Here is a 144,179-nt window from a genome sequence, read left to right as displayed (position 1 = left end):
AGGTTGTCACCAGGAAATAGGCCAATAAAGTTTTTCAATTAAAAATCTTTTAAAAATATTTAATTTACAAATATTTTTATTAGGTTGAAAAACTTAGTCTTTTATTTAGCAGATGCCGCTAGGCACCTACTACCATCTCGTCAGTTGCGGTGGGAGATGGATATGTCGAAGATTTTTACCTGGGCCAGAGAAAAGCAGCCTATGCAGTCTCTGATGAACCTCTAACAAGAGGTGAAATCGTCGATAAGAGTGCTGGCTGCACTCTCTGATCTGAGTAAAGATTAAGACAGTTTTGGTTTCGCACCGCAACTGAATGAATAAAAATGGTATACAATTTTATTTCATTTTAGTGTACTAAATATTGTATGCCAGGAAAATACCATACTATTTATTATTAAGGGCTTTTCACTGGAGCATGCGCTTGGTAGCTTGCAGAATCATGAAAATTTAGTAGCAATTGTAGACAGTATTGCTTTGGTGTCTCCAGTAAATGCATTTGATGTCCTAACAGACGAATACTGATAATAGAGATATATTGGCAAATTTTTTATTTAAACAATTTTTTTTTATAAAACTAGCTCTGATTTTTATTAAATTAGACAAATCAATTCATTGGGTGTTAGCAGTGTAGGTAACGTTGTACCAAAGTATGAGACAAATCGAAATTACTGTTCAGAAGTTGTCACCACCCCAGAAGAAATAGCAGTCAAATTTGTCAACTCGCCTTTTAGTCCAGAGAAATAAGGATTTTCTCAAGACACTCAAAGATCCAGGTAGCGGACTACTTTTTTAGTCATTGTAGACCTATAGGAAGAAAACCTACCTGTTTCCTGCCTAGAGTTCGCGTCCGTGTTTTAATTATTAACATTTTAGTGCAAAAATCGCGGTTTTTTCGATTTTTTGCACCTCATTCAAAAGATAAACAGTTGACATAAAACTACAAAATTAAATTTTTTATAGCATTGAAAACCATTCAAAATAGAGATTTTTGAAAGTTAAAAAGTTAACTTGTTGCTTCACAAATTGCAAAATAAGTGAAAATCAATATTTGTTAATAAATTTTACTAAATTTAACTTAGGATTTTAGGGTTCTACCCAAAGTTGGGTATTTTGGAACTTAACAAACCCTCAAAATTTGAGATCGGTCCATTAATTAGTTTAAAAGTTATTCTATTTATTTATCCCAGAGGCAGAGGCCTTCATTTTGCAATAACATAAAACAGAAAATAATGAACATTGGACAATTCTGAGTATGCCAAATTAACATAGAAGACTGGTAGTATTAAAATGTATTAAAAATTAATAAAAAATTAATTAATAAAATCAAAAATCCTAATGCCAATTTTTTTAAATTTTGTAGTTTATAAACATTTAGAATAACTTTAAAAATATTGTCCGCGGGAACAATCTTTTTATATATTCGAAAAGCTTGTATATCAACACGAGTTTTCAAAAAAAAAATTAGCCTGGGTTCATTTGGGACAAAGTTAGCCATATGTTTTTTTAATTCACAGCTAATTTCTTTATAATAATTAAGGAATTTCATTGAGGCCATTTTAAAGAAAGGGATTTGTACTTTTTGTCAAAAAATTTTGACAAACATTGTATCTTCACAGCACCCTCTATGATTTTTCAAAAATGTAGTTGAAACGGTTACTAGGGGGAACCTACGAATCCAACGAGTTAAAATACCGAAAAACAATTTCAAACTAATAAAATTTTCTGTATCTCCGGATCAACTCAGTGGATTTTGATCTTTTTTTTTATTTTGATCTTAATATTTTTATAGAAAAATCTATTTTTTAATCATAGTACCATTAATGATCATAGAAAAAGTTAAAGTACACTTTAATAAATAAATTATTTTTATTAGATAATTATTTATCGAAGATAATTTACAGTATACCTTAACTTTTTCGATGATTAATAATAATAGTATGATTAAAAACATGGATTTTTGTGAAAAAATTATTTTTTCAGAAATTGTTCAAACAAATTAGACTGTTTAGTAATTAATAAATGTCAAATTGCAAATAGACAAATTGCATATTTATAATGTACCCACAGCAAAATTACATACAAATTAAAAAAAGAAAGATCAAAGTAATATATATTCAGTAGATCCCGAGATATAGAAAATGATAGTAGTTTTAAGTTGCCTTTTTTAGTTTTTGAACTCATGCATTTCTCGGCTCCCAGCTCCCCCTTCACTTACCACGACTAGTCACCAATTATTGAACTACAGTTTAAAAAATTCGTGTAAAATACCAGCTTTTCGAATATATAAAATGATTTTTTCTACGGACAATATTTTTAAAGTTATTCTAAATGTTTATAAACTAGAAAATTTCAAAAATTGGGCATCATGATTTTTGACTAAATTAGATAACTTTTTTATCTTTCTTTAAGAGTACATTTTGATAGTATCACTTTTCTACTTTCATTTGACGTACGCAGGATTGCACTATCTTCATTATTTTCTGTCTTATGTTATTACAAAATAGGGGTCTCTGGGATAAACGAATAGAATAACTTTTAAACTAATTAATGGATCGGTCTCAAATTTTGAGAGTTTGTTAAATACTCCAATACCCAACTTTGGATGAAACACTAAAGTTCTAAAGTAGTTTAATCCGGGAGTAGTCGCGCTCACATCTTACAATACTAATTTAAATACGAATTTACAACAATTTTTTATTTTATAGTATTTTTTCTACAACCGTGTTAAAAATGCAATTTTTAGCACTCCATATGTGCGTTAAAAATGCTACTTTAAGGCACTGCATTTCGTATTGACCGTATAGAGAATTTTGATGTAATGTCAATAAAATATAAAAATGGGATGTCAGTCACGTTCAAGTAAAAGTTTTTGTAGATATTGTTCTGTAATTACGTTTGTAGAAAACATATTGTATGATATGCGTGTTAAAAAGTACATTTTTAAGGCACTCATGTGCATGTGAATTGCAGAATTCGCTATCGCTCATTCTGCAAACTTTCACGAGCGTGCCTAAAACGTGTACTTTTAACACTTATATCATAAATAACTATTTATTTACTTGCTATGTTAGAAATATTATTTCAAACAATTATTAAAGCTAATTGGCTCTCCCCAAAGCCATAAATTCCACAAAATGAAGAATAAGAAAAAAAATACCTACGCATTACTACACCCTTCCTCGAGGCACTTAAGAAATTTTTTCAAAATTGTAAAATTTTTCATCAAGTTATCACGAAAAAGGATAAAATGTGAGATTCTATCTAACGGCGCGACTACTCGCGGGTTAAGTAAAAGTTATTAAAACAAATAACGGTTTTCACTTATCTTGCAATTTGCGAAGCAACAAATTAACTTTTTAACTTTCAAAAATCGGTATTTTGTAGAGCTTCACGATACTCGATAAAAATATCGATATTGTATTGGTATCGTATCGAAAATCAATACGATACCGATACAATACACACCTTAGCAATATTAATGTCGATACGATACTCATTATCTGAAATCAATGCAATACTCTTGTATTGGCGATACGCTTGCCTCGATATTATTGAAAATATCGATATCGAGAATAAAAATACGATTCTGCAACCCAAGCATCAGCTGTTATAATATTTTAGACTTAAGTGTCTGAAATTGAAACTCTTGAGAGAGAGTAAATGGACTGTTATGATTACACTGTTTATATAATATGACATTCTTGGCAATATTATGGAAGTGAGTGATGAGTGATGATGACACCAAAATAATTTTCAACAAACTGAATTGCGATTTATTCCGAATCTCATGGGATTTTGCTATCTTTTCAAAAGTAGTTTTTACAACACAGAATTAGTAAGTATTAGTCGACTTTCACAGAAGCACTCAGCCATATCCAATTTTTATAAGAATCTATTAATTAGGTAGGTATATGAAATATTCGTAATATTTTTAGAATAATGTCCATAATGTAAGATAGCCTGGGTTATAATTCTACAGGAAATATTATTATAATAATTCGAAAATTGCACAACAAAATTAGAAATTCCGAACAAATGACAAATAAATTGATGAACTGTTGCAGCATTTTTTATATCAAACATAAAAAACCGATTTCTGACTGTAAGACTAGATGGAACAGCACATAAGAAATGTTAGCTGTACGAATAAAAGCTCACGGATTAGACCTGACTCAATGGGGAAAGGAAATGAAAGAGAACGCACTAAAAAAATTGAATAGTTTGTATAAAACTTATTATGAAAAATTTAGCTATCAAAATGGCGATGGAGGGCCTGCTCAGAAGAGACGTAAAAAGGACGATGAACCCAATTTACCCAATAAGTCAATCAATTTCAATGTTTCATTTTTAAAAACACCGAATAATATCGATGTTTTTGAAAAAGAAATCGAAAATTATCTGCAACCTCCAAGACCTGGACCAGACACTGATATTTTAGTATGGTGGAAATCATACAGCAATGTTTTCCCCATTTTATCTTGTTTGGCCAGGGATATTTTGTGTGTACAAGCGACCTCTGTACCAGTCGAGCGGCTTTTCTCTGAAGCAGCACTAGTACCTACTTTCAAAGAAAAGATGCCCTTTAAAGGATAAACGCATCAAAGAACTCATCTGTGTAAACAGATGGATGAAAAGTTCTTTAAAGGGAAGTATTTGTGAGGTTGCTAATGGACTAATAATTAAACATCTAAGATCTAACAACATCACGAGAAAAACCAAATGCAAAATATACAAAACCCTGATAAAACCGGTCCTTATATATAGATCATAGACATGGACACTGTCGAAAATGACGTATGGCGCAGAAGATATAATTTTGAACTATACGCAGCATACAACGAACCCGACGTCACAACATCCATAAAGATCGGACGTCTGCGCTGGATGGGCCATGTTGAACGGATGTTATAGACCGAAACACCAAAACATATAATGAGGCAAACACCCGTAGGGAGAAGGTCAAAGGGAAGACCCAAACTTAGATACATGGAACAAGTGGAAAAAGATCTGAAAACACTTGAGATTTCCTACTGGAAGAACAAAGCAAGGAACAGAACAGAATGGCGGAAAATCCTAGAGCAAGCCAGAACCCAAAAAGGGTTATCGAGCTACTGATGATGATGATTTGTGAGGTTGCAATGTAATTAATCATATCTTGTATATTTTAAGAGCTTTGTTTAACTCATTAACCGCCAAGCACAGAAATACTGCAATAATATGTAATATATTTAATTAACTAGAGTAAAATAAATTTAAACAATCGTAAAAAAATTGTTTTACACTTTGATAATGGCAGGTGTCACAACAACAAAATGGTTCGTTTTCGAACCTTTGGCGGAATTGAGCTATAAAAATTGAAATACACAATTTTATTTTTTGTGAAAAGTCTCAAAACATTTAGAGTGTAAATGGGCCTGGACTACCAAAGCGGAGCGCGCATTGTTGCACGATCCGGGAGCGCCACTATTTTCACAAAAACCTTGCGCTCCGCGCTCCCTGCAGCTGCTCCAATCGATACGGTATGCGCTCCTCTACATATAAACCAACACCAATTGGAACGCCGAGGCAGAGCGCGCACTGTTGCACGGTCCAGGAGCGCCAACCATTCACTATGTTTACAAACATAGTGAAAGGCTGCGCTCCGCGCTCCCTGCAACTGGTCCCATGGATACGGCATGCGATCCTCTACATATAAACCGCCACCTATTGGACCGCCGGGGCGGAGCGGGCACTGTTGTACGGTCCGGGAGCGCCAACCATCCACTATGTTCACAAACCTCTTGCGTTCCGCGCTCCCTACAACTGCTCCCATCGAGACGGCATCCGCTCCTCTACATATAAACAGCCACCTATTGGACCGTTGAGGCGGAGCGCACACTGTTGCACGGTCCGAGAGCGCCAACCATCGACTATTTTTACGAACCTCTTGCGCTCCGCGCTCCCTGCAACTGCTCCAATCGATAGGGTATGCACCCCCTTACATATAAACCGCCACAGATTGGAACGCCGAGGCAGAGTGCGCACAATTGCACAGTCCGGGAGCGGCAAACGTATCCACTATGTGGAGCAGTTGCAGGAGCTCAAAGCGCAAACATACACATTTTTTATACACACAATTTTACACATTTTACACATAAAAATATCCCAACAAATTACTACCTGTACGTCACCTTGAAATTCCTGATCAGACAGGATTATAAGTCGACTTCCGGCAACGGTTCGTTATCGAACCATTATTTTCAAACGCGAGATTTGATGACTCAGAGAATTTTTTTTTATTATTTTTATAACAATTGATGTACAAACAGGTTAAAAAAATAATGTTTTAATTTATTTGACCACAAAAGTATCATACCAATAAAATTACTACGGAAAAAATAAAGTTGTGTCGAAGGATTGAAAATGTCCGACATTTAGAAAATATTTTTGTGATGAAAACATGAGTTTGGAAATTAAACAAAATTAAATTTAGTTACACTTATATCTTCTGGTTGCTTAAAAAATACAAAGATTTAAAAAAAATTAACGAATTGTCAAAAAAAAATTCTACAAAAAATGGTGCGTTTTCGAACCGTTGGCGCTAAATGGGTTAATAAAGATAGTGATATAGTTGATAGTTGAATAAAGAATAGTTTTTTTATTAATTTAATGTATTTTTAATTACCTATGTCAAGGATTATTATATTTAATAATTCTTTTTATGTCGATATTTTATCGAGTATTGTATCGATATCGTATCGAAATCAATATCAATACGATATTTTTATAAGAAAGTATTGTCGATATCGATACTCGATACGATACTCCATTGGCATAACCAATACAATACTCAATACTTAAAAAGTATCGATATTGTATCGTATCGTGAAGTTCTAGTATTTTGAAGGTTTTGAAGGTTTTTAATGTTACAAAAAATTAAATTTTGTAGTTTTATGTCAACTGTTTAGCTTTTGAATGGGGTGCAAAAAATCGAATAAAACCGCGATGTTTGCACTAAATTGTTAATACTTAAAATCGGACGCGAATTCTGGGCAGGAAACAGGTAGGTTTTCTTCCTATACGTCTACAATAACTAAAAAAGTAGTCAGCTACCTGGATCTTTGAGTGTCCCGAACATGGTCTATGTCTAGCTTATTTCCCTGGAGTATTTATGTTTTAGTAAACTATGGTGGCAGACAATAATTGTTAACGATAATTTAACGTTCCCCATTCGAGATAGGAGTTTGTACATGACTTTTTTATCTCATAACACTGTATAAAAGTCAAATACCGTATCTCGTACTTGAGTAGGAAATAAAGTAACCGAGAAAAACATATGAAAAAGGTAAAAGTGGATTGATCGACAATAAAAGATTGGCACCCGCCCACAAATATACACCATGTTCTCTAATGTTCCTTTGTCACAAATGCCGTGTAGTCGTTTTCGCAGAATGACGAATGATTTTCTTTGGCAAGATTTACATTTTTCGAAAAACAATTTGTTTCAGTTTTCGAACTCCAAACAAACATCGAGCGACTCATCCTGAAAACATCAATTTTGTTTAAGGCCCCTTTTCCGTCTCTAAACCACTTCAATTCCCTCAGGCGGTGAGCAATTCATTTCTGACTTCCGAATTTACATTTCTCACGAACTGGAATTCCTATCTATTCCTATTTCTACCCAATGTGATTAAAACCAGAAGTGTATGTGTATGTGCGTGCGGCAGAGATGAAAATGTTTGTGTGCCATCTACGCCATCTACATTTTAATCGATTTTGACTCAAGGGTTATTCAATCAACGCCGTGGTTAACTGATATCTGGTAGTTAATCGTACTGACAAATTAACTAGATACTGCTTAAGGCAATGAAATGGGTCTGTAAAGAAACGCGCGATTCACTATCTTGCCGCCGCATGGCTTTGAAATATAGTGCACTTTAAATTGTAGTGGTTTTTCCTTGACAGAGAGTTTCAACTTTATTGTTTTAAAGCAGAACTTCTTACACGAATCAGAAACGAGGACGTGTTTAATACTGGCTATTGTTACGCTATTTATTTCATTTATTATTTTTACTAACTTATATTTAAATAAAAACACTTAATTTATATTCATTTATTACACAATACACACCGAGAGAACAATTTCTTTTCTCCTAAAACACCGATTTCTTTGAGCAATATTTCTTAAAAGTTAATATATCCTATTAACTTAAACATACCGGTTCACATATAAAGAAACGAGTTTTTTAAACACAACTCAATAATTTCTTGCAGATAATTTCTTCAATACTAAGAAATGCATTAATGGTTACATTTAATTTTCTTATCCTAAAGTTTTTATTTCTTAAATTGAAAACTACAAATATTTGGCAGTATAAGAAATATAATGTTAAGTTAATGCATATTTATATTTGTGAACAAGAAATTTTCTTCCAATTAAATAAATATTTTAAATCACAAGAAATAATTCTTCAGAAATACCCTCTGTAGTAACTGTGGTTATAAAATAAAAACTTTGTCATTAATGCCGAAATGTTACTTGCAAAGAGATTTTCTTCCACAAAAGAATTGCGCAGATTAACTATTTATGATTTAGTCGTCAGTGTTTGTCAAGATGGCGTGATATGTTCATGTTCATATAGATGGATGTTGGATTTATTGGTGTACTTTAAAAATTAACGGATAGTTTGAAGGTACGTACATATATAGGTATTAAATATAAGTAAATTGAGTAATTTAAGATGTAATAATAATATTGTTGCGTATCTGAATGGTTAAAAAAGAAATATAATAGTATATTTATATGCTTTTTAGGTATAATGATGGACGACTCTGAAATAAAGGAGCTTATTATTCTAACTGGGAAATATGCCACAATTTAAAGCTGGGACAAAATGATATAATATATAGCTTCAGAACAATATTAAGAAAGGAGTTAATAACCAACGGCGGGACCTTCCAGAACTTCATACATGTAAGTACCTTTTTAAAAATGTGTATACTTATGTATCAACTATAATAGGTTTCTTGAATGTATCGTCTTCTATAAAAATTTACAATATAACGCTATATCAAACATGGCGGGTGCAACGCTGAGGATTTTTTCTGTTAATTTATTTGAGATAAAGAAATCAGTTAGTCTAAAAGAAATATATGTTTATGGTTAAGAAATGTTATTGCCGAAAACCGTGAATTAGTTAATATGTATTAAATGACTTAGATGTAAACTAATAATACTTTCCCGTAATAAAATTTCTTAATGATTAGGTATGCTGTCTCTTTTAGATTAGAAAAATTAAGAAAATTACATAATATTATGTCTGCTTCAATGTTTTACATTGGTTGTATTTTTCCTCTTGTTTTAGCTAAACAATGTTTATTGTGTGATTTAATATTATACAGATAAATAATTAATATTTCATTAACAAAAAGAAAAAAATAAACAACGATGTATATAGGTTAAATAATGCCATGTTTGAACTAAATATGATTGATTATTATTAGTATTAATAGTTCTCACGTGGGGCCGTGTATTTGTTTTTTTTTTGTATTTCCTAAATTTGTCAAAATAAATATCTATATCTTTATAAAAAAAAAAATTATTAAAGTAAGTTTACTCTTTTTACATAACGATTTTGTTTTAGTGAATTGCTGATATACAAAGTGCTATTAACAAAAGAAGGAAAATTTGAGGAAGTTGGATTTGCCTCTCCATCCTTTTATTGTTGTGTAGAAGCCAGTGGTTTAAGAGTGGAGAAAATATTTGTATGTAATAATAACGTTTTATATCTTGTTTTATTAATAAATAATGATTTTACCTTAACACAATGATTTATTTCGCGGTATGTAATATCACTTTATTTTAAAGAAATATTAACTTAACTCTAAATATACGTTTATCTCTGCGAAATATATTTCTTAACATTAAATAAATAAATTATTAATAGTAAAATAATAATATTCCTTACTAAGAAATATTATTGCTCAGAAAGAATAGTTTTCTAATGTGTAGAAAATATATTTTTATGACTAATAAAATTAATTAACATCAAGTGTAATTTCTTTCTGATAAATGGGTTTAAAGTTTGCCAGAAAGTGATAGTTCAATCATGTTTAAGGTATATTTCTTTGGCTATAGTAGAATTTCTTTGAAATATTTTATAAAATTATATCTTACATACAAAGATATATTTCTTAGGCAATATGCCAAGTCGATCTTTCTTAAATATTAATAAAGTTTCTTTATGTCAAGAATTTTTTTCTCTCGGTGTACAAAACAACTGAATGTACAAAATAAAGTTACTTGTATTAATACATTATTTTTTGCCGTTGCAAGTTTATTCATGAACCTTTTGGAAGAAACAAGAAGGTCAGACAGTAGGTAGACGAGATTAAAATAGAACTTTCTCGTATTTTTAAGCAAGGGTCAACCGCAGGTAAGAAACTACTAGCCCTGAAGCCGGGCCATCCGACCAGTAACAACTGGTGTAACATTACCTGCCCCCTTCTTAAGAGATGGTTTCTCCTGGAACCTTATCGGGACGGACTGAAACTGGATGTTGGTATAGGGAACTAGACCTTCTCGTCCTGTTGTATAGAAAAGACAAGGGACCGTTTTTTGTCCGCACCAGTAACCATGAGGATTGCAGCAGGCTAAAACCTGGACACCGGAGACTTTAAAAATTTGTTACACCATATTTCGGACAACCCTCCAGTTTTCGGAGAACCCTCCAGTCTAATTGATGGCACTCTAGCTTTGGCATGGCTAACTTTTGCACGTTGGACCCCAACACAGGCCTCTGAATTGAATTAATGTCGGATAACAACTCATAAAACTTTGACTAATAGACATTAAATGTTATGTACAGTGAAGAATCCCTTATTTAACGGAAGCGCTCAAGTGACAACTTACGGATGACAACTGATAAGATTTTGACTAATAGTCATTATAGGTTATTTACAGTCACTACATCGTGAACTGCATATCCAAAAATCTATGTCTAACTGAAACAAAGACCTTAAGCACAGCATAACAGTAGTATAAGGTAGAGCAATGAGTGAAATTAGAGTGGATTGAAGAAATATACGATAAAATAGGAGAAAGTAAAGAAATGAGTGCAGTAAACTGTAAGGGTAAATTTATTGTAGCCCCCGTCGCGTAGCGATGGATAAAATCATGAGTCTCGTATAAGGAAAATATGGGGAGCGTCAAGTGTCCATGCTGTGGTTTTAGTTTTTTTCATTAATTCCTTAGGTTACTAATATACTGACAGATTGTCCATTTTGACTGACGATTCTTTTCGGTTTATCTGACGATATCTCGTTTAAAAGGTATTGAAAATCTGGGAATCGAAATATGTAGTTATGGAGATGCTAAAGAGAGCGTCCTAAAGCAAGCAAATTAAGCCAATTACGTGTCAGGATGTCTAAGGGATGTCATCTGGAGAAACAAAGATATGAGGCTGCAAGGGAAAGTACGCATATACAAATCATATGTAAGACCGATCATGACGTACGCGATAGAAACAAGATGTGACACAGTAGAAACCAAGAGGATACTGAGAACATCAGAAATGAGAACGCTGAGATCAATAACTGGGAAAACACTGAGAGACAGAATACCGAACGACAGAATAAGAGATCTATGTAACATACAAGATATAGTACGGTGGGAAAGACAGAGACGAAGAGAGTGGAATCAGCATGTGACGAGAATGGACAGCAAGAGAATAGCCCGTATAGCCAGGGATTCGAAGCCAACAGGCAAGAGACCAATAGGAAGGCCCTTTAAAAGGTGGCGAGATAGCTGGCAGTCAACATCACAGCTACGAATACAAGCTCAAAATCGGTAAGAACAGGCCAAGAAGCCTATTGTAAGAAGAAGAAGAAGAAGAAAATAGCTACTCAATCACACCAATTTTGTTTGGACTTTTGCAAGTTGATTTTAATAAATAAATTAAATAAATACTAGAATAGTAGTTTTGCATGTAATTAATAAAAATCTGCCTATAGTTATTTCTCAAAAAAGCTGAAATTTACGTAAAAACAAATAATAGAGAATTGAAAATTTCAACCTTTTTTGACAAATAATAACCGTAGGCGGACGTTTGAATATTTGTTATTTTAATGCGGAACTTCAATTTTATATTTAATTAATTTATTCATCAAAATCAACTTTAACCCAAATAAAATTAGTATGATTGAATACAGTGTTTTTTTACGATAAGAATGAAATAATGTCATTCCAGTAACTTTTAAATGTCCAACCATAAACACAGCAAACTCCCTATGCATAGATTCTGATATCTTCTAGTGATTTTTAGTGAATTATCAGTTGGCAAAATATTGCAGTATTGCCAGTGCAATTCTCGCGACATTTTGTTATTGTGTTTGTGTGAATTGGAGGTTAGGTCGTGTTGCTTATTTACTTCGTCGTTTCAATTTTTGCTGCATATTAACCCATTAACCGCCAAGCAAAGAAATACTGCAATAATATATAATATACTTGATTAACTAGAGCAAAGTAAACTTAAAACTTCGTAAAAAAATTGCTTTAGACTTTGATTATGGCAGATGTCACAACAACAAAATGGTTCGTTTTCGAACCTTTGGCGGAAATGAGATATAACAATTGAAATACACAATTTTATTTTTTGTGAAAAGTCTCAAAGCATTTAGAGTGTAAATGGACCTGGAAGTTTCGATAAACAAAAATAGTATGGTTAGAACATTGCCTAACCTTCTTTTTCAAAAACGAAGTCACTTTTGTAGAAATTATTTTAGATATTTCCAGTTTACACTTTCCAATCCTGTATCTTGCACTGTGCCAGTTGCATAAATTCGACAAACCGACATATTGTCTCCAACACTACACAGCCTCCCTTATGTAGCCCCCTCCCCCTCCTCCCCTAACCTAGATTATAACAAAACTGAATACCAGAATACCCGTCTTTCTAAAGGTACGTATCCACTACGTTCGCAATATTGGACCACAGAGGCACTGCCGCACGGTCGTTTGCGCACTGTTGCACGGTCAGGGAGCGCCAACCATCCACTATGTTCACGAACCTCTTGCCCTTCGCGCTTCCTGCAACTGCTCCAATCGATACGGTATGCGCTCCTCTACATATAAACCGACACCAATTGGAACGCCGAAGTGGAGCCTGCACTGTTGCACGGTCCGGGAGTGCCAACCATTCACTATGTTTACAAACCTCTTGCGCTCTGCGCTCCCTCTAGCTGCTCCCATCGATACGGCATGCGCTCCTCTATATATAAACCGCCACCTATTGGACCGCCGAGGCGAAGCGCGCACTTTTGCACGGTCCGGGAGCGCCAACCATCCACTATGTTCACAAACCTCTTGCGCTCCGCGCTCTTTGCAACTGCTCCCATCTACATGCATGCGCTCCTCTACATATAAACCGAGACCTATTGGACCGTTGAGGCGGAGCGCACACTATTGCATGGTCCGAGAGCGCCAACCATTAACTATATTCATGAACTTCTTGCGCTCCGCGCTCCCTGCAACTGCTCCAATCGATACGGTATTCGCTCCCTTCGTGCGCACAATTGCACAGTCCGGGAGCGCCAAACGTGTCCACTATGTGAAGCAGTTGCAGGAGCTCGGAGCGCAAGCATAGTGGATACGTGTTTTTACACGTAATAAAGAAATATCCCAACAAATTACTGCCTGTGCATCACCTTGAACTTATTCCTGATCAGACAGGATTATTATGTCGACTTCCGCCAATGGTTCGTTATCGAACCATTATTTTCAAACACAAGATTTGATGACTCAGAAATTTTTTTTGTATTTTTATAACAATTGGTGTACAAATAGGTTAAAAAAATAATGTCTTAATTTATTTGACCACAAAAGTATTATACCAATAAAATTACCACAGTAAAAATACAGTTGTGTCGAAGGATTGAAAATGTCGGACTTTTAGAGAATATTTTTGTGATGAAAGCATGAGTTTGTAAATTAAACGAAATTAAATTTAGTTACAGTTATATCTTCTGGTTGCTTAAAAAATACAAAGATTTAAAAAAAATTAACGAATTGTCAAAAAAATTCTACAAAAAAATGGTGCGATTTCGCACCTTTGGCGCTAAATGGGTTAAACTAAAAAAGTGCTTTTTACAACCAATAATCCTTTATAAATTTTCAAAAATGCCTACAGCTTTAGGAAGTTGTGCCCAGAAAATTTGTTTTTTGAAGAAGAAAACGAAAAGTTAGGTTATGTCTGTTTAAGGAGAATATCGGAAATGAAAAGATAGTTTGACAACGACGCACCTGACCACTGTGTCACTGTGTAACGTCATTTGATTCTTATCGTAAAATAAGTGTAGGTACTTATATATTTTCAATACCTTTCAAACGAGATATGACTTAAAATTATCGGTAAAAGTGGCTCTGTAACGTCACATGTCACTATTACGTCACCGGTTATGATTATTTGATATGACTATGTTCAAGAGATACGAGATGGGAAGGGATATTTGACTAGCACTGTATAGAAAACATATACAGAGCTAGTCAAAAGTCCTCCCCCTCGTATCTTTTGAACGGTTATACAGTTATACTTGTAATAGTGAAAGTAGGCTTCTCATCTAGTTTGTAACAAGTGACGTAATAGTGACAGATGACGTTACAGGGTCACTGTGACCGATTATTTTAAATGGGACTATATGGCAAGTATTACATCGTTTAAAAGGTATTGAAAATACCTATTCATTCATACAAATTTTGTTTGAGTTTAAGATCGTTTTGATGAATAAATTAAATAATAAAATCGTAATTTCGCACTTAATTAGAATTTTTAAACGTCCACCTATGGCTACTTTTTAAAAAAGTTGACGTTGTCGTAAAAACAACTAGAGAGTTGAAAAACGTCAACTTTTTTGATAAATAACCAGTGGCGGATGTTAGAATTTTTACTCATTAAATGCTAAATTAGAATTTTAGTATTTAATTAATTTATTCATCAAATTAACTATTTTGATTGGGAAATAAGCTGCAATTTAAATAAAAAAATAATTTTATTAACGTTTCGACGTCCAAATCGGATGTCGTTTTTATTCATCAAAATCAGCTTAATCCCAAACCCAAACCTAAACCCAAAAACAATTAATGAGTGAATAGGTATATTAAAATTGTAATTTCGCATTTAATTAATAAATACTCAAACGTCCGCCTCTGGTTATCTGTCAAAAAGGTAACGTTTACGTAAAAACTTGAAAAACGTTAACTTTTTGACAACTAATCATAGGCGGACTTCTAAATATTTATTAAATAATGCGAAACTACAATTTTTGGTGTTTTTTAATATTTTCATCAAGATGAGCTTTAATTCCAATAAAATTAGTATCTACGACCGAATAGGTATTTTCAATACCTTTCAAACGATGTATCACATGTCATAGTCCCATTTAAAATTATCGGTCACAGTGGCGCTGTAGCGTCATCTGTCACTATTAAGTTATTTGTTACGACTAAATGAGAAGCCTACTCCCGTTTATTTGCTCCCTCCAAATTTCACTATTATAAGTATAAGGGTTCAAAAGATATGAGGGGGTGAACGGACTTTTTTCTAGCACTGTATACATTTTGTATTGTTTTACGAGTAATTTACTAATAAATATGAAATTCGAAAATTATTTAATTAATAATAATTATTAGTAAACCTCTATTAGTGGAAGATTTTAAACAAATATACATTCAGTCCTTTTATATCTTTTTACCAATTTCGTTAATAAACTTAATAAACATTTTTTTTCAAAATCTGATCCCAAATAAAATTAGTACTTTATTAAACATCAGCGTAATAAAATATTTTCTTGAGATAAGACCAATGTTTTTTCTCCAATTTCTGATTTGTCGATAAATTCATTAAGAAACTGCCAAGAAACCTAATTAACAAAAGTCTGTGGCAGTTTTATCCTGAAATATAAAAGATAACCTACAAACTTGAAGGGCGTTGGATTTACCAGGAATGGAATTTAGTTTTCGTCCTTTTGACTTTGATATAATGTACCATATCTTTTTTATTGTATTACATTTTATTTTAGTAATAGTAAAGCAATATGACACATATTTATTCAGCAGTTTTTAGTTCGTTAATTTCGTTTCTATTTTCGTGCAAATCTGTATTTTCTTGCATTATAGGTTGTAAGTTTTGGATTGACAATTCGTTAAGGGTAAGAACAGAACTAGTGGGTCGCGGTGGAGGTGGAGGTCGCGGTCGATGTCGATATCCATGTAAAACAAACACATTGTAGTGAATGGAAGAGAACAGAGGAGGTAAGACGCGGTGAAGGTTAGCGCGATGCCATTCAGGAGGTTTACATCGATGCTTTTTAAAATAAAAATAGTTTGTTTTACATGGATGTCTACTGCGCGGTCTACAAGGATGCTTCCCTGTGATTCGTCCGTTCGAATCCAAGTTGTCATTACCTGCGCTATCTGAGTTGATACTTTTTATATAATCCTTTTTTTTGTGTTCAGACTATTTTTGAATTTCGAAAGTAATTCAATACAGTAAATTTTTGAAATATGAAGGAGTATCTGATTATTTGCAGCTGACATTTCATCATTATCATCACTTGACTGACACAACATCGCAAAAGCACAGTCTTTTTGTCATTCAAATTTCATTAAACTACTTCACTTGATAGTGATTCTAGCTCGACTGACAGCGCAGGTGACCTCCTTGCTATGTGCTATCGACATCGACCGCGACTTAATTAGTAGCATCCACCACGACCTACACCTCCACCTCGACCTACGTGTTCTGTTCTTTCCCTTAGAAGTTCTAGTCCTAGTCTATTATTTATTCTACATAATAATATTATTTGATGGAAATGCCGCTTAATCCAGCAACTGCCACGTGGCTTTGCAAGGCGCCAACTGCCACGTTGGGTGCTCACAGCACCCCTTAAAAATTTTCTACGATCTACTTGTTTAAAAAACAAAATAATGTGTTGAGTAACACAAGAATATAAAAAAAATATGTTTTATTAACTTATTAGCCACTAATATGTTATAAAATTTAAAAAATATAATGAAAAAGGTGTTATAAGCAAATTAGCAAGTACCAAGCCATAATAAATGTAGTCAAGTAAAATATCTAAAAAAAATTAAGACTTAGTGAGTATAGAGTCTATATTAATAATTTAAATAAGTTATTTCAATAAAAAATTTAAATTTGACCTGTTTATCAAAAATACAAAAAACATTTAAAACTTAAAGTGCCAGATGACGACAAACCAATTCGACTTTAGAATGATACTAAATAACGACTTCAAACACTAACACATCTATGTTATATAATATTATAGAAAGCTACTATGACGCACAGCTCGGTTACCAAACTTGAAATACCAAATATTTGATAAAAATGTGTTATGGGGTGCTGGTAGCACCCCACGTGGCAGGTGCTGGGTTAAAATTGATATATGAGCTGTGAATTTGAAGTTAATTTAACGTTAAGTAAGTCAATTACTACAGTCAGTGTAAAATTCGCTTATCGACAAATATTAAAATAATTATTGTCATTTTTTTTCAAAATTTAAGTGTTTATTGTCTGGTACATGTTTAAATCCTTCTTTTTTAAAAGTGTCACACTTCTACTCTATTTTGGGTCTAAACCAAAGACCAAAATAACTTTTTTTATTTGATATATATTTTAAATTATGTTCTGTTGTGATTCATAGCCTTTTTCTCGAATTTAAAATTTTGTGCAAGTTCCCTATAAGAGCCGGTTTTCATGACCGAGATTTACTTCGAAACTGATGCTGTTAACTACCATGAAAAATGATCTAATAAAAATATTAGACGTAAAACACAAGATTTACTCTGAAATTTCCCATAATAATTTTCAATATAAAAATTTAGAACCTGTTCTATATTCTAGAAAGTTTTCAGAGTAAACTGCGCGAGTTTCTGCGCAGAACGTTAAATAACGCGGCGGTGTTTACGATAACACCTTTATAGTTACAACAGGTGCTTATTTGTTTATTCAGTGAAGTATCTTTGTTCTTCTTCTTCTTCTTCCTCTTTATAAGCAATTCTGCTTGTTCATTGGCCGATTGATACCTCTATGGAAGGTTGTCACTCCATCTTTTGCGCGGTCGGCCGATACTTCTTCTGCCGATTGGTGATTTTTCTCGTGCTATTTTGACCACACGTGTCTCCCCCATTCTGGTTATGTGGTTGTTCCATTCTCTTTTTTTATTTAGTGTCCATTCGTTTATACACTGTACGTTATATTGTCTTCTAATATCTTCGCTCCTCTTTCGATCTCTCAGTGTATTTCCTGTAATTCTTCTCAGTACTTTCATCTCTGCCGTTTCCACTAGTCTTTGTGTTGTGGCTGTATCGTGTTTTGTTTCTGATGCATATGTCATTATTGGTCTTACACTGGCTTTATAAATTCTTGACTTCATCTCAGTGTTAATATGTCGGTTTCGCCATATAGTGTTATTAAGGCATCCTGCCAATCTATTTGCTTTTTGTACTTGATTTCTCACTTCTTTGTCTACGTCTCCGTAACTTGACAATGTAATTCCAAAGTATTTTACTTCCATTACTCGTTCAATACTGATACCATCAATTTCTATTTTGCATCTGATTGGTTCTTTACTGATAACTATTGTTTTGGTTTTCTGAGATGAAATTGTCATATTGAATTCTTTTGCTCTTATGTTAAATCTGTGGACTAATCTTTGCAGACTATCTTCATCTTGGGCTATCAATATTGCGTCGTCTGCGTAGCAGAGTATTTTTACTTCTTTGTTTCCCATTCTATAACCTCTTCCTTTGTTGACGTTTTTGATGATTTCATCCATGACTAAATTGAAAAGTATAGGACTCAATGAGTCTCCCTGTCTTATTCCGCTGCCTATATCTATAGGTTCTGTAATTTGTCCATCTATTCTGACTTCCATTTTGTTGTTTTGGTAGATGTTCTCAATAGTTTTTATGATATCTAGAGGAACTTCTCTATTATACAGAAGATGGATTACATCTTAGAGTCTTACTCTGTCAAATGCTTTCTTTAAGTCAATCAGACATAGAAATGCTGGTTTATTATACTCTGGTGATTTCTCAGTCATTTGCTTTATGACGAATATTGCATCTGTAGACGATCCTCCAGTACGAAAACCCTGTTGTTTATCTGCTAAACTTATCCTCTGATTCATTACGTCTTGTAAGATTTTAGTTGTAAGTTTTAGGGTAGTATTTAACAAGTTGATACCTCTGTAGTTTTCTGGCTGCTTTTTATCTCATTTTTTGAATAGTAGAATTAGTTCGCTCGTTCTCCACTCTTCCGGTATTTTATTGTGTTTTATGATTTTGTTAATTAATGTTGTTAATTGTTCTGTCATTGCTGCTCCAAAATATTTCAGTAATTCGTTTGGTATTCCATCCTTACCTGCAGCTTTTCTGTTCTTGAGCGTTTCGAGTATTTTTCTACTTCCTGTGCACTTATATTAACATCTTCATTTGTGGTAATTTCTGGTGTTTCCGGTTCTAGCATCATTTGTTCTTCCTCTGCATAGAGCGTTTTTAGGTAGTCAATCCATGTATCCTTTTCTATGTGTTTTGGTTCTATTAGTTCCTTTACCTCCGTTCTTTGACCTCTTATAAAGCACCATATTTCCTTTGGGAGACCATAAAAATCATGTTCCATTTCTTTCGAAAAACGTTCCCAGTGATCATTTTTTATTCTTCTTACTACTGAATGTGTTTTGTTTCTTATAGTCTTATTATTATCGTATGCCTCTTCTGTTTTAGTTGACATGTATTTTAGGTAAGCTTTTTTCTTCTCTTTAAATTTTTCCTTCACTTCTGTACAAAACCATGAAGTTTTCGTCTTGGAAGTGATTTATTTTTATTAATGTTTCTTTTACCAAGAACTTCCTTGGCTCAGGCGAAGATATTAGACTTAATTTTTGCCCAGCTTTCTTCGACTCCGTCACTTTCTGGGATATACATGTTGCTGATTTTTTCCGTTAGTCATTTTTGGAATAGGTATCTTGTGGAGTCGTCCTGTAGTCTTTCGACTTTAATCTTGGTGGTATATTCTGCTGTTTTGTTATCACATATATGTGTTTTCATTCTGATTTTGCACAATACCAATTTATGATCGCTTCCTATGTCTGCTGATGTTAGTGATCTTACATCCAAGATTAGAGACGGATGTAACTCTCTATTCGACAGAATATAGTCTATCATAGATCTTTTTCCTCTAGTGTTTTCAAAAGTGTATTTGTATTGTTCTTTGTGAGAGAAAAATGTATTGTTAATTCGTATTTCATTTATGCTGCAGAGGTCCGTCAGAAGGTCTCCGTTTTCATTCTTGATATTTTCATTATATCGCAGTTTTATTCCCGGAACTGTGTCATTGCCAACACGGGCATTAAAGTCACCCATAATGATTATATATTCATCATTTGGGATCTCGTTTATTACAGTCTGAAGGTGTTCATAGAAGTTTTCTCTTATGGTGGCATCCCTGTTGTTCTCAGGTGCATAGATCGCTATCACGTTCAGAGGTTTGACTTTCTTTGTTCAAGTTAATTATTTTCGCACAAGAATTTACTTGCCTGTCCAAATATATTACTAAAAAATATAAACAAATGAAAGTTGTAACTTATAACCTTACAATGTCATTTCACATTTCTTCTTTTCTTATGTTAGCTCTATCTTAGATTTCTTTCATCATTGGTCTTTTATTTATAACAAAATTATATTTAATGTCAGTCACATTACACACTACGCATTAGTTTCACAACAATTATGTTAAGAATTAACTGTAGGTGTCAAGCAAGGAACAATGGAAAAATTGTATAATTGTACTACCTACATAAATTTTCGTTATTATTCTTAAAATAATTTTAGAAGTAAATCTCGGTCATGTAAAACGGCTCTTACGGCACATTTAAATATATTTAAATTTTTTAACACGCTGATTTTATTTCATCGATATTGAACTTTTGTATAGAATACAATCTAAACTACAACATAGTAGGACTCGACAGCACAAATGACACGAGACAAGATTTTAATTAAAAAAAAAGATAGATTTCAAAATTATTGTGCAAAATCTATTAAATCGATTGTATTAAAATTTGGTGGACTATTTCACTATATTATTTTACATTTTAATTCGTTCAGAATAAAATAAGAAGACTCTTACTCTGAACTGAGAACAATTGGTGCTGGCGCACCCCAGGGTAGTGTTTTAGGTCCATTAATTTATCTGCTGTACACCTACGATATACCAGTATTAGATAAAACCACCACTGCTACGTTTGCTGTTCATACAAATATATTAGCAGTTGACGATGATGAAATTGAAGCAAAAGTAAAATTGCAAGAGACACTCAATGAGGTTAATGCATGGACCAAGAAATGGTATCAAACTCAATGAGACTAAATCAGTACATGAAGATTTCACCAACAAAAAAATAAATAAAACACCAATACTAATAAATAGCACTATTATACCATATGCCAATACAGCAAAATATTTGGGTATAAACCTATTATGTGAGAATGAGATGGAAAGAACACATCAAAAAGAAAAAAAATAGAATTGAATAAATATTGAAAATTGTACTGGCTCCTCGGAAGAAATTCAGAACTGTCAGTACATAATAAGCTCATGATATATAAACAAGTACTGAAGCCGGTATGGACATATGGCATACAGCTCTGTGGATGTGCCAGTGCGTGTAACATCAAAATGATCCAAAGTTTTCAGAATAAAGTACTAAGAGACATTATAAATGCTCCCCGGTACATAAGAACTAGCGACCTACACTGAGACCTAGGGGTGGAAATGGTGGCAGATGTAATTAAAAGATTCGCAAAGAAGCATGAAAACAAACTTTATAACCATGCAAACGTAAAAGCTATTAAAGGCCTAAAGCAGCATGGAATAGTGAAAAGGCTCAAGAGAATTAAACCTTTCGAGTTAGTGTAAATAGTAAATGTTAGTGTAGAGTCATGTGCATGTTCAGTGCTAGGTTTAAGCTGGTTAAAAAAATTGAGGAATACCATTGGGGAGAACTCAAAAAACACTAGTTTTTAGTTTTAAGATTGTCATTAAAAAAAGTTGCTCGTTTTTCCAATAAGTCTAATATTTTGTGACTAGTTGTAAATAACCATGGAACGGCCTCGGTGTTGTCTAAAATAAAAAATAAATTCGAACGGTCCTCAGTGCAATTAATCTCAGTGGTTAAAAAATATTGAATCAGAAAAGACTTGTCTTACCCACTTTTTTGTATGTGTTGCTATTTTGCAGCAATGGTAATAAATTAAAACATTCAATCACTCAATTTAATCAGTGTGTTATCTTACCAAAAATACAATAATTGTCGCTATTTTATTAATTTCAGTATGACTTTGTTCTATAATGAAATGTTTTAGAGATACAAGCAAGGATATAGTTAAGGTAAAAGTGATGTTTTTCGACATTTTTTTTATTTTTACCTCCCTTTTCCCTTTATTCCTTTTTTAAATATTCCTTTTTTTTCGTCTTTTGTAGTTATATTTCTTTAGGCGCGGTTGGGAGTACCTAAATGTAAATGTGCGCGAAATTATCAAAAATGTGTCATTGGACATTCCAATGACATTTCAAAAATTATTAAATATGGCGGCTTTGGTTAGAGAACGTGTTGTTGTGTTTTAAAAATTTTGAGAACAGAGACACAAGTGAGTTTATAGTTGAATTGCCTTTTTAAATAGTTTTTATAAATATTTTTGGACTTATTATTATAGAAAAAAAAAAAAGAATGTATGTGTACTTTGCACGCACGCAACAAATTTTATAAAAATTAAAATTAAACATTTGTGTATAAAATCTGAATTTTTAGATTCTCTATGATTCCTCAAGAGAAAAAGAGAAAAACAACTGCTCAAAAGTTTATAAAAATGAGGTATTAGCGTTATTTTTAATTTTTGGTGTTATTTTAAGTATTAAAATTAGTTTAATATTTAAATAAAAATACAATGAAGATGTTTATTAAAATATATTTGTTTCATTGAAATCATAATAATAGAAGTATAAGTTCTTACGTGTGTACAAAGTACACGCACCCTTTTTTATTTAATATGCCTACTTAATTAAATTTAATTTAATTTATTTTATTTTTTTTACCTAATTTTCTTAAAATTTTCAACGTAATATTACAATATTAAATTTTTATACTTTAAATTAATGTCTGTTTCGTTCATACACTCAATTTTCTAACCTTCCCATTGCAAACTAGGGATGGAGGTTTTTGACAAAACACCGGTTTTCGGTTAAACCGGTTTTTTGCTTACGGTTTAACCTGGTGGTTATAACCGGCCAAAAAACCGGTTTTTCCAAAAACCGGTTTTCGGTTTTTGTAATCAAATTTGTTACAATGTTACATTTACAATGCACTTTAGTTTGCGATACTCCACTCGACTCGATACTCGATATCAATATGATCAAAATTAGTACTATCGAAAGAACATCAATATCAATATAAATAAAATACATTTTTTAATAAAACCATTTTATTCTACTAATTATTATATATATTTATTATTTTATTATTATTATATATTTATTGATTAATATTAAATATAATATAGAGTAAGATTAATACATTTATACATAATGCAATAATATACAATTTAACCCAACCATTTCAACTTATAAAAAATTTCTCAGACTCTTTCAAATGGGATTTAAAAAAAATAATATCAACATAAATATTTTACTTAAAAATAAATTGGATAATGCAATTTATCTTTTATTTTTACTACCATCAGAAAAAATATATCATGTATTTCTTTTAACACATTTGTATGTTTGTATAATAGGTACATTTTAACTCGTTTAATACTTCCTGTATGGGTGTATCGTTTTGAAAACGTAGGGAAATCCTTGGAGATTCGTATTCGTAATCGGTAATTCGATATTCATAGTCAGAACATTATTTTTGGTAATCAGAAAAAGTCATTCACCCACTTTCAATGTCAAGAGTCAAGTGTGAAAAATAGATGATTTTTGCGTCTACTTCAACCAGATCATTTCTTATGTAAATATTATGATTACAAATACCTTTTCAATGAAATATTATAATAAAACTTAATTGTTTCTGGCTGATGTGAGTTTACACTTTCAGTTTGCTTCTGTATTTATAAAATAAAATTTGAATTATGGATTTGTTTGGAATAATTACTTGAGAATTATAATTATTATTGGGATCCAAAATAATACCTAACCTAATCCTAATCATCGTAAAAACCTAATAACCGGTTTTTAAGTTAAAAAGAAAAAACCGGTTATAACCGGGACAAAAAAACAACCGGTAAACCGGTGATTGCGAAGTAAAAAAACCGGTTTTAGGTTAAAACCGGAAGGTTTTCCATCCATATTGCAAACACTATTGATGATTATAATATAGAGTGGATTGAACAGTGACACACCATTTACGCAATGGTACCCTTTATAGTAACTTTCTTTTTTTAGACAAACAATATAGGCATCAACGGTTAAAGGCAAATAACATATAATGAAAGACAGTAGGAAATCTTATTCTTATTCACGTACCATAGTAGAATTATCCGACGTTGGCGATCACCATTGCGAAGTTTTCTCGATTTTTTGCAATGGGGAATAATATTTATTGTCCTATATTTAATATTTAAGTCCATTCATGAATGTTTTTTAACTGAGAATCTTGTTTTCTTCCAACACATCTACAGCCGTCTATTTTGCCTTTAAGGATCAATTGTAATATTTTATATCGATTTCCCCTCATCATAATATGTACCAGATAAAACATTTTCCGGGTCTTTCTCTCTAAACAGCCTTTCTCTAATTCTCTATCTTTTAGTTCTACTTAAGAGCAATCCTCTATCTTTGTTTACCCCCCCTTAGTACTTCTTCTTTAGTTTTTCTTGGTGTCTAAGGTATCTTCAGTATCCGCCTATGAATCCACATTTCTCAATGCTTCAATTCTGTTCTGTTCTGTATGAAATACAACAACTCATACCATTTTGTATGCGTACACACCTCTGTCTGTATGAAAAATGCAGTTTAAATTTTCCGTTTGGCATGTTTGAAAAATTCCCATCAAATCGATCTATGTATTTAATAATTGGCTTTCGACTACTTAAATTATTAGCTACTTGAATTTTTTTTTAAATGGCAAAATATAATAATGTCAGTCGTTAATGATAACAAAATTTGAGACGAAAATAAGTAAAACAGTTGAAGTTGAACAATTGGCCTGCAATAATTGAAATAATATTAGTAATGTACCTACAGTGCGGTGGAATAAGTGTTGCCCCCCCCCCCCCCGTTAACTTGTTTATATTAAGAATATACACTCAGAAAATGTATGCGTTTTAAAATGCACAACAAATCACGTTAAAATAATTAAGTTGATCTGCTTAATTTAATTAATTAAAAGTATTCATTTCATAAACGTTCGCTAATGATATGATATTGATTTGAATACATAAGAAAAATGTAATTATTTAAAATTAAGGGAATTTCCTTTTCTTTGATATCTAATATTACTTCTTTTTAAATTAAATATTATCACATATAATTTAAAAGAACCACATTTAAAATAAAGCAGCATTGTTAAATTGTTTTACTTGTCTACTAACATTAATAGGGCGGCGATACAATCAAATATACACATTTTTATTTTAATTTGCTTTTCTGAAATTTTTACTAGTATTTCCCTTTAAATCAATTATTAGCGGATATATGATTTAAAAGAACCACATTCGAATCAAACAGCAATGCATTATTATATGAAGATGTTTCCCCGTCTGCTTAAATCAATAAGACATCCGTTTAATTTTATGTGAACATTTTTATTTTAAGAGCGAGAAGATATTGTTTCTATAAGATTCTACTATATTTAGTAGAAATTCTACTGGGTTGGCAACACTGATCAGAAAGCCGTTGTTTTCTATGCGGTCTATGATGTGCATTGTGCGTGCATTTTGTTTCGTTCCGCAATTTCGGCAATGGTGTCCAGTGTCCGCGTGCTCGTGTTAATAGTGTGAATAAAAGTTGTGCATAATACAGTTTACAGTTGTTTCCAATCATATCCTTTTATATTCTTAAACCCGTGAGAATTGAGAAATTTGTAAGGCGGTTAGATCCCCTTATAATATATTAGCGATAATATGGCAGAGCCACTAAGCATCCTGGCAAATGGCGACAACACTGAACCCGGTGTTCTCGACGAAGCCGCCGGCGGCGGCGTTAACACCGAAGAAGACAGCGTTGTTATCTTAAATTTGACACTTGATGAACTAAATAATTCGACACGTCAAGATTTACTAGAGGCGGGTTCAGAAACAGACGTTGACCTTGATACAAATAAAATAAAATCATTTACTGGTAAAACAGTGATACCTATATTTTTATATTTTGACGATTATGGTATAAATAATCCATTAGGAAGCCATTCAACATCAATTTTGGCAGGATATTACAGTTTTCCAACTGTTCCTCAGTATTTACTATCCAGATTGCAATTTATATTCAATTGTGCTTTTTTAAAAACGAATGATTATAAGCAATTTGGAAATGACGTGTCTTTTCATCATATAATTGAAGAACTTACATTTTTAGAAAAAGAGGGTATCGTTATTAATACACCTGATCAAAGTATTAGAGTTTACTTCATTTTGGGAGCAGTTCTAGGTGACAATTTGGGCCTCAACACAATTATGGGGTTTACCAAGTCTTTTAATTCCAACAGCTTTTGTAGAGTATGTAAACGCACAAAATTAGAAACAAAAAGGGATTGCATACAATTTGATGATTCTCTAAGAAATGAAAACAACTATGCCATGGACTTAAAAAAACTAGAATTTGAAGTAACAGGGCTACGAGAAGACTGTGTATTCAACCGAATACCTTCTTTTCATGTTCTCGAAAATTTTATTTTTGATGCTATGCATGACCTTTTTGAAGGTGTGTGTCATTATGACATTTGCAATATTTTATTATCATTAATAAAGGAAAATATAATTACTCTAGAGGTTCTTAACAGCCGTAAAAATCTTTTTCAATATGGTGAAACTGAAGTCGGTTATATTTCTTCGTCCACTATAGATATTAGTCGTTTAAATTCAAATAAATTAAAAATGTCTGCGAGGGAATGTTGGACATTTATTCATTTTCTTCCTTTAATGTTAGGTGATTTGGTTCCCAAATGTAATAGATCCTGGAAACTATTGTGTTTACTTTTGGAAATGTTGGATAAGATTTTATTGCCTGAATTCAATGCGGAAGACATTAATGCACTCACAACACTTATTCGCCAACATAATTAATTATATATAAAATTATATGGAGACCTTAAACCAAAACACCATTTTCTAGTTCATTATCCAACACTCATCCGTAAATGTGGGCCACCGAAATATTTATGGAGTTTGAGATTTGAAGCAAAACATCAAAGCTCAAAAATGTATTCAACAAATACTTCTTCAAGAATTAATATCCCCTACACACTTTCTATCAAGGCTGGTCTTAAATATGCCAAATTTCTTATTGATTTTAAGCACGGATGTGGTCCAGAATTTGATTTGGAAAAAATTTATTCCCTAAGCTTAGAGCATATACAGTCTTTACACACTTTAACTGACGCTCAAAAATTGCAATTGCAGCGCGCTAGTGTTTCAGAGTCAGGAACATACCATGGCAAAAAATACAAAGTTAACTTGTATTTGACAGCCGCTGAAACTCATCACCAAGTAAAACTTTTTAAAATAATAAATCTTGTTGAGCTATGTAAAAACTCACTATATATTTTGGCAAGTGAAATTGAGCTAAAACGTTTAGACTATCATTTTCAATCATTCGAAATTGGACAGTATTTAAATACGTTTGAATTAAAACCTGTAGAGTATTTTACTTCACCACCATTGCACCTATACACATCAAATAACGGCAAAGTGTACTTAAGGAATAAGTTTTTGTAAATATTTTTATGATGTTATAATAGGTTTAAGTTATTTTTGTACATGCAAAATTATTGAAATAAATATTTTTGTTATAAATTTAATGCTGATTTTATTTAAAATGTTAGTACTAATGCGCTTGAATTAAAGTCGCCTCAAACTTTAAATAAAGTAAAATACTAACATATTAATAAACATTTCATTTTAATTCATAAAGAAAACAATTTGATTTAAATTGACAAACAACTTATAATATTGCTGTAAGTTTTGAAATAAAAGGAACGTATTTTAAAACAAAAAGAACGTAATTTAAAAACAAAAGGAAAGCCAAGGAAGTAAAATCATTTTCTCTTTAAATCAAAGGGATAGCATTTTTATTTCAAATCAAATTTACTTTTAAAATGTTACTATCGACATTTAAGTCTAAACAGAACTATTATAAAAATAACAGTGTTTCATGTTCATTGAAATAGATAGGTCATTTCAATTCCTTAATGGTATTTATTTACTTCAAATACCACAGTGCGACGTTTTAATAGGATTAACTAATTAAAATGACTATGAGCATGCTTATTTTAAAAATGTGTTTAAAATGATAAGATCTGTTATTAATTTAAATAAAAACACTAATGAAGCCAAAACATATTGGATTTTTATTGAATCATTATTATTTTTTTTGATTTTACAATGATTTTTCTCTGAGTGTAAGCAAAACGCTCGGACAGGTCGATTTTTAAACTTACCGTAGTATATTATAGCATCAACATTTCGAACTTTACGCGATCACTCTTCAGGTGAGAGCCACAACTTTGATTTTTTTAAATGGGAAAGTACATCATGTGACACCTCGTTTAGAAGCCCTTAAAATACTGATTTCAAAAATGTATAATACTTTAATCCTGTTTGAGAGCGTAGGGGCAAAATTTCGGTCGAATTCTTTCTAAACGCAATCATTTTTTTCGAATCCTTAAAAAAATAATGATATTCTTGAAAAATTTAAACGCAGAATGAAATATTACAGTATTCTCGATGGTCCAAAGTTCCTTGAAAACTCCTGTAATGTTTATTTTAATAAGTCACAGTGGTGAAAAAAAGAGAAAATTTAGTGTGATTTTTAATTTCAAATATATCATTCAAAAGAAAATTTTTGTTTATTCTAAGGGACTGTCAGACCTCGATAATAATGTAATCTTCCATTCTGCGTTTAAATTTTTCAAAAATAATTATTAGTTTCCTCGGAATTCGAAAAAAAAAATAAATGCGTTTAAAAAGAGTTCGACCGAAATTTTGCGCGTACGATCTCAAAAAGGATTAAAGTGTTATACATTTTTGAAATCAGTATTTCAAAAGCTGTTAAATGAGGTGTCACATTATGTACCTTACCATTTTAAAAAATCAAAGTTATACCTGTCACCTGAAGAGGGATCGCGTAAAGTTCGAAACGTTGATGCTATAATATACTATGGTTAGTTTAAAAATCGGCCTGTCCGGGCGTTCTGCTAATATTCTTAAAATAAATAAGTTAACAGGGTTGGTAACACTTATTCCACCGCACTGTGTATAATGTATATGTGTATTAAATTAAATTTCTTGAATCTCAATTAGATACCTAAACATAAGTAGCTATATAACTTCCTATAATACCTGCTTTACTTTTATTTTTGTGTCCTTTACTTTTTTGTCATCTGATTATATCACTCAATTAGGCCAGTCCTATCCTGCCCCTGAAGTTTAAAAGAGAAACGCGTTGTCGATCGATTTCCTATGGCTTCTCAAGATAGTGGCGTCATCAACGAGCTTGAATGACATTTTGAGAAAAGAGCAATCACAATAATGTATCTTCGAACTCCAAGAGATACATTACCTTATATCACTTCCAGATTGAAAGGTCTTAAGCCTGAATAACATCTTCCCTTCTTTGGAATAAGAAAATACCAATATCCCTGCGAAGTGTTCCTTTGAAATATTTTTTCAATATCCTCTATAGATACCTGAGTGTTAACATTGCGAAGGGGAAACCTGAAGCCCCCATTTTTTTAAATTCGCCTTTTTTTATTTATTACACACTCATAACGTCCCGTCGTAAACTTATCGAATGCTAAATTAGGCGTTAAATTACATTATTTATTGGAGCAAATTTTTTCGTTAAGAGCTACTGAATTTGACATTTTTTATTATTATTTATAGATACTTATACGAACGTTGTTTCCACAAAATAGTCCTTTTACTCTCGGTAAAATATTGCAAACCTCCGAATTTTAAAGAACCGCTTGGATTGACATGAAATTTGGAATTGGCATAGAGACACTATTACAATATTACAATATTAGCAATACTACACATAGCTAACATGTGGGTATGAAAGGGCTTGGAAGAGTCACTAATCATAAGTGTATGCAAATTTTGAACAATATTAACCAATTTGTGTCTTACAGAAAAACAAAAATCCAAAATCTTCAGAAAAGCAAAGCCTACATTTTTATCTTTGAGATTTTTGTTCTTTTGAAAAAAGGCATTTTTTTAGATAAAGAAAAATTACTTTAAAAATAATTTTTTTCAAAAATAAGCACTTCGAAGAGATGAAACTTACATATTATCATATTAACAATACATAAGTAAAGTAACTTGTGAAGCACTTACGATTAATTTCAATTGAATGTTAATTAGGGGGTGATTTTTCCTATTTTTTTACCATAAAAATGAACAAACTTTATTTTTAGCATAACTTGCTTACTTTTAATAGTAGAAACTTAAAAAATCAAAAATAAATCTTTCTTTATACACATTAAAAAAAGTTTTTTAATGTTTATAAAGTAATAGTTTTCCCCGAAAAGTGTTTTAGTCCAGGAACCAAAGCTTTTCACCTCGCAACTTTAACAGAATGGATCAATTTGCTTGAAAATTTGAGAATAAGTAGTGGATAGTCCATGGATCAAAATCTATATTATGATATCGACAGGCGCTTTTACCATGGGGGTGGTTGCCACCCCATCTCGGGAGTGGACATTTTTTATTATATTTTGACCGCAAAAGTTAATAAAAACATTCATTCTTAGCAAAAAATGTTCTATACATTTTTTTAATAAAATTAATTGTTTTTGATTTATTCGCTATCGAAAGTGTTAGTTTTACAGTAAAACCTGTGTTACCGGCCACCTGTCAAAATCGGCCACCTCTACTAACGGCCAATTTCAAAATTCACCAAACAAATTATATGTAAATTCCCTTATTTATTATCTGGTATTTATGGCCACCTTTATAATACGGCCGCGGCCAAATAATCACATTTTTAAAGCACATTTTATAGAAATTTACCTGTTAATGTCGGTCAAATATTTTTGTCAACTTGTTGATAGAAATTCCCAGTACTATATTTAATACCTATTGTACCTACCTAAAAAGGGATTAAATAATTAGGTTCGGTGTGGTGGTCATAAAATGTCATAAAAGAGGAAATGTTTGTCACTATTTATAAGTACGGTTTAAGATTACAAAAGTTGACCGAAAAATATGGTGTTGTAAAAACTCAAATTATCAAAGGACATTATAAAAAAATAAAAGTAAATTGAAAAATTCTTCAACAAAGCTTAACATCCCATTTTTTTCGTAGTATTAGTAGAGTCCGTTCATATTTTAAAAGCGCTTGCTTTTAATAATAAAATAAACAAAGTTACAATTATCTTTTATGTATTTGTGGACTACACAAACTGGCAATACCGGCCACCTTTCTATATCGGCCAATAGTTCGTTCATTTTTAGTGACCGTTACTGACAGGTTTTACTGTATATCTAAAAAATCAATGTTTTTCGATGGTATACTCATTTACGATTCGCTCAATTTTTGCCGTAGAACAAATTTTATCAAACCAAGTTCTTGGGAATTAAATCACTTACAATTTCATGGTAAAATATTTTTTCGTATCTCTGATACTAATCTTTATATTTTGAAGAAAATGGCATTTTTTACCAAATTGCAAACATTCGTTATTCGCTTTAAACTTCAGTTTTTTAAAAACTAATCATTCTAAGCTGGTCAAACTTCTAGAATCCATTACTAATAAATAAATAAAGAATAATTAATAAGGCCAATGACTAAAAACACCGCTAACTTACATTATGCTTCAAATTGAATTTCTCCTTTTTTTTTTTCAAAAAAATATATTGATTTTTTAACCGTAACTTTTTAATTTTTTATCTTAGAAAGTTCGTTAAAAAAGAATGTTGTAGGTTTTTACAAGATCTATAAGGTTATTAATATCAAAGCTTCTTACAACTCTCGGCCACAAAAAGAAGTGGCATTGAAAGGGTTGGTAAACGTGGTTTTTGCACGATAATACAAGTTTTAGTTGTCAATAGCTCACTCAATTTTTGCCATACAAAATTTTTTTGCAAACTAATTTCGTGAGATGTAAATAAGCTACAATTTCATATTTAAATATTTTTTCGTATCTCTGATTCTACTCTTTCTATTCTGAAGAGATGGGCATTATTTACCAAACTACAAAAACTCGTTATTCGCTTTTAACTCAATTTTTTTAAAGACTAATTATTCTAAGCCGATTAAACTTCTAGAACCTATTAACAATACATAAATCAAGAAAACCAAATTAGGTCAATGAAAAATTTTAATTAGGGTGGTGATTAGGGGGTTGTTTACGATCACTTTTTTGCTGAAAAAAATAGGGACTGACATTCTTTTCATTATAAGTCACTTAATGTTTATAGCTAGAGATTCTTTTTATTTCTGGAGGTACTTATTTTTAAATACCTTAAATTAGTTTCAAAAAGTTATCCTCGAAAAATGCATAGTTTTCCCGTCCTTTGACTTTGAAACTACGATATTTAGCACTTGACGAAGAAGAGCCAACATATAATAAAGTATAGCTCGATTATTATTGGTCTTAAAGAAAACAAAAAAAAAATGGTTTTGTTTACTTTTTTAAAAGGTACCTACATTTTTGTTAAAAAAAGTTGTTTTGATAAAACGAAAGCTTTTTGAGTTATTAGCAGAAAACTGATTAAAAACATTGATTTTTAAACGCTTTTATTTACACTCAACGAAAAAGGTACGTAATATCAATAAAAATGTTAATTCAGACAACAAACGCAATTCTTAAAATTTGTCCAATTCTTGGTTTTATTGGAACAACAAAGCGATGTTCATCAATTCATTATTTTCGTTAGTTGAGCCAATGTATTACGTTTATTGAATGGACGAACATTCATTATGTATACCATAATATCACTTTATTGATATTACGAACTCAGTTCATTGAGTCAACGAACACTATTTATTGAAACAATGAACTTTCATTATGTATACCATAATCTCACTTTATTGATATTACGAACTCTGTTCATTGAGTCAACGAACACTATTTATTGAAACAACAACGTCGTTAATTGACCGACGAAGACCATTCGTTGTGCCAATAACAGTGGTATTTCTCCTAACGTATTTCGTTTATTTCTACAATTATTTCCGTTTATTGTTACAATTAATTCCGTTCATTGGCACAATAAATACGGTTATTCTTACAAGCAATTCTATTCATTCTTAAAATCAGTTTCGTTCATTCCTACTATGAACGTATTTTATATTAATAATTACTGAATGCATTAGCCCAATGTATCATATTAATTGATTAATAATAATTTTTTAAATCCCCTTTTTTGTCCTTAACCTTTAGGACTTTACACTGTGTGATTTCTCATAATTATTATATCGCTTATACAGTGCACTGGAATAAGTGTTACACTCCCCCCCCCCCTTATTAACTTATTTATTTTTAGCACATAAGCAAAACGCTCAGACAGGTCGATTTTTAAAATTATCAAAGTATATTATAACATCAATGTTTCGAACTTTACACGATCCCTCTTCAGGTGACAGGCGTAACTTTGATTTTTTTAATGGGAAAGTACATCATGTGACGCTCATTTAAAAGTGTTTGAAATGGTGATTTCAAAAATGTATAACACTTTAATTATTTTTGAGAGCGCAGGGGCAAAATTTCGATCGAATTATTTTTAAACGCATTAATTTTTTTTGAATCCTGAGAAAACTAATAAGTATTTTTGAAAAATTTAACCGCAGTATAAAAGACTACATTATTACTGAGGGCTGAAAGTCCCTTAAAATAAACAAAAAGTTTCTTTTGAATAGTATATTTGAAATAAAAAAATAATACTAAATTTTCTCTTTTTCACCCCTGAGACTTATTAAAATAATCATTATAGAAGATCTCAGGGACGTCAGACCCTCGATAATACTGTAATTCAGGATTCGAAAATTCATTTTCAGTTCATCTTATAAATAACATCACAAGACAATATTTAAAGTAAACACTTACAAACATATGACACTGACAAGTTTATTTTTAATTAGAATGTTCTCCCGTATTTACCTTATTAGAAAAAACTTACTTTTATTCAAATATAAAAAATAAGTAATATCTTATCCTTATCTTCCTTCTACTACGGACTACACTTGGAAACAAAATGCAATTATTATTCGGTACTTTCAAGGAAAAGCCGTTACATTTCAAATGGTCAAGCAAAACATTTATTGTCTCAACAACCACGATTATTGTCACAATTAACGCATTGATTGTGGGAATTAAAGGCAGTAGTAGATTAATTAATGCATTCGTTGGCACAACAATCAGTGTACATCTATTCAATAATCATATATTACTCTATATTAACAACATTTGTACATTGTTTTAATGAAATCTGTACGTTGTCACGATAAACCAAGGTAATTGCTTGTCATCTACGAAATCAAGAACGTGAGTTGCTGCCACAATTAACAGTATTTATTAAATATACGAAACTAAGTTATTGGCTGAATAAATTTAGTGTTATTGATTAATGTACTCTAGTTATTCTCACAATTATTATTCAATCATTGTGACAATAACCAAGTACATTCGTCAATGTCTAAAAGTTCGTTGAAACAACAAATTAAATTGTTGTGAGAACGAAATACTATTCAATAATCACTGTTAATCAATATTACGAACTAAATTTTTTTGAGTGTAGTTCAATAGTTTGCGTCAAATCTTTAGACGTTAATTTGAGTGCCTTTTCTCCAATGCAAATGAATGAAAATTTGCAGACATATGCATTCGCGGGAACAATACACGAATAATCAATAAAAAAATTTTTTATGTTTATTAATTGTTTAAATAAAAAAAAAACGGTTTTAATGGAAAATGCTTAAATTCTCTTGTTTTTTTACAATGTAAAAACTTGAAATTTTACGTGTTGTAGCTAATGTTATGAACTATACATAATTTCACTTTTTATGTTAATTGTTTACGTTATGCTTCATAAATAAATAATAAAGTTTTAAATTTTTTGCCGATTCCGACTACTTCTCATGTTAGTACATAATATGTTTTATACATATTTTAAGAATCATGGCGATATATTTTAATGTTTGAAAAGTGTAAGACTAAAAAATAAAAAATAAAAAAATATGAAAAAAAAAATTAATAAACGCTTTTCTTTAGTTACGAGTGACTAAAATTAAAAATATAAAAAAAATCAACTAAAAAGCAAAAAATAAAAAAATTGAAAAAATCTAACACATTCGTCAAAGAAAAGCGTGGCGCGTCTTCATCGAATAGACGGTTTTCGCCCCACGCTTTTCTTTAATGAATGTGTTAGATTTTTTCAATTTTTTTTATTTTTTGCTTTTTAGTTGATTTTTTTTTATATTTTCAATTTTAGTCACTCGTAACTAAAGAAAAGCGTTTCTTAAAAATTTTTTTTTTCATATTTTTTTATTTCGATATAAAACTAACACTTTCGATAGCGAATAAATCGAAAACTATTAATTTTGTCAAAAAAATGTATATAACGTATTTTGCTTAGACTAAAGGTTTTTACCAACTTTTGCAGTAAAAATATAATAAAAATTTTCACCCCCGAGATGGGGTGGCAACCACCCCCATGGTAAAAGCGCCTGTCGGCATCCTATATATTTTGATCCATGCACTATCCACTACTCACTCCCAAATTTTCAAGCAAATCGATCCATTCTGTAAAAATTGCGAGGTTTTGTCTTATTTTAAGACTTTATTACTTGGACTATTTATTTTTTTGTAATTTCATGTTATAATAATATTTGATTTGGAATTTGACGAAAGGGAACCAACTTTTCATTAGCTACATATGCTTCTACTGGGACTACAGACTCCATATATACACAATTTTTTCACCTTTTAAATAGCTCTATTTGACGGTATGAGATGCAAAGTGGCCTAAGCCCAAAATGCAAGAAATGAGAAAAACTATTTTCAACCTCTAATTAGAGGTTATATTGTAAATTTTTTCAGAACAATATAGAATTGTGAGATATGTTTTCAGGAACTTATTATAATATGGAAATTCTTACAATTTTTTATAAAAAGGGATAACTTTAATTTAATAAACGCGATTTGGTAAATTTGTGAATTAGGCCACTTTGCATCTCATAGTGTCATTTTTAATAACAATATTTTTTCGATAATATAGTTACTTTTTGAGTTAGCTACTTTTTAGTTACTAGCTACTAGTTACTACCATCACGTTAGTTGCAATGCATGAACTAGCTGACTGAAAATTTTCACTTGGGTCAGAGATAGCAAACTTTTGCCTCTCGGATGATGCCTCTATAAGAGGCGAAATTGTCGACTAGAGTGCTGGTTTGAGCTCTCTGAACTAAGTAAAAATTAAAACAGTTTCGGCTTCGAATTGCAACTGAATAAAAATGGTATACATTTTCATTTTAAATTTTTTAATACGAACCCCGCGATATTTCGCGAAATGAACATCAGACCGAAAAACTGCAAAATTCACTTATTCAATATTTTTAAAAAATATATCAAATGACACCAAACACGACCCCCCATGGAGGTGTGGTGGGGAGATTCTTTAAAATCGTAAATAGGAGCCCCATTTTTTAATTCAGATTTGGATTTCTTACCTAAAAATAAGTAACTTTGATACGAGGCGTTTTTTTCAGTTATGGTTAGATGGCGAAAATCCCCACTTTATGGACATACACTAACTTAACTGTTTTTCGTCTACTTTTCACAACCCAATAGGTCCCCATAACGCTTGAGTAACTGCAAATTTAGCATACTTTCCTCCCCTACTATAATTCTTTATAATTTGTTTAAAAATTGTAAGTAAATAGGTTACCATGGAAAATGTTCCGTAAACTTTTAAAAATGACATATTGGCATTATAAGCTATCGATTAAAATAAGTTTCAGCTTGGGTGTGAAATAGATCTTTTTCGACAATGGTCACCCACCTATAATGTACACATATGCTCCAACCTAGGTTTTGATTTCTGAAATTGTAATGCGTTTCATTGGTAGTGAAATTTTGTTTTGTTGTCACGAGAACACGATGTTCCCCACTGTACAAAAACGAATTTATCTCTATATGTTTTTCCAAATTTTAAATAGTATTTAAGACTACTCGTGATACAATAAATTGAGGCCATCCCCGGACAAAGGGCCCATATGCCAAATGGCGCTTTTGAGAAAAACGCAATTGAAAATTTAACAAGTATTTTGAAAACAAAGATTAAAACATTGAACTTTATTGAAAGCTAAAATAAAAGTATTGTATTTAAACTAAAGTTACACCAAAGACCAAAGATGTTTCAAAGATATAGACACATTTTTATGTAAATATAATTTTTTTACATTAGCTTGTCATGGGCCCTTTTTCCACAGATCATTTGCGAAAATATGAAATAAGTTTAAGAAAATCTTTATTTGGCAAATGACGTAAAAAATAAATATTAAAACAAGTTATTATTATACAAAAAAGTTATACAGGAAACTTCTTCTAGTATCCAGCATATGCATTGTTCATCTTCTTGGGACAAAAACGAAAATAGTTCCCTCACGTCTTTTTCCTTCGCCGGCTTTATTCCTACTACTGGGACAGTTTGAAGAGCAATGTTTGTGTTTATGTTCCTTCCTTTCCAAATTGTGAGTGGTATGTAATTTTCCATGTATGTTTTAGAACAAGCCAATGTTCCGTCTTTTTTGTATTTCATTTGTACATATCAGAGTGTACATATCAGAGTGTTTCATTTGTACATATCAGGGGGACAGAGTTGCTCGCGTCCGTGGTCTATCGTAAGGTACGATCATACGTGTCCCCTGGGTAACGCTAAATGAGCAGCAGCGATTCGTCGTTACGCGCGCTGATCCATGAGTGTACGAATCCCTACTCGAAACGGCCCTTCTCAGGGCAGCGACGCAGACCTCAAAGTCATCTTCTGGAACGCTGGAGGTCTAAGCAACAGCAAGTTTTTAGAACTCAAACGAAGCGTTCTCGAAAAGAACGTTGATATATATGTCATTGTAGAGGCAGGAGCCGCTACAGACACACCTCACCTCTACCCTACAGTTGGCTATTCAACCCATGTGCTGAAGAGGAGTCGACAAGTAGCGTCAGGAATTATCATCGGAATCAAAACCCCTCTAGTATGCAAGACTAACATAATTCACGAAATGCAGGATAGAGATAAACTGGAAATGTTCCAGGTCGAAGTCTGGAAAAACTCGAAACATGTCACCCTTTTCTTACTATACAATCCGCCAGATAATATACCTGCATTGGAATTGGTAGAGCAACAAATCCAGCCAAGTACCATCATAATTGGAGATTTCAATAGTCCATCCACGAGATGGGGCTACTCTAGAACCACCAACGTTGGGAAACACCTCAAGGACTTTTTGGATAACAACTATCTTGATGTAGTGAACACCCCACCTACGTTCTTATCGTTTAGAGGAAGTCAATCAAGGCCCGATCTTGTCGTAACACACCCACACATTACAGGGAAGACCAGTGTAACCCTCCTGGACGACGCAGCAGGCTGTGGTCACCGCGCTCTGCTAGTGACATGCAAACTGGCAAAGGACAAAAAAGCCCAAAATCGCGCCCCGCGCTGGAATTTTAAAAAGGCGAATTGGAAAAAGTACAGGGAATGCACAGATTGAGTCCTTACTCAACTAACACTACAAGAACCAGAAGAAGCAGCAAAGAAAGTAACCGAGGCCATACTTAGATGTGCAAAAGAGTGCATACCGCGAGGTCAAATTAAGGGGTATAAGACTTTCTGGTCCCCAACGCTATCCAAATTGAAAGCTGCCAGAAATAAAGCCAGGGGCAAAGCTGAAAAATCCAGGCAAATGAACGATTGTGTAGAGCTTCGAAAGAGACAAGCGATCCTAACTCAAGCCATTAAGTCAGGGAAAAGAGAAGCTTTCAAATCCTTCCTTGCTAAGCTCGACTTCCGAAAAGACGGCGTCAAAGCGCACAGGTTCGTTACTACGCTAAACAATGATGGAAACAAGCAACAGCAAATGCCAATGAGAGGCATGGCTAGAGAACTCACCACACATGCCGATATAGCAAACGAACTCTGTAAACACTACACAAAAGTGAGTAATATTAAGATAAATAAGAGGAAGAGAGCAAGACTGTTGCGCTATCCCCCTCCCCGGCGGATGAGCAAAAGTATAAAGGACATCTGTACAGAAGATTTCTCGATATCGGAGCTGGAAGCGGCTCTCTCTGACACAAAAACGAAAAAGGCAGCAGGGATTGACCAGTTGTATCCGGAAATGCTTAAATATCTGGGAGCCGCAGCCAAAAACACCATTCTGAGCTTGATTAACCTAACATGGAATTCAAGAGTCCCAAGTCAATGGAGGAAGAGCGAGGTCACACCCACCCTAAAGAAACAAAAAGACCCGAGCCTGACTGATAGCTACCGGCCAATATCCCTCACAAGCTCCTTATGCAAAGTAGCCGAAAAAATGGTTCTGGACAGACTGAACCGAGCCATAACCCATCTTGAACTGATTGACGACGCACAAGCTGGCTTCAGGAAACACAGGAACACCATGGACCATGTAGTCGAGTTTGCTCAAAAAGTCAAGGATGCTTTCCACCGTAAGATGTCAACAGTTGCAGTGCTAGTAGACCTCAAAGCTGCATACGACACAGTATGGAGAGGTTTGCTGTTACACAAGATAGCGAAGTCTGGAATTGACGGTAAACTGTTCAATTGGATAAAATCTTTTCTCGGTGAAAGGTATCAGAGAGTCAAATTTCACAACCATTGTTCCAAATTCAGACTACAAAGACAAGGGCTGCCACAAGGAGCTGTCATCAGCTGTCAATTGTTCAACCTAATGATAAACGATGTGCTCGCAATGATTAGAAAGACACCTGGTGTTGATGCCCTCCTGTATGCCGATGACCTCCTAATATGGGCATCAACTAGCAGTCTGAAAGCGCTCGAGGGAGTAATGAACGAGGCTCTCAAAAATCTAGAAAAATGGGCGGATAAAAACTGCCTAACTGTCAGTACAACCAAAACCGTATATCAAGTACTTACCCTTTCAACAAAGCAGACTGCTGTCAAGCTGACATACAAAGGAGTCGACCTGGAAAGAGAGGATGTAACAAAATACCTGGGGGTGTACATAGATAAGAAAATGACGTGGAAACCTCAAATCGACGACATTACAGAGAAAGCCACAAAGAGATGTCGACTGCTCAAACGTCTCACAGCAACAAAATGGGGCGCCACACAAGATGTCTTGGTAGCAACATACAAAACCTATGTCCGGCCGATACTAGAATATGGGAGTGAAGCTACAATAACTGCGAGTACAAACACCACCTCCAAGCTTGAAGTCGCCCAGAACACTGCCCTTCGCGTCATCACCGGTGCTCCAAAATCAACACCGATTACATCAATGGAAGCCCAGACCGGTATTGAACCAATACAATGCCGCAGAGAGCAACACGCGTTAACCTTCTGGGAAAGGCAAAGACGAATACTTCCACAAAAATGGGACGAATATAGACAAGCAGCCTCACGTCTTAAAACACAAACCACTCCGCTTACAGTAGCAAATCAAATCATGGAAAAATACCACATTGACCTGTCGAAAGCCGCCCCCTTCCCAGCGCAAACTACACTCGCCCGCTGTCTACCAAACACAGAATTGCGTCTTGAAAACCATAATGACCCGAAGCACTTATCGTCAGACATTGTCCTAAGGAAAGCCGCCCTAGAGACGATACACACCAATTACCCAGCGCATGAGTGGCTCCACATCTACTGCGATGGCTCCTCGATGCCGGACTCGGGAAGAACAGGAGCAGGATATGTCTCAACGTTCTCCAAAGGCTCCATAGCTGTGGGTGCCCCTCTCACCAACTATGATGGCGAAATTGCTGCTATACACGAAGCCGCTAAAAGTCTCGAGAATCTCCAACACCCCCAAAAAGTTGCCTTCTTCATCGACTGCCAAGCCGCAATCCTCGCCCTGTCGACAAATCGATATACCGACTGTGCCCAAACAATATCTTGCCGCGTCCAACTATCGAACTTGCTGGAAAAAGGGTGGCTGATTACTTTACAATGGATCCCTAGTCATGTCGGTGTTGAAGGGAATGAAGCGGCGGATGAACTTGCAAAAGAAGGCACTACTCTTCCACAGCCCCCTAGCTTCCAATCGTACACATCAGCAAAGTCCACCATTAAAAGAGGAATCAAAGCGAAGATAAAAGACCAGCAAATACAAGCCGGTGCTGGAAAATCTTGGGCCCACCTAATAGAGTCACCAATCCCTCACAACTTGCCGAGACCCATCAGTGTAGCCGCGTTCAGAACAACTACGGGGCATGACTACCTGGCCTCCCATCTACATCGCATCGGCGTCCGTGAAAATGACAACTGTCCACTATGTAATCAGCCCCAGATGGATGCTGCTCACCTCCCAGAGTGCCCAGCCCTGATAACATACCCACCCGAGGAGGATGAAGATCGCCTACGAGAAACGGCTCGTCTATACTGGTCAGCGCGCCGCCAAATGGCTAACATGCCAAGGGTGGGCGTTGGCTAGTAAGTAAGTAAGTAAGTAAGTGTTTTTGGCTTATTTAGAAAGAGTCCTATCAAAATTTCAGTCCAATTTTTGATTAGTGTTCTGTCCATGACAACATTAAAAGGAGATGGATTTGCACTATTGCTTCCAAATATGACTTTGCCGTCCCTATGTATTCCTTCTTTTTTAAAGATGATTTTACCAGCCCAAAATTGCGATCGCACTAGTTAAAGGAATAGCCAGGAGCCAGAAATATATGTCGAATATTGACATTACACTTGTGTGCCAGCCACATTCCAAATTTTACCATTGAAATGTTCTTATTTTGTACTCCGCACGCATCCGACAAAAATAAAATTTCAGTGACATCGCCATTAATTTTTTTGCACAAGCAGCCATAGACGAATAGAATGACGGAATCGGCGCCTTTTTTTCCTTGTCCCTCCATAAATGTATACATAAAAGACGACCCATCATTATGAATATGTATATTAAAGAGATAACACCAAAGTAGACTTTTATAAAACTGCACTGTTACATTGAGTTTCGGAACTGGTAGATTTTGTCCATAGTCAAATTCAATAACACGGCAACTACATTCAGTTTTACTTCTTTCTATCAGATTCCTTCTCATTGCTATATGTCGCTTTACTTTCACATTGTGAAGGCGATAGGAAATTGCACAGGCATCGTTACGATTAATAGATAGTTTTTGTTTACATTCTGTGCAGAAATCACATACGTCTGTTTTGGGATTGTTGAAACTGTATGAACGCAGTGACTTAAAATACTGAAAGTATGTCTTCTATTTCATCTTTAGATTTGTGCAAGTCTTTTCTTTATAGTATTGTTCAAAAAGCTCATACAGCCTTTTAATATTTCATTCGGGATTCTCAAAATATTTTAGTTCGGATTTGTGTTGGGAATAATGACTTTTCTTAAACGGAATAGTTTCCAAATGCTCTTTAAGCAAGTCATGAATGTTGGGAGCCAATTTGTGGGGTCTGTTAACATGTGTTTCTCGCTTTTCTGTAAATGAATCCCCCTAAATTACCTTCTTTTGTACTACACGAATGCGCTTCACAGATACTTGAAAAGGTTTTTGGATCATGGTCCGACATGTTTTTATTCTGTCACCCTTTTGCTTTTGAGACACGAAATATTCCCATGTACAGGCTCGTAAAACTTTTGGATTATTCTTGAGTCGTTTACGGTCCACATTAAGTTTTTTCATACACTGAGCCAACAAAGAGTCCTGTTGAGTCTTTGCTTGTAAATGTGCTTGCCGAGGTGACGTATATTTTATCTGATTGCCTTTTAACTTTTCTTTTTGCTCGCGTCACATTAATCTTCTTACATCTTGTCAGTTTTGGTCTATCTACCTCTTCGTCAGAATCCATTTTTACAGCTCAATAAACACACTTACGTTAACGACAAGCAAACGAACAACGGACGCGAACACAACTTTTTTAAAATGGTAGTTAAATGTTTTGTTTATTGAATGACACAGGTTTGAGACATTGTTGCCCAACTTGGCCGAAATGAACTTTTTACATCATGGCGGATCGATTTAAACGATCTGCGGAAAAACGGCCCATAGGATTATGGGCCCTTTTTCCGGGGATGGTCTCAATTTATCTAAAAATAAAGAACTGCAATTTATTCACCCCATAAAAACATTATGGGGGTTCTGTTGACTTAAACCCACCCCCCAAATATTTGCGTACGTTCTTTAAATCATTATTTTGGTGCCACTAGTTAAACAAACAAAATGCCCCAAATGTGCCCAAATATTTGCGTACGTTCTTTAAATCATTATTTTGGTGCCACTAGTTAAACAAACAAAATGTTCTTTTTAGAGTTTAAGTTTTTTGCTTCTTAGTACTTTTTCGATAAGCCAGTTTTAATTCAGATATTTTGAACATTTGTAAAATGCACCACATATTTTTTAAATGGTTAAGAAAGATGATAGGGACTATTATAGACTTATAGAGAGATTATGAAAATAATATTCTTACTATTTTACCATCTAAAAATATTTGTTGGATGTTAAAAATGTTCAAAATATCTCGATAAAAACTGGCTTAGCGAAAAATTACTAAAACGCAAAAATGTTTTAAAATATTGTGTTTAACTAATGGTACCACAATAATAATTTAATTAGAACGTACAAAAATATTTGGGGAGGGGGGGGTTAAACGGAACAAAACCCCCATAAAATTTCTATGGGGTGTACAAATTTCACTTTTTTTGAGATGTTCCTTCATCAGAATGCCACATGTCCATTCTCAATCAAAAATCTTAAACAGTTTTCGATAATTGGAAAAAATCAAATTTCATTTTGTAACTTCAAAGGGCTGTAACTTTTTTTATGACCACATTTGTACCAAGGTAAGTCAGGATCAAAGTACTTTTGGTCCCAGAATATGTGATTTAATTTATGACCTATCTTTTTGTTACATTATATTATACATATATTATTTATATTTAATATAACATAGTATTTAATAATTTAGTTATGGGTGTCCCGAAAAGATTGGTCATAAATTATACCACACATTCTGGGGTCAAACATAGTTCTATTGAACCTAACTTACCTTAGTACAAATGTGCTTATAAAAAAAGTTACAGCCCTTTGAAGTTACAAAATGAAAATCGATTTTTTTCAATATATCGAAAACTATTAGAGATTTTTTATTGAAAATGGACATGGGGCATTCTTATGGCATGAACATCTTAAAACAAAACTCATACTGAAATTTGTCCACCCCATAAAAATTTTATGGGAGTTTTGTTCCCTTAAACACCCCCCCCCCAAACTTTTGTGTACGTTCCAATTAATTCATTATTGTGGTGCCATTAGTTAAACACAACGTTTCTAAAATTTTTTGCTTCCTAGTATTTTTTAGATAAGCCAGTATTTATCGGGATTCGGCTTCTTTTTTAATATATTTACATAAAAATTTTATGGGGATTTTGTTCTTTTAAACCCCCCAAATGTTTGTGAACGTTCCAATTAAACTATTATTTTGGCACGATTAGGTAAACACAGTGTTTTTAAAACTTTTTTGCCTCTTAGTCTTTTTTTGATAAGTCACCTTTTATCGAGATATGGCTTCTTTTTCAAAATATACCTAATAATGTAAATTATAAATAAATTTTCAGATTATTAACAGCTCTCTGTAATCGTACTTAACCACATACAAATATGTGGTGGATTCGACAAATATTCAAAGTATCTCGATAAACACTGGCTTATCGAAAAAGTACTAAGATGCAGAAAAGTTTTAAAAATAATGTGTTTATCTAATAGTGCAACAATAATAATTTAATTGGAACGTACACAAAAGTTTGGGGGGGTTTAAAGAACAAAACCTCCATAAAATTTTTATGGGGTGCACAAATTTCACTTTATTTTTTTTTAAGATGTTGCTACTATAAGGGTCCATTTTCAATAAAAAAGCTCTAGGAGTTTTCGATATATGAAAAAAAATCGATTTTCAGTTTGTAACTTCAAAGTGCTGTAACTTTTTTTGTGTGCTATATTGTATATAGGTAAGTGAAGTTCAATCAACTTATTTTTGACCCCAAAATCTGTGGTATAATTTATGACCAATCTTTTCGGGACACCCTCTATAATACTAATTATAATTTAGTTATAATATAATACTATTGACGTGCATCAACCTTTTATTTTATTTCAACATTTGGCTTTTTTACACCATGTATTGCGTTAATCTCGCAGTAGCAGAAGCACTTCATTTACATAGAGATATGGATTAAAAGCATAATACTGTTAATGCAAAATAAATACAGTAACTATAAAATATTTGAAAACATTGTGTATCGGATTACAAAATATGCAAATCTTCCTTTTTTGACCTTCCTAATTTATACTCGCTCTCTATCCTCCCCATTTTTATCGTCCTCATAAATTTTTAAAAATAAAGTCCGTCCGACATCATAATGCAGCTAAGTAAGCCTCTCAATTGCCTCTCTTATACCTTACATTATATCCGGCCAAAATTAAATTTCTCTCGAATTAAGTACAAGAGTAATGTCCTTAAGGAATCCCTTGAATCTTCTTGTCCTTTTTTGCGATGAATATGTTCCCTTCTAACAGCTTTTTTAAGGTAGATTGGAGCGCCTACTTCGTGAGAGTATTAGACAGAAGCATAATCCAGTCCAAAATCCGGAACTGCTAATAATGCTAATATATAAATTTTTTGTTCGTTCTGTTATTTTTTTTTTATTCTCATACTATATATCAATAATTATGATTTCACTACCTGTATCATAATGATGAGATTTTCATTACGATACATATTTTTAACCAATAGAATCGCGATATGTTGCCCTCAATTGTTGTCAAATAGTCAATGGGCAACATTATGAGCATTTGCTTAATTGAAACAATTAAATTCAATTATTGTTCGATTACTTGTTTTTCATAAATTTGTTATTTTTTATTATCTTGTAGATGGTATGAAATAAAAGTATGAAATTTTGCAGTTATGTATATCTTTAGACACTCTATCAAAATAACTATCAAAATGACAGTGTTGCCATTTAAGAAAATCAACGATGACGTCATATATCTAAATTGGGACACCCTGTATACATTATTATTGTATGTTAAAAAAGACAATTTGAAATACTAATCGACGGGTCTGAGCTGAGCATTTTTCAAAAAAACAATAATTAGTATTTGAGTTATTGAACTCACCACCACCGGGCAGGCAGCGACCTCAAAAACCCCAAGTATGAAAACTGAACGTATTTCCATGATTATTTTCCGAGTTATGAATATTTATATTTTTGAACACTTTAATATTGGGAAATGCATTTTTCGCCTACAACAACGCAATTTTCTTTTGTTCCTAATATCAAGTGATCAAGAATTTTTTTGAAGCTCTCGCAAATCGAATGCAAAAGGTTTCATAGCGATCCGTCTTACTTAAAAAACGTTAGAGGTGTTTATTTCCTCGCCTATATGTCCAAGTCACAATCTGGATATGATTACTTGGTCTTCTCTCAGTCGAAAGTTTCAACGTTAACACACTTTGTTTGACAGTTCTTAATGTACAGTTTTAATTTCTTTATTTTATTACTTCTTTATTTTATTATGTCTATTATTGAATTATGCAAAACACTTTAACGACCAGGCTAATATATGAAACCTTTACTGCTGGACCAGATACCCTTAATTTCAAAAACTGTTTTATTGATAGATGTACGCCAAATTAAATAATTTTTAGGAAAATCAAACTTTATTTTACTTAAATTTATTGCGTGTCCATTTTTAATACAAGCGGTCTGGTATAAAACTCAGAGACGTTTGGCTTCATATATGACCATCTTCATCAAATTTGGACACGTTACTTTTTTATAGAAACAACATGAGTAGGTTCTCCTTGTACTGTAGTTATTAATAAACACATATTCTTAAGTAACTCGTAGTAATCTTGTTAATGTTGATGTGCAGTAGTGGCATAACTCAAAATAAAGGTTGCATTTAAGAGGTCTGTGTAACAGTTAAGTAAATGCTATCTAACGCTCTCCCAATATACAAAAATTTATTTTTTTCAAAAACTACTATCAAAGATGTCCTGAATTTATATTTATTTTCTAACATTTAATACAAAATCCAATCAATAGATTTACAAAACTGTTTATTACTTGTTTTTCAATAAAAGGACGTTTTTGGTATATATTGGTTCACGCGTTTGTTCTAGCACAGATAAAGACAAAACTGGGATTAAATCATAGTAGAATGCCAAAAAAAAGCGAAACAAAACAAATGCACGACTTAATGGAGATTTCGCAGTATTTTTCGTTGAGCCTGTTGTTTATTTTTCGTTTAATTAATGTTTTTAGTATAACTCGATACTACCTAAAAATAGTAATCTGGTGGTTATTTATGGTGCATAAGCCCTTGCGGAAAAAGGGCAAAAAGGTTTGTTTGAAGCTTTTAATCGAGGGAAAATTGTACGTGTTCAAAAAAAGTTTTTATTGAATTGCTGAAAACTGCGGAAATAGTTACCACATATTTTCCGAGGGGGTGATTCTGTTTTTAGCATAGACAGTCGATTTATGTGTTTACATCGAAGGCAGTCATTAATTTTTCGGCATAAATTATATTGAAATTTTCGCTCTATCCCTAATTAATTCCGAGATGGTCCTAGCCAAGTGTCAGAATAGAGAGAAACGGTAGATATTCCTCTAAATACACTGTATATCTTATGATTATATTTAATTAAGAATAATCCACGAAAATAATATACCGTATGATGCAAAAAATTAAATAAATTCACTATTTTGAAAGCCAGTGACTTCAGGGAAAAATCTTCTCCCATCGAGACATATTTTTAAATAGATATTAATTCAGATTACGCTTTTCCTTTTGACATTATCTATGTGGGCGTCATAGTTTCGTCATCATTAATTTGCCGTTTATCCCTATTAGTCGAGGAAATGAAACTGGAAAAATGGCAAAACCTCGCAATTTTTTCGTCCAGCATCGATTTGTACAAAAATTTGGGATTAGGCTCATTACACCCTCTAGTTCATTTTCTATATTGAGCCGTTTTACGCTTTTGGTTTTGTAAGGGTGAAAACTACCCCTAGTTTTAAAAAATTATAAAATAAAATTTTAAACTTTAATATTGTCAACATTTGGTTCTTATTAGTTACATAATTAATGTTTTGTGCTTTAATATATACTATCATAATATTTAAACTCCTAAAACCACCCTTGTTGGAGCTATATATAAAAAATTTACTTATCCTAAAAGAATAATCTGGGCTTGCATCGATTTAAATAAAAATTTGGGATTAGTATCATCTCACCCTGAACTTCATATTCTATATCATGCTTAAGGGCGTTGATTATTTTTAGGGGTGTAAACAACCCCTTATTTTCAAAAATTACATAACAACATTGTATACTTTAATATGGGTAAAATTTGGTTTTGATTGGTTAAATAATGATTGTTTTATACTTTAGAATATAATATGATAATATTTCAACCCTTAAAAACCACCCTTAATAACATTACAGTTTTTATAAGTCGATATTTTAATAGGTCTATACAGAAAAAAAGTAGAATTAAAGAATTACAAAAACATTTATTTACACAAAAATACGAATTTACAAATATGTACAAATACAAATACAAATAGTTTCTTAGTCATCTTCCGGTATATGAACCGGTTCTGTGGTATTATACATACATTGAAAATTATCCATAAGCGGACTATCCGAATTTTTCGAAGAAAAAAATTCGTTTTATAAACATAGCTTTTTCATTTTTGGCGGTGAAAAGATTTTTCAAAAATGAGTTTGTAGGATTTTTGAAGAGTTATAAGAATGTGTAAACTAAATTTCGTAAGATCCCTCAGTTTTTAACTAGGGTGGGTTTAAATGGCTCGAATAAGGAAGAGTTTTCTCGTAAATAGAGGTTTTAAACAGCTATATCTCGCTAACTGTTCACTGTAATGAAAATATGTGCACAAATAAATTTTAGTTATTAAAGAAGCTACAATTTGGTAATCTATCATTTTTTTCCTATCTCCAGTATTTTTGGAGATATTTTGAAGTAAATGGTGAAAAATGGGAAATTCCAAAAAATTAATTTTCCTTTAAATTCCAATTTTTCTAAAATTAGTCCTTTTAAATAGGTCAAACTTCTTGGGTGTATTGATAATACAAATATAAAAGGAATTACAGAAAGGTAAAGACCAATTTTTAATCAGGAGGGTAGTTAGGGGGATGTTTTCACTGATTTTTTCATTGAGAAAAGCAGGTACCGATATTTGTTTGATCATAAGTCGCTTACTTTTTAGACTAGAATCTTTTTATTATTTTTTTTTTGAAATCCCTAACTGTATACTTGAAAAAAGATTATTTAAGTTTTCCTCCAAAAATGCAACGTTTTTCCGTTGTTCTACTTTTAGACCAGGGCGCATCTGTAAAAATATTAGTACATTTGGACGTTGAGAGGTGACTCAAATTTTTTTGCAGAAATTGCTTTCAAATAACTCAAATAATAATATTTTAGTTATCCTCCCTCTCAAAAAGGTACGGAACATTGTTTAAATAATCAAAATGTCAAAAAATTAAGGAAAAATTCGATTTTTTTCTTCGTTTTTTGATTATAACTTTAATAGTATTCATTTCCGAGAAAAGTTGTATTGACATAAAAGTTGTGTAATTAAATTTCCTACAATATAGACAATATAGAGTTGGTTAAAAATTTAAAAAATAGTCACCATTGTTGCAAAAAGCAATAATTGGGAAAAAACTATACAAAAACAAGTATTCGCATTTTACGTTTTTCAACCATTTGTGCTAAACTTAGGACCTTCAAATTTCACCCAGAAAAACTATATGATGCAGTTAAATAACACTGTAAATTTCATTAAGATCGGTTCAAGAGATTTTGCAAAATAAATTTTGCAATCCAGCTTTCGCAAAAAAAATTCATTTTTTCAAACTATTACACGACTGAAAATAAAGCAGATAGCAAGTTGAAATTTTTTTTGCTTATAGAAGTGTACTGTACCTTTCATTTAAAATTTGCAAAGCTAAAATAGATTAACCACCACGGCGTCAGGAAGTTTTTTAAATAAACATTAATTATTGGTGTTGCGCGCAGGACACCGGATAGTTTGCTCTGATTGGGCATTCCAATGACCTTTGATAATTATTGATACATTTTAACTTTTATTACATTTCGATATAAATAAATAAATTTGTTTATTGCAAAATAAAAACACATACTCTATCCTTTGAAATAAGACTTTTTTAGCAAAAATTTTCTTTGTTCATATATTTTAACTTGAGAATAAAAGTTTATTATTTTTAAACATATACAATTGTTTAAACAATATTTCACAAACAATAATAAAATTAGTTTGATTTTTGTGGAATTAAAATATTAAAATACAACAAAATATAGGGTAAGAAAATAATATATTAGACGAAGATTGGAAGAAATTTTGGTGGAAATCAACTTCATGTGAATCGAACACCGCTGTCCTGCGCGCAGCACCAATAATTAATGTTTATTTAAAAAAATTTTTGACGCCGTGGTAGTTAATCGATTTGAATTTTGCAAATTGAAAATGAAAGGTACAGTACACTTCTATACGTAAAAAAAATTTCAACTTGCTATCTGCTTTATTTTCAGTCCTGTAACGTTTTGAAAAAATGAATTGTTTTTGCGAAAGCTGGATTGCAAAATTTATTTTGCAAAATCAATTGAACCGATCTTAATGAAATTTACATCATTGTTTTACTGTATCGTAAAGTTTTTCTATGTGAAATACGAAGGTCATAAGTGTAGCATAAATGGTTGAAAAACGTAAAATGCAAATACTTGTTTTTGTATGGTTTTTTTCGCAATTATTGCTATTTTGCAACAAGGGTGACTATTTATTCAACTTTTATCTAATTCTATATTGTAGGAAATTTAATTATGCAACTTTTACGTCAGTACATCTTTTCCGGGAAATGAATACTTTTAAAGTTATAATCAAAAAAACGAAGAAAAAAATCGAATTTACTTCATTTTTTGACATTTAAATTATTTAAACAATGTTCCGGACCTTTTTGAGAGGGACGATAACTCAAATATTATTATTTGAGTTATTTTCAAGCAATTTCTGCAAAAAAATTTGAGTCACCTCTCAACGTCCTCTCAACTGCAATTTCACATTGAAATGTGATTAACTCAATTTGGATCCCACGTGTTGGGAAACCTGTATACTTTACCTTACGGCATTATCCTGTTTGCCATGTGACCATCACAGGCCTTTTTATTGAAGTATGCACTTTTAAGGCATCTATATTTTATGTAAAGGGTTTTTACCCAGATATTTTTCTTTTGTGGCTCAGCTAGCATCCAGTTTATCGAACACTGATGATGATTTTTTATAAAAATCGAAAACGTTTTGTTGTGATGTAGCCATTTTAAGGGATTTTTAATAAAAAAAATTTATACCTTTTACAAAGGATTTCTTTCCAATTTTATTTTAGTTTGTTTAGAGATAGCTATCTAAAAATGCAATTTAACATCAAATATAGAAAATTGTACTGACTCCTCGGAAGAAATTCAGAACTGTCAGTACATAATAAGCTCATGATATATCAACAAGTACTGAAGCCGGTATAGACATATGGCATACAGCTCTGGGGATGTGTCAGTGCGAGTAACATCAAAATGATTCAAATTTTTCAGAATAAAGTACTAAGGGACATTGTAAATGCTCCCTGGAACATAAGAAGTAGCGACCTACACAGAGACCTAGGTGTGGAAATGGTGGCAGATGTAATAAAAGTATTCGCAAAGAAGTATGAAAACAGACTTCATAATCATGCTATGCCGTAGACACTATTCAACTCCTCGATCAGCATGGAATAGTGAGAAGACCAAAGAGAACTAAACCTTTCTAGTTAGTGTAAAACCTTTTGAGTTAGGGTAAATAGTAAATTTCTAAAAATAGAGTTACGTGCGTGATAAGTGCTAGGTTTAATCTGGCTAAAAAAATTGAGGAATACCATTGGGGAGAACTCAACAAACATTAGTTTTAAGAATTTCATTGACGAAAATTTGCTCATTAGTTTAATATTTTCTGACTAGTTTTAAATAACGAAGGCACCGCCTCGGTGTTGTTTAATAAAAAGATAGCTATATGTTATCTGATGATAAACTAACAAGTTTTGAAACCGGTCAGGATACTTATAGCACTCTCTAAGCGAACTGAAATATAAGACGGCTTTGGTTTCGTTTTGTAACGAAATGAAGATGTTTATTCATTTTTATCTCGATTAGTTTACTCATATCTGATTATATGGGGGACCATTCTTCATTGGAATTTTTCCGCGCCGGACAGGTGAGATGTGATTTGAAAATTTTAGAATTCCCTCATCTTCTTTTGCTCCAGCATCCGTTTGGCTTGCATTTTTAGAAGCCACGGAAGTGTAACCAAATGATGCCAATAAGGTTTTTAATTTAGTATTATATTATATTTTACTAGATTGAAAACTTGACCTATTTTCTTTTCAGTTTGATTGAAATATTTTTATTATATAACACACCACTCCCTCTCTTTCACTACTCATTTCTCTCTAAACCTGCCAGATTACTTCTTTAGGAACTCAATATGTTTTCTCAAGATCAATGAATATCTTTAGCTACCTTATAATGAAAGTTGTAGCTTCTGTTGATCTGCCTTGCATAATTCCAAACTGATTTTCGAATATTTCCGCTTCATCAAGAATTCGTCGATCAATATATCTCTCTCATATTTTGATAGTGACTAAGCAGTTGTATGGTCCTGTCGTTTGGGTACTACTGTTGTACGGAAAATCAGTATCATTTTCGCTCCACCCTATATGCTAAATCGAGGAATTACATCCCTATATGTTAAAATGGAATTTCTTCTCTAATATAATTAATAGCTGTACTTTATCTGTCAAAATGAGTGTCGTTATGTGCCGCGACAACAAATGTGTCGTAACATCAGGACAATGTTTAACACCTTAACTGCCGCATGGATGGACTATAGATCACCCACGGATAAGGAACACAACAAGGTACTTGCGCTATTTTTAATTATTGAACTCTTACGTTTTCTCGCCAATTGGTAAAATTATTAAAGACTTTTTTTGATAACAACTTTACTAAATTTTTATTTTTTTTTCAATAAAGTAATAATTATGTTTAATTATTAGATTTTCTTTAAAAATCTATCTTTCTTATAAAGTAATCATGCATGAAAGTATGTAGCTACAGTAAGTACAGATATTTCAAGTAACCGACATTCTTAGTTTTATATATATTTTTTAAGTAAGCATGTATTATATTTTGTTTTTTTAATTATGGCGCCCCTCGAGCATTTGAGTTTCAATTTTATTTAACATCTATTAAGAATCCACACCCCAAGGTCTCTGAAGCCTTAGAGCTATCGAGGTACATCAAAAAGTTACGTAGCACCAAGCATATTTTTATAATTTGTTAAATTTGTCATGTTACATATTTTTTTGCCTTTGTTTTTCATAGGCGTGCTACAATTAAATGGCTTCCATTTATGGGGCTGTTATACAAAATGTCGCCCTGGTGCCCATTCGCTAGTGCTACACTGTATCTCCTTTGTTTTCCTCCATTCGTCTGGCATTTGTCCTAAACTACTTCCATAATTATATTCAATAATGTTAGGCAATTTATTCCTGTCTCTCCTACTGAGCTGTAACAGCTCTCCACAAACAGTACCTTTTTTCCACTTTTTGAATTGCTAGAGTAATTTCTTCTTTTGTTATTTTACCATTTGCTATTACGGTCTTCGTAAGCTTAACTGGTTTTCTGTCAAATTATTTAGGCAACAAACTGTCAAAGTAGTTTTTCCATCGCTTTTTAATAACGTTTTCGAAAACTAGTATTATAAATATAGTTTCGTAAGTTATACATCACCTAAAATTATGCTCATTTTCATAGTTGATTTTTTTATGAACAGATGAACGCATTCTGCTAATTTTTTTGTTAATTTAGATTTTCCTTTCGTATTTACACACTTAAGCAAATGTTTACTCAACCTTCTGTTTTGTACTTATACCGATTGGAAGAAAAGAAATGTTTTTCTTATGTTAAGTTTGAGACACCATGTAGGGAGGACAAGGTACAAGTGTCAGTCTATATCGAAATCGTATTCTGCCGTCCTAAGAAAGAAGGCAGTATCTCCGCAAATGTAAGTTTCGAGATATTGCCGATTTTAATATACAAGGCTGAGCCACCATGAAAATATTTATGGACTCTGGGATTGTTTAACTGCTTTGTAGTTCTTTTTCATATCTTTCATATTATTGAATACAAGTCGGGGAATACAAGTACGAGTCCGGGAATCTTTACCCGTGCGTCATCATTTAAAGCATACGAAATAAGTCGATGATAAGTCGGATATTGAAATTTACTAAACGCAACAGCAAGTCACTTACTGTCACTTGCTGTTGCGTTTAGTAAATTTAAATTTCCGACTTATCATCGACTTATTTCGTATGCTTTAAATGATGACGCACGGGTAAAGATTCGCGGACTCAACTGTAAGTTTATTTTTAAACGCTTTTATTTAGTTCCATAGTTTGCGTCAAATCTTTAGACGTTAATTTGACTGCCTTTTCTTCAATGCAAATGAATGAAAATTTGCAGACATATGCATTCGCGGGAACAATACACGAACAGTCAAAAAAAATTTTTTTTCATGTTTATTAATTGTTTAAATAAAAAAAACGACTTTAATGGAAAACGCTTAAATTCTCTTGTTTTTTACAATGTAAAAACTTGAAAATTTTACGGATTTTATAGCTAATGATTTAAACAAAATATAATTTCACTTTTTACGTTAATTGTTTACGTTATGCTTCATTAATGAACAATAAAATTTCAAATTTTTTGCCGATTCCGACTACTTTTCATGATAGTACATCATATGTTTTATGCATATCTTAATAAACATGACGATATATTTTAATGTTTGAAAAGTGTAAGACTAAAAAGTAAAAAATAAAAGAATATGAAAAAAAGTTTTTAAGAACAGCTTTTCTTTAGTTACGAGTGACTAAAATTAAAAATATTATAAAAAAAATCAATTAAAAAGCTAAAAATAAAAAAAAAATGAAAAAATCTAACACATTCGTTAAAGAAAAGCGTGGGGGCGAAAACCGTTTATTCGATGAACACGCGCCACGTTTTTCTTTGACTGATGTGTTAGATTTTTTCAATTTTTTTTTTATTTTTTGCTTTTTAATTGATTTTTTATATTTTTAGTTTTAGTCACTTGTAACTAAAGAAAAGCTTTTCTTAAAATTTTTTTTCATTTTTTTTTATTTTATAAGATATTTTTATAAATTTTAATGAAAATGTCGGTTATTAATTTTACGCAACGTATGTTATTACAACCTTACTTAAAAGCAGTCAAGCAGTTGCTAGATTAAAAACCAGTATCTCCATTTTTTCTGTAGGAGATACTGCCTTTTAGGCCTGTATAAAATACTTACTGCCTTTTAACTAAGTAATGCATAACAGCAAGTTGAGTTACTACAATTTTAATAGTCTACCAGACCCAGGAATGAAGGCTTACTGCTTTCTAACTTTGTTAGGTATATTAATAATTGTATAAGAACCCATATAAAAGAGCAAACTCGAAAATTGTAAAAATTGGAGATACTGCCTTCTTGCTTAGGGCGGCAGTATTTTAGTCTTATGTTTTGCGAACATTTTAGTTTTTGAATGTCCTGATATCTTTAGAAACAAGAAAATATACGGTTTTATTCTTTAACATGTGTTTTAACTGAAAGAAAAGTTTGAGACACCCTGTAGCGAGGAAATGGTACAAAGGTGGGTATACATCGAAATAATATTGTAGTCTCTTAATTTGTGAAAGTTTTGTTTTTTTTTTTAGTGTTTCTGATATCTTTAATAAAAAACAAACTAAACGGTTTTACTCTATAGTATGTGTTTTAACTGACGGCATGCGATACGTGAGGAGGCCATGTCCTATTATCCACTAAGATGAAATCAATTCATATATTATAGTGAGAAAGGAACAAAGTGTTCAAAGAAAGAAAATTTGCGCAATGTACCTCTCGTTATTTAAAGAGCCTCCACGTAACCCCCAATTCGTACTTATTATTAAGGAAATTCGACCTCAAAACATAATAGAGCCTCCATTAAACAATATTTTCTCTATTATGTTGCGCTGTGCATACCGCTCACTTGGCCAACAATAACTATTAAGGTGTCGACCAGAATTGTTAACGTTATACGCCTTTCCGTTTTTAAAGAATTGTTAACTGTTTTTTTTTATTGATATTTAATTTTGTTTTGGTTAAAACACGTCATGTTACAGAATAAAAGTGTATATTTTCTTTGTTTCTAAAGATACCAGGGACATTCAAAAAGCAAAATGTTCACACAGCATAAGACTACAATACCATTTTGATGTATATGTTACCGGCCAAACCCGATATCAGGGCAAACTAGTTTGGCCTAGGCCAAACTAGTTTATCCTGATATAAATAAACACACTTCAGGCCAAACTAGTTTATCCTGATATAAAGACGCACACTTCAGGCAAAACTAGTTTGGCCTAGGCCAAACTATTTTATCCTGATATAATAAAGATTCACACTTCAGGATAAACTAGTACGGCCTTCTTCTTCTTCTTCTTGTAGTGCCTATCCGTTTAGGATATTGGCGACCATCATGGCAATCTCTACTTTTCACGCTGCTGCTCTGAAAAGATTTGAAGTGGTTGTGTTGAACCACGTACGTAGATTTTTCAGCCAGGAAATCCTTCGCCTAGTACGGCCTAGCCTACACTAATTTAGCCGAGTCGAAAATAATTTGACGAACATGTAAGGACTTTTACATGCGGGGAATTCCCAAATCACGTCCTTTATAATCCAAGGATGGTACTAAAAGTGAGAAATTTGACCTAGGCTTTCTGTCCGTCGCGTCGGTCCATCCGACCGCGAATATAACTGCTTCATTACTATACCAGCTAGAATGACAAATTAGGTGGTAAATGAAAGCCTATATTCCAAGGATGGTACTAAAAGTAAGAAATTTGACCTAGGCTGTCTGTCCGTCGGTCCGTCCGACCGCGAATATAACTGTTCCGTCACTATACTAGGTAGAATGACAAATAAGGTGTCAAATGAAAGGTTATAATCCAAGGATGGTAATAAAGGTGAGAAATTTGAGCTAGAATGTCTGTCCGTCGGTCCGTCCTACCGCGAAAGTAACTGCTTCGTCACTATACCAGGTAGAATGACAAATAAGGTGTCAACTGAAAGCTTATAATCCAAGGATGGTACTAAAAGTGAGGAATTTGAATTATGCTATCTGTCCGTCGGTCCGTTCGACCGCGAATATAACTGCTTCGTCACTATACCAGGTAGAATGACAAATGAGGTGTCAAATGAAAGCTTATAATCCAAGGATGGTACTAAAAGTGAGAAATTTGACTTAGACTGTCTGTCTGTCGCTCCGTCCGGCCGCGAATATAACTGCTCCGTCACTATACCAGGTAGAATGCCAAATGAGGTATTAAATGAAAGCTTATAATCCAAAGATGGTACTAAAAGTAAGGAATTTGACCTAGGCTGTCTGTCCGTCGGTCCGTTCTACTGCGAATATAACTGCTCCGTCACTATACCATGTAGTATGAAAAATGAGGTGTCAAATGAAAGGTTATAAACCAAGGATGGTACTAAAAGTGAGAAACTTGATCTAGGCTGTCTGTCTGTCGGTCCATCCGACCGCGAATATAACTGCTCCGTCACTATACCAGGTAGAATGAAAAATGAGGTGTCAAATAAAAGCTTATAATCCAAGGATATTACTAAAGGTGAGAAATCTTAGCGAGGCTGTGCGTCCGTCTGTCCGTCTGATCGCGAATGTAATTCTTCCGTCAATATATCAGATATAATGACAAATGAGGTGTCAAATGAAAGCTTATAATCCAAGCTGGTACTAAAGGTGAGAAAGGACACCGCAGAAACCTTATGGGAAATGGCTCTCTGTCAAATGCTCTGAAACTTTGGATTCTGGTAGTTTTTAATATGTAGAACAAAAGACTCCATGGGCACGTAGATCTAAAAAATCATAGTTCTAAGATATAAGCCTCTGAACTTATAGGTACTGTGAGGACGTTTGAGTTGGAATAAATTCATTTTCTCTAGAATGGGAAACTCTGGAGATAAATTACGAATCGGCTCGATATTTATTTTTAAATTATAATTTTTTGGCGTATATATCATACTAGTGACGTCATCCATCTAGGCGTGATGACGCAATCGATGATATTTTTAAATAGGAATAGGGGTCGTGTGATAGCTCATTTGAAAGATTATTTAATTCTCTATTTATTAATACATACATTAACAGAAGAATAAGAAGAAGGCCGTACTAGTTTATCCTGAAGTGTGAACCTCTATTATATCAGGATAAACTAGTTTGGCCTGAAGTGTGCGTCTTTATATCAGGATAAACTAGTTTGGCCTGAACTGTGTTTATTTATATCAGGATAAACTAGTTTGGCCTAGGATAAACTAGATTGGCCTACGCGTGATAGGATAAACTAGTTTGGCCTAGGCCATACTGGTTTATTCTAAGGCGGTTAGGACAAACTAGTTTGTCCTGAAATCGGGTTTGTCCGGTAACATATACACATACTTATACCTCGTCCTCCCTACAGGATCTCTCAAACTTAACATAAGTTTTTTTCTTTCACGCGGTGTTCAAAGAAGAAGTTTGAGTAAACATTTGCCCAACTGTGTAAATACCAAAGAAAACTCTAAAATAATAAAAAAAATGAGCAGAATGCGTTAATTTGTTTACGAAAAAATTATGAAAGTTACCATACTTTGTGATGCATAACTTTCAAAACTATGTGTATTATTTTTGTCTATAGTACACCCTAATCTAATTAAAATCGTGTGTTTTCTTCACTCTCCATTTGGATATTTTATATAGAGACTGTTTAGTTTTAACCATTTCCCACGTATTGCACCTGATTCTAACACTCCGTCTACCTCCGTTATTATCATCCTCACCCAAAGATAATGGAATAAACAATGTTGCCGATTTTAGCGCGTCCTTGAGTGGACTATAATATATAATCCAAATCCAAACGTATTGTATAATTGCTTCACTCCGTGGTAACAAGTTAATCGTGTAGATTTGTAAAGGCTTATCCTACAAAGATAATGGCTCGTATGAATAAAAATGAGAATGTAGTTTATACTCCACATGTTGTATTACATAATCAACATCATAAGAATAAACATCAGAAGTAGATACTCGGCTTAAGTAGGTACTCTTTTGTACAGTTTGTTGTGAGAATATACATTTTTGATATGAATAAAAATATATTTATATCTAATCTTTAGGGTAAAAATCTACTCCGTAACTTTGTACTCCAATAGTTAACAGACTTCAGTTTGATCGTGGCAAAGCTATGGCTAAGTTCATGTTTAATTTGCGTTCAAAAAATATTATAAACTAAGAAGAAGTACGTGTGATCGTGACTTTAAAGTATTACATCGATTTATTGAAGAAACAAGATATGAGGCTAAACGTACGTATGTAACTTTGATAAAATTAAATTTTTTTTAAGATATGTAAGTGATCCGGATTTCCAACAGGAGTGGGAAAATATATTGTTGTTCATCAAACTACTGTGTCTAATGTTGTGACGCAAGTTGCTGTCCAGATAATAGAAAAATGTGCACATTGGATAAAATTTTCTCATACTCCGGCAGATATAATAGAAGCTAAAGAAAGATTTCAAACAAAGTACACTCTTCCGTGTGCCATGGGTTTCATCGATAGCCCCCACATAAAAATAAAAAACCACCTCTTGATGGTGATGAATATATCAATCGCAAAGGATATATCACAGTATCAATGACCAACATTCAAGCCCCTTGTAATGCAGATGAGTGGTTTATAGGCGTGGACGCATCATGATTTCAAACAATATAGACGGAGAGCTAGAGCCGAAAAATCATCGTCATAAGTAATATGGAGTTTTTCCTGTCAAACGTGTCCATTGTATATTGACATTTATGACCTCTTTCAGGCTGACACCTCGGTGGGTACAGGAAGTAGTAATAAGGGATGAAAGAGGAAAGCTAGTGCAGTCATTAAAGGTTTTCACCTCCTATTTTGTTAAACCTACATCGATTTGCATGAAACTTGGTGACTAGTTAGAGCACACCTCAAGCAATAAAACTGATTTGGTGCAAACTTGCACTTTTACCCTGGTGGTGAATACCACCCCTTCCCGCGGGTGAAAACAATTTTATTGAAAATAACCACACAAATCGATAGAGGGACAAATTTTAAGTAAAATTTGTTATAACATGTTACTAAAATAAAACAATACTTTTTGAGATATTAAAGATCAAACATTTATCTATTTAAGAGCATATGCGTGAAGTTAGGGATGATAAAAAGAACATATTAATTAACTGTATGTTAGTAAAATATTATTTTTATATTATTTCGATGTTTAATTGAATTTTTTCTGAAGCAAGCTGAAATAGTTGCTATATGGAGATGGTAGTCCAACTCTGAATCGAATATAAACAAAACCTGCCTTGAACCCTTTTTAATCTTTTTCATTTTACTCAGTTTTTGAGTATTTAGAAACTGTCTTTCGGTCCTTTTCCTAGACGAAGAGAAGGTAAATGCGTGGCCTAAGTGTCCTCTATTTGCTTTCTCCTATTTTCGTCGTCTCTACGTGATTATATATTGCAAAATCCGGAGATATGGGATGCAGCCAGAAAGCAGTTTATTAACGAAAAGTCTTAGATTTAAAATATTGTTTATTATATTTTTATTTCAATTATCCTAATTGTTAAAAAGTAGTAAACTTTGTATCTGGGGCTTTTCGTTGTTTTCCTCGTAATACGAGAGATGTCGCTGGATTGCGTCTCAAAAGGTGGGTTCATTGCATCGCGATGTTTTGCCTTAAAAGAGGCAGAATGTTTGTATTCCCTTCAGAGTTGTGACTGCATAAACTTCACTGATGGTGCATAAGGATGCTGAAATATTTGCTATATGGAGATGGTAGTTCAACTCTGAATCGAATATAAACAAAACCTGCCTTGAACCCTTTTTAATCTGAATTTTTTCTATCAATATAAACTGAATAATATGTCCAGAAACTCTGGGTGTTCAATAATGGGTACATTTGACATATTCGAATACACTTTTGGTAAATTTATAATATCGAAATAATATAAAAATAATATTTTAGTAACCTACAATTAAATAATATATTATTTTTATCATCCGTAACTTGACGCATGTGCTTTTAAACAAACAAATCTTTGATCTTTAATAACTCAAAAAGTACCTATTGATTTATTTTAATAACATGATATAAAAAATTTTACTACTAATTTGCCCCTCTATCGATTTGTAGGGTCATTTTTAATAAAATAGTTTTCACCCACGAGAAGGGGTGGTATCCACCCCCAGGGTAAAAGTGCAAGTTGGCACCAAACCATTTTGATTCCTTGGCGTATTCTCTAACTAGTCAACAATTTTCATGCAAATCGAAGGAGGTTTACAAAAGAGGAGGTGAAAACCTTTAAAGACTACACTAACTTTCCCCTTTCATCCATTATTGCTACTTCCTGTATCCACTGAGGTGTCAGCCTGAAAGGGGTCATAATTATCAATATACAATAGACACAATTCTCATGCCAAACTCCATATTACTTATGACGACTATTTTTCGGCTCTAGCTCTTAGACTAATAGAGAGTATCTACTGTTACGTACTGTGAGTCAAAACTCGTCACATCAAAATAATTTTATTCATATGAAATGGAGTATAAACTTATACTTGTCTTTTATAAACCAAGAAGAATTACGTGTGATCGTGACTTTAAATATTATGTCGATTTAATAAAGAAAATGTTGAGTGGCTTTTAAATAACTGTGAAGACTCCGAAGAAACAAGATATGTGGATTACTCGTATGTTACTTTGATAAAATGAAAATAGTTTTAAATATTACGTTAAGGGATGCGGGATTTCGAACTGAAGTGTGAGAATATATCGGTGTTCATCAAACTACTGTGTCTAAGGTTGTGACGCAAGTGGCTGACCAGATAATAGAAAAATACACACGTTGGATAAAATTTACTCATAATCCGGCGGATATAAGCTAAAGAAAGATGGCAAACAAAGTACACTTTTCCGTGTGCCGTGGACGCCATCGATAGCACCCACTTAATAAAAACCACCTCTTCATGGTGATGAATATATCAATCGCAAAGGATATCACAGAATCATGGCTTAACGGATCAGGATCCGTCCACATCATGTTTAGAATACATCCATGACTCACAGATATGAAGCAACTCACAAATTTGTAACATTGCTAAAGGTCAAGTGTAATAATTTTAGGAGATAAGGGTTATGGCGTAGCACCGTGGTTAATGGTATGTATACACCGTTCTTAGGCGTCAACGCCCTTCGGTAGGGATCTATGGAGGAGTATCACCAAGCCGGAAGCCCTTATCCCTTCCCGTACCGCTCCTCCATAGGTCGATCAGACGCCAGTTTATTCCAGACCAAGCCGTAGACTCTATTGAGTTTTATACTACGGCGTTGGCCTTTTATAAATTTCATGACCTAGCTGAGGCTCGAACCAGCGACCGCAAATCGCAAATCCACTAAACTTGTCGATCGACTGAGCCCCAGCTAACTGGACCGTCAAGACCGACGGTTAATGGTGCTCTTTAGAAATCCAAATACTCCTGCAGAGCTTGCTTATAATAAATTATTTATAAAGGAGCGTGTATTAATTAAAAAAAGATGTTTTTTTGGACAATCAAAACAACGATTTCCAACAATATAAAATATAAATAGAGAGTATCTACTCTTATGTGCCGAGAGTAGGAACTCACCACATCAAAATATTATTATTCATATTGTACAGTAAGGGAAAAAACCCTTACTGTATAATATAATTGTATCGAAATAAATGTATATAATTTTAAGTAATTTAGGTTGTTACAAAAGATATTGTTTCTACACACACAAACAAAACGAAGGTTGATTAACGAAGTTTATTTGTGTAACCTCGCAGAGACTCGCGTATGGCTTATTTCCAAAGTCCGAGTTGGAAGAAGAGATTAAATTAAGCATTATAGTATTGTCATTATTCATAGTAAGATTAAAATCGTTACTATGCTAGTGAGCCGTCCTGCGAGAAGGGTGTCCTGAAGGACTACCCCGCGAAACAATATCTTAGTAACCTTATGTTGATGGATGTTGTAAATCATAAATAAAGTTATAAGTTAGAGTCAGTGTTTCAACTCGACATACCAACCCTGCAACGTATCATGGCAATCTACCAACTTAATAATATGAAATGGAGTATAAACGTATACTTTATGCTCACACTAATTTACAGCGATGCCTTACTACATTAAAAATATGGTGGTATTTGTGTATTACAGTTTCTTATTAATATTAATATTTTTATCTTTTATTATTTTTATTTAATTTTTAATTAACAATCGCTCTAAAGTTTTTGTTTTAAAATTCCATAAAAAGATTTGATGAGATGAAGCAAAGCCAATCCCGTCTATATTTCAGATCGCTTTATATGCAGATAAAGCTGTATAAATTATTTTTATTCAATTTTTCAGTATCAATCGCTCTAAAGTTTTATCAATCCCTCTAAAGATTTTGTTTTAAAATTCCTAAAAAAATATTTAATGAGATGAAGCAAAGCCAATCCTGTCTATATTTCAGATCACTTTATATACGGATAAAGCTGTATAAAGAAAAATAAAGTGAAAAGGAGTTGAAACAAATGCAGTTAGTGCCTAGGGCATTTCCTCTCTTGACCTGTTTTCCAGAAAATGCAGATAAATGAAAGTTTTATGGACCGTCAGAGATTCATAAACCACTTTATCGCCGGGAACACTACAAGATTTTACTGTTATAATGTTTTTTGGCTATTTAACTTAACCGAAATCACAGTAAATTCTCATTTTTGCAACTTTCCCGCAATATAAAATATTACACCGTTCTGTTCATTATACACACACATCTAATCTTATAAAATCCTAATGCGACCGGTCACGCAGTCTGTCCGGTACGGTTTCGATATGTAAGCATTGAATGACGTGTAATAAACGTCATTTTATTTTGTTATATATTTTTTAAAATACCTACAAAATGACTGAATTGAATAATTAGATAATTTCGATTTTAAAACATGTCGCTCTTCGACTTCGTTAGTGCCATAACCCTAAAAAAATGGAAAATTGTTTATTTTGGCTAATATGTTCATTTAGGTGTTGTCTTCATTGTGCAATAATTTCATATAATTTAGTTATCTTAAAATCAAGATATTGCGCCTGTGTCTTTATGACGTTTTCCGGTTTTGGCGCTCCAAGCGACAGCAAGACCGCCACAAGGCAGTTTGGGTCACGCTGTGGTCGAGAGTAGATGTGTGTTGTGTGGTAAGTACATTTCATTTTTCAATATTGCCCTAACATGTGATCATGCATTTGTTAACCAAGAAAAATTACTCAAGTTAAACTTCTCTAGTGCCCTAACCTGTGATATGCAGTAATAAAAATTGGAATTGTGGGTTTGTATGATACACTGAACGTTGCTGACTGCCATAACTTGTGTTATTAGCTGTAAAGCGAACTTGATTAGAAATAAATTTCCGGTGGTAGATCATTTGCAATACTGTTACATTATGTGCTAAGGCGTTATTGAAGAATAACTAATTGATCTATGCTGGTATAAGACGCTACTACTTATTATTATTAGTCGTTTAAAAGTCGTATTTAAGAGATTTAAAGCGAATTTGTAGCATCTTTTTTTAAATCTTTAAACTGAGTTTTTAATAACTGAATATAGCTTAATATGCAGTTAGCCCTTCATTGTTCGGAGTGAAAATTTCATTTTGGCTCATTGCATTATCTCATGCTACATGGGCTGCAATATCAGTATGTATAAATAAATTCAATAAAATATAATTAATATTTTCCGTCCTATTCCTTTAGCACAATGAATACCAATTCAAGAGCCGCCTTGATGCTGCGCCTAGTTCGCGAAAATTCCTTGCATCACGAAGTAGAAAAGGACGGTGATTATTGGTGCCACGGTGGTAAATGGGTGCCAACTTTGATGTTGATGAAGCTGGCCAGAAGCATAAGCTTACTGAAATCAATATTGCAAGGTAAGAAAGGCCGGACTACTACTTAATAGCTACTTCGTACGAAGACATAGATGAAATGAAAAAAGTTTTCTTCAAACAGCGACAAAGCAACAAAAAACCTGTCACATTATTACTGATGCACGCCTACAAGAAAAAAAAAATGATGTTGACGAAACGAAAAAGCATGATATTGAAGACTTGCTTAGTCAGCGACTCATTCTCGAAGCTTATGGTCCCATGTTAAGAACCATTTTAAAGTCATGAATGATCTTATCATTTTAAACAATTACAATGTTTAGTGTTTTTGAATAATATCGTCATTTGTATATATATATTATAAAATGACAAATTTAGTTTATTAAATAGAGTACAATATATTGACCAAGATTTTACAATTTTTGCAGTTTTATTTCGTTTAAAGTTCAAGAAAGCGATGTATAACTCAATCAATTAATACAGGTTCATGGGCCCTAAGCCTCGGATTTTAAATATGGGCGCCCCAGCAATAGCGCCTTATCATATTTTAAGGGTAAATTTCAGGGTAAAGCAATGTCAATAACTAAAAATAAATACTACCATTAGATAGCTACATATATAGTCAACATGAATGCAGAATTTGGTTAACTTAGATACTGTAGTTGCAGAGAAAAAAAAAATGAAAAGTTCATTTATAACCTTGTTTTTACTCTCCTGAAAAGTTTGCGATTTCGGGGTTATGGCACTAACAAAGTCGGGGAGCGATGTGTAGAAGTCCAAGCAAGGTTTAAAAGGTGAGAAAATTTGAAAATGAAACTGTAAAGAAAATACTAAAGACAACAATATTATTGTCATATATAGAGACAGTTATATTATACTCCATTAGATTTACGTCACTAAAACTTCGGCAAACTTCGGGTCTAATTAATTTTTTACGTTTCCCGTAAAACCCATGCTTTTGCCACTTTGTTTGATCTAAATATGGTATTTGGAATTGGTTCATTAAACTTATAATTATTAAAATGGATTGCATTAATGCACAAACTTGAATTTTCAACTTTATCGCAGAGAAAATATTGAAAAATAGTTTTTATTATTGCAAGTAAACAATAAAACAATGTCTTAAAATGATTTTTAGTTATAAACATATTTTCTGTATATTAATTTTCTATATTCTAATATTCTAATTTTCCGTCAAAAACAGAGATATTCTTGAGTAAGGAGCACGTTTTTTACGCAGTTTCTATACAACTAATAAAATTTGACATCTGATGGGATATTGTAAAGTTCTTCTTCCTTAGACTTCTACAAATATTTTAAGATCAAAAGTAGCCATATCAATCCAGTCCTTCTCGAGTTACAAAATAAAATTTAATAAAAAAAATAAGAGTCAGAAAAAAATGTAGGATATCATACGCCAGTCAATGAGAGCAAAAACAGGTCCGAATTCTATCTTAAATCATGGATTTTAATGAAATTTTGGGAATAGCCTCTATACTTATCTTCTTATTTAAAGTCTACCCTAGGTCGATGTCAGGTTTTTTCTTGGTGGTGGTTTCCACTTTTTCTCGGGTGTGGAAAATTTTTTGGTCAAAATAAGCACTGAAATAAATGGCTAGGGAACCTAATTATAAGCAGAAACTGTTCTATCATTCTTTTTTAAAAAACTTACTACTTTTTGAGTTATTCGTGGTTGAAAATTTGCCATTTTCATTGAAAAATGATAAATTTTCGGACGGTTTTCTGCGAATACCTTAAAAACTATGCATCTAGTCGAAAAGTCGATTTTAAGGGTGCTACAAATATTTTGTGTAGTGCTTGAAAAGACCTTCAAAACGAGCACGGTTAAATATCGATTACATTCAAACTAAGCGAGATATGGCGCAAAAAAATTATGGCTATTTTTATTTTAAGATAAAATTTGAAGTATATTTAACTCCTCATCCTTCAGATTTAAATGCATAATTTTACTTCTACATTACCTTTTATTAAAGTGTTATTTCTATGTTCAAAAAGTTGGACGGGTTTTAAATGCATGGTTTTTGAAAAAAAAATATAATCAAATTATAGGGCGCATTTTTTAATTTTCTTAAAAATCGTCCTTGTTCTCCATGTAACTCGAAAATGATAAAGAGATACAGTAATGAAAGATAAAACAAAATTGTTTTCTGAAAAAACCCTACAATTTTTGTACTGTACCTTTTTTTTTGTAACTCTTATCGTTTTCGAGTTACATGGAGAGAAACGAAGATTTTTAAGAAAATTTAAAAATGCGCTCTATAATTTTATCTTATTTTTTCAAAAACCATTCATTTTAAAACTGTTCAACTTTTTGAACATAGAAATAACACTAAAATAAAAGGTACTGTAGAAGGAAAACGGTGCATTTAAATTTAAGTGAATGAGGGGTTAAATATTCTTTTCATTTTTTTTATATACATTAGTCATCAGTTTTTTTGCACCATATCTCGCTTAGTTTGAGTGTAATCGAGATTTAACAGTACTTGTTTTAAAGGTCTTTTAAAGCATTACAAAAGGTATTCGTAGCATTATATACCTAAAATCCACCATTTTTCTGTTATTTTAAGTTGAATACACCCATTTAGCATTCACCAAAAAACATCTTTTCATCTACTATATCTCTTTTTGTGTTATAACTTATGAAGAAATGAATCTCTTTGATTTCTCATAAGCTACAAAAATGTTTTGTATCTTTTTTTTGTTAGATTCATAGTATTGATTTTTTATTAAAAAAAAATTATGCAACAGTTTTATGCAGAATTAGGTTCTCTAGCCACTTCCGTGATTATTTTGACCAAAAAATTTCATATGGGAATCACCGCTAAGATAAAAGTGCCATAGGATATAGGGTTTCTTATGCTTTGTTTCTTGTGCTATTCCCTACTTACAGTGAAAATATCAAGTCAATTGATGCAGTAGGACGTAATCCGGAGCCAAATACCCTCACTGACTGCACTATCAGATAAAACTGGAGGCCAGAAAAAATTGAGAGAATCAGAAAAAAATGGAGGGTGTCAAAAAAAATTGGAATGAGATAAGATAAAGTAGGAGGATGTCAGAAAAAATTGAGTGCAGTGACTAGAGAAGGCAATTAATGTATTCCCCGTCACATGGCGACGGGCCAAATCACTAGTATATACAGTATTGTGCGAATTAATGTAAACAGAGATCTAAATTCAGTTTTCATAAGTTGGCACACCTGCTGTGCGTATTCTGTCAACTGTTTTGTCCAAAAAACAACATAACCTCAAAACCTTATTAGTATATTGTTCAAAACACGTGCTTTGTGTTTTATATCATTATAATATTTTGTTGTATCTCAGGTTATGTGCAAGTTGGTGTTATTTTTATTGATTTTGTGAAAACTGTGCAATCAGGTTTAATTTTTAATATGAATATCACTCCTAGGAAAAGAGAAAGGATCATAACACTTAGTGAGCATACACCAATGACTCAGAGGGACATTGCAAAGGAGTGTTGTGTAAGTTTGGGTGCAGTAAACAAAAAAAGGAAACAGTGTCAGTTGAAGTGCAGCGGAAAGGAAAATGTGGAAGAAAACGGAAGACTACTCCTCGAGATGAAGCCTTTCTTTTGCGCGATAGCAAACTTCATCCCAGAAAAACAAGTTATGACCTCCAGCAAGATTAAGAAAAGGCTGGAATAAAAATTCACGACTCAACGGTACGCAGACGTCTCTTAGAAGGAGGGAGAAGAGCCGTGAGACCGCAGAAGAAACAACTTCTGACAGCGCCTATGATGAAAAAAAGACTAAATTGGGCAAAGAATACGCTCATTGGAGTGCAGAAGATTAGAGAAAAGTGTTATTTTCTGATGACACCCACTTCCTAGTGCAGGGCCAGCGATCAAAATTCGTACGAAAGGCAGCCAGTGAGTCACTTTCAGCTAGCCATATTAACCAAACAGTTAAAAATCCCACCAAAAAAATGTTCTGGGGCTGTTTTTCATACTCAGTAACTGGCACTCGTATTCCTATTGAAGGTATGATGAACAGTGAAAAGTACAAAGCCATGCTGGGGCAACGCTTAGCTATAGAGCTTGACAAAGTATAGGCCGAAGGAACTGCAATTTTTCAACAAGATTCAGCTCCGTGCCATATATCGAAGGTTCTGATGAAATACTTCAAGGATAATAATAGGTTTGTTCTAGCAAACAGTCAAACTAGTCAGAAACCGTCAGCAAACAATTGGTCAGTGAGAGAACATAATAGAGTCACCAGTGCTATCCCCACTCCTCTCGCTGGTCCGCTATTCGCTGATGGTTTCAAACCGTTTGAAACTGATGCTTGAACAAACCTATTATTACCCTTCTTGATTGGCCTGGGAATTCACCTGACCTTACTCCTATTGAAAATTTGTGGGCAGTATGTAAACTGCAAAAATTTGACTGTACAACAAAAACAAAAATGGTGGAAGCAGTGATTAAGGTGTGGTTTAGAGATGAAGCAATCACACACAATTGCAAGAAACTTGTGGATTCCATGCCTAGAAGACTGCAGTAAGTCATAAAAGTAAAATGGGGACATATTAAATACTAATTAATGAAATAATCTTATGTAAATGTACCTAAATTTACCTTTGGCCTAAATAAATCATATTTACAAATTAATTTTCTTTGCTCACATTAATTCGCACAGTACTGTAGATATATGTATAAGAAAGTAGATGATTGAGTTTATTTTCAAATTAAGTTCCAACATTGATCTGCACGTGTTTAGAATTATTCATCTCTCATCAGGAGCACAAAAAAAATATATGCTCTTATAATATCCGTAACATGCCTGAGTATACGCTCATAGCGACCTCTATATGAAGCAACGAGAAGTCAGCAGACTTATCTTCGATGGAGAATTAGGTGAACTCCAAATCCAAGGTTACTGGAATCTATTGGACGATGTTAGTAATAAACTTTTATTCGGCGAAAAAAAAAATAGACGAATGCATTTATTTTCAACTCAAGCTCCACCATTGCTCTACACGTGTTTCTAAGAAGTATTCACCTCTCATCAGGAGTACTTGTGGTAGCTTGAACTAATATGAAATACCCTCAACTATATGGCTGTATGCTCAGCATACATTGTATTAATTGTAAAAAGAAACTATGACATTGTCATTGTCCAATATACAAACTGAATTACCTAAATAGTTAAGCCATGTAATGCAGATAGAAGAATCAGTCGCAACAAGGGTGATCCTATTAAAATAGCCACTGGAAACAAGAAAATAAATAATATGAAAAAAACGAAATTACATCGACCATGTCTTTCGAAACATAAGCATTCCAACGTAGATACGCAGTGCTCTGAACAAAGAAAAACCGAAAAAAGTTGTTGAGCAGCCTGTACATTGGACTGTAGAGCCATATCAGACGAAGAAGTAGATATGTAGATCCCTATAATTATAAATATGCTAATATGGTTTGTTTACGTTTAACAATATTTTCACAAATATAAAAATAGGAAAAGAATATTTTCACTGTTATGTTATATTACTATATTATTACATACCCTCTAGTTTACCATGTCACCACAGTGTCACTTGTTGTAGTAGAGATAATATTCATTCTTACCTGAAACAATAAAATCATTATTTAATGTGGCTTACTAAAAAAGTGTCATACCAATAAAAAATTTTAATGAATTGCTACATATGTACGCTTTATACGTTTCTATTAACATTATTTTCTGGAGTTTTAGTTGACAACTTAACTTTATTTGGTTCATTCCCTAAATCATTGTTGGGGTTGAAATTAATTTAACTGTTGTCTTTAACATGAGTATCAGATGATTTATTTTCATGAAAAAAGAACTGTGTTTGGCTTTACATATCTTACAACCGAACGATTTACATTGTTTGTAGAAACGTTCGGTACATAAACAATTTCAACATAAATTTAATTGTTTTATTTTATCCCATCTTTGGGCTACTGAAAGTTTAAGAAATTCTTCACATATGTAAATCAAATGATTTTGTTTACAAAAATTACAAATTCTGCTTTTACTAGTTAGCAGAGATCTAGAGCATTTATCTTGGTATTTAGATTTATAATCCGGTTTTGTCACATTGCTTAACTCTACAGTTTCCAAAAAATCGACAGGTAACTGTATAGGAGGTAATTTGACACCTTCTAATGCACTATATTCATGGTTTATATCTAATATTTTCGACTGTAAACTGGATGAATCGGAACATTTTCTTTTTAAGATCGTTCTTGCTCTAGCCAAAGTTTTTGAAAATATAGTATCTAATCGTTTTCTTTTCGCATACTCTAGTTGAATATCTTAATCCTGACAATTTAATTCAATTGACATTTGGATTTCATCAAATTCAGTAAACACACTTTCAGTTCTTTCTGTATTCCATTTTATTTAGCACCACAATTGGTTAATTTGTTTCCTAACCCTGTACATGCTAATGTTCCAAATAGATACATCTGGTTTCAGCAAGATGATGCGCCTCCCTATTTCGCAAGACCGGTTCGTGAAAATCTCGATGCCGTATTTCCAGACAGATGGATAGATAGAAGGGGACCAATTTAATGGCCCCCAAGATCCCTAGATCTCAATCCGTTGGACTTTTTTTAATGGGCGTACTTTAAAAGCAAAGCTTTTAAGACCAAGCCAACAAATGTTGGGATCTTAAAGCGCGAATAAGAAATGAGTGCAGATTAATTTCACCCCAAATCATTAGAAATATTCAAAACGAATTTCGATCGCGTTTAGAATATTGTCAAATAGTCAATGGACAACATTATGAGCATTTGCTTACTTAAAATAATTAAATTCAATTATTTGATAACTTGTTTTTCATAACTTTGTTATTTTTTATTATCTTGTAAATGGTAAGGAATAAAAATGTAAAATTTTGCAGTTATGTATAGCTTTTCACACGCTATCAAAATAGCTATCAAAATGAGAGTGTTGCCATTTAAGAAAATCAACGATGACGTCATATCTCTAAATTGGGAAACCCTGTATACATTATTATTGTATGTCAAAAATTATAATTTGAAATACTAATCGAAGGGTCTGATATATTTTTGGTTATATTGTTAGAAGACCCTGTCATCTAAAGGCTACAACTATCACTGCCAAGAGGTAAGGCTGCCTAAGGAAATGGATCGCCATAATGTTATTAAATAAATGATGTTGAGTAAGCGAGTATAAATAAATATAAATAATATAGATAAGGAAAATTATTAGCAAAAAATCGGGAAATAAATGTGAATATATAAAAATATATATTATATAGAAATATATATTCCATTAAAGGAAATATATGGAATATTGGAGGGCAACTGTATATACCTATTTCGGACTTATTGGTCAAATCATCAGTACAGTGCAGCCAAGTTAGAAAATAAATATGTTAACTTGGGAAACGATCACTACAGGAGCAATGTTACAATTTTTGTTCATATTGTTAGAAGATCCTGTCATCTAAGGGTTATAGCTAAAACTACAAAGGAGGTAAGGCTGCCTAATGAAATGGATCGCCATAACGTTATTAAATACATAAATGATGTCCTTCAAACGGCCCCTTCAAACAACAGTTTAATTATATATTTTATGTTGATTACTTTTCAATTAATTGTTTAATAATCGAAAACTGCTAACAACTAAATAATATTGGAACGTTTTTTATTTTCCTCGCGGTTTAGCGTGCCTTGCGAAAAATGCTTAAAGTTTTATCGGCCTGGCGAAAAGAAGGCTTTGAAATCAAATATACGAGTAGCTAGTTTGTTGTTAACAATAGTTATAACGCGTCATTTGAGGATGAATAAATTAACAACCGTCAGTTTTATTATGAGTAAAATACAATAAGGGCACGTGGAAAACGTACTGATCCAAATGTGTAAGAAATTATTATTCATCGGTACCGAAAAGAGAAAACAATGCGTCTTTCCAGTGAATTTACTGTAGCAACAACTACTGTGTTTGACATAATAATTAAGAAGTATGGTGAAACTGCCCATATTGATGTTTGCTGTAACAGCTCAGACCGTTCAAAAGCTGGTACTCAAAGAAGTGTAATGCATTTAATAAGAATATTTATGTATGTCGGGAAGAAAAAATACTACGAGAAGTAACTGATAGATGGAGTAAAGAAACTGGGATGAATAGTTCCAGAGAATGCTGTCGCAAATATATCCAAAAATGCGATCAAGGTTTTTATAAGGTATATTTTATAGGTTTTTCTTTGCGATAAAAATTTTTATATTTTTCTATTTATTTGAATAGGCCAAAGAAAAACCATTGTTGACGGAAAATCAAAAAAGGAATTTATATATTTGGGCTAAATCAAAATTTTCGTGGACCAAACTTAACTGGGACAAAGTTATATATTATAGCGACGAAAGCAAATTTGATGTATGTGTTGAAGATTACCGAAAGCGTGTGATTCGGGAAAAAACAGAAGCATCCCATAAAGATTGTCTCAAAAGGACTGTAAAGTTTATACAGAGCATCATGGTGTGGAGTTGTATGTCGACCAAAAGTTTGGGATCTTTACATTTTATTGAAGACATAGTAAACGCAGCCAAATATCAAGATATCCTTGAACATTCGTTTTAACAAGTGCGGCAACTTTATATCCAATCTTTCAACATGACGGAGCCTCATGTCATACGGCTAAATCTACCAAAAAATGGATGAGAGAACATGACATTAAAGTTTTGTCACATCCTTCTAGCAACCCGGATCTTAATCCAATAGACACTTTAGTACAAAATGAAACAACGCCTAAGAAATAACCCTCAGCGTACTTTGCCACAACTTCGTGCTAAATTGCAAGAAATATGGGTTAGTTTCACTCTTGAATTCTGTGGAGGCCTAGTTGATCAATGCCTAATAGAGTTCAGGCTGTAAGCCCCGGCGCATATTGAACCTAAGCGAGTCACAACCTGCGCCGGTGGGACGGGTGACCTGTGCAGTTATTTTTCTAGCATGCCGCATACTGAACACAAGCTAACCCGACTGTCGGCTGTGGCCGTAACGAATAGAGACGGGCAAAATAAGTGCAAACGTGTAACGGTTACTACTGATACCGGTTCTCAGTGGTACTGAGTACAAATACTGATGTATATCTGATCCTTGTACTGAATTGAGTAGGCAACTAAAAAACGGTAGTTCCGTACATGTAACTAGTAACATTTTAAAAATATCTTACACGTCCCTAGTAGTCGTAGCGGTATGACTTTCGAAAACGTCGAATTTGATCATAAGCGGGTGCATAAAAAGATATCTTACACTGAGTATTCTATTTCTGCATACCTTTATAATAACAAGCATAAGTTAAACACTGCATTCATTGTGATTGCAAAAACGGTTCGCATGTTTTAAATAAAATTTTTGCTGATTATGTTTTTGCTAAAATATTAAATAACACAAAAAATACAATTCACAACCATCATTTAATTTTTAACGATAAACAAAAGTCTAATAAATATATGATGACAAGTTTAAAATTGATCGACTTTGTCGATAACAGTGTCATTAATAGATATTTTTTACCATGAATCATTTTCCAATGATTGTGTGGATTTAGAAATACATACTAAACAATTTTTTGATCTGTATAAAGGAGATTATAATTATGACACATTATGGTACTCCTTACTTTTCAAATAATATGCTCTTGTAAACGCATAACTTTGATTTATTGGCTCAAGCCACACTAACTAGATACTTCACAAGAAATTAAAAATAATTAACATGTAAAAAAGTCACTGTTTTAATCAGATATATTATATTCCCTACTATTGCAATACAATATTAAAACGAATAAACGAAAACTTGTAGAGTAGTGCTGATTGATACAACAGAGCAATAAAATGTTATTCATTCAAGATAGTGTAAAATATATAGCCGCTTATTCATTTTAGATATTTCCATCTCGAAAACAAAAACAATTAAAAATATAAATATGGCGGTGAGTCACCCGTCCCAAGGCCCAGAAAACTGTACGTTGACGACAGGCCTTCCCAAGCTCGACCTGCGAACGCATGAACTGATAGTAGGATGCGCAGAACGGTCTACGCAGTCTGCCGACGCAGGTTGTGTCTGGCTTAGGATCAATTTGCGCCGGGGCTTATTCAAGCTAAAGGCGACGTTACGCCTTATTAATTTTTATTTTTATCTGTTGAAAACCTCTTGTTCCAATAATGTGCCAGCATTTTTCGATTATCCAACAACAAATTAAGTAGTAATCAACACAAAATATATACTAAACCGTAAAAATAATTCTACTTACCAAAAAATATTATTAGTTTTATATCTACAATTTAAAAAAAAAATAAATAAAATTTCGGTAAATTTGGCTTTTATTTCGCAAAATAACTGCTTGGTCTAACATATAGTTGTTAGGGCTCAAATGTTTGTATGTATTGTATGTACTAATCTTTTAATTTATGTGTCTAAAAACCCTAAAAAACATTTATGTTAAAAAACAAAATATAAGCCACTACTGTTGACTTAACAAAAGCTTGCGGAAATGACATAAAAAAATGTTTCAAAAATTAATTCAATACGAGTATAAGCAGAGTTGGTTTTTGCGAGGGCGGTCCCTTAAACTTTTACATAAAGTAGAAAATTTATAGGGCATCCGAGAGTTTTATGAACTTACTGAATTGGTAATTTATTGAATACTGAAACGTTTAAAATGTGTTTAAAATCTTTTTATTAAAAAGTTTTATGCTGCTTAATATATTGTGAATATACCCTCTTCTGCTTTGAATAACAGGTAAATACTTTAATTTTTGATTAATTGACTTCACTTGAACCTCTTAACTCAACTTAGCATTAAAAAGGATTTGGTACATTTTATAAAAATAATTTATATACAGTGGAACCCCGATAAGTCGGCCCCCGATAACCCGAAAGTCCGGCAAACCCGGCCCGATTTTCATCAGACAAAGATTTCAACAATAAAAATGTATGTAATATATTATTTGAGAGATAATGTGTATTTGTGTAATTTGAACTATACGATAATAGAAATGACTCCTGTAGAATGAAAAGGCACCTGTAGTATTCCTTTATTTATTTCAAACTGTCTTAGCATTGTTTAAAAAAACTAAAAAACTATTTAAATAATTCTTTTTCAAACAATGGTCTTAGTCTCCACTGTTCTTAAATAACATAACATCGTTCCGATTGTGACTGTATTGTGTGTAGTACAGTCTTGTATTGTTAGCTTCCGTTTGCTAAGTTTTAAGTTTGCGTGTTTTTAGTAATTTAGATATGTACTGTGCATATATCGCTGGTACCTATGATTAATGTGTTTCCTAATACATTTCCAGTGAAAATAATAACTCTTTGATAAGTATTGGCGATTACAATTTTTTTTTATATGCTTGACCGCGAAGATTATAACTCCCAAAATATTTATAATGAAAAGATTTAGTTCATAATAGATGCCGACGAAAACAATTATTTCCCTTTCTGTTTCGGTTTCGGCCGACGAAAGCAATTATTTCTGAGAACTTTTTACTAATTATAATTTTCATGGACGCACAAACAGAAATAATGTTTTTTTGCCGATACTTCTCAAAATATAAATTTTTTCGCTAACCCTTTATTAGGGATTATAATTTTCACAATCATATAATCGAAAATATTATTTTTCGCGGCGTTCATTGAGAGTTCTACTCTTAACGGCATTTTTCAGAGTTATACTTTTCGTAGGCGGCGGCGATATATTTCATGTTATTTCAATTATAACGGAGTTTGTCTGTAAGTATACAGTATTTTATTAATTTTTACCATATTCTCCGGATAACCTGGATTTTCGATAACCCGGATCGGCCGCGGTCCCAATTAATCCGAGTTATCGAGGTTCCACTGTAATTTATAATGTATGTTGTTCCAAATACTTTTGATTTTACATATTAATTTTAAAAGCTTTTGCCTTGTTTTCCCATTTTTATTTTAAGTAAACTTTGTTGTCACATCTTCTTTTTTTCTGTAAATCTTATGAACTTTCTTATTTCTCATGAACTATCCTGTGTATTTTTTACGTTTTAAAGTCGTTAAGAAATACCCATTATTATATTATATTATATTATATGATTATTTTCTGAGTTACAGTTAAATTTCTTTAAACAATTATTTTTAAACAAATTATAAAAATCAGTTTTTTAGGCCCGGGTGGATATTATTTTAGATTTTTTGGATTATTCAGAATAAAAAACGTTAGAAGAAATGTTTCTCTGAAATTGATCGTTTTCGAGTTACTAGCTAATTAAAACTGGAAAAAAAACAAAAAATAACGATTTTCAAGGTTCAAAATCACAAGTAAAAAACATTATTTTTTGAAAATTAGGAAGTGCATAAATTAAATTTCAGACCTTCTTATATCAGCTCGCGATGAAAATCTTTTGCATGTTTTATTCTAAAGCATTGTTTTTTAAATGCAAATGAAGCGCTTATGAGAGATAGAGCGATCAGGCTACAGTAACAACTAAAAAACAATCTTTTAAAATGAAATAGGCCCAATAGTTATTTTCCTAACAAATGCAGAAAGTCATACTTTTCCGCACTCGACTGCACTTTGCCCAACGACGCGAAGCGAGAGTTCAGCAAGCAGTCGAGTGCGGAAAAGAGACTTTCTGTAAGCGTTAGAAACAATATTTTTTCTACGAGTCTTTAAAAAATGACCAAATCTTAATACAAGTACATACACAAATTAATTCTTTGACAAGGTTGTCAAAACCAAACTTTCAGCATAATCGGTTAGCATGACGACGATCTTGGTTTCCATGATGACGATTCAAAACCACTGTTATTTTCTACTGATTTGACTTTGGAATATTATGTCAAATTATTTTATTTCATCGAATTCTCGCGGTAATTTCATTAAAACATGAACACAATAAGATATATTTGAAATAAATTAGTAAATAATATCTAAATATTAGTTTATTGCTTGTATTATAATTAAGGCCATATTAACATATCTAAATTAACACGCTTGCGGAAAAGTAAAACGCGTGCGGAAAATTAAAACGCGTGCGGAAAAGTAAAACGCGTGCGGAAAAGTAACACGAGTGCGGAAAAGTAAAACTTTCTAAACTAAAACGCGTGCGCGAAAGTAGACATTTTTGCACGCTCGTAGAAAAAATAGTTATATGGAACTGATATAATATTGCTTGCACTTCAATTTAAGTAGGCAGTCCTTATTTTCAAAATAATATTTTTTACTTTTGTTTGTGAGCCTTGAAAATCGTCGTTTTTCGTTTTGTTGTAGTTTTAAATTGTTTATAATTTATTTATTTATAATTTAGTAATTTATAATTATATTTATTTATTTTATATGTGTAAAATCAAATAATGTGTGATCATAAAAATAGAAACACTTGCAAGATATAATATGTTAGTTTTGGTAAACAATTATTTAAATAATACATTCTCCAAAAATCAAACAGCTAAACCAATCATTCACACCATTTATTCACACACAAACCATTCACACTATCATGTGTGCGATATGGATTATTTTTTCTTTCAAAGCAGAAAAAAACGCGAAACTAAAACTAACTGACGATTGATTAAAAGCTTCACATAAATCGAAGCGAATCTAGAGCAATCAAAATACATAGATAAACGTTCAGCTGCACTCGCTCCTAGCGGATGAAAATTTATAATACACTTCACACGACCTCCTCGTTGATTTATCTGTTAAAATCCTTTAAGTAATATTGAATTTATGGCGTATTATATTTGCCAAATGTTATTTATATAAATTAAGTGACAATATTAAAAGCTTTATATATAAATACGATTATAGGTATATAAAAGTATATATACAATAAGCGCCACCCTACTAGATACACGGGTAGGTAGTGAAAACAAGAAGAAATTTTAAGGATAAAAATAAATGCTTAAGACGAAATTATACGAGGAGGAATCAAAAGTAAACTATACAAATACGAATAAACATGAAACATATGAAAGAAGGACTTATCATAATAAAAATAGAATACAAAGAAACAGAGGAGCACGGCAAGCTCAACAAGGAAGAAGAAACAAACAATGGACTCAGGTGGCTTACAACCACCGTGAGCAACAGAAGAATTCGGTGCCTGATGCAAATTTTTTCGGGAATGTATGCAAACGGCTTGACGTTAAGGGTTGAAAACTAAGTCATGTGGGAGGATGCTAAGAAGAATGCCTAGGGTAGTAATTCGGATCCCACTCGGTTGAGTCCTGCAGATCTAGCACGACAATGGATTGTTTACATGATGGATAGAATAAGCAAAGGGAACTTGGAATTATAGGGTTAGGATATATTTTTTTTTTGAAATCTGCTATAACGATGCAAATGGAGGGTTTTTTTTGCCCCACCCCAAGTAATCTACTAACTATAGTAGATTTTATTTACAGATTACTTCACACTGTTCTACAAACATTATACAAATCTTGTATACAGCTACAGAGTTGATAACCTAAATACTTTAATTATGGTCATACAAGAGGATAAGACAAAAGGTGACCGCAATAATAAACACAAAAACACAATGCTGTAATAATAGAAACAATAAATAAAGGATAATACATCCGTCTAATAATAAAAAGCATTAATAACTTTACGTATTTTGAAATATTTCGCGTTTATAAAACACGACCTCTATTACTAGCCTACATATAATGTAATACAAACCGAGGTTACAAAACAGATCGAGATTCTGCAAGAAAACACTGGCCGAGTTGTTTGGATAAAATAAAATACACTTATGCCCGGTTGCACCAACAGATCTTAAGCTTAAGTCGAGAATATCATAAGAATTAATATAATATAATTATAATATATTGCAATAAGACTACCATAATATAATAATAGATATAATTGATAATAAGGAAAGAATCTAAATTTTATGGTGCAACGTAAGTAATACTCAAGGAGGCCCTATCTATAAGTAGAGCTTAAGATCTGTTGGTGCAACCAGGCATTAGATATATATATACGTATAATTATAGACCGGAAGCTCGTCGTACAATTGGATAATATTAATAAAATAACTAATAATATTATACGATTATAATAAAAAGAGAATAATAAAATACTTAACATATTGAAACATCTATCCCATTCAATACTTTTTCATTTACCTTTACCTAAACTGAACTTTCACTTGAATGTTGTTGATTTACATTCTGATTCAGATTTAATTTTGATATTATTACCTAAGATGTTGCAGTTGGAGTATTGATAATTTGTTTAAAGACTAGTGTCTTTACATCACACATTACATTAACCTATTATGTTATAAATACTTTATTATTATCATTGTTAGCGTTGCTGTACTGACGCGTCGTTATGACTTATTTCGCCGGGAAGTATGTTAAATATAAAATATTCATAATTTATATCCGATATTGAACAGTACATATTTATCACCACGTATATCACATCAGCCAATTTGTTATTATATTTAAACATGTTCGGGTTATTTCATTTGTTTAATTGTTGCAATTAATAAACTATATTTTGGCAATGGACATTAATTTAGCTGACTAAGTAAAAACCTTTGTTCTTTTGTCGTGTGAGCTATGACCCAATTCATGTTGCAAACAAGAGAGAACATACTTTTAGAATCATTCATTCGAATCAACTCAACCAGGCCAGATGTGTTTTTAACTTCCTTCCTTCGAGTAACTTTAACGAGTTAATATGTAGCATCATAAGCATAACAGACTAAAAATAATTCGCGTACGAGCCACATATCAGTACAACTACGTTCTCCCGGGGTTGGTTCTACTACCCTGGTATCAGTCGATATCAATAAATTTTATAAGTGTTATTGGTGTTTCAATAACAGCCGATCAACCTCCACTGAGCCCGAAGATTAAACACAATAAATGGATAACGTCTTTTAATTTGACCCTGTCAAATGCCTTTTTAAGGTCGATGAAACATAAGTATGCCGATTTGTTGTATTCTAACGGTTTCTGTTGAACATGCCTCATTATAAATATAGCATCAGTGCATGATCTTCCCGAAATAAATCCTTGTTGTTCTTCTGCTAATCTTATAATTGTATTCAGTTTGTTTGTTATCACTTTGGTCGTTAATTTTAGTGTTCTGTTTAAAAAATTAATTCCTCTGTAATTCTCCAGGTCCGATTTTTCTCCCTTTTTTAAAAGAGGTATTAGGATGCTCGATCTCCATTCTTGTGGTATTCTGTTTTGTTCTATTATTTTTTGGCTTACTTTTAATAGTTGTTTGTTCAGATCTTGTCCTCCGTACTTTAGGAGTTCATTCGATATTCTGTCCTCTCCTGGTGATTTTCTATTTTATAATTTCCTTAGTGCTTCTGTTGCCTCTGCTTCTTCAATGTTTATTTCTTCGTTTGTTGTCACCTATTCAGGTGTTGGTGGTTCTTGAGCAAACAGAGATCGAAAATAAACTTCCCAAGCTTCCTTCTGAATGTGTTTCATTTTTATTAGTTCGTTCATCTCTTTTCTTTGTCCTCTGATCATTCTCCCTCCATATTTCCTTTTGTGTTCCGTAGAAGTCGTGTTCCATCTGTTTTGAGAAGCTCTCCCACAGTTCCCTTTTTTTGTCTGACTAAAGTGTTCGTTTCGTTTCTACTTCGTTTATCGTGATTGTATGCCTGTTGCGTTTGTTTTGTTCTGTATTGTAAAAATGCTTTCTTCTTTTCTTCATATTTGATCTTCGAAAACCATGAGGTTTTCTTTTTTATTTATTAGTATCCGTTACTCTCCAAGCGATTTTGTTGCTATGTTAATTATGTGACTTTTGAGTTTTTCCCAGCTTTCCTCGATGTTATCGTTTTCTAATATTCCATTCTCAACAATTTTCTCTATTATTTTTATGTATAATAAATACTATAGCTAAGTAACTTCTGTATAAGTGCAACTGTATAGATTTACTCGTATATTGAAAATATATTTTGAAAACTGTTCACCTTGTTTTATGTAAGCGCATTATTTCGTCCAATATTCTCTAGCTCTTAACTCATCGAACTCACGGATAATGGCTTGAAACAAATTCAATAAAATTTGGAGAGGTTAAGCCGATTATTTCGTGGATAAAACAGACAGTAATAAGACTTTAATGTGACTTCGTTGATTTTTGTGCCTAAGCCCTAAAAAGATACAACAAAATTCGATACGGCCGTCATCGAAGTAGAAAACTTAAAGTTCTAAAATCAAAATCCTTATGTTACAGGGTGAGTTCTGGTTCTTTATTTTATGACAAATATACTTATTTTTTTTTAATTTAGAATCGTTTATCACCTTAGGTCAGGAAGATAGAAGGAAGAATTATTAGATAGGAATAGAAAAAGACTTATTCAGGGAGATAGAAGGGAGAAGGAAGTTTCATAGATTCCAATCCTATGTAGATGTTTTGCTATGGATTAGTTTTAGTCGAGCTATTAATGAGGAATGTAGTTTATTATAGTTGTAGTTAAAATGAGGAATATTTTTTGGTAATAATGGATTAATCTTGATATTAATTTAATAAATGTACTACTCTTTACCAATTTTAAACAATTTGTTGTCTCGTCTATGTAGTTATGATAAATCCTATGTGTTTGTGTTTTATATTATGTTAATTTATTTATTTATTTTAAATTTCTCAATGTAAGTGCCTGCACCCTGTAATTATTAATTCATTACTTTTCTGAACATACACCATCATCCAATAGCTTGAACCCCCCCCCCTTTTTTTCAGAGCACCTGTATTAATTTCCAGTTTTTAAATAATATTATAACTTGACCTTCCTTTTATCTAATTAATTAATTTTTCCTGTATTTCTCTACGTTTAAAAGATTTTCTAGTGTCAGGCACCAAAAGTGATACAAACTAACTGACATCCCTTAGTCCTTTGACTGGGAACAACACAATCTAACAATTAATTCCTATTTGTCTTTTTTCCTTACTTCGACCTTTGCCCTCAGCTCAAAACACCTAAGAGCAAAGACCTTTACAATCGTATAAGTGCATACACAGAATTAATTAACACTTAAGCTGCGTTTACGAACAATTCCATCCGAACGTTGTCTTTCTCATAACTAGTACATCTATCTTTGGTTTCACATGACACATCTGCCTTCAGGATCCATTCGACTACACTGTGTTTTGACCTACGAAGCATGTCCGCCTACCCAGTCCTTCACCTAGTTACCTTACTAGCATAATCTGGACGTGTTAACATGTTACAGATGAACTTACAAATCATGCCTTGTAACGGCATGTAAGTAGATCAAAATTTAAAATTTAATTTTAATTTAGCAAATAGTCATAATTCATAAACCTCATGCATCTGTGTGCGTGTGCGTGCTTATGAGTACTTGTTTGCTCATAAAAATAAGTTTTTTAGCTTAGTTTTTCTTGTATTCAGTAAAAAACAAATCTTTACAACATTTTGGAATTACATTTATTGTTAAGAATTGAATTTCTGTCGATGTTTACGTTAAAGTTGTTAAGAATTAATGATGGATTTTGATGTGCTTGGAAGGCTCCGAAGGCGCAGAGTGTATCTCACAGAGATTCAAATTGCTAGGGCAATAAATTTACTAAAAGAAGGTTACACAAGAAGCCGTATAGCAGAAATGTTAAATGTTAGCCGTGTGGGGATAAATAGAGCGTGGACCAGATATGAAATATATGGAGTTATTAGAAGACAACCATAGACGCATGGTGCAAGGTCGACTACAGCTAGAGAAGATCGACTTTTACAACCATGGGCCGTCAGTACTGCTCGAACGCTACAAAATGAGTTGGTAGAGGCTGGGGTACAAGAGTAACTACTCAAACTATACGTAATCGGCGTCATGAACATGGATTAAATGCAAGAAGGCCAGCTACAGTACCAGCTTTGACCCCTGCACATCGTAGAGCCAGACGCTTGTTTTTGTTTGCAGAAGAGCAAGTGAATTGGACCATGGCACAATGGAGTAACGTGATGTTTACTGACGAGTCCCATTTCTTTTAAACCATATTGATGGACGTATTAGAGTCTGGAGAAGACCAGGCAAGTGCTTTTGGATTCCACCATTCAAGAAACCCAGGCTTTTGGCGGAGGTTCCATTATGGTTTGGGGTGGGATAACTTTAAATGGCCGTTCTGACTTAGTAGTTATTCGGCAAGGGGCTGTGACGAAAGACCGGTTCATCAACGAAGCTCTTGAACCACATGTTGTCCCATTTGCTGAAAATATGGATCTAGAATTTATCCTTCACCAAGATAATGCGATACTGCACTTGGTCAGAATAGTGCAAAATTATTTGACTAATAATATTCAGATTATGGAGTAGCCAACGCGGAATCCAGGTTTAAATTCCATCGAACACATATGGGATATACTCGAAAAGGGCTTGAAGGATCGTCAATCTCTAAGAGACATATAACATGTCGAGGAAGTTCTCGTGGAAGAATGGGAACAACTAGATTAAGCAACTATTCGAAATGTGATTGAAAGCATGCCTAGACGCTGTGCAGAAGTTCGGCGAGTTAGAGGAACGCACACACGCTATTAGTTTTGTTTTAAAATAATTTTTAGCAACTCTGTTGTTATAAAAAAAAATTAATCGAATTTTTCATATTTATCACTTTTCATTTGTTTCACCAGAAAATTTACAGTTCAGTAACAAAAACTTTGCTATGTTTATAGCGAAAAGCCTTAACTGTAATTAAATAAAAATAACATAATCAGAAAAATAATAAGTTAAAAACTACGAACATCTTTATAAGTGGCTCCTTCTTCGTTTTGATTATTGTATTTTGACCTCCATCTTTCCCTGTCTATGGTACTGATAACAGAAAATAGACCTTTAAAGTTGAAAGAATTTATAATTTTTGATATCTCATTTCCATATAGTTAGATATTTGAAGTCACGCTTTTTTTTGTAAAGACTAGTTCATGTAATACTTTTTTGATAGCAAGGATAATGGAGAAATTATCTTGAAGAAAGTTATCCTGGAGAAATGTGAAATTATCTAATGGATCAATGGATTGCTAAAAATAGCTTGTAACACTGCCTGAGAGTATGATACTACTATAATGTGCTAACAATAATTAGAGACATATCAAATTGGTGCTTTCTGTATGGTAGCATTCACAGCTGTAAAAATGTATATAAGATTAAAATAATCGAGATACAGTCAACAGTTCAGCAACAAAAAAGATTCACTATCGTTTATTTGAGATGGAGCGTTTATTGAAGTTATACTTCTTTAGGCGCGTTTGGGAGTAAATTTATATGTGCGCGAATTCATCAAAAGTCTTGGTGCTGGGCGCAGCTGAAGTGTTATACATGCTCTGATTGGGTAATTACAATGACCTGTCAATAATTGTTCAATATGTCGGTTATGGGTAAACAAATGTTGTGTATATTAGTTTGTATTGTTGTGAGGACAGAAACAAAAGCAAGTTCATATTTGTAGTGACTTTTTAAATAGTTTTCAAAAGCAACAGGTACGTAATTGTAAATATTTCAGTATTGTAATAAAACATTACATAGGTACCTATTTGGAAAATATAAAATGTAAGTACCTACCTTCTAGCTTTGATTTACATAATTTGAGTACCAACAAAATTTCTACCAATCTTCATCTAATATATTGTTTTCTTACTCTATGTTTTGTTAATTTAGTTGTATTTTAATATTTTAATTCTACAAAAATCAAACTATGTAATTTGAATAAATTCACAACTGTCAAAAAGTTTAAAACCTTCAGTTGGTATATCTTTACGCATGACGGGCGTAGCTAAATGATAAGGCTTTAATTTTAAACCAAATCACTCGACTATACGCGGGTTGGAAACAAAAAGTTGATTAATAGCAAGCTGAAAATTTGTTAATAGCTTAACGGTGTCTAGTCGGATAAACTTTGATATATGGGAACACTGGAACAGGAGCAGTTTTAATTGTGGAACAGGTTAAAAATTTGGAACGGTTAGACCACGAAAACGGCACATTTATTTTTTCTGACAGAATAGACTTAAACTTTCCGAACAGAGATTAAACTCTCATGCAAAAATCAGACTGCTATTTATGACCTGTCATAATTCCTGTCATTTGACATATTCTACATGTTCCACTCATTAAAACGCCCATTTGGTGATAAATAGCAGTCTGATTTTTGTATGAGAGTTTAATCTCTGTTCGGAGAGTTTAAGTCTGTTCTGTCGGACAAAATACATGTGCCGTTTTCATGGTCTAACCGTTCCAAATTTTTAACCTGTTCCACAATTAAAACTTCCCTGTTCCAGTGTTCCCATAAATTAAAGTTTGTCTGACTAGACACCCTTAAGCTATTAACAAATTTTCAGCTTGCTATTAATCAACTTTTTTTCATACGCGGGATCCAGACCTAATAGTATTCGCAATCAGTAATTCGATATTCATAGTCAGAGCATTATTTTTGTTAATCAGAAAAAGTCATTCACCCACTTTCAATGTCAAGAGTTAAGTGTGAAAAATAGATGATGTATTCGTCTAATTCAACCAGATCACTTCTTATGTAAATATTACGATTATAAATACCTTTTCAAGGAAATAGTATAATAAAACTTAATAATTTTTTCTGGCTGATGTGAGATTGCACTCTAAGTTTGCTTCGGTATTTTATAAAATATAGTAAAATTTGAATTATGGCTTTGTTTGGAATAATTACTTGAGAATGATAATTATGATTGGGATCCGAAATAATACCTAACCTAATCCTAATCACCGTAAAAACCTAATAACCGCTTTTTACTTTAAAAAGAAAAAACCGGTTATAACCGGGACAATAAAACAACCGGTAAAACCGGTTATTGCGAAGTAAAAAAACCGGTTTTAGGTTTAAACCGGTAGGTATTCAAACTGTGATTGTACACTGCGTGTACGAATCAAACTGTGTTTTTTTCTCAAAGTTCGCATCACCTTTTGGACTATTCTAGCACTTATAAAATACTGAAATTAAAACCTAACTATAGCCACAGGTTTTCTTAACATTTTTTCTTTCGATACATTCGCTATGTTGGATAATAAAAAAGTTAGGTACTTTAACAACTGGCCATGTTCGTCATCAGTACAGGGTTTTTTTGAAAAAAGTCCGGCAAACTTTAAGGGGTAATTTTACACATGAAAATAATGACAGTTTGCTTAATAATCATATGTCCGCAAACGCTTCGTTTCCGAGATACGGGATGTTCAATATTTTTTTTACAAACTAACAATTTATTTATTGCTTTAAACCAGTTGAGATATGCAAATCAAATTTGGTGGGTTTTAAGACGTAGTTATTGCACATTTTTTGACATAAAATTAAGAATTTTATATTCACCATTGGCATGCGTACGGGTAATATTATGGGTCATAATACCCGTTTGTGCGCCAATGGTGAACATAAAATTCTTAATTGTATGTCAAAAAATGTGCAATAACTACTTCTTAAAAACCACCAAATTTGATTTGCATATCTCAACTGGTTTTAAAGCAATAAATAAATCGTCAGTTTGTAAAAAATATTGAACATCCCGTATCTCGGAATAGAAGCGTTTGCGGACATTATGATTATAAAGCAAATTGTGATTATTTTCTCATGTAAAATTACTTATTTAGAAACACCCTGTACTGATGACGAACATGGCCAGTTGTTAAAGTACCTAACTTTTTCATTATCCAATATAAGCGAATGAATCGAAAGTCAAAATGTTAAGAAAACTTGGGGCTATAGTTAGGTTTTAATTTCAGTATTTTATATATGCTAGAATAGTCCACAGGGTGATGCGAACTTTGAGAAAAAGGCACAGTTTGATTCGTACACCTGGTATACAGTGACAATTTGACTGTCTAGCAACAATATTATTACAGCGATATTGTCAATGAATAAGGCTACAATGTGGTACAAAAATCACTTAAATCCAACAACAGGTTTAGGAAATTCGAAACTTTAAAAATGACCAAATTTTTAGTAGATCGATTTTTTTGCACCGCAGTGTATATTAATTTCGTTGAAATCATGTAATTACTTCTTACGTGCGTACAAAGTACACACACATTTTTTTTTAGAGAGTAGTGTCTATAATAACTATGTCTTCTATATTCCACCTTTTAGGTATCTATAAGTTTTATTATTATTACACGTTTTGTATTGTAGACTATATTCTTCTTCTTCTTCTGGTACCTATCCGTTTCGGATGTTGGAAATCATATTGGCAATCATAACCTTGCTCGCTGCGGCTCGAAACAGTTCCGTTAAAGATTTCTTAAACCATGTTCTTAAATTCCGCAGCCATGATATTCTCCTTCTACCGGGTCCTCGCTTATCTTTGACTTTACCTTGCAATGTGGACTGCAGCACGGAATAACGGTGTTAATTTCTCATAACGTGTCCCAGATACTGCAGTTTTATACGTTTGATGGTAAACACAATCTCCGATTCCTTCTTCATTCTTTCTAGAACTTCTTTGTTCGTGATCTTTGCTGCTCAGGATATTTTCAGCATTCTTCTATAGAGCCACATCTAAAACGCTTCAAGTTTTTTAACCTTTCGTTACTCGCGCCAACTTTTTGTGATCGGATACTCGCGCACGGTGCAGGAGACCGGGTCCAAAAATATGGGTCAGCAGTGTTTTAAAATTATTTTTTTTTTGCAAAATTGTGTACGATTAAATTATTTAATGAATATATGATCATATAATTTTGTAGATATGCGTTTGTGTTCACATTATATTACTTTAATCAAAAATTTAATAATTTTCAATGTTATCCATTTATATGTATATACAAAAACTTTGGAAGTGAAAAAAAATTGAATATGGTTAAATTTGTTTACTAAGAACTTTAGATCTTAATTCAATACACAAAAAAATTAAAAATAAAGAGTAATTATTGTAGTAACAAAAAAAGTTATAAAAATTAATTAACGTTTTTAAAATATGAAATACACAATGGTGTCACATTGATTGGAACAATGGTGTTCCAAACACAGATATTTTGAGCATATTTGGCAGTAAAACTTTGTTTTTCTATTTTTCTTCCAATCACAAACAGCACAGCGATCTGAAGTTCCTGGTGTTACGACTGGTACTTGTTCTGTTGGTAAACCACATATCTCCCTAAACCTCATTCTGATGGTTCTGGGTAAGTTATATATTTATATTTATATATATAAATATAAAAAAACTAATCTATAAACATTGAAAATAAGGAAAAGATCTTAAATTACCTTACTAATTAAAAATATCGATGTGTGATCCAAACACAAAAATTGGTGCACAAATACTCGCACACGGTGTACGGGACCGTGTTGCGTAATAACAAAAGGACAGTACTATTTTTTACACTGCGAACTGACTTTACCCACAGTTGATTGACCACTGAAGAAGTATACGAAGTAGCCATTCAAAATCCCCACTACAAGCAGAGTTACAGGAATTTATTTACAGGCCCGGTCTCCCACACCGTGTGCGAGTAACGGAGGGTTAATAGTGGCCTCTGTAAGCGTCCATGCCTCCGCTCCATACAATAATATAGAGAAAACATAACATCCCAAATGTGTCATTTTTTTATCTAGGGATATGTTGTGGCTTTTATTGATGGCGCTCATTTTATTAAAAACCGTCCCTGCCTTTTCTATGCGGCACTTTATTTCCTGTACGCTGCTCTACTGCTCATTTATAATAGTTCCCTGGTAGCAATACTGTTAGACCAGGTCGCATCTGTAAAAATATTAGTACATTTTGGATGTTGAGAGGTGACTCAAATTTTTTTACAGAAATTGCTTGAAAATAACTCATATCATAATATTTGAGTTATTCTCCCACTCAAAAAGGTCCGGAACATTGTTTAAATAATAAAAATGTCAAAAAATTAAGGAAAAATTTCGCAACATAAAAGTTGCGTAATTAAATTTTCTACAATATAGGATTAACTTACAATTTAAAAAATTGTCACCCTTGTTGCAAAATAGCAAAAACTTTATGATATGTTAAAACGATACTGTAACTTTCATTAAGATCGGTTTAACAGATTTTGCAAAAGTTTATTTTCTTTTTCACTTATAAAATAGTACTGTACCTTTCATTTGCAATTTGCAAAATTAAAATCGGTTACCTACCACGGCGTCAGGATTTTTTTTTAAATAAACATTAATTTTTGGTGCTACGCGCAAGAGAGCGGATACGTTCGCTCTGATTGGGCATTCCAATGACCTTTGATAGTGATTGATAAATTTTTATTTTTAGTACATTTCTAAATAAATAAATAAATTTGTTTATTGCAAAATGAAAACACATACTCTGAACTTTGACACATACTTTGCCCAAATTGTTTTCACTTTTGACACTTTTTTTAGCAAAAACTTTCTTTGCTCATATATTTTGACTTAGAAAATATAAGTGTATTATTTTTAAACATATATGCACTTGTTTAAACAATTTTTCACAAATAATAAACAAATTAGTTTGATTTTTGTGGAATTAAAATATGAACATACAACAAAATATAGACTAAGAAAATAATATATTAGATAAAGATTGAAAGAAATTTTGGTGGAAATCAACTTGTGTGAACCGAACATCGCTGTCCTGCGCGTAGCACCAAAAATTAATGTTTATTTAAAAAAATTCCTGACGTCGTGGTAGCTAACCGATTTTATTTTTGAAAATTGTAAATGAAAGGTACAGTATTCTTCTATTCGTAAAAAAAATGAACTTGCTCTCTGCTTTATTTCCAGTCCTGCAACATTTTGAAAAAATTAATTTTTTTGCGAAAGATGGATTTCAAAATTTATTTTGCAAAATCTACTGAACCGATCTTAACTAAATTAACAGTATTGTTTTATCATATCAACAACTTTTTCTGAGTAAAATATGAAGGTCCTAAGTCTGGCAGAAATGGTTGAAAAACGTAAAATACGAATACTTGTTGTTATGTTTTTTTCGCAATTATTGCTATTTTGCAAAAAGGGTAACAATTTAAAAAAAAAATTAACCAGTCTTATACTGTCGGAAATTTAATTACGCAACTTTTATTTTGGTGCAACTTTTCTCGGAAGTGAATACTTTTAAAGTTATAATCAAAAAAACGAAGAAAAAAATCGAATTTTTCCTTCATTTTTTGACATTTTTATTATTTAAACAATGTTCCGGACCTTTTTAAGTGGGAGGATAACTTAATTATTATTATATGGGTAAATGCCAAGCAATTTCTGCAAAAAAATTAGAGTCACCTCTCAACGTCCATCTCAAAACAGATCCGCACTGGACTATGTTTTACGCGCTATATTTGCATTCCACTACTAGACTGTATATTATGTAATATTATTTCCTAATGGTTATCCCACACATTACAAAGATGATACATGAGACACTGGTTTTATTTTTTAAAAAAATTATTACCATCACTTAAACTATACTCGTTAATATTCTCCAATATCTTACTAATTAAATTATCGTCATTTTGTTGAGCAGATATAAACCCTGACTCGGTTCGCCAATAACACTACTCGAAGTAAAGAAACAGCCGAGAACTCCGGCATATTCGACCACGAGGCGAGACATGTGCAACTTGTGTATTTAACCCTCCAATTAAAATCTAAACTTCCAAGTTTCTGGCTTCTTGCTCAGTCCAGATGCAACGTAAAAGGACCTCGGGGACAGATTTAACACATCAAAGTCAAGCTGTCCGGGGACAAGCGAAATGATTTTTAGAATCCCTTTGTTAAGAGTTCTTAAGTGTAGTGTTTCAAGAATGAATTAAATTTATAATAGTAAGTGGTTTATAGTGAATAAATCCTAACTTTTTATTTAAGAAAAATAGCTGTGAAAATGTCGGAAATGAAATTACACAGTAGTATACCTACTATAAAGGGCAGTTTAAAAGGTTGTTTAAAAGGTAATCGAGGCTGCAAAAGACTGTGAGGCAGCGGTTTCCACTGGCTGTAAGCCATGGATATCCGATAATATGTGGACTGTGATTCAACGCAGAAAAGAACATGAAACTAGATATGGAACAAACGATGAATACAGAGCGTTATCGAGAGAAATCAGAAAAGAGTGCCGCAAAGATAAAGCTGATTACATCTCTCAAATATGCAGAAAAATAGAGAAACATGGCTGTCGAAATGAACAGAGCTTATTCCAGAAGATCAAACTCCTTACCAGAGAATTTAAACCTCAAACGTGCTCTGTAATAGATAAGGAGGTTAATTTAAAGACCGATACTGATGAAATATTGGAAACATGGCGAAACTACTGTGGCGAGCTATATAAAAATAACGAGGTTACAGCAGAAAATCAGTGGCCTTCTGACTACCCTAGAGAACTTACTGTCTTACTAGCTGAAGTCAAAGATGCAATTAAATCACTAAAGAGAAATAAATCCCCAGGCATTGATCCAATACCATGTGAAATACTACAGTTACTAGGTGACAAAGGATTACATATCATCCATTCTATCTGTGTCGCTGTTTGGAATTCAGGAAAATGTCCATCTTATTGGTGTACCTCAATTTATATCCCACTACACAAAAAAGGAACTACTACCAGATGTGAAAACTACCGCACACTGTCACTAATAACACATGCTAGTAAAATCTTTTTGCATATCATCAAAAACAGATTAAAAACCTATCTACATTACCGAATACCTCAGGAACAAGTGGGGTTTGTAAAGGGTAAAGTTACAAGGGCACAAATCCTGAACCTGAGACAACTTATTGAAAAGTCTAGAGAATTTAAAGTACCTATGATTATATACTTCGTTGACTACGAAAAGGCATTTGATTGTGTAAGCTGGATAAATCTGTGGTCAATTTTAATAGAAATGGGCGCACCAATGCACCTGGTGACACTTATTATATTAAAAATCTGTACCAGTCTAATATAGCGACAATACGACTAGATCAGAAGTTCTCAAACCAATTCAAGACCTAGAGAGGTGTTAGACAAGGATGCGTGTTGTCACCTGACTTATTTAACATTTATGGTGAACATGTCATGAGGATTGTTTTAGAAGGATGGGCCGGTGGAGTAACAGTAGCTGGTAGGAAAAACTCCAATTTAAGATTTGCTGATGACACTACACTTATAGCAGCAAATGAGCAAGAAATGTTTGATCTTCTGCGAAGAGTTGAGTACGAAAGCAATAAAGTTGGTCTGAAAATCAATAAAGCTAAGACAATGGTGGTCGACAGATTTGACACTGTTCAACTGACTAACATATTCCAGGAATACCAGATAGTAAACACGTTTGCCTATCTCGGGTCTAGTATAACTAACGATGGTAACTGTGAAGCAGAAGTTCGGAGACATATTGGTATGGCAAAAAATGCAATGAGTCGCCTAACTAAAGTTTGGAAAGACAGATCTATTTCTCAAAATATCAAGTTGAGACTGATGAATGCCCTTGTATTCTCAATATTTCTATACTGAGCAGAGGCTTGGACTCTTCGCGCATGCGAGCGCCAAAAAATTGACGCATTTGAGATGTGGTGCTGGAGAATAATGCTGCGCATACCTTGGACAGCTCACAGGACAAACGTTTCCATTCTAAACCAACTCAATATTAAAAAAAGACTTTCCACAATATGTCTGCAACGAATTCTGCAATTCTTTGGTCACATGGTAAGCAGAGGTGACGACAGTTTGGAGAGATTAATTGTTTCTGGAAACGTTCCGGGGAGAAGATCAAGAAGACGATCACCAACTAGATGGTCTGACCAAATAAAGCATTCAGCTGGAAACTCATTCTGCGAAGCTCTTAGAGCAGCTGAAGATAGAGACCAATGGAGAAACATTGTTAATAATATTGGAAGAAATCACGATCCTCAGTAATGGGGAAACGACAGGAGAGAGAGAGTGATCCGCTTCGTGAAGATTAGTGATATTGTTTGATCGAGATATTTACTATCATTGTCTTAAGCTTTTCACGCACGGTGAACTATACTATAATGGCGCAAAACCTACCTACATGCAACACTATAATATACACGAAATTTTCGATTTTATAAATCTGACTCAATTGAAAATTGTGCCAAACCCCATCTTAAAGTTTAGGAAAAGACTCGCCCGTGCATATTATATCAACCATTCATTTCGGTCCAAGGGTGTGGATTTTACGGCCGTTCCCATTTAGTGTCTCTTTTTCGTTCTCGTACCCAAAACTTCAAATAATTTTGAAAATTTAAGACAGACCTTGCGGCTTCTGACAGTACTGATAATTGCCTTTCCAACGCATGTTTAATTTTAAACATCAGTTATACCATTCAAAAGTTGCCGAGCTCAGAAATATGACTCAATTTCTATTTAAAAATGGGAAAATGTTTGTGGGTATGTATGTATGTATGTATGTATGAATGTACCTATGCGTGTGGAAAAGTTACATCTTTACATTACGATCTGAATTTTTTCCTCTGTTTCAAGAGGGGGTCAGGCCGATTTAGAACCGGTGAAGTTTGTGACTTTTGACCACTCATAAGCCAGCTATAGGACTGGGTAGGTACAACACCGCATATTTTTTGGGGTATATATCTTAGGTTCAAGTAGACAGGAAAACCGCAAATACACCAATCTATAGAGTTGAGTTAAGCTTTCAAGTGGTGCCTATGTGATCAGGATCAGACATACACTGTGCAGTATAGTAGTGCTTTAGTGCTGTAATACTTTTAGTTATCATACTTGACCTTGGATGCATCAGATACTATTTATCAATACATTTCAAACTCACGGTTAGTGATCAAAATTGGTTAAGCCGTTTAAAAGTTATCGAGCTTCAAAAGTATAATCCATTTAACCATTATCGCCGAAATGGTTTATGTAGTTGTAGTGGTTACGACGCTAAATTTGATCGGGCAATCCGAGTCCATTTGCCGGCCATCCCTATATTTTCTTTTCAATATATTTCAAATAAAAAAATATCTAGTACACATTCGATGTACACAAAGAAATATATTGAAAAAAAGTATTAGGATGGCTGGGATATGAACTCAGATTGTCCTATCACAAGTTTAGTGTCGTAACCACTATATCATTTGAAATATAATACGTCAAAGGCGACCATTTATAACGCTTAACGTGTAATCGAGAAACATTACAAACAAGTTCATACATTTAATTTATAACCAACTTTGAAAAAGTCCTGATACAAGAATAAAAAACCGCTAACCGCCGTAGAAATGAGCGGCGCACACAATACTGCCGTGATATGCTAAAAAGCAGTAAGTGCATTTTTGACGCTCGTATGGAGTGCTAAAAATTGCATTTTTAACACGGTTGTAGAAAAAATACATTATTATTTCACGCACACTTTAAATCCTTCACGCACTGCTATCTATAATGACAGTTTTCACAAACTAAAAACTTGTACATAATATGAAATAAAGTAGATAATCTACATTTTCGCGCCAAGTAATATTCATGTAAGCTCTTTTGTAACTGGAATATTGTGTGCGCCGTTAATTTTTACGGCGTTTAGCGGTTATTTATTCTTGTATAAGATGTACAAGAGAGCAGCATCCTAATACATACTGGATGTTGTAATTTCAGCATTTAATTTTACCATACCGGAGACCTGATGATGTAGATCAGACTTGTAAATCTGTAATGGTGAGGCAAATCCTTATATGTCCGATTTTTGCCGAAATAGGATAACTTGCTTGATAATAATATTATGATATTATGATATTTAGTACCATTTCTTCAAGTCGGCAGAATTTAGTATGTCTATGGTGAAAGTAAAACCCTTCAAAATGAGAATGACATAATATGATACGTTAGCTGCAGTACATATTAGATAGGTCAGAACTTGATATGATACCTGATTTGTTATGTTGATTAATTTTTGTTTTTGGGTTGATAAAACGCCAAACTTTCAAAATTCTCTACTGAAATATTAGGCTAGATGGACATATCAAATAATATAACCTAACTAAACAGAAATTATAGTAAGCTAAACCGGTCATCCGTGGTAGAATAAATTGATTGTAGTCTTTACATTTATTTCTCTTTACCTAGATTGAAATGGACTCACATTAGTGCAGTCACTGGAGGTGGATATGAGCTATTACCTCCGATTTCGTTGACCCTTCATAGATTTGCATGAAAATTGGTGAGTGGTTAGAGGATATCTCAAGGAACAAAGGTGACATGGTGCCAACTTGCGCTTTTACACTGGGGGTGGATGCCACCTCTTCTCGTGGGTGAAACTTATTTTATTGAAAATAACCCCATAATTCGATAGATGGAGAAATTCTATAGAAAATTTGTTATATAAAGTTATTAAAATAAATCAAAACTTTTTAAGTTATTGAAGATCAAAAATTTTAATTTTTCTTGAGAAAAATGCATGTTTGTCACCAATTTTTAATCAATAACTCAAAAACTATAAGTTTTTGCAAAAAAGTTAATATTACAACAATTGAAACTAATAAAAAATGAAATAAATTCTTCACTAGAAAAACCTTTTAGTGCTAACTAAAAGTGAGTTATAGGTAATTGAATATATATATTTTTCGGCGAGTAAAAAAATCTAAGTATATATTCAAGCTGAAATAACGGGAAAATGATGCATTCTATGATATAAACTTATTTAACATTTTTTAAAGAACTTAAAAATATCTATTAAATGAGCCCCCGAACATGCTGATAGCATTAAAATTTATGCACCAAAACTTTTTCAATTTTTTTTAATTTTTCTAAAAAATGTTATTGTTTTTTTTTAATAACTCCGTTCATTTTTAAGATATCAGGTTTATCTGAAAACCGTTTGGAAGAGAATTCCAAGGGCTATTTATCCACTTTGAATTTAATCTTTTAGACCCCTCACTTTTTTTAAGATAAAAGGTTAAATAGCCCCGGTTGCATGGTTTTCACAGCAAAATTTAAGATTTAAACGTTTCTATCTCGGTTATTTATTACCCTATGGAAATAGTAAAACAGGTAAAATATTTGACATAAAATAAACTAAAATTTGGGTATTTATCATTTTTTACGTATATTGAGTATTTTTGGAGTTGTTATCAAAAGAATATGAAAATTACAATAATTTTAAAAACTATGATTTTTTTAAATTACATCTTTTTTTCAAAAATATGCATTCTAAACCGGTCAAAATTATTGAAATTATTACTTATGCTAATATAAAGAAGTTATTGTAAGGATTATTATAAATTTTAATTTTTGTAGAAATGGCGTATGTTTTATTTTTCACTTTTTCCTAAAAAATTCGAAAGAGTTCTTGTATTTTCAGCATAACTTGCTTAATTTTGACGGTATTAACTTGTTCTGAAGCTCATTTAATGGGTATTTCGAAGTACGTTGACAAATGATTAGCAGATATATCTTATACATTGCATCGTTTATCATTCCCGTTATTTAAGCTTGAATACTTAGATTTGAGTACTCGTCGAAAAAAATACACATTCAATTGCCAATAACTCACTTTGAACTAACATTAGTTTAGTTCTTTATGTGAGAAATGTATTCAGTTTTTTATTGTCATCAATTTTAGTAAGTATAACTATTTTGTAAAAGCTTATAAATTTTGAGTTATACGTGAAAAACCGATTTAAAACATGCATTTTTTACGAAAAAATAAAATCTTTGGTCTTTAATAACTCAAAAAGTGTTGATTTATATGAATAACTTGATATAATAAATTTTGCTTATAATTTGTCCCTATATCGATTTATGGTATTATTTTTAATAAAATAATTTTCCCCCCGAGAAGGGGTGGCATCCACCCCAGGGTAAAAGCGCAAGTTGGCATTATGTCAGCTTTGTTTTTTGAGGTATCCTCTAATTACTCACCAATTTTCATGAAAATCGATGGAGGTTCAACGAAATCAGAGGTGAAAACCTTTAGTAACTCCACTACATAGGTAACATATTAATTTGTTGACTTGTCAGTAAAGAAATATTTAGTCAAATGTTCTTACTCGTAAAGTGGTTAAGAAGATATGATTTGTGTTTGAAGTTATAATTATTTAGGCGCGATTGGGAAAAATGTTGAGAGTGAATTTTTATAAAAGCGGCAGTATGAAGTTAGTTTTTAAATCTTTCAAATTGTGTATGTGTCAATGCAAATAAAGTGTGAAAAAACATTGTGTTTTTAGTAAATATATTATATTATAAAAATGTACAAGGAATAGCTATTTGTATAACAAGGGAGGAAAGTGTAACTTTTCCTCCCGAGAATGAAGTTTACTGCCCGACGCGTAGCGGAGGGCAGTAATCATTCAAGGGAGGAAAAGGCACTTTACTCCCATGTTATACATATGGTTTTTCCACCTTCCTCAAATAACAAGTAATTTTGTCATTTTTACTTAATTTATTTATGTAACTAACCAACAAAATTTATTAGAACTAAAACAACAAGTAGGTACAATATAACTGTCAGCTGTCAAATATAAGTCAAATTATTAATGTAAACATTGTTAAATCAAAATAACAATTTACTGTTTTTTACCATTCTGCAAAATATAGGATGTTTTATAAATAAACGTTAAAATGTATAGATACTCCGTAATAGAAAATAGATATTATACAGGGCGTCAGTAAGTTATATTTCATGAATGAAATATTATGACGTCACTTTTACTTTTCCTCCCTAGGGAGGAAAAATATTTTCCTCCCTAGGGAGGAAAAGTACAACTTTGCTCCCTACAATCAGGTCCGGAAAAGTATACTTTCGGTAGAGGTAGGTGGAAAAAAGTTTTCCTGTATATGGATGTATACCATGTAATACAAAAACAATAAAATCCTTTATAAAAGGTATATATTTAAAATCCCTAAAAAGGGCTACATCACAGAACTAGTTGCCGATTGGTTGACCAATCATCATTAGTGATTACCTAAAATGAATATAACCTGGTAAAATAATGCAAAGATTTTAAAATTTTGACTACGATTACAAAACGTTGTAGGTTATACTCACGTGAAATTTACATGCTAACCACCAAGATATATTTTTACAAAAATATGTGGGTCATAGCCCTTTACAAGTGATCCGTCAAGAAAACATCGTTTAAAAATGCTAACTTAAGCATGGATTTTAGAAATATTTCGTTAATACACCCCAGGTAACATGTGAGATATGGTTGGACTTGTTCACATAGTGACAGTATGGCAGCAAGTGACAATGAAATAGATGGAGACTCCTGAACGATGACATGACAGAAGTTGCAGTTCCATAGGAAGTTGAAAAATTAACCTGTCATATTTAAAGACTATGATGTACAGCTAGTTAAAATAAAATGTGTTGTTACATCATTTCTTATTTTAACTAGCCGTACATCATAGTCTTTAAATATAACAGGTTAATTTTTCAACTTCCTGTGGAACTGTCACTTCTGTCATGTCATCGTTCAGGAGTCTTCATCTATTTCATTGTCACTTGCTGCCATACTGTCACTATGTGAACTAGTTCAACCATAGCTCAGATGTTACCTGGGGCCTATTAACAAAATATTGCTAATATCCACGCTAAAGTTAGCATTTTTAACCGATGTTTCCTTGGCGAATCACTTGTAAAGGGCTATGACTCACATATTTTTGTAAAAAATATCTTGGTGGTTAGCATGTAAATTTCACGTGAGTGTACCCTACAACTTTTCGTAATCGTAGTCATAATTTCAAAATATTTGCATTATTTTACCAGGTTATATTTATTTTAGGTAAGCACTGATGATGTTTATTCAACCAATCGAAAACTAGTTCTGTTATGTAGCCCTTTTTAGGGATTTTAAATATATAGTTTTTATAAAGGATTTTATTGTTTTTATATTGTATTATAATTTTTGTGTCTGTAGATTTGTCTTCGTTGGAAATGGAAAGAAAATTAATAATTTGTTTATAAAATATAACGTTTTTTAGATTTTCTACGATACATCAAGGCTACAGTAATTGCGGGGAGGATACGGTTCATAAAAAATGAGGTTTTAACGTTATTTTCATTTTTGGTATTATTTTAAGTATTAAAATTAGTTTAACATTTAAACAAAAATACAATTGAACTGTTTAAAATATATTTATTCAGTTTAAATCATAAAAATAGAAGTATAATTTCTTACGTGCTTACAAAGAACACGCACTCTTTTTTTGTTCAATATTTAGGTGTTATATTAGTTTATAATAACTAGTGAAAGGTTAAAATAGTCGTAAGTCATAAGGATGCATCTATAGTCTAGTAAAATAAAATTACACTACATGTAAATCAAAATGTAAATTCGTACAGGTTGAAATAAATTTTATATCAAAGTTTAGGTGGGTACAAAAGATATTTTCAAGAAATTATCCAAATCATACAAGGGGATCATTGTTTAAATAATTAAAAAGGGGTCATTTTTGCCAAAAAATAACTTTTTTGACTGCTGAGGTCATTCAATTACTAATGAAGGTCTACAGGATTGTTTTCTGCAAAGTTGAAGGGCAAGTATTTCACATAAGACTTACTAAATTAAATTTGACCCCCTATTTATTTAAATAATTATACATAAAACTTTAAAAGCAAATTTGCAAAAAAATTATTTTTAGCGTTTTAACTAAGCACTATAAATTATACTATTTTACAGAAGAAGTTGCGCTATGTTATCAGTATTAAAAGAAAAAAAATTGGTCCAAAAATATTTAATATTTTTTGAGATATTGAATTTGTTTATTAAATGTTAATCTATTTTCATTTGCAAAAACGCGGTTGTTGCCAAAGAAAGATTCACCTGTATTAAATCTTATTATTTTTATTTTTATGTATATTTTCGATAAATGTATTGATACATTCAAATTTCAATTAAACTTCCCCCTAAAATGGCATTTAAAAATTATTCAAATTTGTTTATAATTTGTTGTTCTAATAACGTCGCGGGGATTAAATATTTTGAAATGCCGTTCTGATAATTGGGTTCCTGGGAATTTTTCACTAATTAACAAATTTTTTTGTCTTTTTTTCCTCTTCTTTTTTTTTCTTGAAGTTATATTACTACGGGCCCTTTTAGGGTTAAATTTCATTAAGAATGTTGAATCTCGTTGTAGATTCTAGACCTTAAAATATTAAGATTGGTCTAAAATCACTTAAATAAAATGTGGCTACTTACTGAGTTATAGGGTGTTTTATTTAAAAATTTAAAAATTATTTTTACCAAGTACGTTCAAACTATTTGACGTATCCTTATCATACTTGGCAGAAAGTGTGGGTACTCTACAGTCTACTAAATTGTGATAAATAAAAGTTTCTAGCTACTACCAGAGGCGTACGACAGGGGATAGTTAATGATTAACCCTTCCCAAATTCTACGCCACTGAGGGAATTACTATTTTAGCGAAATTTTTTGATTCTCCAAGACTTTATATGTAAATAATATACTCTCTACTGGCAACAATTAAGTCATTAGTTTTCGAGATATTGGACGTTAAACATGAAACGGCATAGTTATTGTGATTCATTCATTCATTCATTTTAAACTTCCAATATCTCGCAAACTAATGACTTTATCGATACCAGTAAAGTTATTTACATACAAAGTACTTCGAAAAATCGAAAAATTTCGCTAAAATAGTAATTCACCCAGTGGCGTAGAATTTGGGAAGAGTTAATCATTCACTATCCCCTGTCGTACGCCTCTGGCACTAGCTAGAAACGTTTACTAATCACAATTTATTAGGGTGTATAATAGCCACACTTTCTGCCTAATATGATAAGGATAGGTCAAATAGTTTTAAAGTACTTGGTAACAATAATTTTTAAATTTTTAAGTAAAGCACCCTGTAACTCAGTAAGTAGCCACATTTTATTTAAGAGATTTTAGTTAAATCTTAATATTTTTAGATCTAGAATCTACAACTCAGAGATTCGACATTCTTAATGAAATTTAACCCTAAAAGGGCCCGAGTAATATAACGCCCGAGTAGTAATATAACTCCAAGAAAAAAAAGAGGAAGAAAAAACGACAAAAAAATTTTGTTAATTAGTAAAAAATTCCCAGGAACCCAATTATCGAAACGACATTTCAAAATACTTAGTCCCTGCGACGTTATTAAAAAAAAATTATAAACAAATTTGAATAATTTTTAAATGCCATTTTAGGGGGGAGTTTCGTTGAAATTTGAATTTATCAATACATTTATCGAAAATATAGATAAAAATAAAAATATTCAGATCTTATTCAGGTGAATATTTCTTTAGCAACAACCGCGTTTTTGCAATTGAAAATATAGTAACATTTAATAAACAAATTCAATATCTCAAAAAATATTAAATATTTTTCGACCAATTTTTTTTTGCTTCATACTAGTAACATAGCGCAACTTCGTCTATAAAAAAAGATATTTAGTAGTGTTTATTTAAAACGCTAAAAATAATTTTTTGCAAATTTGTTTTTAAAGCTTTATATACAATTATTTAAATAAATAGGGAGTCAAATTTAATTTAGTAAGTCTTATGTGAAAGATTTGCCCTTCAACTTTACAGAAAGTAATCCTATTGACCTTCATTAGTAATTGAGTGACCTCAGCAGTTAAAAAAATATTTTTTTTGCAAAAATGACCCCTTTTTAATTATTTAAACAATGATCCCCTTGTATGATTTGGATACTTTCTTGAACATATCTTTTGTACCCACCTAAACTTTGATATAAAGTTTGTTTCAACCTGTACGAATTTACATTTTGACTTTTTTTTATTTTATTAGGCTACTATCAGATTGGAGTTTACTCTTATCCGATTCGAACTAGATACTGCTCATATCAATATTCCCATTTTTGCGAGAGATGTCACGTCTTTTATGTGATGATTATTGTTAGGTTGCATAAAACTAAAAAATTTCCAAATGAGATTATAAGCCCTAAAATAAACATACTTTTTGTAATCGAGTTAAAAAACGCCGACAATTTGTTACTAATACCTATCCATTCTTATAAAAAGTCTAACGTCTAAACTTATTAAATCTTATCAACTTTCTTTGACTGTATATTTTTTTGTTCGTATTAAGAGCGATAATATTTACAAAAGAAACATCCAACTTTCCAACTTTATACTTTCTTCGAAAATTTGTTTACTTTGTAACTGAGGCCCGGCACGTGCTAAAATTCGAGCGAATTTCCAAAAGTTATAAAAACAGGGGCAAACGTTCAACTTCTGTTTTGTTTGGTAATCTTCAGTATGGGAGTTTTATTAAAGAATTGAGTTTAAAAAGCCAAAATAGATACTCCAGACACTCTTTTAAAGATACCTAACTATTTGGTAGAGGTATTGTAGCAAAGGGTTGTAATTTATAATTTATAGTTGATAAAGAGGTTTTAAGTTCAAAGACAGATTTCAAGATAATAGTCTATTCCATATATAGACGCTGCCAAACCAAAATGGCATAAACGACATTAACTTGATTTTTCAGGAAACACAAAAAACTGATTATTTTATATTTCACCCATCATATTTATCTGCACAGTGGCTCAAAAAATTTGGTGATTTTTTTTCAAATTTTAATATCATGTGAACATTACTGTGGCTTATGATACTGTCTGAAATAAATTAAAAGCTATAAAATGGAGCTTATGCCAAATCAAAATATAGCACTGGTGAATATGCCAAACTTACCTCTGGCGTTTATGTAGATCTCATAGCTGTAACGTGAGCCAATATGGCGCTTAAAAGGTATATATGCCATAAATGAAAAAAAGACGAGAATTAAAAATTGTCGTTAATGCCAACAAAGGAAATTATAAAATTATGAAAATTTTTGACAGCCTTTATTTTTAGTTAATCAAAAATACGTTCTACGCTCCTTATCGGGATTTTTCTCTTGTTTATCAGAATCATCAGTTTATAAATCGACGGATACCAAGATAAAAAATGTGAGATCACGGATAAATGATATTTCTTCTTCTACTATAGCCTTTGTTGGTTCTTCAAAGATAATATTAGCATTGCTAAAAGCTTCTGTAATATAAACATCATAAAGTTTATAAACTTCTAAGGGGAATATATAAGTAGGTATTATAATAGCCAATACAATTATTGTCAGTGTGTGCGCTTTAAATTCTTTAGTTTCTCGATTTTGTGTTGCTATGTATTATTTTTCTTTGGTAACGACACTATTTTCTTACTACTTCTGCTATTCATCTGCAACAAAAAAATGGCGTAAACGCTAAAAATCGATCGCCCTATTTAACTATCAAAAAAAATTTGAACTGTGCATGATACTAATACATAAAAAGAATCGTTCAACACACTAGTACAAAGTTACAAGTAAAAAATTTCAACCCTTAAGTACTAACACCCCGTCTCTCAGACGGCATCGCTTGTTGAAAGTGGGATATTTCCCTTCCTAGACCATCGCAATATAGATGTATTTCAGTTGTGGAAGTTACCACGTGTTTTTTGGAGAACAGTGTTGCAAGTTAAAAATGAACGTATTTTTTGGGATTTTGTGTTTAATATTTAATGCAAGACAGTTACATTTCAGATATGCAGATGATACAGTAATAATAGCCGATAGTTTACAAGACCTGCAAATACTCATGAGTAAAATAGTAAGGTTTAGTAGGGAGTACGGACTCTCTCTCAATATCAAAAAGACAAAGTTTATGAAAATTAGTAAAAACAACCATAATACTAACGAAATCTTGATAGTAGAGGGCCAGCAGATCGAAAGAGTAAAAAAGTACACTTATCTAGGAACACTTATAACTGAAAATAATGACTACTCTGCAGAAATCGCAGTCAGAATCGAGAAAGCACGTTCTAATTTTATGAAAATGAAAAAGGTCCTATGTAGCAAAGATTTAACATTAGCTCTTAAAGTACGCCTAACAAAATGTTACGTATATAGTGTACTATACTATGGACTGGAATCATGGACGTTAAATGTAGAGACAATGAGACGACTTAACGCCTTTGAAATGTGGACCTATAGAAGAATTATGAGGGTTTCCTGGGTAGATAGAGTTACGAACAATGAAGTACTGAGAAGAATAGGTAAAGAGAAGGAAGTTGAACTTACAATTAAAGAAAGAAAACTACAGTATCTCGGACATGTGATGCGGGGCGAGAAGTATGGCATCCTGCGACTCATAATGCAGGGAAAGATAGATGGCAGAAGAAGCATCGGCAGAAGACGAATTTCATGGCTGAAGAACCTCAGAGAATGGTTTGGATGCAGCTCAAAACAACTATTTAGAGCTACTGCCTCAAAAATTAAAATAGCTATGATGATTGCCAACCTCCGTAGCGGAGATGACACCTGAAGAAGAAGAAGTTACATTTCGTCTTAGATAAGTATTCCTTACAGGATATGTGCGTTTATACAGGGTGTCCCAGACTAATTTAGCCACGCTATATCTCTTAAACGAATAGAGATTTTCGAATGGGACAAAAAGTAGTCTATTCTACTTGTCATACACTTTAATATGGCGTAGAAAAAATCATCCCCTAAATATTCATCCCTTAGTTACAACCCCTAACTTTAATTTTTTTAATAGCACCCTGTATATTTTTTTATAGTTTTGGATGTGGTCTTCTATCGTCTATTCAACACATTTCTTGAAAATAAAATCGGTTCGTAAATAACCAAGAAAATATCAGTTTAGTTTTGTTAATTATGTGTCCCAGACTAAATTATCCAGGCTCAATTTCTTAAACGAATAGAGATTTTCGAATGGGACAAAAACTGATCTATTACATTTGTAATACACTTTAATATGGCGTAGAAAAAATATTATCCCTTAAATATTCATCCCTTAGTTACAACCCCTAACTTTATTTTTTTAATAGCATCCTGTAAGTTAGGGATGAATATTTAGGGGATGAATTTTTTCTACGCCATATGAAAGTGTATTACAAATGGAATAGATCAGTTTTTGTCCCATTCGAAAATCTCTATTCGTTTAAGAAATATAGCCTGGATAAATTAGTCTGGGACACACAATTAACAGAAATAAACTGATAGTTTCTTGGTTATTTACAAACCGATTTTATTTTCAAAAAGTGTGTTGAATAGACAATAAAAGACCACATCCAAAACTATAAAAAAATATACAGGGTGCTATTAAAAAAATTAAAGTTAGGGGTTGTAACTAAGGGATGAATATTTAGGGGATGATTTTTTTGTACGCCATATTAAAGTGGATTACAAGTAGAATATATCACCTTTTGTCCCATTCGAAAATCTCTATTCGTTTAAGAGATATAGCGTGGCTAAATTAGTCTGGGACACCCTGTATAGAATTATTATGAGCAATACAGTAATATTTCAACAAATTTTGGGAAAAACTGTTACCAGATAGAAAGGTGAGAACAAGAAAGGTCTTTCTGTTTATATTTAAATGATAATAATGGGCTCTTTAACATTGTAAAAGATTTTACCTCTTATTTCTTACCTTACCCAAATTATAATGAAAACTAGCACATTAAAACTTTAAAACGTCGTTTCTGAAAATTAGAACTTTTCGACTTGTAACAGTGTTCTTCCAAACCAACGGTATAGTTTTTTAACTGACAGTAATTACTGCCATCGAGGTACCGCAGTTGCAACACTTACCTCAATGTATAATATTACCTATGTCCATCTGAAAGATTTACGTACTGTATGTACCTTTGTTATATAGGAGAATGCGATATATCGGATTATGTTTCCCATTACTAACTCTAATATTGATAAATTCTGAACTAATTAGAGTAGCCGGGAATACCTAATGCGGGAAATTTAGGTCAATATGTGGCTTCGGATTAAAAAGCTTGTATAGTACTACATTATTGTTGTTTTCTTAAATTGTTTTATCCCGGCTTTGCTTTAAAGCAAGGTAATATCTGAAAGGATGTATAACAATGAATAAAAATATGAATGTGTTTTATACTCCAAATGTTGGAGTGCATACTCCACGTGGTTAGAATAAAAATCAAAAGAAGATACTCGGCTTGAGTAGGTGCTCTTATGTACAGTTTGTTGTGAGAATATACTCATTTTTGATAGGGATAAAAATATCTTTATGCTCTTTAGGGTGAGAATCTACTCCGTAAATTTGGAGTCTAATAGTTACCAGACTTTAGTTTGATCGTGGCAAAGCTATGGCTGACCTCATGATTAGTTTGAGTTCAAAAAAATATTATATGCCAAGAGAAGTAAGTGTGATCGTGACTTTAAAGTATCTATTATATCGATTTAATAAATAAAATGATGAGTGGCTTTTAAATAACTGTTTGAAAGAAAAAACGGAAGAAATAAAATATGGGGCTATATTATGACGTATCTTTGATAAAATGAAAATATTTTTAAGCTCTATGTAGGGGATCCGGGATTTTGAACAGCAGTGGAAGAAAATAATTGTGTTCATCAAACTACTCGGTCTAAGAGTGTGATGCAAGTTTCTGACCAGATAATAAAAAAATGCGCACTTTGGATAGAATTTCATCATACTCCGGCGGATATACTAGAAGCTAAAAAAGATGGCAAACAAAGTACACTTTTTCGTGTGCCGTGGGTGTGATCGGGAGCACCCATATAAAAATAAAAAAACACCTCTTCATGGTGATGAATATCAATCGCAAAGGATATCACAGCATCATGGCTTAACGAATCAGGATCCGTCCATATCATGTTTAGGAGTGATATGGACGAATATGGAGTAACTCACAAATTTGTAACATTGCTAAAAATGAGTTTAGGAAGTCAAATTCAATAATTTTACTAGATAAAGGTTATGGCGTAGCACCGTGGTCAATGGTGCCCTTTAGAAATCCAATTACTCCTGCAGAGCTTCCTTATAAAAAATTATTAACAAAGGAGCGTGTATTAATTGAAAGATGTTTTGAACAAAAAAAAAAAACGATTTCCAACGATTTAAAAATGAAATAAAGAGTATACTCTGAGTGGAAACTCATCACATCAAAATATTTTTATTAATATGAAATGGATTATAAACTTATACGTTATACTCATACTCATGAAAACATACTCGGAGTTTATACTCCGTTTTTATTCAAACGAGCCATTTTATTTTATGCAAGAATGTGTAAAACCCTTTTAGCCAACCATATTCACTATGGATGAAAATTTTACATTCATCAACTTTGGATGATAATTATTTTTCTCCATTCAGCGCCAAAATAGATCGAAGGAGGAAATTCTTTAGAAAAACATGTTTTATTCTGTAATTTGGCAAGGTCTGAATCTTCAAAACGATATGGGACTTAATATAAGGTAGATATAGCAAGCACTCAATAATTGTACTATGCGAACGTCCCTCAGTATTTTAATCCGAAGTTGGGCGTGGATACGTTTTAGGGGATAGGAATGGGGTAACTAACTACCAAAACAGATAGGTAATTACAGATGTCTTTGAACTTTTATAAAACAAAAAGATCTCTGATAAATTTTTATATAGCGCCTTTCAGAACCTTCCGGGACTATTGGGCATACCACCTGATAAAAAATTCCTCTTGCTTCTAGGAGGTTGTGACTGATAGGGCGACTTGATCACTGTGGTACTCGACTGAATCTTTCCGTCGCGTTAGCTAAAAAGTTCCTCTTCTCTCTCTACGACGCAATTCCTCGACCGGCTTTCTTCAACCAATCAAATATGAAAACAAATTTTGTGACCGAATTTGGGTATATCAAGCCAGTTAACAAATTATCGATTTGTTTCCCGAGTGACACTTTGACAGTTTGGATTTCACGACCCGAAGGGGAGTGAAATTATGTCAAAGTGGCACGAGGGCAACAAGTCGATAATAATTTTAGAGATCGAGTGTAATTTGCTGAGATTATTTCATGAATAAAACTATCTTTCTAAATCATTTGATCTAATATTTTATTGATAACTTCACCTGCATATCTGCTAAACCTGTTTCTTTGTATTCTCTGTGACAAGCTGTAAAACATTAATAATTGTCATTAATGTAACTGAATGTTCATCTGTTGCGTAGTAATGAAGGGCATCTGACGTAATGATTGACGACGGGATATTATTAAAAATGATCGCTGTAATTTTTATTTCTTTAGCTTCCTATTGGTCAAAATCTCGTATGAATGAAATAATCAGTGGAATTTTCCGTCTTTACCACGCAATATATCATGACCCTCTGTGTCTTGGATCTATTTTCAACACCTAAAAGATACGTACAGGACACAACCGTCTCCCAAAAATTTTGATTGATTTAACAAAGGAAAAATATTGAAGAAAATCTTAAAAAATTAATAGATAGATTGTGAGTGATAGGATATTATTTTTCATTAGTTAATATTTTCTTGGATAATATTTAACGCTACACATTTAATTGATGAATTCGACTGTTACTTGATGGAAATTTAAATCACTGAAAATTTTCTTTTCAACATTTCAAAAAAAATTAATAAAAATTAATGCCACTACGGATGTTTTGGCAGTGCCTTCTGCTCTATCACTATGGAGCGGATTTATATGCGATCAATTTTGAGGAAATATGCGCATAGATATGCAGTAAAAAATTACAAAATATGCGCAAGATATGCACAGAAATTCAAAAAAAATGCGCATTTCGAGAAACCACAAATTATCTGTTCTATTCTATTCTAGGGGATTCTTATATAGGGGGGAAGCGGCAATATTATTTATTATCTTTCAAATAAAATCATTATTTTTTATATATTTAATTTATTCATATTTTTTACAAAAACTGATACCAATAGTTACCAATTTAAAGTAAAATAACACTATCACTATATATATATATATATATATATATATATATATATATATATATATATATATATATATATATATATATATATATATATATATATATATATATATATATATATATATATATCTTCGGTTATAATTCACTACAATGTGTTTTTCCAATTTTTTTAAGAGGAAACATTTTCTTTGATCAGATAAAATATTTTTATAACTTGAAAAACTCCTTTCAGTATCAACAGAAGTAATTGAGGTGTATTTAAAATAACTTGTTAAAGCCGGAAATTCTGCACCAAAATCAATTTCAAAATTTCCATTAAAAATTTCGCATATTAGGTCCTCCAAAGATTTAAAGCCATTATTTTTTTCTAGAACCAACTCTTTCTTTTTAACTGAATTACCGATTTCACCGGGAACTTTCGAAATGTTTGCTTTAAAATTTTTAACTACTTCAGCGGACTCTGTTTTTACTATAAAACTATAATGCGTCTTGATAAAAGTTAGCTGATTTGCCAATGAAGTTGTTTTAACAATATGTTGTGCCTTTATAATAGCAGCACTGTCTTCGGCGTTAAATTCTAAAAGCAATTACTTAATTGCGACAAAATGTTCAGCATAAAAAATTGCAGCTTCCAGCCAAGCCCCACCTAGTCAGTACTGGTTCGGAAGGTACATTAGGTAATTTGTTCCTGTACAACTGGACCCGTAAAGGACTTTTGACGAAATTTTTACGCTACTTATTAGTACATTTACATCAGGGAATTCACCCCTAATATGTTCCGTTAATAATTTCCGTTAGAAAATCGTAAAACTATGGTTAAAGGTGTACTTAAAATTCTCTTAACAGTAGGGGATTTAAAAGAATCACCAGAATTATAGGTACCTGTGTGTGTGAGAGAGATCCTGGCATCAGACATTTTAGGTACCTACTAAATATAATAAAAGTAAATAAAATTCGGATGTCCCGGTAAACCATCCTTCATCATTTTAACATCCTACAATCATTTTATAACGGCGTACTATAAGCACTATAAGTACTTTGTGTAAAGATCGGGTATTTTTTAAGAAAAAATGAAAAGGCAGTGAATGAGCCGTCTCTCTTCAGGTAGTTCTCGAAATATTTTGTGTCGAAGTAAAAAATTAAAAAAAAAATTTTGGACTTAAATGTTTTTAAATAGGCACAAAATATGCATTTTTTTTAAAATATGCAAAATTTAGTAAAGTTCTCAAATATGCGAAATATGCATGCAATATGCATTTAGCATAAAATCCGCTCCCTATCTATCACATATAGGTAATATATCAACAAAAATAGCCAAACACACAAGAAAGAAAAGAATAACAGCAACTATCAGAATTAATAACAATTTAGGAAAATACATTAGAACTATAAGAGCCAAAAAAGAAAACAATTGCCGAGTGGTGTATATTATAAACTGACATGTGGTGACTGTCCAAAAACTTACATCGGTCAATCAGGCAGAACCTTTGACAAACGCATAGCACAACACAGAAGGGCTTTCAATAATATAAAAACAGAATCTACGTACGTACTTTACATTTTAATGAACAGCATAAAATTCTCCATATTCAAAATAAAGGCCTTAAGCCATTTTTATTAAAATCTATGAAAAATAATAAATTAAAAATACAGAAATAATATTCTGAATTACGAAACTTTACGATAAAAAAGTTATTATTTGTAGAAAGCCCTGCATGGTCTAAAACCCAATATGCACACATCAAATGCTAAATTTTATCAAATTTTATACGAGTTATCTCAAAAATATGCTCAATAATTTCGCTCAAAAGTAAAGCATCATTAGAGTTCACAATATTACAATACAAAGGATAATGTAATGGCATATTGAAACATAGTTTTAATTTTGAACAACTTTGTATAAAATCAATTCTCAATATTGTGAAAAATAATGGAACTTTACTCTTGGGTAATTTTAGAAAAATTTTTTTTTTTCGATTAGAAGGATATAACTTTTCATAATAACAATTTTTGATATTGTGAAAAATAATGGTACTTTACTCTTGAACGAAATTCATTTTTTTACATTCCTCGTATATCATTGATAAATTTTAATATACGATGGTTGGATCAAAAAATATAGACCATGTAGAACGTTTTACGAAGTATAACGTTTTTTCGTAAATCTAATAATAAAAAAGTTTCCCATATATGACCAACTTAAGTAGACACGCTCTATATTATAAATGATAAAGTTCTGTACCTATATTGATACTAGGTGCTTGGACTGTGGACTCAATAGCTTCTATTTGCTAAAACAGATGCTGCTTCTTGAATTGTTTTTTATTAACAGTTTCTTTCAAAACTATTCGCAAAAGTTCTGCTATTACATTTTATGTGCCATATTTTTAGTGTACTTAAAAACATAACTGAACTAATTCTCTTTCTGTAGAAGTGATTTGTGGAATATTAAATACTTCTTCTTTAACTAATGTACTTTTATTCACTTGCATTTGTCATTTTTATATATTTTTCCTAGTTTTTTATAATATAGGTACTTACTTTTCAAGTTTTTTATTTTAATCCTATATTATTGACTGAACTTTATCTATAAAGGAAACACTAAGAGTTTCTATAAAACTCACCCGTAAATTCCTTACTGATGGTTTATTTTATAGCTCTCAAAACGTTTCATAAATAAACGCGAACACAGCACTTAGCTATAATGATCGAGCATTAATATGAAAAGTTGCTATAATGAATCTTCTGCAGTGGATTTTTTGGAAAAGAAACACTTTCTCTTCTGGACATTATTTTTTATTAGAAATATGATTGCTATTTAATATTATTGTCTAGAAACACTAATATTACCTAAATGAGTTAAGAATTGTGGTTGTGCTATTAATTAGTATAGATTTGAAATAAAGGGTTGTATATTAATACTGAGACACCTATCAACAACTTTTTACGGACGTAAAATTTTTTATGACTATAAAAAATGTACTGTAATAATATCTTATAATATATTATACAATATGTCCCTGTAAGTTGAATTCATATGGAAAACTTTTTTTTATTAGTTTTACGAAAAAAAGCTTGTCCTTATAAAAAGTTCTGCATGGTCCAAAACCCAAGATTCACCCATCAGATATAAAATTTTATGAATGTTATACGAGGTATGTCAAAAAGTTTGAATTTCACTCAAGAGTAAGTAGCTTTATTTTTCACAATATTGAAAATTACTGTTATGAAAAGTTGTTTGGAATTAAAAACTATATTCTAATATGCAATTATATCCTTCTAATTGAAAAAAATTGTTTTTTGAAAAATTATGGATAACTAACATTATTTTCAGTTACTTCAATTCTGACAACTCTTTTATTACTAATTTTACGAAAAAAAAGTGATTCTTAATAAAAAGATCTGGATGGTCTAAAACCTAAAATACAACCATCTTATATCAAATTTTATAAATTTTATACGAGGTATGTCAAAAAAGATAAATTTAGATCAAAAGTAAAGTATTTTTATAGTACAAAATATTTCAATTGAAGGATGTAATTACATACTGAAACATAGTTTTTAATTCTAAATAACTTTTCATAATAACAATTTTCGATATTGTGATTTTCATATTTTTTGACATACCTCGTATAAAATTGATAAAAATTGACATAAGATGGTTGTATTTTAGGTTTTAGACCATGCATAACTTTTTATTAAGAATCACTTTTTTTGTAAAATTAATAATAAAAGAACTTATACAGAAGTAAAAACTTGTATAGTAAGTTGTATACTGGTATAAAATAGTTTATTAAAAACTTCATAAAATGTTGTGCAAAACGTTTTCGTTCTAATTCAGAACATCTTCAGTGTCTAGAATGAATTATTTCCACGTTATATTAAGGCAAAAAAGTTAAAATTGTGACTGTTAATGAGAAAACATGTGGAGAATACTTACATTCTGCTAACTAGTTGAAACGAGCACACTAATTAAAGTGGTAACATCGTAATATATGGTTTACATGTTAGATTTAATAAAAATATGGTGGATATTTATTTATTTTAACAATTTATTAAATCTAACATGTAAACCATATATTACGATGTTACCACTTTAATTAGTGTGCTAGTTTCAACTACTTAGCAGAATCTAAGTATTCTCCACATGTTTTCTCATTAACAGTCACAATTTTAACTTTTTTGCCTTAATCTAACGTAAAAATACTTCATTCTAGGCACTGAATATGTTCTGAGTTAGAACGAAAACCTTTTGCACGACATTTTATGAAGTTTTTAATAAACGATTTTATACCAGTATACTTGAAGTTTTAACTTCTGTATAAGTTTTTTTAAACTATGGTATACAGCCAACTATTGGAATTTTTCCATTGATTTTATTTTAATAATAAAAGAGTTATCTGAAAGGAAATAACTGAAAATTTAGTTATCCATAATTTTTCAAAAAAAAAAAAATTTTTCAATTAGAAGGATGTAATTGCATACTAGAATATAGTTTTTAATTCCAAACGACTTTTCCTAATAGCAATTTTCAATATTGTGAAAAATAAAGCTACCTTACTTTTGAGTGAAATTCAAACTTTTTTGACATACCTCGTATAATATTCAAAAAATGTGATATTTGATGGTTAAATCTTAGGTTTTGGACCATTCAGAGCTTTTTATGAAGAATAAATTTTTTTCATAAATTTATTAACAAAAAAGTGTTCCATGTGGATACAACTTACAGGGACATACTGTATAATATATAATATATTATATAAATCATTTTATTAAAAAATAAATGTACAATATCTTTATAATTATCCTATATTAATAATATAATATCATAAGGGCATAGGCGCAAAATGTCGCCTGTCAAAATGTTCAATGTGTTTTAAATGTACATATTTTTTCTAATCCTGAGAAAACTAATAATTATTTTTGAAAAATTTAAACGCAGAATTAAAGACTACATTATTACAGAGGGCCAAAAGTTCCTTAAAATAATCGATTTTTTTTTAATGAGATATTTCAAATTAAAAGTCAAACTAAATTTTCTCTTTTTTTCACCCCTGTAACTTATTAAAATAAACACTGTAGTTTTTAGGGACTTTCCACCCTCGGTAATAACGTAGTCTTTCATTCTACGTTTAATTTTTTTTTAGATACTAATTAGTTTTCTCAGGATTTGAAAAAATTATTGCATTTAAAAAGCATTGGCCCGAAATTGGCCATGCTTGTAAGTTAGGATAGAGATTTAAATTGTTACAATACTTAAAACCATACAGTTAAAACACATTGAAAATTTTGACAGGCGACATTTTGCACCTATACCCTTAACGTCTTAGTTTGGCATGGTGTAAGCAGCTGTAAGATGGTATGCCTATATATTTTAATACAAACAAGAATAAGTTAAGGATAAAGTATTTTGAGAAAAAACAAAAACAAAAAAAAATAGCTTTAAATAAAAATACTACTCACATTTTGAATACTCGTAATAAAAATGCCTTGAATTTTTACCTAGATAAATTGACGGGTTGTGGAATGTATATTTTGGATTCCCCCTAGTCTATTTGTTTATCGTACGTTTGTTTGCCTTGTGAATTGTAGAGGGCACGCATTCAGATTGTCACCAGAATTTTGGTTCCAACGTTATAAATTTTAGATCTTCGGCTCTTAAGACTTTTTGTTATATTATTCTAAAAGTACCCCGCACAAACCTTATGGAGATTTGGTCCCAGTAGATTTAGTTCATATTTTGGGAAAATACTCTTTGAAGCATCCTGATAAAAAGTTCTTATGGGCACATCTCGATCGTATGGAGGATTTTCAAGATATAGAGGCACAAACTCGGAAAATTATGAGATTTACCGGGTATTCCAATTCTCTGAGTTACTGGTTATCTGGCAACATGTAGAAGTTTGGATTAAATAAAAGTACTAGTAGTCTAGGATTTTTCCTGGCTATCTAATGGCAACCATTACTTTGACCTTGACCTTCAACGGACGTCATCTTCTAGAGTTTCGATGGTTTTCCGATAACATGAATAACCCATCAGAACAGACATCGGAGTACCTGATGCCTAAGGTACGCTATCCTTTGGAGATTCGAGAGCTTTTGGTACTAAATGAATGTGAACTGATTACTTACAGGTTTTTGGGGCTGTTGAACCTGAATACGACATCAGATCCGACCCATGGAGCACCTGGTGCCTAAAGCATGTCTTTTCCTGGAGTTTCGACAGGTTTCGGCATTAAATTGATTCAGACACCGGGGTACCTAGTGCCTAAGGCACGTCATCTTCTGACGTTTCGAGAGTTTTCGGTACTAAAATGATGCAAGCGGATTACTCTTGTATTTTTGAGGTTGCTGAACACGAACATGACTTAGATAAGGGACTCTGGAAGTATCTAGTGACCACGAAGAATAACACTATCAAAATATAATATAGTAAATCGATCTTAAAATAAATGAAGGAAAAACATGGTCAGACACAAATTAAGTTAATATTTATAAATAATTAAAACAATTGAATAGCACAACATAGTTATTTTAATAAAAATCTAAAAATGGCAAAAAAACTTTTCACTAATTTGTACGCTTTCTTTGAACGGAACCTTAGAAAACATCTGAGTACTCGGTGTGTACCAGTTCATTTGCATCAATTTGGTACCGAAAACTCTCGAAACTCCAGAAGGTGACGTGCCTTAAGCGATAGGTGCTCCAGTGTCTGTTCTGATGGCGTATTCGTGTTCAGCAATTTCAAAAAGCCATGAGTAATCCGTTTCTATCAATTTAATGCCGAAAACCCTCGAAACTCTCCAGAAAATGACGTGCCTTAGGCACAATGTCATTCGTGGATCGGATCTGATTCAGCAACAACAAAAACCTAAGAGTAATTAATTTGATTCCTCCATTTGATTCCTCGGAAACTCCAGAAGATAACCTGTCTTAGGCACCAGGTGATCCTGTATCTGTTCTAATGGCGTATAACAATTCCAAAAAGCGATGAGCAATCCGTTTTTTCCAATTTAATGCTGAAAACCCTCGAAACTCCAGAAGGTGACGTGCCGTAGACACAATGTCATTCGTGGATCGAATCTGATAGTATATGCATGTTCAGCAACCCCAAAAACCTATGAGTAATTCATTTGATTCCTCCGAAACTCTAGAAGATAATGTGTCTTAGGCACCAGGTGCTCCTGTGTCTGTTCTGGTGGCGTATTCGTGTTCAGCAATTCCAAAAAGACATGAGTAATCCGTTTTTGTCAATTTAATGCCGAGAACCCTCGAAACTCCAGAAGATGACGTGCCGTAGGCACAATGTCATTCGTGGGTCGGATCTGATTCAGCAACAACAAAAACCTAAGAGTAATTAATTTGATTCCTCCATTTGATTCCTCGGAAACTCCAGAAGATAACGTGTCTTAGGCACCAGGTGATTCTGTATCTGTTCTAATGGCGTATTCGTGTTCAACAATTCCAAAAAGCCATGAGTAATCCGTTTTTGTCAATTTAATGCCGAGAACCCTCGAAACTCCAGAAGATGACGTGCCGTAGGCACAATGTCATTCGTGGGTCGAATCTGATTCAGCAACAACAAAAACCTAAGAGTAATTAATTTGATTCCTCCATTTGATTCATCGGAAACTCCAGAAGATAACGTGTCTTAGGCACCAGGTGCTCCTGTATCTGGTCTAATGGCGTATTCGTGTTCAACAATTCCAAAAAGCCATGAGTAATCCGGTTTTTATCAATTTAATGCTGAAAACCCTCGAAACTCCAGAAGGTGACGTGCCGTAGACACAATGTCATTCGTGGATCGAATCTGATAGTATATGCATGTCCAGCAATCCCAAAAACCTAAGAGAAATTCATTTGATTGCTCCATTTGATTCCTCCGACACTTCAGAAGATGACGTGTCTTAGGCACCAGGTGCTCCTGTGTCTGTGCTGACCACGTATTCGTGTTCAGCAACCCAAAAAGCTATAACTAATCCGTTTGTATTAATGTAGTACCGAAGACCCTCGAAACTCCAGGAGCCCCTTTCATTCACCTTGGAAACCAGGTGCTCCGTGAGTCGGTTTTGGTGGCATATTCGTGTTTAGCGACCACAAAAAACTCTCCATTAATTCATTTGCATCAATTAAATACCAAAAACCATCGAAACTCTGAAAGATGACGTCTCTTGCAGTCATCACGTGCTCCTGAGGTCAATTCTCATGGCATATTCGTATTTAGCGACCATAAAAACCCATGAGTTTGTCAATTTAATGCCGAAAACCCTCGAAACTCTAGAAGATGACGTCCGTTGAAGGTCAAGGCCAAAGTAAAGGTCGGAAAAAATTGGATAGCCAGGAGAAAATTCTAGACTACTAGTGCTTTTCTTTGATCCAATCTTCTACATGTTGCCAGATAACCAGTAATTCAGGGAATTGGAATACTCAGGAAATCTTATAATTTTCCGAGTTTGTGCCTCTATATATTGAAAATTCTCCATACGATCGAGTTGTTCCCATGAAAACTTTTTATCACAATGCTTTAAAGAGTATTTTGTCAAAGTATTAACTAAATCCACTGGGACCTAATTTCCATAAGATTTATGCGGGGTACTTTCTGGGAAGACTACGTAACCAAGATTTATTAGTTTCTCTCATGTGTTTACATAATGCAATGAACAATTCATCTTGTTTATCTTGAGCATATTGTTTGTTGCCGGCAGTCTGAGGGCAAAACTCTAACTGAAACTTTGTAGTCGAAACAAAACTAAATTAACAATAATAAAATAATAGTTAACAAAACTTCAAAACAAGGGCACATAAGTAAGCAGATCTCATCTGATATGTGTCGATTATTGGTCGACCAGGTGAGCGGTAAGAGAGACAAGATTGTTTATTGGAGGCTCTTTAAATAGCGACATGTAAATTAGACAGATTTTCTTTTTTTGAAGACTATGTTTATTTCGAACTTTATATAAGAAATAATTTTATTTTAGTTTATAATAAAACATGCCTCTTCACGTATCGCATGTCGTTACTTTACGTTTAATTGAAGTAAATATTTAGATATTGAATTGGCCACCTTACAGTCTCGACATGACTCCTATTGATTACTTATGGAATATTACCGGCAGACAATTAAGACTTCGTCAGCCCCTTTTTGTTTCCCCGCAATGTAGAAACTATGTTACTGTTAGCTGAAACCTCATAGACCAATTTAGCTTGCTTAATATGCAACATGCCTAGGCGATGTAAAGTTGTTATTAGAATAAGAGGAGCAACACGCGATATTTGTTATTTGTTCACGTAATGTTTCTTTCTTTTTTGAAGTTTTGTTACCTGTTGTTGTTTACTATTGTTAGTTTAGTATTTTTTCAACTAAAACACATGTTAAAGAGTAAAACTGTTTATTTTCTTTGGTTTTAAAGATACCCGGCATCCGACAGGTGGGGTGTAGTACACCCCAACAATGCTGAGGCGCCTAAAACATAAGGAAATTTTGCATGTATAGGCCACAGCGGCTAGACAGCTTTCTATTGTATATTCATATATGCGATGACACATAGTTTTTAGTCGCTTGTTTAGTTTCAGCAAGTACATTTGGATTGAAAGTGATCACACCACATGAATCGGATTTTGTACTTTCTGTAGAATTGTCTTTATTTTTGTTTTACTCCTATAAATAATTAAGTATATGTAAGTATAGTACTTAATCATGCCTATTCTGTAACTCATTTCGATGATAGAAGTAAGGAAAATCGAATAGAAGTGGCCAAGTCGAATAGAAATAGGCAAAATCGATATTCCATAACTCCCTCGGAATCTCTACAATCGGAATAGTGAATAGAAATGTCTTCGACAACATTTACTCTGTCGAAATTATATTTCGATAATCGGAATTGTGCTTGACGCAAGCGCATTGTATTTTGTTTTGACGTTTATATTTTATATCTAATAAAAATAGTTTATTACTACTTATTTACAATTATTTACAGTATTTTTACCTTTTGTATCTGCTTAACTTTTTAGTCTGTGGTGTTTGGTGTTATTAACTTAGGAAATTGTATATTTAATTTAGTCATGTACGAGTATGCATTGAGCCTAACCCCATTTCCTCTGACATCTGAATGCTGAATGTTTGCCAGTCACAGTTCACAGTGTTGCCATATTTTTTTATTTATTTCTTGTACAATTTCAATCAATGGCATAATTATTGTACAAGACCGTTTAAAACATTGATATAAAAATACTCAAGATAGAACCTATGAGCAAAATTGTGGCGTCCAAAGTAGCCGATAAAAAGTCCAAAGTAGCCGATAAAAAGTAGCCGCTAACTTGACATAACAATGGCCGACTCTTGGTTTCCGGGATAATTTATTGATTTACCAACAGGAATGCATTAAACTATTGACTTAATACTTGCTAAATACATAATGTTACCTGTTTTACAATGTGTTTTACATTAAAATATGTCACCAAATAAAATACATATTTATTATTTATTAACCACATTCACACCTATCAACGCCAACTTCACATCAGAAATTGTAAACAGTATGTGACGTCAGTTCAGTCGCAGATCAGATGCATGTAAAAGAATACACAGTTAGACCGCTTGGTTTAAAATTATAAAGATAGACTTATAGCGTTGATTGATAAATATATTGTACCAGTTTACTTGTATTCTATCAATCAACGCGTAAAGAAAAGAAAATAATTATAGAAAAGACGCCATTTTTGGGAAAAGTTGTTTATCAGTTATTTTAGCTGGAATCAAATCTTAAGATTGTATATTATTAGTAATATTTTACATCATACATCTTATCTTCATTTATCTTTTTTATTTATCAGTTGATCTTCTTTTTCATAACAATTTTAATTAACTTTAATTTAAAACCATTTATCATCTTTTGAGCTTTTTGTGTAGAATATTTCACTAATATTTTGTTGTTTATTTTTCAAAACTTTTCTTTTTTGTTATTTGAAAACTATTTTTTAAATAAAAATATATGTAATGTGATAGTATGAAAAATTGAAGATATGGCAACGGTGTCGTATTTCAAATTTAGAACCAGTAACAAGCAGGCCACAGAACACTAATTTCGCTTGACAATGCAGGGTTGCCACCCCCTCCTGACCACGTGAAATAGAAATGGCCGATTTCGATTTACCTTTATTTCGATGTGAGTTACAGAATGCCAATCCAAACACGAAAATGACGCGATAGATATCAAACATTCCGATTTCATGTAATTACGATTCGACTTGTGGAATTTCTAGTCGATTTGATAAAAGTTACAGAATAGGGCTGATTACCGATTTTGACATATTTTTTATTAGTCTAAGCTAAAATGAATTACGAACGAGAAAAATTACGCCTTCATGCCTCATGGGATGAAGCAGACAGTGACGAATGTATTGGCAAGAGTGATTCGTAAGTAAGTGAAGAAATAGACAATGTTAGTGTAAATAGTGACTATCCGAATTAGCTTTAAGATGTTGACGTTCCAGATATCACAGACAACTAAACATAAATATATTTTTTGAGATTGTTTAACTCTTTCAATTGCTGGGGTTTGTTACACCCCACCTGTCTGTTAGTGGCAAAAAAGTTCACCCATCGGATGCCGGGTTAAAGATTCAAAGAAATTAAAAGAATAAGATGTACACAAAATATGAGACTACAACATAATTTCTATGTTAGTTTCCGGAAGGAGGCCAGATTTTATTATTGTTTTACTTATAATGATTAGACAGGATATATTTTACAACTAGTAGTGCAGGCTCTGGAAGTATTTGAGTATGCACAACCTGAGGACCGCAAGGGATAGCTTATTGAGTCCGAATATAGAATCCGAGTATGAGTATAGAATCCGAATCTTGCCGAATCACACCTATTCTCATCACAATATGGCCTATTCTATTGATTTCTGGGGATATTTTTAATAAAATAATTTCCACCCCCCGAGAAGGGGTGGCATCCTCCCCCAGAGAAAAGGAGGTTCAACGAATTCGGAGGTGAAAACCTTCAGTGACCGCACTATATTACTTTTCTCCCAAATAATATAAAATTCAAACTGGAAAAGTTTTTCAACAGTTAAACTGGATTTCTCTTATATTTCAAGGATGTTCTATACAGGGTGTCCAGAAACTCTACCGACAAACGAAGACAGGAGATTCCTCAGATAATTTTAAGACAATTTAACCCAATTCACCTAGTCCGAAAATGCTTCTTACGGGAGCTAGAGCTCTTTGAAGATGGCATCATGAAATTAGTTTTTCTTAAATACCTCCAGAACGCTTCTATTTAGAAAAACGAAAATTGGTATGCATATTAACTTTTCAGAGATGAATCGATTCCATCCATTGCAAATTTCTAGTACCGGTCATAGGCGTCCGTTTTGGGTAGAGCAACGGGTATTTTATCGCATAACTTTTTTGTCCTTAACTTTTATGCATTTTTGACACCGGATTATTAAACTGTGAGGTATTCTAGTACTAAAAGGTACTCTTGCTTTAAGTCGTTGGGACACACCGTTTTCTAGAAAAATCGATTTTAAAATTTTTTCGTTTTTGTAATTTGAAAAGAAATTGAACGAACTTTTCAACAAAAAAAGAATGTGTGTGTACCTTGTACGCACGTAAGAAGTTATACTTCTATTATATGATTTAAACGAAATTTATATACTTTTTATTTATATTTTGTTTAAATATTAAACTAATTTATACTTACTACTTCTCAAACATTTTTATTACAACAGTGCCAAAAATTAAAATAATAAAAGAATAAGACACACACAAACACATTAAACAAGCCATAGATGATGTCTGAACATTAATTGTCGAAAATTTTTTTAACTAAATACGTATTTTCTGAAAATACAATTATATAATAAATATACTTACAATCATAAAATGTATTAAAAAAAAACAAAAAAGAAAGTTTCTATTGGGACTCGAACCAGCGCTGATAAGAGCGGTTGGTATTGGAATTCATTCGCCTTCTCCGCTTAGCCACGGACACTATGTGTCATTATTTACGAAGATCGACTAACTAAACGGATTAAACTTGTGATATTTTGATATTTTGAAAATTGATCAAATTATTTTAATTTTGAATTGAAATGATTTAGAATTGAAAAAATACAACAAAACATAGAGTAAAAAAACAATATATTAGGTGAATATTGATAGAAATTTTGATGGTAATCAAATTATATAAATAAAAGTATTACATACTATGTATTTTGGCAGATCAAATAGGTAGGTTTATACCCATGATACATTAACAATTATTACGTACCTGTTGCTTTTAAAAACTATTTAAAAGTCACTACAATATTATAAACTTTTTGTTTCTGTCCTCACAACAATAAAACTAATATATTATACATTTGTTTACCTTTACTTTACCTCCAAACTACAGCTGCCATATCGGATAATTTTTGACATGTCATTTGAACATCCAATCAGAACAAAGTTATAATGCGCATGCGCCGGGCTGATAGGTTTTAACATATAAAAAAATCACCCTCTATCGCCGGTAAAGAAGTATAACTTCAAAAACGAAGTATTTTACCAACATAAAGTAAGAGTAACTTTTAGTACTCGAATACCTCATAATTTAATAATCTAGTGTCAAAAATGCTCAAAAATTCAAGACAAAAAAGTTATGCTATAAAATAACTGTTGACCTACCCAAAACGGACGCCTATGACCACTACTAGAAATTCGCAATTAATGAAATCGATTTATCTCTGGAATATAAATAAATGTACCAGTTTTCGTCTTTCCAAACAGTTCTTTTTTTGAAATTTTTTTTTAATTTAAAAAGCGAAAAATTTTCAAATCGATTTTCCTAGAAAACGGTGTGTCCTACCGATTTAAAACAAGAGTACCTTTTAGTACTATAATGCTTCACAATTTCATAATCCAGTATCAGGAATGCATAAAAGTTAAATATAAAAAAGTAATGCAATAAAATAACTGTTGCCCTACCCAAAACGGACGCCTATGATCGGTACTAGAAATTTGCAATGGATGGATTAGATTTACATTTTGTAGATAAATACGTGTACCAATTTTTGTTTTCCTAAATAGAAGCGTTCTGGAGGTATTTAAGAAAAACTAATTACAAGACGCCATCTTCAAAGAGCTCTAGCTCCCTTAGGAAGCATTTTCGGACTAAGGGAATTGGGTTAAATTACCTTAAAATTATCTGAAGAATCTCCTGTCTTCGTTTGTTGGTAGAGTTTCTGGACACCCTGTATAAACATATTTGCTGACTTTATACATAAATACATATCATCGCAAACTATCGTTAATGTAAAACAGAAATCGTTAACAGACTCTAATCAAACAAAACGTTTGTTTATCTGATTACAAGTTAAAGCAGCAAGTTTCCTATTTTCTGATATTGCATCCTCAAGGGTCCTTATCCACTGTATTCCTTTTCGAATGGTGTTTACATAATGCAATGAACAATTCATCTTGTTTATCTTGAGCATATTGTTTGTTGCCGGCAGTCTCTTGTAGTGTTAGGTCAGTGATACTACACAGAGAAATGAGAGAACGTTAGTTCCGTGAATTTGTAGTCCTGGGCTTGTTTATATTATGTGAAAATTTATTTATCTTTTGTTGGGTGTTGCATAAGTCTTCTGGTTGATTTATAACATTTGGTTGCACTCGTTCAAGGTAATCTATTGTAGGGATGGGAAAAACCTACCGTTTATAACCTAAAATCGGTTTTTTTTAATTCGCAACAACCCGTTTTACCGGTTGTTTTTTGTGCCGGTTATAACCGGTTTTTTCTTTTTAAAGTAACAACCGGTGAAAAACCGAATAAGTTACTTCTGGAAAAAATTATGATTCAGAGAAGAAATCAAGAGATTTCTATCTATTTTTGATCCTCATCATAGTATTATAAATTAATAATATTCAGTAGTAATTGCACAAGAGCTCTCAAATTATCGAATTTTTCCCGAGTGACACTTTGACAGTTTTAATTTCACGACCCGAAGGGGAGTGAAATTATGTCAAAGTGTCACGAGGGCAAAAATTCGATAGTAATTTTAGAGATCGAGTGCAATTTGTTGCGATTATTTCATGAATAAAACTGTTCAAAACCAAAATTTTATTGTAATTTATTTATGTACGTACAAATTAGTACAATTAAACACACAGTTGTTATAAATATTTGACGGTTGAAAGTCATCACTTTTATAAATTTTAAAACATTAATTATCATTAATGTCACTGAATGTATTTTTTTGTAGCAACGAACGGCATCTGACGTAATATACTTGACGACGGGATATTATCAAAAATTATCAGTTTAATTTTTATTTCTGTAGCTTCCTCTTGGTCAGAATCTCCTATGAGTGAAATAATCGAAGTACTTTTATTTACTAATAAAGAACTGGACATAAGTGTCATATCAGCTTCCATGAAACAATTAAATTTAATTATAATTTGGGAATACAGTGGAATCCCTATAAGTCGGCCTCCGATAACCCGGAAGTTCGGCTAACTCAGACCGATTTTCATCAGACAAAACAAACATTTGTTCACTTTGACTGAGTTTTTTACCAAGAAATAAACAATACTGTTTACCACTGTACGTAATTTAGACGTTCTGTGTATATGTATTTCATGTTTTTGCATTTATAATGGAGTTAGTCTGTAAGTATACCGTATTTTATTAATTTTTACTATATTCTCCGGCTAACTCGTGTTCTCGATAACCCGGATCGGCAGCGGTCCTAATTAATCCGACTTATCGAGGTTCCACTGTAGTTATTTAGATGATAATATTTACATAAACCTGTAATTGAATGGGTCCGCCGAATAACGTTGTAAGCGCCACACTGTTCGTTTTTGAGAAGTCGAAGAAAAACTTTCAAAATTGTGATACTGGTGAGCTTATACATTTTAAGGGTGAGTAATACAGTTTGCAGCATGTATTTTCAAACTGTATTACTCACCCTTAAAATGTATAAGCTCACCAGTATCACAATTTTGAAAATTTTCCTTCGACTTCTCAAAAACGAACAGTGTGGCGCTTACAACGTTATTCGGCGGAACCATTCAATTGATCTGCTTGAAATCGATATTCCAACCATCATCTAATATAATTGTTTATACTTAAGAGTATTGTGACTCTTTTATGTTATGATTGTGAATACCGAAATACGATTAGGAATCTACATTATGTAATTTTTAAACAATAGATACATAATTTTTAGGAATTAAAAGGTATTATACAAACGTACTAAAAATACTACTGAAATTTTTTTGATGGTAATAGAAATTAAAGATGAATTGGGTTATCAAATTTATTTTTAAGTAAAATATAAGTGCATTTTGATATTTTTTAAACTCGGTAGATCCAAGGGACATTTCCGTAGATCGGTAGGATAATCACTTTTGGGTATATCCCAGTTGACAACGTAATACATGCAGACTGCGTTTACAACGAGCGACGGATCGGAGTTGCCAGATTGGGGTACTTTCGCCCATTTTTAGAGTAATTTGAAAGCTCCTGTGAAAATTTTTAGGTTGAAATGGTTGGGGAATTTTTCGGGAGAAAAATTGAGCAATATAAAATGCAACATACATGTAAAATTTTAATATTGAGTATTTGCTATTGATTAAAAACCGAAAACCGGTTTTTGGACGGTTATAACCGCCAGGTTAAACCGTAAGTAAAAAAACCGGCATAACCGAAAACCGGTTTTTTTGTGTCAACAACCGCCATCCCTAGTCTATTGTGTAATACTTGTGATGGTTAATACGAACATTCGATTATATTTTAAGACAGATAATCATGATTTTACTTTTGGCGAAATCTATAGCAAACATATATCTACATTACATACTTGGAATAGCTTTTATTGACCATTTACCACCGTTTTTAAAGCATTTTCAGGACCACAGTTTTTTTAGTTATGATAGATACGAACAAAGATGAGAAACAGCGAAATAGTCCAGTTATAAGCTTTATGGAGTTTTTTTTTTGTTTGTCAAGGTCAATCTTATATTATAAAAGATAAGATCTCAAAAAATAGGTAATGAAATGGGAATTTTGATTAAGAAGAGAACGCAGCAGTAGATCAAATTTTCGTGCTAAAATAGAAGCAGAAACCTACGAATATGGAAAATCTACAGTGGTCCTATTCATCAATAATTTTAACCCTTATTCGGGCAACACGGGTCCGTTGGTCCCACCACTGTTCTTGAATATACCATTCATATTTACCCATATATGTCTAATAACCTTTTGTTGACTTTTTATTAAAGTTAAATTTAAATTGTCTAGATTAAAAAAAGGTGCTACCATATTATGCGGTCTACCTCGAGAGTGCGATCTACCTGAAAAATTTGCACAAAGTAATGAACTGCAAGAAAACTTTTCTAGAAAACATATTTATTCACAAGAAATAAACATTTGAAGTCAAATAAAGACTTAATAAATAAATAAATAAAAACTTTTGTAAATCTACCAGGCCATTTTATTTGAAAAGAGGGGTTGATGTTAACGCATACCCTGGAAAAAATTACGGTGTTGTTGCCTTTCATTATTGTGTGGAAACCCTTCTGAGAAAAGATTATGGTAATTAGCAGCTCATGTATAAAGTACCGACAAAAACAATCTTTACAAAATGAATAAAACGCATAAGTCAGAAGAATACCATTATTTTACTTTTAAAAATTTATACTTTGTCATATCAATTTACTATTTTAGTTGGGACTAATCCACAATATTAGCTTATTCCCAACTAGAATAGCAAATTGATATGACAAATTAAATTATTATTAAGTATTAGGTTAAAAAAACAAGAAAGATAAAAAACCATAGATTAGTCCTTTATTTTCCTATTAGTCATATATAATATTCTATTAGTCATATATTAGTCGCAATCAAAAGACTGATAACGGATGCATAATTTATTTCAAAACATGTATAGGTACCTACCTAACAATATTATTGTATTCCAACAATGATTATCAGTCTTTAAAATTAATTTAGAATAGATATAACACCTACTTTAAGCATATTTTTGATGTGAACATCAAAGAGATGTTTACATTGTTTGTCACGTTTAGACTTTATTATTGGATTTTCGGAATCATAAAGGTCGTTTAGATAATCCACAAAAACATTACCACTGACTGCCAGATTGACTTCTGTAACAAAGATTTAGACTTTAGGTATAAATAAAAATAGGGTCCGACGGGCCCGTGTTGCCCCTTTACGTGACAAAATTCTTTCAACACAATAATTTCAAAAATGATAATGAATATTTTGAACAGCTCATGACCATTTTGAAGGAAACATACTTCTAAACAAATTTAGTGATGCATAAAATTCAATAAAAATTTTTTTATCAGTTTATGATAAAAGAATTGGTGTCTCGGGCCCGTTGACCCCACCTTGCCCGGATAAGGGTTAACCCTTAAACGCCCAAGGGTGGGTAAAAAATGTCCACCTAATGCGTATTCCCTTGTAACATATTTATTATGTGTTTAAAAATTTTCCAAAAATTATTTATTGTTAAAAAGACAGCCTTTTATCGGATGTTAAATTGTTTCTACCGATATTTTTGAAAATGAAAGTAATAGCTTGAGTAAAATATGGGTGGGCATAAAAAGTACACCCTTGGTAAAACTTGTTACTAAAGGTTTTTATGTAATTTCTCGTCGGTAGGAACATAATCTATATAATTATCGACGTATAATTACATAATCGACCTAATTATCCGCCAATGAGGAGGCTGAAAGGAAGAATATGAAGAAAATCGACAAATTTGAATTACTGGCTTTTACTGGTATGTTAATTTTGATGTACATTGTAATTTTGTTGTAAGGTTTGTAAATTGTTTATATTAATATTTTACAAAATGCTGTGTTTATTAAGCATAAGATCCTTAAGTTTAATCCATTTCCAACAACTCTCAATAAATATATTAGCTATTTTCGAGGTGGACATTTTTTACCCACCCTTGGGCGTACATGGAACCTAAAAAAGGTTGGGCGTTTAAGGGTTAAACAAGCTTTTATTAGAATAAAGCAAAAAAAAATATAAAAATTCAAACAAACAGATACTAGAGTTAAAATAAAAACAGAAACAGATAATTGGGTCAAACGATGCGACAAGCGGACTGTCATCGTTGTTGTTCAGTATCCATCTTGAAATTGTCGTCAAGAAAGCCAAAATTAACAGAACATGACTAGCATATCAACGAAGACACCAATACCTAGCATTCTCTGATGATATAGCACTGACAGTCAGAACAAGAATTAAAATAAGTACTAAAAATACTAGAATCGAAAGCAATAAAGGAAGGGATATATATAAGAGAAAAAAAACAAACATATCGAATGGATAGAACGAGAATATATACATGGACAATGCCTACCAGTAATCACTGAGGAATATGTTGTAACTTCGAATACGTAGTATAAAGATTCCAGTACCTATATAGAAGTAACATTCACCAGAAGACCGAATAATGAAGCAAGAAATTCGAGCCATAACTATGGCTGGTAATCGTTGTATCTTTGCTCTAAACAAGATAATGAGAAGTAAAACCATATCATAAAGGGCTAAGACAAGAACACTACATTATAAGATGATGATAAGACCTATATAATTGTTATGTCAGTGAACCATAAACGACGAATAAGTCCTACTTCAAGTGTGAAAAAAAAAGTTCTTAAAAAAATTGGAAGAAAGCTATGGAATGGAATGAGGATAGAAAGACGAAATATAGAGACGGAGAAGATTTATGGAGAACTGAATATCGTACGGATTATAAAGTCAAAAAATTGAGAAGGTTGTGACATATCCAAAGGACGCCAAACACGAGACTACTTAAAATAATATTAACGGGAGGAATAGGAAGAAAGAAGAAGAAATAAAGACCGAAGACCAGGTAGAAAAAGGATGATAAAAACGATATAGAAGAACTTAAAATACTTATTTATGGCTGCCTTTCATCTTTTATAGCGGTGTGTTAAAAGCGGAAATAGAAATAAGAAATCAGGACACACATCCAAATTGCAAGAAAGGCATTCATAAAAATGAAAAAAATGTTTGTTAATCGAGACCTTCCTCTGGAGCTGAGAATGAGAGCCTAAAGTTGCTACGTTTTCTCGACTTTGTTGTATGGAATGGAAAGCTGGACACTGAAAGTAGACAACACAAAGAAGTTACAAGCATTTGAGATGTGGTGCTATAGAAGTATTTTGAAATTACCATGTATCCAACGAATTACGAATGCAGAGGTGCTAAGAAGGCTACAAAAGGATTGCGAGGTGATAAAGAACATCAAAACAAGAAAGCTGGAATATTTGGGCCACATTACTAGAGGTGCGAAATATGAGATATGACGGCCCATAATGCAGAGCAAAATTAAAGGGAAAAGATCCATAGATAGAAGAAGAATTTCCTGACTGAGAAACTTAAGAGAGTGGTATAGTTGTTGCAGCTCAGTACATCTTTTCAGAGCCGCCGCCAATAAGGTACGGGTAGCTATGATGATAGCCAACTTCCGATAGGAGAGGGAACTACAAGAAGAAGAAGAAAAGCGGTGTTTTAATTTCTTTTAAAAGCTGTATTTTCAAATCATTTTTAACATAATATATAAGATATATTGGCTCAAAACATTATTATTGTGTAATTATAGACTGGTTTTAGCCCGATCAGGGAAAGCAAAATTTTACGAATATCTCCAAAAAAATAAAGGAAGGATGAAAATTTGGGAATAGGTAGTTGAAATTGTCTATTATTATATAAGAAAAAGTTTACAATTTTACATCCCTTCCATTTTACAAAAATTGGAAAATACGGGGTGAAAAATTTTTTCTCGGGGGTGAAAAAATATACGTTCAAAATAAGTCCGAAATTGGATAAAATTACTAATTCTAAGTAACTTTTGTTCTATAGAATTTTTTTTCTTAGTCAATACTTTTCGATTTATTTGCGAGTGAATGTGTTCATTTTTGACCAAAAAATAAATGTTTTTGGACGGTTTTTCGGAGATAACTCAAAAACTAAGTATTTTAGCGAAATAAATGTTCTTAGTAAAAATATAGCTCATAAAAAATTGAAAAAAATGGTGTATGCGTGACATCTGCAGACCCAGTAGAAGCAGAGTTGCAGCTAATGAAATGTAGGTTCTCTTCGTCAAATTCCAAATCGAATATTTCAATGTGAAATACCCAAAAAACGAAGCACTTTTCGGGGAAAATTAATTACAACTTTTTTAAAGTGTTTAAAAAAAGGTTTATTTCTGTTTTTAAAAAAAAAATCTAACATTAAAAGTAAGTGAGTTTCGCTCAAAATATTGTTGTTCCCTTTTATTTTTTGGCAAAAAAAAAATGGCGAAAATCACCCCTTAAATAGCTTCTAAAATAAAATTAATCGTTACCGCTTTACAAGTTATTTTACTTATGTATTGTTTATATTATCTATAAGTTTCATTGGTTCAAAGTGCTCAATTTTGAAAAAAATTGGGTTAAAATAAGACTTTTTTTATTTTGAAAAAATCGTAAATGTTTGTGTAATTAACTTAAAAACAATTAGGAATACCAAAAATCTCAAAGAGTAATAAAATGTACGTTTTGCTTTTCTGAATATTTTTGATTTTTTGTTTTCTTGTTAGACAAAAATTGGTTATGCTATGGCTTTTCAAAATTTGCCTAAACTCGTGATTAGTTACTGGTTCAAACCATTTTAACTACAGCTTTTTCAAAATGAAGCACTTTGAACCGATGAAACTTACAGATCATATAAATAATACATGGACAAAGTAACTTGTGAAGTGGTAATGTTAAAATTTATATGTGATGCTAATTAGGGGGTGATTCTCGCGATTTTTTTACCAAAAAATAAAAAGGATCAACAACATTTTGAGCGTAATTCACTTACTTCTAATATTACAAGTTTTTTTTTAAACAAAAGTAAACCTTTTTTTAAACACTTTAAAAAAGTTAAAAATGAATTTTTCTCTAAAAGTGCTCCGTTTTGGGGTTATTTCACATTGAAATATTCGATTTGGAATTTGACGAAGAAGAATCTACTTTTCATTAGCTGCAACTCTGCTTCTACTGGGTCTACAGACCTCATGTATAAACCATTTTTTTCAATTTTTTATGGGCTAGATTTATGCTAAGAATATTTTTTTCGCTAAAATACTTACTTTTTGAGTTAGTTCCGAAAAACCGTCCAAAAACATGTTTTATTTTGTTAATCATGGAACATATTCACTCGCAAATAACTCAAAAAGTATTGACTTAGTGAAAAAACTCTACAGAAGAAAAGTTGTTTAGAATTAGTCATCTTATCCAATTCCGGTCTTATTTGAAATGTATTTTTTTCATCTTCGAGAGGGGGGTATTCCCCTCCATTTTTTTTTAAATGGAGGGGATGTAGAATTTTAAACTTTTTCTCATATAATAATAGACAATTTCAACTAGCTGTTCCCAAATTTTCATCCTTCCTTTATTTTTTTTGGGGGTTAGTTTGTTCTTTGATCGGGCTATTTACTAGAAGCATTAATATAAAAACTGATAGTTCCATAATTATTTAAGACACTATACAGACACCACGGTACACAGAGAACAGACACTATATGAATAAACTCTCCATTTGATGACTAATTGCTGTGCCAAATAAGCAGTCAGGTGAGTATTATAGAGAATAGGAACATCTTAAATTTACTCTTTCATGATTTACCATGTTAGCACAAATTCTATTTACTAATCAATTATCAGATATGCAAGAATTCTGCGAGCTCCTTTAACGATGTCGCTTTATTTCAAATAATATACAATTTCCAAACGAACCAATTAATAAAGGAGAAAATTACTTCTTAAGTCTAAATTTACTTTTCTTTCAATCAGTCACACACTAACAGGAAATGCTGACTAAAATCACTACATTTTCTCTTTAATATAAACTTCCACTGGGATAAGACTTTAAGACTTGTTTTTTGAATAATTAACCAATTCGCTTCATTACAACTCAAACTCAAAGAGTTTAATTGAATTTAAATCTTATACTTCAGTCTTATGAATTAATTAGTCGTGTTTACGGAAAGACAAATAATACTGTTGAATAAACAATTACGGTACTTTTCAGAAAGTTGAAAGGTGCAAAAAAGCAAAAATGTTTCTTCCGCTAAGAATCTAGAAAGGTTTATTTGGAAAGTATCTCTGATAAATAAAATCTTCCCGGAAAAGCAAGGCAAAGATATAAATGTATAATTAAGGAGAATTTTGCTTAATGGACATCAATTAATATCTAACATACATAAATCAAATCTTAAATAAAGTCAAATGTTATTTAAAATATTTCAACTATAAAATATACTACTCCAAGGAAATAACGCATCACCTTACAAATGGGTAATTTTTGATGTCCCGAATTTCCTAAACCTGTCGTCCGATTTAAGTGATTTTTTTAATATTGTATTATATTACAGCCTTACTCTTTAATAATATCGCTGCAATAATATTCTTGCTAGACTGGTAAATTGTCATTGTATACCGGGTGTATCGATCAAACTCTGGTTATTTCTCAAAGTTCACCACTCCCAGTGGAATATTGTAGCATTTATAAAATACTGAAATTAAAACCCAGCTATAGCCTCATATTTTGTTAACCCTTACTCGTAAGTACTAACATCTTAAATCATTGACGTAAACACTAACTAACCGCCTGACAGACGGGTTTAACATTTTAGTGGTAATTTTTTTTCGTTAAATATTTTAATGCAAAAAAATATCTCGATGACTTACTGAAAGTATTTTGCCGAATTCAATACTACTACACAACAATCCAACTTGAAAAGTCATAAACTGGTGACCTTCAAAATGTTCTAGAAAGGGAAATATCCCACTTTCGACAAGCGATGCCGTCTGAGAGACAAGGTGTTAGTATTTAAGGGTTAACAAATGTTAAAACAAAAATAAACTGACAGGTACTATAGTTAGTACAGTGTAGCAATGGTAGTCAGTGGTAAGATTTTCATCACAAATTGATTCCACTTCGCTTATGTCGTCTTCTGTCATCTTCTTCCTCGTCAAACCATTTCAAAAGAGTTTCCTGAGGGCCTTTATTCGCTTATTTGATGTTTTTTGACGAACTGGGCACATTAGGAGTAATGACGAGTTGGGCACAAACACTAACACCCTGTCTTTTAGACGGAAATCACACTTTGAGCTTAAATATCTTTCGAATAAAAACCTGCCGCAAATTGCCGAATTTAATACTATTAAAGAACAACCCAAATTGAAAAGTCGTAAACGGGTGACCTTCAATTTTTTCTAGGAAGGGAAATATCCCACTTTCGACAAGCGATGCTGTCTGAGAGACGGGGTGGTAGTACTTAAGGGTTAACATTATTTTTTTTTGTTAAATCGCTTATGTTGAGTAATAAAGAAGTTGGAGAATTTAACAACTAACCATGTTTTTCATCAATACAAACATAAACGTTTGCAACAAACTTTAAAGGGTAATTCTAATGAAAAAGAGATGACTCACCAAATGAAATTTGGTGAGTTTTAAGAGGTAGTTATTGCGCATTGTTCGACATATAACTAAAAAAATTATATTTGCCATTGGCGTGCATAAGGGTAATATAACCCGTATGTTCGCCAATGAAGAATATAAAATTCTTAATTATATGTCAAAAAATGCGCAATAAAGGGACATACAAGTCAAAGCCACAAAAATAAGATTCAAGCAGCACACAAGAACTGTCTCAGAGAAGCTGAAAACGTGCCCAGATATGTCGCTCTTCGGTTCCTATTCAGAGACCCAAAACAAATAAGGGTATTGGATATAATGAAGGGAAAAGCCAGAATATTTGCTGAGCTAGAAGACTACCCAAAACGGAGCCTGCAAGAGATATTGTGCTCCATACATGGAAACACAGAAGACTAGATAGTGGTAGTTTTATCACAAGAAGATAACGTGCTTACCTTTGGCATCGCAGTATATTTACTAACGTTGATTTTATATGTTTCATTCAGCTCTGAAAAATAATCTACAAAAAGCGGCTTCTGCCACCAAAAAATTAATAAGACACAATAGGTGTAAGCCACAAAAAGTTCTAACAAAAACCAAAAAATGGGTAAGAGGTGCCCATAACCTCGAGCGCCGAGTAACCGAACTGGACGTTTTGCTGAAAAATAGTCCCTATAGCGCATTCAATTCATCAGAGTACTTGGGGGGGGGGGGATCAGAGTACTTTTTGATTTACCAGCAGTAAGAAGTAATTGGTCAATCAAATTGGTTTATCAGGCAATATACAGTTTGTTCAGTGTTTTTCTGACAAACAAGTATCGTCGCCCCCGCTAGCGAAATTATTCCGATTCGATTTTTTTGCACAACCTTACCCCAAAAGAGGTCCTTATAACATATCCACAAAGTGCCGGGTGGTGCCGTGGTCGAAAAATTATTTAAACAATTTTTTTGAAACAAATTCACAAAAACAATATTTTATTACGAACAATTATTTTAGATAATATGGGTCATTCTGAGCAAAAAAGGTCTCTTGTCATTTTCCTCTATAATTGATTGTTGTCGAGTTATATGCGATTAAAAATATGAAAAATGTGAAAAGGGCTTTTTTAAGGCTAAATAACTCGATTAAAAATTATTATTATGCAATTCAAAAAATGACCAAATCCAAACCAAGGTTCTGGAAAGATTTTTGTCATTATTTTATTACAAAGCTCTTATTTTTAATTATTAACAATAAGCGCTATAGTCCAGGATTTATCGTCGCCCCCGTTAGCGAAATTATTCCGTTTCGATTTTTTTGCACAAACTTACTCAAAAAGAGGTCCTTATACCATATCCACAGGGTGCCGAGAGGTGCCGTGGTCGAAAAATTGTGTAAATATTTTTTTTTAAACAAATTCTCAAAAATAATTTTTTTACTTCAAACAAATCTTTTTTGATAGCTTTAGACATTCTGAGCAAAAAAGGTCTCTTTTGACTTTCTCTAAAATTGATTTTTGTCGAGTTAAAAGCGATTTAAAATTTGAAAAATGCAAAAATGGCCATATAACTCGACAACAATCAATTTTAGAGAAAAATCACAAGAGACCTTTTTTGCTCAGAATAAACCAAATTATCTAAAACAAAATTATTTGCAATGAAAAAATTATTTTTCTGAATCTGATTTAAAAAAAATTTAAATCATTTTTCGACCACGGCACCGCCCGGCACCCTAATTGATGCAAAAAAATCTAATCGAAATAGTTTCGCTAACGGGGCGACGATACAGATGGACTATAGCGCTAATTGTTAATAATTAATTAATAATTAAAAATAGCAGCTTTGTAATAAAATAATGACAAAAACTCTTCACGACCTTGAAGAAGGGGTTTAAAACTTAATTTGGTAACTTTTTGAATTTCATGATAAAAATTTTAATCAAGATATTAAGCCTTGAAAATGGCCATTTTCGCATTTTTCAAATTTTTAATCGCATATAACTCGATAACAATCAATTTTAGTGAAAAATGACGAGAAACCTTTTTTGCTCAGAATGACCCAAGTTATCTAAAAAAATATTGTTCGAAATGAAAATATTATTTTTGTAAATTTGTTTAAAAAAATTGTTTAAACAATTTTTCGACCATGGCACCGCCCGGCATCCCGTGGATATGTTATAATGACATCTTTTTGAGTAAGTTTGTGCAAAAAATAGAATTGGAATAATTTCGCTAGCGGGGGCGACGATACAATCCGGTCTATTAATTAATTATCATGTTTAAACGATCTATAATCTATATATTTTATTTATCTTAATATTTTAAAAACTGTGTGTCAAGTTATCTCGGAAATAATAATACTTTAGCCTTCATTTTTCATTTAATTCGCTTCTAAATTTATTTTCGCTAAGCGCCAAAATAAGAAAACAATCAGAGGTAAAAATTTATAAATTCAGTGCAAAAAGGTCCCAAGTCCTTTACACTACAGAGCCATTACGAGAAAATATATTATCTGTAAAAGAAAATGGTTTTATATTTGCCAGAGTGAATGGCCCCAAGACTATTAACAACAGAATGTATATTCGGCCTCTTTGCAGCGGTAAACAAGTAATTAACGAATGAGAAGGGTAATCCCCCTGGAGGCAAACGAGTTGTTTTTTATTTTTTGAGCAGACCTCAATTTATACAGGTTTTTCAATTTATCATTTAGCTGAAAGTGCAGAAATAAAAGAGAATTTTTATTTTATAAGCTTGATGTAAATGTAAATTAAAGTGTGTCCGGATCAAATAACAGTTGGTGTATTAAGGTGTTCGAGTATTTTATCTACGTTTCTCAAAAAGCTTAGGCAGGACTGTTATTGTACTTAATAACTAAATAAAAATAACATAAAATGCTTTCATTGACGTGTGCCCTTGTATTTTGTTTTCTTCAAAAATTTCGGAATGGGTTTGTTAATTACCTACATATTAAAAATTTAGTGCAAAAAATACAATAATTATTTTATCGATTTCAATTAAAAAGGTATAATAGGTAGAAAAACCTTCAAAATTTCATATGATACAAATTTTTTAATTAGTTTAGTTTGTTTAAATCTTACAAAATATTAAATTAAATACCATAGTCTCTAAGTGTTAGAAAATGAGGCACAAATTTACAATAACTAATGTTAGGGGAGCCCAATGGGCGATTTTTGCAGTTACTTGTGCAGGAGAAACCTTGTGCCCTGTAAATGTACCCCTACCATATATGGGCTCTTAACACCGGGGCGTGCGTTGAGGCAGTCCGTAAAAAATATATTCTTGAAAAAACTCGAAATCGTCAGATTAAGACAAAGTAAGTTAAGTACATCAAGAACAGTGTAAATATCAAAAATCTCACGATTTGAGCGGAGGAAATGGGCGAGTCACAAAGTTTCACAAAAAAGCGAATATTTCGCGTAAGTAACATCAAATTGAAAAACAGAAAAATACTTGGTCAATATTTTTCAAAAATCTATGGAATGATACCAAACAAGATCATGAAGGGGGTGGGGTAACTTTAAAATTTTAAATAGAAACCCCGAGCTATTTCGCGAAATGAAAATCATATCGAAAAACTGAAAAATAAGTGTGTAATATCTTTTAAAAATCTATCGAATGACACCAAACACAATCCCCATGGAAGTCGGTGGGGGTTACTTTTAAATCTTAAATAGTAATCCCAATTTTTTATTGCAGATTTGAATTCCTTACGTAAAAATAAGTAACTTTTATTTGAGACATTTTTTCGAATTATGGATAGAATGGTGCTATAATCGAAAAAAACTATTTTTGAAAATGGAAAACCAAATTAAAAAATGGACAAATCCTATGAAAATGGAAAACTTAATTTAACTTTTTGGGTTTTAGGACCTAATCTTCACAACCCATGACGATTTAGTAACTGCAAATTTAGCATCCAGTGCTTCCTTACAATAAAATTTCTGTATCGTCTGTACTACTTACTTACTTACTTAGTCCTAAGCCTTTCTACCTTTAGGTGTAAGGCTGGTGGAGTTGAGTTTGGCATTGTAGTCTCCATGCTTTCCGATCTTGCGCTAGGTTTCTTGCACTTTCCAATGTCAATCCCTTCTTCTCGACTTCTTTCCTGATTTCATCTACCCACATAACTCTTGGTCTCCCTCTTTTGTTTTTCCCCTGCACTCTCGTTTCGAACACTCGTTTTGTTAGCCTCTCGTTCGACATTCTACACACGTGCCCGAACCATCTAAGTTGTCCTTCTACTATTTTTTCATTGATTGGTTCTAGTTTTAGGTTTTGTCTAATTGTTTCGTTTCGTATTTTGTCTGTCCTTTTTCTGTTTGCTATTTTCCTCAGGAACCTCATTTCCATAGCATTGACTCTGGATTTTTGTCTCCCCGTCAATGTCCATGTCTCGCTGCTATACATGATTGTTGGTCTAACTACTGATTTAACGACTGCCGTTTTTACTTTTTCCGGTATCCCTTTTTTCCCAAAAAATGTTGTTTTCATAGTGTTAAATAAGCTTCCTGTTCGTCCCATTCTCTCGTTTATTTCCATGTCTTGTTTACCATTTGATTCGATTATTACTCCTAGGTATTTAAAATATTCCACTTGCTCTAGTTGTTTCCCGTCTAATTCTATTGCGTGTGTCTTCCTCGTATTTGAAATTATCATTGTTTTTGTTTTCTCTGTATTAATTTTCATATTTATGTTTGATAGTTCTTCTTCTAGGATTTCAAGATTGTTCTGTAAGTCTTCTCTGTTTTCTGCTATCAATACCATGTCGTCTGCAAATAGTAGCTCCGATAGTTGAGTCTGTTTCATTTGCCAGTATCCTAATGTTAGTTTTCTCATTCTTCTCTTGGCTTTCTTTATCGCTTCATCCAGTACCACTGAGAATAGCAGTGGACTCAGCACGCATCCCTGTTTGACGCCTTGACTTGTAGAAAATTCTCTGGATTCCTCGTTATTGGTTCTTACTGTATTTGTATTATTTTTGTACATATCCTTTATTACTTCTATTATGTGTCTGTCGACTCCCCTTTCTGTTAGTGTCTTCCAAACGTCCTTTCTTCGGATTCTGTCAAACGCCTTTTCCAGGTCAATGAAGCACATATGTATCTCTCTATTTTTCTTGATTACCTTCTCACTTACTTGTCTTAATGTGAATATTAGGTCTTGCGTGCTTCTGTCCTTCCTGAATCCACACTGTGTGTCTTCCATAGTTGTTTCTATTTGTGTTTTTATTCTTGTCTCTAGTATTCTTGCTAATACCTTCCCAGGGATACTTGATATGGTGATACCTCGGTAATTATTACAGTTTCTCTTGTCTCCCTTTTTGTGTATTGGTAATATAATGTCTTTCTTCCAGTCCTTTGGTAATTCTGCTCTATTTATGATATCATTCATTAGTTCTTTCATGCTATCCATTCCCTCTGTCCCCATGAATTTTATCATTTCCGGGGTGATATGATCCTTGCCTGGTGCTTTGCCCAGTTTTACTCTTTCTATTGCTTTCTCTAATTCCTCTCTTGTTATGGATTCCACTTGTTGTTCTTCATTCCTTTCTTGTATCTCCCCTATGTTGTCCTTGTCTACATGAGTTAGCTCTTTGAAATGTTCTCTCCATCTTTCCATTATTTGTTTTTCTTCTGTTAGTACGTTTCCATTCTTGTCTTTTATATTCGGCATCGTGTGCTCTTTCTTTTGTCTGAGTTGTTTTAATGCGCCGTAGAAGAGTTTTTGGTTTTCCCTATAATTTTTTGTCATTTTTTGTCCAAATATCTCCCATGACCTTTCCTTTCCTGCTTTCACCGCTATTTTAACCTCTTTCCTTTTTTCTTTATATGCTTCGTAATCTTCCGGGTGTTTTGTGCTTAGGTATCTTTTCCATTTGTCTTTTTTGTTCTTTATTTTCTCTCGTATTTCTTCCGTCCACCATTCTGTTCTCCTCATGTTAGTGTTTGCTATTTTTGCTTTCCCGCAAGTTTCCTCAGCTGCTTTGATTATGCTGGTTTTTAGATATTCCCATTTTTTTTCTATATTTGTATTTTTTGCCCTACCTTTCAAAGTATTATCTAAGTTTTCTTGGAATTTCTTCTTATATATTTCCTCTTTTAATTTGTAACTTTTTATTTTTTCATTTACTACCTTTCTTCTCTTTTCTTCTTTTTCCTCTGTTGTTCTCATTCTCATTATTACTAGATGGTGGTCACTGCCAATCTCCGAGCCTCTTTTCACTTTCGTATCCTGTACTCTTTTCCATTTGTTGCTGCTTACCAAAAAGTAATCTATGATTGATTTTTCGTTTCTGCTGTCTTGTACTCTCGTGTATTTGTGTACTTCTTTATGTTTAAATTTTGTATTTGTTATAACTAGTTTATTCTCCATACATATTTCTATTATTCTTTCACCATTTCTGTTTAGCATTTCTTCTCCTTCTTTTCCCATGCACTCCTCTATTCCGCTGTTGTTGTTTCCGACTCTACCGTTTAGATCTCCCATTACAATTATGTTTTCTTCCCCATTATCAATTTGCATTTGGAGCTCCTCGAAAAATTTATCTTTCTCTTCCTTTCTTGCATCTTCATTTACTCCGTAGGCTGTTATTATTGTCCATATTTCTTCGTCCATCAGTTTAATTTTCACCGATAATATTCTCTGGTTAACATATGTTTCTTCTATAACGTGTTGTAGTCTATTCGGTGCAATTATTATCCCGACTCCTTCTTTTGCTCTCTCTTTTGTATCCGCTCCTACCCAAAGTAACCAATATCCTTTGTGTATTTTCTTAAGACCTTTTCCTTTCATCTTCGTTTCTGTTATTCCTAGTATTTCTATTTTTTGTCTTATCATATCTTCTACCAGTTCTTCCTCTTTTCCATTGATGCTTCTCACATTCCATGTTCCCATTTTTATCTCTCCTTTTTTCTGCAATCTAGCTTTCCCCTTTTTCCTATTTTCATCCTTGTTTACCTTTGCATCATCTTTTTCCCTATCGCTTTTCCCATTCATTGCCTTGGTTGTCATTGTTGTGGGTCCGGTCTCATTATTTTCTTTTAGTTTTTTGAAGTCCCTTCCCCGATATTTCTGTGAGTTAGTATAAGTTTCTCTTTATTATGGTCCCATTTCCACTCCTTTCCATTAATCTCCAGTTTCATATATCCTATCTTCGTAGTATTACCTTTGTCTTTTTCTTCTTTTGCCATTTTCCTAATTTTTGCTTGTATTTCCCTTTCCTTTCTTGTTAAATCTGATTCTATATACACCTTTTGTCCCTGTAGATTTTTCAGTTTTCCTTTGTTTTTTAGTACACTCATCTTATCCGTTAGGTTTTCCATTTCTGCTACAAAGATTTGGTCGCCGATCTTCACCGCTCCTCTCAGTCTGACCTCTAATTTCAGATTTCTTCCTATGAAGTGTTCTACTGACTCCTTTACAGGCTTTCCGTCGGTAGCATCTAGTGTTAGGCCTTTTAATACTATATTATTTCTCCGTCTATCTTTTTCCAATTGTTCTATTCTATTGTTTGCCATTTTTAAACCTTCTTCCAATTTTTCGTTTTTTTCTTTCAGCTCCTTAATATATTCCATCGTTTCTTTTTGGTCTTTCCGTATGGTTCTTATTTCTGCCATCATTTCATCATTTTTCCACATAACTTCCCGCATCATTTTTATCATCTCTTCATTTGTGTCGTTGCTTTTATTCGGTGTTCGTCTCGTCAGGTTACTCTTTTCAAAATATAATTTATCTTCTTTATATTTTTTCTTCTTAGATTCTTCGTCGCCACTATCAGATAGTTCTTCATTCTTTCTATAGGTTTCCTTTCGGATTGTTCCTGTTCCGCCACTGGCCATTTTAAATTAAATGTTAACCTCAGCACTAATATAAATATTATTATTATACACTTAGAAGTTTATTTTTATTTCGCACAAGAACGCTTTTTAAGTTTAACGATTATCGATAACGATAGGTCTTTTAAAAACCGGTGTTTTTATTGTGATAGGTTTCGAATTCGAAATTACCTTATCGCCAATACACCTGCCACACGACCTCTCGCCTCGCTTGCCAAACTCGAACATCGTCTGTACTAATGGATGTATTTCGATCTTTTTAAAATTAGTCTGTACTTTTTGGGTACATTACAAATATGTAATAGCCACATTATTAATATGGTTAATAAATAAACAATGTAATTCTTAACAATTAAACAATATTTACTAAGGAAGTAAAACCTCACTTGTAGGTAAATGGTATATAAATTTATTAAAATTTTTATTTAAAATGATCCAAATTGGATTGAAGTGGGTACATCTATGGTAAAAAAATCACACAAACGTTTTCGGACCAATCAGTCCATCATCAGGTAGAAAACCTAAAATAAGCAAACCACTGTAAAAGAGGCCAAGATGAAATTTTTGACAATCAAGTATATTCAAATGGGAAATAAGCCACAATTTTACCTAAAAATGATTTTATTAACGTTTCGACGCCCAAGTCGAGTGTCGTTGTCAAAATACAAAATAATATTAAATAAACAAAAATGTTGTTGCTTAGTAAAAAATTCTTCTAATAATTTATTTAATCTGACTCATTTATATCGGCAATTCAGATACGTATTATACATTTTAAAGTAGACGACTTTAAAAATGATATTGCCAATATTGATGAGTTGCGTTCCTGGGACGACTTTACTAAAAGATAGTTCATTCGATTACATGAAATCAATCCCAACTCAAGAATAGCCGCCACAAAAAATCATAGCATGTGATCTGTCTTTAAAAAGACAACCAAATGCAACGGTGGTACTGAAATTCTCGCGTTAGAGATTCCATAGTAAATCACGAGGGAAAACCAGGAAAAACCTCGTGATACTATCCCGACATCGCAAGTATTTGGGTTTACATTTAGTTTACTCTCAAAACTAATACCAAATTCTGACTTGATATTTTAAATTTTAAATAATACTAAAATATTAAATATGTACTAATTCGATATGTTACTGATTTACTAATTGTGGTATTTTGTTTCTATTGACTTCCTCCTTTAGTATGGGTAACCACATACTACTGCATTCTACCGAGGAATTTGCGACACAATTGGTTTCATTTAGCATAATTAGAGCCGCTTCTTTGATTTTTCACTTTTTACTATCTGCTTCTTTTAGGACTATACTTGAATCTCTCCACTGAACTCTATGTTCATTATCCCATGCGTGTTGACATATTTGAGATCTATCAAATTCTCTATTTTTTATATAAGACTGATGTTCATTTACTCTAACGTCTAATGGTCTTGATGTTTCACCTATATAAAATTGTTCGCATTCACAAGGTATTTTATAAATACAATTCTTTGTTCTTTCTTGTTCACTGTTAGGTTTAGTTTTAGATAGAATA

General features: G+C 32.4%; 1 protein-coding gene across 1 annotated transcript; it reads left to right on the top strand.

Annotated features, from left to right (window-relative positions):
• The first annotated feature begins 26,176 nt into the window (after positions 1-26,176).
• LOC126890912 (uncharacterized) lies at positions 26,177-27,334 on the top strand. Its single transcript, XM_050660081.1, has one exon. The coding sequence runs from the start codon at positions 26,177-26,179 to the stop codon at positions 27,332-27,334; it is 1,158 nt and encodes a 385-aa protein (XP_050516038.1).
• Positions 27,335-144,179: the final 116,845 nt, after the last annotated feature.

Source organism: Diabrotica virgifera, chromosome 1 (genome assembly GCF_917563875.1).
Source record: "Diabrotica virgifera virgifera chromosome 1, PGI_DIABVI_V3a".
Lineage (NCBI taxonomy): Eukaryota > Metazoa > Arthropoda > Insecta > Coleoptera > Chrysomelidae > Diabrotica > Diabrotica virgifera.
Note: the sequence above shows the minus strand (reverse complement) of the source record. Positions and strands in the feature narration are given on the sequence as shown.

What these genes read in the sequence shown, in the direction of transcription:
- LOC126890912 (XM_050660081.1), top strand. Translation starts at nt 26,177, where the DNA reads ATGGCAGAGCCACTAAGCATCCTGGCAAATGGCGACAACACTGAACCC.